This window comes from Macaca mulatta, chromosome 12 (genome assembly GCF_049350105.2).
Source record: "Macaca mulatta isolate MMU2019108-1 chromosome 12, T2T-MMU8v2.0, whole genome shotgun sequence".
Classification (NCBI taxonomy): domain Eukaryota; kingdom Metazoa; phylum Chordata; class Mammalia; order Primates; family Cercopithecidae; genus Macaca; species Macaca mulatta.
Window position 1 is genome coordinate 315,331 of NC_133417.1, and position 144,179 is coordinate 459,509.

The window sequence follows — 144,179 nt, forward strand, 5'->3', positions numbered from 1 at the left end:
TTTCACAATTTAAGAAGACTGAGAGGAATAACCATGAACAAGCAAGGTTTACACCGACGTCAGTCTTCCCAACTCTCGCTCAGGAGCTCACCCCAAACTCCTCCTGTGGAATCAGCCCGGATAACAGTTCCTGGTGGCCGCACAAGAACAGAGGGTCCCACGAACCCACGACAGACCCCACCATTCAGCCCCAGGCAGAGGAGGGAGGTGGACGGTCACGAAAGACAGAAAAGCAGGGAACTGTGATTCTTCTGAGTTAATGCAGGTGATTGGGCCAAAAAACAAGGCACATCCACCTGTGAATGGGGTGAGCTCCCAGCTGGCTGTGCAGAGGCTGTAGATATGAAGGAACTCACTTCCCTGCACACTGAAGTGCATGAGCATCTCCACATCGACCGCACCTGGGCTCTGCTCGCCCCTCACAAACTAAGATGACAGTGGCTGCTTCTGGACAGAATGTCAAGGACAGATGGACAGACATCCTGGACAGACACTGTACAGAGACCAGGGGCTGGGAAGAGGGAAGCGGCACAGCCTTGGGGCCAGCAGGGGCGAGGCCAGGAAGCCTCGGTGAAGGCCTGCATCTCCTCATCCAACAGAAGCAGGAGGGGCCACCCAGTGAGGGCTGCAGCTGCGGTGAAGTGGCCAGTGGGACATAGCAGGAGGCCGTGGCCAGCCTTACCCCCAGCCCAGGAGGAGGGGCCCAGCTGCGGGCACTGCCCCGGGAGCCAGAATCCTGAGCCCCCAGTGAAGGTGGGAAATTGCCCCTGGGCACTGGGTGCTCAGGCTGGAGGTGGTGAGACCTCGAGGCCCTGCAGTCGGGGAGGTGAGGGCAGAGATGGCCAAACTGCAGCTCAGTGAAGGGCTTTGTCAGGAAAGGCCCTCAGAGGCTGCCTCACCAGCCAGGGGGAGGCTACTTCCAGCCCAGAGGCTCAACAGGGCCCTCGGTGGTGATGCCTAACCTTGTCCTCTGACAGAGGACCATCGAGACAGAGTCACTCAAACCTCTGCCAAGCTCTGCACCCAAATGAAGCTGTTACCACAGACGCTGAGGCAGGTGGTGCTCATCTCAACTCTGTACAAGTGGTTTATTTAGCCAGTTCTCCAAATTCTTAATGACAAACCACACTAAACGTGTGTTTTCAGTATCACCTATGCTCATAGCTATGTGTAAAATAACTATCACAAGGAAAACTAGGTGGTGAACCCAGGAGGAGGAAATCCCCACGACGAGTCGAGAGAACACCAACGGACCGTTGGCTCTTCCCGGCTGAACCCAAGAGCTCTCGGCTGGGCTCACTTCCGTTCTAATTTCCAGATTTATTTTTACTTTCCCACATTTTCATTATGAAAATGTTCAAACATATTTAAAAAGTGGAAGAACAGTACAACGAGTGGTCAAGTTTTCTCCACGTGGAGCTCCAACAACTGCTAACATTTCATTAGATTTGCTTTCTCACTCTCTCTGTAGATCAGACAGAGAGACAGATTTGTTTCTTCTCTGGAGCCACTTGAAGGTGAGAGGCTCCTGCTGCCTCACCGAGTCCTCAGGCACACGTTCCCTAGGAATAAAGGCCCCTCTGCAGCCGCAGTACCATCATCGGCAGACAAGAATGATTTCAGAGCATCGTTGTCCAGGTTATGTTCAGGTAGCACAATCGTTCCGAAAACGTCTTTTCTATCCGGGCCACACACTGTGCTGAGTGACTCTCCTTCCCCGTCTTAGTCAGGGACAGCCTCGCACCCCTTTTATCTGTGATCTTCACTTTTCGAGAAGATCATTGCATTGTCCTGCAGAATATCCCCTACCCCAGAGGCATCTGTTTCTAGGGCCATCATGAAATTCCCTACTATGCACCTCCATTCCCTGTAAACAGGAAGTTTCAGTCTCGAGGCGCGATCACCTTCTGTCAAATGCTTCTCGGCAGCTTCCGGGTGAGGCTGCTGCTTCACGAGGGGCGCGAGCTCCTACTCCTGGTCACTGACGACACGGCCGCGACCAGCACCACACCCCGAATCAGAAACGTCTGGAGGGGCCGCGGGCAGCCGAGACACCAGGAGGTGTGAACGGCACAGGCGTGGGGCAAGAACAAGGTCAAATCATAACGGAACGTCTGATTCCAGACACTTCCACCTGGGTAAGATGGTGACATCTCCCTAGCAAGTATCTGAAGCCAGAAAGCATGACAGAAAATTCACGACCTGCCTTCGTTCACCCAGGCTGCTCTAACAACACACCACAGGCTGGGCAGGGGCTGGCAAATGACACAAGTTCATTTCTCACAGCTCTCAGTCTCAGTCTCAGGCTGGGAAGTCCATAGTCAAGGCCTGACAGGTTTGCCTGGTGAGGGCTTCCTGGTTCATAGACGGCGCTTCTCACTGGGTCTGCACACCATGGAAGGAGCGAGGGAGCTCTCTGTAGTCCCTTTTTTGAGGGCACAAATCCCATTTATGAGACCCTCAAGACCTCCTCACCGCCCAAAGCTCCCCCTCCTAGCACTCTCTCCTCGCGGGTGAGGATTCCAACTTGTGAATCTTGGGGAGACACAAACATTACAAAAGCCCATCATTTAATTTTTTTTTAAGGCATTTTTGCTTCTGCAAAGTCTCAAGATAAAATCAAAAGAAAGAGGTCTGAGTCAATCCACACAGTTCTCCCAAAAAGGGAAGTGATCAATTGCCACCACTTTTTATCCGAGACCTGCTGGGTGCCCCGGTCTGCATGACTGATTCTAAAACGCCATCCTCTCCTCTGCCATTCAGAGGTCAGAGTCAGTCCAGAGCTTAACACCAAGGCAGAGCTGACTGAATGACACCAGCTAATCCAGTAAGACAAGCCAAGACTCCTGCCCAAGGCCTAATCCTTCCCCCAGGGAAACATGGAAGGGCCAGACACCTGGCAGCCCTTCCTTCCTGCTCTAAAGCCCCAGAGACACAGCGCCGGCCAGGTGTGTGCCTGGGGCAATGCACAGTAACGTCAGCTGGGCACCGAGTCTGAGAACATGTTATCAAGTAAAAATGAAAACAAGACTGCTGAGAAAAGTTCATGCTTAATCACCTCTGGGCTAAATTCTAAATACAATGTTATTTCAGAGCTAGGTGGAAGTAATTCCTTAAAAATAGATATGAACAGTGACTAGCAACCAGGGTGATAAGTACTCAATATGTGTTTGATGAATAGATGAATTTTTAAAATTTATGAAAAGAGCACGCTCTATTTAGGAGAATTCTATTTAATTGGATGTCCTAACTAGACAGTGGTTCCTTCGTGCTGACAGCAGAGTTTGTTTCAGTTAACTCAAAAAATGGTAAGTCACTCTAACAGAAAACCAAAAGGCTTTACAGAGAGTCAAATTATGGTGCCAATTCAACCGTGCATGGCAATTTCACCTTAATATTTAAATTCTCGAAGCACCATACTCAGAAAACGAGACATAACATACATAAATGCATCGACTAAAGCACCATCATCTAGAATTTGACAAAGTTTGACTGTGAGTTTCAAGAAAAGGGCTGATGAGGCCAAGAAGTTCCTTCCCCTCTCCCCTTACCTCCCATTTTGGTGACCAACTTAATGCAGAGAAATTCCTGTTTCAGGTTTGCACACATTGGAACAATCCTGGTATCTATTCCCCCAAGACACCAACAGGCTGAAGTCTGCAGGGTGTACATATTGAAAAATCACAGGAGCACTAGAGTGGCGGAAAGAGGTGCCCGTGAAGACGTCATCCTTTCTAAGACAGGGTCTGATTCCGCCTCCGGGCCCTTTTGCAAAAAGCCATTGGTACAAATTCATAGCCACCAGGAGGAAACACGCAAAAGACCCCACTGCCCTCCTGGCTTCCCAGAAGGCCTCAGAAGGATGAGACATGGAGCCTGCGTGCAATCCTGGACCCTCCTCCCTGCATTCAGTTTGACATGTGTCACTTGTTTGACTGACGGAGGTCCCACAATGGGCACAAGGAGACCCGTCAGGTCAAGAGGGTGCTGCCCGGCTCATGGTCCACACATGCGGACCTGTCAGGTCAGGATGCCCGGCTCATGGCCCACACGTGGGGATGCGTCAGGTCGGGAGGGTGCTGCCCGGCTCACGGTCCACACATGGGCATGCGTCAGGTCAGGAGGGTGCTGCGCAGCTCTCAGTATCAGCCACATATGCACATTCTCCACTGAAGCCACTGCATGAAACCACTGCATGAAGCCACGCTGGAAGCACTTTCTGGCAGGTTTAGGAGGCTCGTGTCCAAGGTCATTAAACACATGGCAAGCTCGCCTTGGAGGCATTTTACTTTGCTTATGACAATGAAGCATTCTCATTGCACTGAATAGAGCACGCTTTCTTGTTCAGTGCCTCGTTGAAATAGGCATTTTGTACCTGTCTTACAGATTACATCAAGGCCCTAATACATTTAGACCCTTGTCTCAGGTACACACAAAGCAGCGGCATCTCTAGAACATGTTTTGGACCACGGGAGGAAACCAAATCGCAGCATTATCCATTGATGTTGCTTAAAGTGTATTTCCAAATGTGTCTCCCGAGCCCGGCCTGTGTTCACGGCTTCCGCTGACCACACGCCATCTGCTGGGCACTCTGTGCACTTTCTCTCACACCCGCCACGCCTGTGGTCCTGTGCCTATCCCGCCACACGTCCCCACGTGGCTAAATCTCCCACACTCACCACGCCTGTGGGCCTGTGCCTATCCCTCCAGGCGTCCGCACCTACCACGTGGCTAACGCACACTTCCTACAGGCGGCAAGTGCCTGAACATCCCCACGGCTGGAGGGGCTTTGGGTAGGTTCTACAGAACCCACAGACAGGCATGGCCACCCCGCCCACGGCCACCAGAGGCTTTGCTTTGTCTCTAGAGGTGCCCTTCGATGAGGCGACATGGCAGATGACCCAGTGTTAGGTAATTAAGACTCAGGAAATCACGGCCGTCTTACCTTTAGAACTCACCTCTCTCCCCAGCACTATATCGCGAAGGGTGGGTCGCCAGAGTTGGGGAAGAGATGCCCAAGGCTCCCTCCTGCCCTGACAAGCTGGGACACTGCTCCCCTCTGTTGGTTTCTCACCGCACCTCAATAAACTGAGCTCACAGCAAGAGGCAGGCATGGGCTGAGTAGAAACACACAGCAGACCCCGGGTGGACAGGACGGAGGACGAGGGTGCTCGCGGAGACGAGGGTGTGCCCCAGGAAGAAGGTGCACGTGGGGTAGAGGGTGCGCGCGGGGAAGAGGGTGCACAGGCCCCGAGAACCTGGTGGCAGCAAGGCTGGTCAAGGCTGAACTCCAACAGAGGCAGCAGCAAAGGTGTTGGGAAGTCACAGAGAAAGCACCACCCAGAGGGGCTGCATGAACCAGCAGCGACCCCAACCCAACGTGCTCATCGGACTGGGCACACGCACATGCTGTGGACACGTGTGAATATGTTCCACTTAACGTGATGTTACATAATAATCAACAATGTTAACCCCACGACTTCATTACATGGCATCTGGCACATTGAGACTTTTTATTCTGTCTCTCTTCCTATACAAAGAAGTGGAAAATAGGTCCAAGATCATTCACAACAAATTATTGCTAATTGAAAAAAAAAAAAAAATTCCTACCCTCACCTTGGAGGATCTCAAGGCAACACCTCGTTCTTTGAGGTCATGGTTGGGACCCTCTCCGGACCCCTAGATGGGTCTGAAACTGCAAGGAATCCCCAAATGGGCAGTTTTGGGGCCAGCACAGATGCCAGCCACACATCCAGGCAGGTCTTGGCAGGTTGCTCCGTGACTTCGGCTGGGTCACTAACCTTTTCTTGCACTCAGAACCTGCCAGGAACCAGGGCACTGGCCCGCACGTCTCTGCTCCCAAGGCTACATCCCCTATGTTCCGCTGCACTCTGGGTTCCATGCCTTAGATCCCAGGCACCTTAAAGTTGACGTTTCCCCACCAGCTCTCATGAAGTTGATACTCAGATAACGTCCTTCCTCTCCCACCTGGTCAGTACCCGGGGAGAAAGGAACCCGGGTCTCAGTTTGATTTTCTGCCAGTCCATCGAAAAAACAGCTGGCCAGCAGCACTGGTGCACAGCACTGCCAGGTTACCCGTGACGAAAACAAAGCAAAACGAGATATACTCAAGTCAGCTGCGGCAAGTGCTTCTACATCCCTGCTCCAACAAGGAAAGACAGGAGGCCAGGAGTGTGGCTCACGCCTCTTGTCCTTCCTTGTTGGGTCAGGGGTACAGAAGCATTTTGGGAGACTGAGGCAGGACAAATGCTTGAATTTGAGACCACCCTGGGCAACATAGCAAGACTCGTCTCTACAAAAAAAAAAAAAAATAGCCAGGTATGGTATCGTGCCTGTAGTCCCAGATACTCAGGGGGCTGAGGTGAGACGATCACCTGAGTCCAGGAGGCAGAGGTTGCAGGGAGCCAAGATTGCACCACTGCACTCCAGCCTGGGCATCAGGGTGAGACCCTGTATCAAAATAAAGAAAAAACAAAAAACAAAAAAAAGATAAGAAATACAGGAGACCACTAATAATTCCAAATAGTGCCTGCTAATTTGAAATCTTTTCCAGATATGGTGAAGGAAATCATTTTTCTTCCTACGCCCATTCTAAGGAAACGTTTCTATTTTTCTGCTATACAATTTGGTAACCTGCCATTTCAGATCCTGGCCTCTTTAAGCAGGACTTGCTGGAGTGCCAACAAAGCAGCGCTCTGAAACCTCAGCATCCTCAGCATCACCCTGGAGGGCAGGTGAAGGATGCTGGGCCTCCACCTCCAAAAGTCACACTGGGGTGGGGCAGATCTGGGGTGAGGCAGGGTTTGCATTTCTAGTCTAGGGCCACACCACCCTAAACACGCCCATCTCATCTAACGCATACCAGAGGGAGAAGCCACGTAGGGCAAGTCACAGAGCAAGCGTCCAGGCACCAGGTCACCAGTTTTCTATTTAAATGCAAACCCGTCAAACAGCTTAAGTCAAACAGGTTCACCCTCCTAACACACTGGCCAACACAGCTAGTGATAAATATCACTGCTGTTAGACCTTCTGCTCACTGATGACCAGAGCAATGGCCTGAAACATCAAAGCTGAAGGGTGTGTGCCACGGTCAGGGCTCTGAACACCCCCATCCCAGGCCATCTCACACGGGTGCCTTCACTGGCACCGGGGTCTCACAGACCAGCTCCACGCTCACACTTACTGGGACGCAACCACCCTTTCAGCCCTTCATGCATCTGTACCCTATAGCAGTGTTCAAGGGAGGCTAATTTAAGTAAGAAATGTAATACGGACATCTGTGAACTCTTCCTCCATATCCACTGAGTGGCCGTCCAGAAACAGAAATATTAAAAAGAAAAAGAAGATTTAAGAGTCAAACACAGGGCCGGGTGCAGTGGCCCATGCCTGTAATCTCAGCACTTTGGGAGGCCAAGGCGGGTGGATCACATGGGGCCAACAGTTTAAGACCAGCCGACCAACATGGCAAAATCCTGTCTCTACTAAAAATACAAAAATCAGCCAGGCATGGTGGCACATGCCTGTAATCCCAGCTACTAGGGGGGCTGAGGCAAGAGAATTGTTCGAACTGAAAGGCAGAGGTTGCAGTGAGTGGAGGTTGCAGTGAGCCTAGATCATGACACTGCACTTCAATCTGGATGACAGAGCAAGACTCCATCTCAAAAAAACAAAAACAGGCCAGGCACGGTGGCTCACGCCTGCAATCCCAGCACTTCAGGAGGCCAAGGCGGGTGGATCACAATGTCAGGAGATCGAGACCATCCTGGTTAACACTGTGAAACCTCGTCTCTACTAAAAATACAAAAAATTTAGCAGGGTGTGGTGTGGGCACCTGTAGTCCCAGCTACTCGGGAGGCTGAGGCAGGAGAATGGTGTGAACACGGGAGGTGGAGCTTTCAGTGAGCCTGGATCGCGCCACTGCACTCCAGCCTGAGTGACAGAGAGAGACTCCATCTCAAAAAAAATAACAACAACAACAACAACAACAACAACAACAACAACAACACAGAAACTCGTGGAACAAGCCCTTGCCCCACTCCATGTCAGCTGTGCTGTGCCACCCAGGAGCATGCCAAGCTCAAAGAGTCATCCACCTGCCTTGCGTAAACGATGTCACTACTCGAATCACAGAGACTCAGATTCCCTAGCCCTCGCCATGTGCATGTCACTCACAAGCAGGCATGAGGACCCCCGCAATTCACAGGGAATCCCTCTGGCCATCTGATGACCATCCATTCATAAATAAAAAGCATTAATTCCAGCGGGGTTGCAGAGGTGTACACATCAATACTTGTTACTGTTCACAAATGTTCCACTTGAGGATGGAGTGACTTTACAGAATTGGGAAGAACTTCACAGACATACGAGGGGTGCATTTAAGGAAAAAGTGTAAGGAAAAGGTGAGAAAATGGAATACGCTAACCTCTGTCTTTTCATCACCTTCTAAATCTTATGATTCCAGTTCTGTTCATTCTGCAGTGAAAAATAACAAGTGATTCACATTCAGACACAAGGTGGCTTAGGAAACTGTGGCTGTTTTACAAAGATGAAACAATTTAGAAGATCAGGGTTCCTGAACGTACTTACTTAAAGAGAGAAGAGACTGGGAGTTACACATCAACTTACCAAGGCTGTCCCGAAGTCCAGGAGCCCCTTAGGAGAACAGAGAATGTGCAGCCTCCACAGACCAATGCAGGTGGCTGGGCCCAAGAGTGGGGACGGGGAGGCTGCAGGAGGCTTGCGGAGGGAGCTGTACCGCCAGCCACTCGCAGAAATTCCTAATTAAACCCTGACGGCAACTCTGTTTAGTGAATTGTCTCCTGGTCACTAAGAAGAGTGAAGCTGTTGAAAGCCTGCAGCCAACCCTCTGGATAACAGTTGAGATGTATTTTAGAGAAGGAAATGATCCTGTCACAATCCCAGTCCTGCCCACAGCTGCAAGCACGTCCTGGGAGTGCGGCTTCTTGCTCTGTCAGCACTAGAGCCCACCGTGGAGCCACACGGGTTCTGCCCGACGTTCCCACTTGAGGGAGTCTGGGCAGGTGCAGCTGAAACACCCAGGGGGCAACCCCCACCCTCACTTCTCAAAAGTACATGCAGAGGCAGACAGAATGAAACACGGCCCCCAAACCTCAGATGTACAGTTCAGCAACACGGCCCACCATAGAGCCACATGGGCTTTGCCCGACGCCCCCAATTCACAGAGTCTGGGCAGGTCCAGCTGAAACAGCACCTGGGGGGCAACCTCCAACCCCACTTCTCAAAAGTACATGCAGAGGCAGACAGAATAAAACACGACCCTCGAGCCCCAGACATAAAGTTTGGCACGGGCATCTGTGAAACAAGAACAAAAGTCGCATGGGAAAGTGAGCACAAAAATGAAAAAAATAACAGAATTACATACAGTGAAGATGGATGAGATGGGGAGGATTGCGAGGAAGTTGAGAAAGGGACCGAGGACCTGAAGGGGCACATAAGGGCTGGACATTCCCGACAAGGTAACAAACACACCTCTGGATGAGGTGGGACATCATCTTCATTATGGAAATAAAGGGGAAAAGCCTGAAAACATCAGTTTCCTACCAAGAAGCAAAAATCAAACTGGCTTCAGACTTCTCCTCTACAACACTGGGTTCCAAAAGATGAGGATGTGGCATCCGTGGGGTCTTGAGGGAGAGCTGGCACAAACGTCCCAGAGCTGCCGTCTCCAGAAGCAGCTGAAACAGCCTCAGATCCAGCAAACTCTTGTCTTGAAAAATCTATCAGAGTACACCCCCTTATCAAAGGGATGCGTGGCTGCAGGGGTTGTGGTGTAAGGCAATTTAGAAATCTTACTCCGTGCAGACCCTAAACTTGGGAGGCTGCTGGTCACACCCTGGGAGGACCTCAGCCAGCGGGAAGCCCTGTGCCTCCTCTCTGCTCCATCTCTAATGCCAAGAAACATTTTATGCATAAAATTACGTTATTTCCAATTTGTTAAATTGTATCTATTAAGTCCATAAAGAGACCAAGAAAATGTATAAAAACATTGATGACTTCACGGTGGTATTATAATTAAGTTTTAAACAAAACATGTTGTCTAAATTTTCCAGACTGAAAAAATACTCCTTTTAGCAAGAAAGGTGCTTTTAAAGTCACCATAAACAATTATATATCCATCCTACGAACGTGGCCTTAAAATAAAAAGTGAAGAGCAAAAACAGCAGAAGGAAGTGCATGAATATGTTGATAACGTTTATCTCTGAATGGGGGGGGGGGCTGTTTTGACTTCCATTTCCTTATGTTTGAAGTGTCACCTCTGTAATGTAATAATAGAGCAAACACCATAGTTGAGGAAACACTGCTGCCCACTAGGACATAAACCAAGTCTCCTCCAAAATGCTGCGACCCCAACCTCTGATTTTATCTTTTAAATCAGCTAGGTTTTCTCCCCTAAAAAGAAGCATATTGTATCATTACTCTTTAAAGTTAGGTGACTTAACAGGCATACAGACTAAAACACCTTCTGGAAAGGTGATGTGTCAAGTTTAACTAAGATTTGTTTTGTTCTGAAAAGAGCAGGGGCACGTTCCCAGGTGAGGGGACTCCAGGAAACACTGGCTGTGTCCGATGGGCCCTCACCTGGAGAAACAAGCGCTCGACGCCTCCACTCTCCACCCGGACTCAGCAGGAAAGGGGTGCAGAGCTGAAGACAGACTCGTCTATAGAAACCCCAAGGGCTGTTTCCGGGAGCTACTCACTGTCCCGTGCCGCTGCACCCTGCTCCCCTGTGCAGGTACCGGAGCTGCTGTCCAGGCTTCCCCAGGCTCTCCACGCCTCCTTCCACCCCACGTCAACCTGCACCACCCAACTCCCCACCGTCTCTTACTGACCACCGGCCTCAACTCCCGCATAGCCTGGAAACTGCAAAGCTGCCTGGCAGCAAGAGGGGACGGGCAGCGAACGCACCAGCCAGGTGGCACCTGCTCCCACCAGACTGCAGGGTCACAGCGCCTGCCTCATGGAGCCGTTGTTATGCACAACTACACTGGGAAATCAATGCAGCTTTAGCTTTCCTTTGGTGCTAAATTAACTTTATAACACTTGGTTATAACATACATTAATTTTTACAGCAATTACTAAAATAACAACTCATAATGCATTCATTTACCATATTCAGAAAAGCAACTGAAAAACCAAACACACAGTAGAATTTTATAGGACTGTAGTAGTTTTTGTTAGGTTGTCAAATTATTTTAAGCTCAAAATTAAAGTAATTAAATCTGTGACTCTCAACTGGGGGAGGTGGGCACACACAGAGAGGGGAACTTAAAATACTTTTTTTCTTCCAAACCTCACACAGACCCACTCGGCTGGTCATTTCCGTTGCTGGAATTATGTCCTGTTCCTTAGGTTAAAAACAACTGCCTTTATGCCTATTAAAAATAATGTTTCTTCCTTTCCTGAGTGATTGTGAAATGAGCCATGGTGGCAAGGTAGGCACGAACAGAGGGAAACTGAGTCCATGTCCACATTTGATGGTGGGCAAGAACAGAAGGAAATTGGGCCCACACCCACATTTGATGGTGGGTGAGAACAGAAGGTAACTAGGTCCACATCTATATTTGATGGTGGGCAAGAACAGAGGGAAACTGAATCCGTGCCCACATTTGATGGTGGGCAAGAACAGAGGGAAAGTGTGTCCAAGTCCACATTTGATGGTTAGCAAGAACAGGGGGAAGCTGGGTCCACGTCCACATTTGATGGTGGGAGAGAACGGGGGAAACAGGGTCCACATCCACGTTTGATGATGGGCGAGAACACGGGGAAACTGGGTCAACGTCCACATTTGATGATGGGCGAGACCAGGGGGAAACTGAGTCCACGTCCACATTTGATGGTGGGAGAGAACAGGGGAAAACTCGGTCCACGTCCACATTTGATGGTGGCTTTTAATGCACTGCAGCCTGTGTCCCCTTGACCTTCACGAATTTTCAGGTAATAAGAAAGCAATTTTTCTTACTGGAAAGGAGAAAACTAAGTGGCTGCAAAGTAATATAATTTCCTTAAAGCAAAACAACAGAGAACCAACTTTGACTTTTTCCACATTACCCAGTAATTCTAAGACTAAGGGTTTTGTCATGTTACAGCAAATGCCGTTCATTAGGGGGAAAATGGAAGTCAGAACAGTGTGTGCTATTCAAATTCTCAATGAATAATTAACTCAAATGCGTTCAGAGTGCTACAAAATGAAATTAATTTGTTTTTAGTTTAACCCCAAATCCCCAATCCCTTGCCAAATGATCCGCTATGTATCCTACATAAAGACAGGGTCTTTCTGGCAGAAAACCATTAAAAGTTTTTATTTGCAGTAAGAGAAGCATGCCTTCTTATCAAACAGGTGCATGGCCCCCTTGCGGGGGGGTCACCCATCACCTGCATCCCCGTGTGTCACGGTGTTGCCGCACACCATTAACGCATCAAAATGGAAAAGGAAATGTAAGCAGTGTTTGCTGTCCAAAGTTCACGTCAACAACTCCTTATTATGAAGGCACTTCTGAGCCTTTCCTCCTGCATCTGGGAGCTGCCAGCAACCCAGTTCCAGGAGAGAAAATAGCTCGACACCTCCTGCAGCCCATGGAGTCCTCTTGTTGGGACAAGGTCCCCCCAGGAGAGAGGAGCCCCCAGCAGGGTCAACACTGGAGGTCCTGGGGGTGGGTGGTGCTGGGGAGGCCATGCGGGGAGGGCTGTTCCCTGTTCCCTTCCCCTCAGGAGACAGCTGGCCCAAGGTGACACAGGACCGGATGGGATTTCAGGGTCAGGGACCACGGAGCCCGGGGCTGTGGACCACACCAGCCCACGGCCACTGTATGCCCCAGACCAACACGAGAAGAGTGCAGACCAACAACATCTTCGTCTACGGTAGGTGTCACGGTTATCGTTCCTAAGAGAGTCCACGGCCACTTCTACCAGGTGCCCTCCATTCTTCCCCTGCCCCAGCTGGTCCCCCTGTGACAGCCGTGTCTCTGAGAACGGGGTGTGGAGCCAGGGGGAAAACACAAAATAAACCACCTGCTACTAGAAACAGCCTCGCTGTCCTCAGGGAGCCGGTCCCGGGGCCAGCCTCGCTGTCCTCAAGGAGTCGATCCCGGGGCCAGCCTCGCTGGACTCAGGGAGTCGGTTCCAGGACCCCATGGACACCAAATCCAGGCACATTCAAGCCCCACAGGTGGACCTGCCGAACCTGCGTGTACAAAGAGTCGGCCCTCCGACACGCGTTTCACATGGCAGGAACGCTGTATTTTCTGCGTGTACAAAGAATCAGCCCGCCAACATGCGTTTCACGTGGCAGAACACTGTATTTTCTCCCTGAGTTTGGTTGAAAAAATCCACCTATAAGTTGACCCGCAAAGCTCAAGCTTGTGTTGGACAAGAGTCAACTGTATGCAATTGACACTGATTCCTACCAACAATATCCAAATCTTATCATGACCAGCTCGATAAAGAGAATGAGCAAAATTTAAAAACTAAAGCAGAGTGTTTTCCTGCGAGTTGGCGCACTGCGTAAGCCCTGTGGGAAAGACAACACTGGCTGCTGACCAAACTCCATCGGCCTCTTCCTCCGTCCTGAGGGCATCTTCCTCCATCCTGACAGCAGCCTGGGCTTACCTCAGTCCCAGGGCGGGGGAGGAGGACGCACTGTGCACCCTCCCAGCTCTCCTCCGCCCCTTCCCTCAGGCTGGCCCAAGAGCAGCCTGGACAGTCAGGTGCTCAGGACACCGAGCTGCCCCTCCTCGGCCCACAGCCTCAGGCCACCTGTCTCATCTGTGACTGAGAAACAGCTGCAGCTGGAGGCGGGAGGCGGGACATGCTGGGATCTACCCATGGCCAGGCCGAGCTGCTCTGATCACTCAAGCTTCACTTTCATCACTTGCTCTACCAAATAAACAAGAATAAAGTACGCCACGTCCTCCTTTGCACACACTCCCAAGCCTCCCATCCCACTTCCCAGCGCTGACCCCATAAGAACACTTTCTGCGCCTTTCCAGGTATTTTCTATCCTCCTCAAGCACAGAGCCACATTCAGAGTGAATTTTTTCTTTTTTTTAACAGAAATGGCACCAGGGCAGATAATGTTTTTTTGTACCATTTCTTTAGTTTCTTGGGCATTTTCCGCACCAGGACAGATGGGCTCTGCTCTCCTTCCTCCCCACCGAAAGCTGCCTCATAGCAGCCACACACAGAGCCGTAAGCCCTCGAAAGACTGTGGGTGTCTCGGGGTGCCCCACGTCCCCAAAGACCAAGGGGTCACAGATCCACACTGTCCAACAACACTTCAGACATGGCCTCGAGCCTGGGAACCCTGCTGGCCAGCCCAGGCCAGCAACAGAATAGAGGTGTGAGAGGTAACATTTGCACTTCTTAAAAAAAAAAAAAAAAAAAAAAGGCAGATATTCAGTGCCACATTTAAAATGATCATGGTGGCCAGGCACAGTGGCTCATGTGTGTAATGTAAGCACTTTGGGAGGCCAAGGTTGGCAGATCACTTGAGGTCAGGAGTTCAAGACCAGCCTGGCCAACACGGTGAGACCCCTGTCTCTACTAAAAATACAAAAATTAGCTGGGCATGGTGGCAGGCACATGTAATCCCAGCTACTTGGGAGGCTGAGACACAAGATTCTCTTGAACCCTGGAAGCAGAGGTTACAGTGAACTGAAATTATGCCACTGCAATCCAGCCTGGGTGACAGAGCAAGACTCTGTCTCAAAAATAAAAATAATAAATAATAACAAAAGAAAAAATATATATGCATTCCTAGTCCCTTGGAGCTGCAGCAACAAAGCTGGTGATATATTTTGGGTGTTTCTAATCAATGTTTTCCATGAGCTACACTGCAAGTCTCAACCTTGACCCTGCTACAGTAATCATCTATTACAAATTAAAACAAGAGCCATAACTCTGTCTCCTACTAAAATATTCTAATTGAGACATGTTAACAGAATACATTTCTTTGGGTGAGAAAGTATCCACCAGGGTGGGGAACAGACGGCCCACCGATTGTGCTGTGGCCCTAACCACCAAGGACTCATGGATCATCCACAGCAAGGCTGGTGACTCAAAAAGAACACTAAATTGCTCTTTGACATTAATTCTTAAACCTTGAGAAACCAAAGTTCTCTTTGTAACAGACTTAAAAAAGGATGAAGTCAGAAGTAGCTCAGCAGAGATGCACCAACTCTTACCTGGGAGAGACACTCCTTGCTAATCACGTCTGGATTAACGGATGTGCTAAAAGCATCTCTTCCAACAGAGACACAGACTGCAAACAGGAATGCCATGAACACCTTCCCCAGATAACCCAGTCCTCACCCATCCACCCCTCAGGAGGTCCCCAGACAAGTCCAATAAGGAAATGACCCCACAGCAGATTCAGGTGCAGGCAGTGAGGGTAGTGGCGTCAGGGAATTCCGCCGTAAACCTTGGCAGCACGCAGGGAGGTGTACCTAGCTGGACAGGTGAAGTCAAAAGTGCAGGATGATCTGGCCATTCCAAATATGCAGGGCATTCCAATTTTGTTAAAACGAAACCCAGCCTTTGAAAAGGCCCGGACTTCCCACAATGGGTGGTATTTATAGTGTGGAGGGCACTGTAGAGAAGTTATCAGAGGGTTCATGACGGCAAGATCCACGGAGGCTCTGCCATGTGCCAGGCATGAGACAACTATTTACATAAAACACCTCATTTCACCCTACACAGAGTCCACAGACTGCTCCACAGTCTCCCAGGTAAGAGTTGGTGCATCTCTGCTGAGCTACTTCTGACTTCATCCTTTCTCAACTGCTTCATGTTTCACCCTACACAGAGTCCACAGACTGCTCCACATTTCACCCTACACAGAGTCCACAGACTGCCCCACATTTCACCCTACACAGAGTCCACAGACTGCTCCACATTTCACCCTACACAGAGTCCACAGACTGCCCCACATTTCACCCTACACAGAGTACAGAGACTGCTTCACAGAATACTACCAAAGGGGACCATCAAATGATCCCCAAGAAGTAATGAGCGCCTTAAAAGTAAGAAAGCCAACCTCCTCCCCCTCTCTTAACTCCCTCTCCTCATTTCTGCAGAACCAAAGAAATATGAAGGGCCAGTGACGCCCCACTGAAGAACGCTCTCCTGGTGGTTACACTCTGTACATAGGGAGCACAACACTGCTCCGTGCTGCATGAGGCTACTATTCTATACTACACTAGTATGATCTGTTTGTTCTATTCTATACTATTCCATTCTCTATAATAGAATACTACAGCTTCATTCCATACTATAAAATACTGTACTATCTGTTCTATTCTATTCTATTCTATTTTCTTCTATACAGAAAGGAGTTAGCCAGCTTGCTTTAGGCAGACAGTAAGGGAAGGGTCCCAGAGAGCCTCCAGTCCATGTTTTGTGCAGATAGGGGGACTTGCACGGGGGGCTCGCCTAAACATGCTCACAGCAGACTAAGGGTCCCCATGCACACGAGGGAATGGGGTGAATATTTGCTCCTTAGACAGCGAGCCCAGCCCCATCAGCTTCTATATAAAAGCCCTTGTAGTCAACTGGGAAGGGGGCGACCAACAATCTGCTCTCAGGACCCCTCTTTTCGCTGAGAGCTTAACTTTTAGCTTAACGAGTTCCACTGCACTCACTCTTCGATGTCCCCGTGCCTGTTTCTTCCTGGTCATGAGACAAGAACCTGGACCCAGCTGAGCTAAAGAGCAAAACTCCTGCATCAGTGCTACAGAACACTATCCTCTCTGTTCTGTGCCATGCGACTCTACTATTCCACACCACACTACGTAATATTAATACTATGCTGTGTGTTCTAATCTAGATTGTATTATGCTATGCAATACTACGTCATTAGTTCAACTGAATACTCTACAATACTATCCCACTTGTTCTATTCTAGACCATGTAATACGATTTTTCCTATTGTATACTATACTACATAATGTTACACTGTTTCTTCTATTCTATGCTACCCTATATAACATTATGCTATTTGTTCTATTCTGCGCTACTCTATATAATTCTATTCTGTTTGTTCCATTCTATACAATACCTTGCATCATTTTACCATGTTCTACGATACAAGAGTAGAGTCAGTTATACTTTCATAATCTCTTTTCCAAGCTCTTACCCAGTAAGAAATGTGATGTTTTACTATGCCTCACATAAATGCACATTTCATGATAATCAATGCCATTTCCTATGGTTGTAGGATTCTGTCTCTATGATTCTACTGATACGGCTTCTTTGGGCTTTTCTTTAAGTCCTTTGCAGTGTCTGGTTTCCTAGTGAAAAGATGACTAAGGTCCCGATAAGATCCTACAAAACCAGCATTCACACAGGCTCACTTGTGTGCACTCTGCTGGACTCCGTGTTGAAGGAGTGACAGGAAGACAGACGGCTGTCGGTGGATGGAAGGCAACAAGCACAGAGTAGATTCCAGAACTGAGACAGGTACCAAGGCTCTGGCACAGCTGAGGGTCAATCCCAATTCTAGCCTCTCACAGAAAGGCAGAGGAGACTTAGCACAAAGAGCACGGAACTTTGCTTTAATAAAGCAAATGCTTACCATCCACTGTGAGGAGCTCAAGGAGAAATGGCAGTAGGCTCTACTAATAACTACTGCTTTAAAAAATGGAAGGGAGAGGGTACATTTTCACATGGGCCATGTGGAAAGTTGGCTGAACCTGCCGCTGGACCTGACACTGGACCTGCCGCTGGACCTCTTCCTGGACCTGATGCTGGACCTACCGCTGGACCTGATGCTGGACCTGACGCTGGACCTGCCCTTGGACCTGCCACTCGGTCTGCTATTGGACTGCTAACAAATGCTGCAGATTTTTATGGAGAGAAAAGTACAATGCGTCTGAGAGCAGCTGTCTCAGCTCTGGGAAGCCGGCACAAAAAGGAAGCAGCAGAGACGCTGGTATCATTCAGTGGGCAGAGTCAATGACCCTCCTCTGAGTCCAGCAAAGCTCAACCTGCATGTCTGCAACTAGAAATACCAATCATAAGCCAGACCTCCTGGCAAATACCATTGACCCGCTAGCTCGAACTTTCATAATGTCTCTCTCCCTGAGAGGACAGCGGAGGATCCCATGCACTGTCTCCAGGAACATGCCCCTCCCAGAGAGGATTCACAAATCAAATGTGCACATGCATGCATGCACAGACACATATCACACACACACATACACATGGACACGCACACCTACATGCAATACATACATTCACACATGCACACACATTCACATAATCACATAATACCACCACATAACACATGCATACACATACACACAACACTCAAACACACACGCACAAACATACAACACTCAAACACACACGCACAAGCATACACACAACACTCAAACACACATGCATATACGTACACATTCTGACACACATACATATGTAAATGCGTAGACGTAACATGCACAAATATACATGTATAACTATATACACATGAGCATCCATTCATGCCTACTTGCACATATGTGCAGTCGTGCCTAAACATGTAACACATGCACACACATACATGCAACACAAATACACATGCACACATATACACATGCATGCACATGTACATTACACGCAAAGGCACACATACATGCACAACACATATACATGCAATATACACTTTCATACACATAAATGCAAACACACATACTTATATACATCCCTCAAAGACCCCATTATTCAATTCTAAACAAAGTGGTTTATCCCCCAAATGTACCTTCCCGTAATTAACAAGCTCTACTGCACATTTCTTGTTTCAAATAATGAGGTCTCACACACAGCACACACACATTTATACTCCAATACGTGTGAACATATAAATAGAAATAGGCACATGGGCACGAAGACCCTCTTCTGTAAAGGTATTCTCAAACTTGAACTGAACGAATTCTGCTAATTATAGTCAGAGTCAGCAAAGATATATATTTGACCTCGGAATGAATATACTCGTTCTTTTCGTTACCCCTGGCAACAGCAAGAATGTAAAACAGAGTTGTGCGATACCATGTCACTTATTCAATCCCACTTCCTGGGATCTGACCCACTTGGAATAGCGTTTCTGTCTGAGTGATTTCCTTCTGACTGAAATCATGAGATAATTCCTTCTCTTCCTGCTTTCTCTTTCCCAGGCCTTTTCACTGCCCTTTCATCATCTCGGAAACTAAATCATACTTGTCAAAATGGAACGCAAAGAAACAGCCTTAGGAGAGAATCCCACAATGGAATGGACCCAAGAGAGGAAAAAATATTCTTTTTGAAAATGTACAAAAGGAAAAGTCAAGAGGCCTGGGTTCCCTCTCATGACAGAAACAGACGTCAGCATAGCAGGTCGCTCAGCACAGTTCAGCTCTGTGTATGAAACAGAGATTCTAGTCCTTGTCCCTGTTTCAAGTTCTGTGTATGAAACAGATTCTAGCCCTTGTCCCTGTTTCATGATGTTGCAGTGAAGGTAACAAAACAGACAAAGGGCACAGGCTGCAGAAAAGGATTTTAAAAGGATGACTTTTAAAATGTGAGCCTGCTTTTCAAGGGCACAATGAGGACATTTTCAAGTATATTAAAGCTGATTTATAAGAGATGGGTATAAAGACTCTACAAGGTCATTAGACTTTAGACTTACAAAGAAAACAAATCACATTCTCCTAGCATCACCAGTCAGGTGTTCCACAAATACTAAGAATAGCCACTGCAACGGGGTCCACTATGAGGGGTCAAAACATAACCCATGAAGCATGGCCGAGAGCTCCTATAACCTGATTTCTAGGAATCTAATTTTAAACATCCTCACAGCTAGCACATCACAAAACTACAGAACTCCAAATGCTGTAACACAAGTGCTAACAACACCTAGCCAAAAATATACGAGGCATTTCAGGCAAAAATCCCAGAATCAGAAGAACACAAGTTTTCTAAGTTCTTCAAAAGCTGGTGCTGGTTGAGGCTCTTCTGCAGACTTCAACAAAAGACACGCTAGAATTAGCCATTGACGGTAACCCTGAGTCAACACGCACAGTGTTCGGAAAAGCACAAGGCCTGCTCCGGCTTGAGACCCTGGGAACTTTCTCTGGACCGCACCGAGTGGACGACTTTGAGAACTCAAAATAACCAACAACCAGTCCATGAACAGGGAAAGAAGACTGCAGCCTCCCTGGGGACCTGGCTCCATGCCTGCCACCTTTCTTCCGGATACCTTTGCCCTTCCTGGCTCCCTCCTCCACCTGGAGATGCTCTGGGTTCAGGCCCCTCTCCAGTTGTGTCTCGGTCCACAGCTGGCTACCTGTGTGAAGCACCAGGCCTTGAAGGACCATCTCCACCTGCTTCCTGCACTCACTTCCTACCCACTTCCACCATGACACCCAGGCTCTGGCTGCTCTCAGGGATCAGGGCCGCCAGGCTCCCCTCACAGGCTCCAACTGGAGTCCTGCCCCCTGGTTTTCAGCAACACTTGGGACTTTCTCCTGGAAACTCTCGGCTCTGGGCTTTCGTGAACTGCGCCATCCAGCTCTTCTCTGGACTCTAAGCAGGGCCTTCTCTGGGTCTTCCAACCCTTCCTCCATTTCCAAATGTGGGCTTTCCTTTGGCCTCCTCTCTCCAGACATGCACGCCTCACACTCTGGCTACTTGACGTGCACTTCTACCTAAGAGGCTCCCAAATGCTCCCTGCTCCAGATTTCCCCCAAGCCTCCTCCTGTATTTCCAAACTTGCAGCTTGCAGTGGTGTCTCTAAGTATCTCTGAGTCAGGTCCACACTTGCTTCTCCTGATTTCCGGCAAAGCGCAACGGCGACCTCGGGGTGCAGACTCGCAGCTTCATCCGCCTTCCTGTACTCCCTCTTCCCCTCCTGACCCAGGCACCGAATTGCTCAGCTCACTGGCTGCCTTCTCTCCTCCTCCGGCCACGGCGAGTGCCCTGCATGAGCCTGCCCTGTCACCCCCCGGCTCCACGGCATGCCGCACATCAGAGACACGATTCTCTCCGAAACCCTCAGTGGTTCCCTAGTATCCCACAGGTAAGGACTTCCACATTCTGGCCCCAATCTAACTTTCTGGCCTCAGATATGCACATGCATATTTTATCTATGCAAAGAGAGTACAGGTCTCACACCCGCTCTCATTCCTGGGCTCCTAGCTCCTCTTAAAGGTGCTGTATGAGGTACCTATGCACTTTCCAAACACTAACTGAATATGCGCTTGGAGAACACTTACTTGATAATTTTGTGGCATTGTCGGATAACGTGGACAAAGTGAGAACTACGCAGGTGTGTGGATGCTGCCTTGCCCAGACCTCACTTACCCAGACACTCCCAGATGCTCAAGGTGACCAGCCCTATTGGTGCACAGGCAGGCACAGGCTGCACCCCCACAGCTGGGCCCCACGAGCTGAACTATAATTACGAAGCTGCTGTTTGCTCCTAAATCTGTTTATGCTGGTGCATTTCTTACACATTACTGAAACCAATAAAGTATGACTCCAAAGAGTCAATAATTGTATGAAAACTAAGTTGGATGCCTTTCAAAGACTTAATATAGGGGAATTTTTTTTTCATTTTAATCTTTTTAAAATTGCTATCAAATTAGGTGTGAGCAAAAAATATATACAATGTTTGAGGAAATAATTTTAACGGTTTCATATCTAACATACCTTGCTTCTCTTGTGTTGCCTATTCTCTTCTAGAAGAATAAAAACTGTGGCAGGCCTGCGATGGCTGTGGTTGAGGAAAGAGGCCACAGCCACAGCCAGCAGAACCATGCTCAGCAGCAGCCTAGCCCCGCGTGGAAGAGGCGTGAACACCCTCGGGAGAGGTGGATGTGCACTAACGGTTCCCAGCTCTGACCTCTTTGATTAACTGAATGCAGTGACTGGTTTTATCTGATCGTCAGACAAAAGGGTGTCTACGTCCAGGAAAGACTCTAAACACTCTGGACGCTGCTGGGGCAGATGGTGACCTTGACCCAGTGATACCACTCTCCAGTGGGCAGCCAACCCAGTCTCCTAATCGTAAAGGACATTCATAGCAACACTACGAAAAAGAAACACTACTGTTCTGACCCAGAAAAGTGAAATGTAAAACATAAAATGCACAGGTTCTAACTAAGAGGCAGACAGACCGGGCACGGTGGCTCACGCCTGTAATCCCAACCCCTTGGAAGGCCAAGGCGGGTGGATCACTTGAGGTCACGAGTTCGAGACCAGCCTGGTCAACATGGTGAAACCCCATCTCTACTAAAAATGCAAAAATTACCCGGATGTGGTGGCGGGCACCTGTAATCCCAGCTACCTAGGAGGCTGAAGCAGGAGAATTGCTTGAACCTGGGAGGTGGAGGTTGCAGTGAGCCAAGATCACACCACCGCACTCTAGCCTGGGCAACTCCTTCTCAAAAAAACATAACGTAAAATAAAATAAAAGGCAGACAAACAAAGGAGATTTCCTCTGATCTTAAAAACAGAAGTATTTGTTTCACAGCGTGGATAATTGAAGATCTGCATAGAAATCACCTAGGGTCCCGCCCTCCCTCACAACAGACTGGGATAGAGGGAAGGAGGGCAGGAGGTGGGCCCCTTGTCCACGAGAGCCTCCTCCCACCCCATCCCCTTCCTCAGGAGGGCGGCCTGCCCAGTGCAGGCTCCCTTCTCCCCAGGTAAGACCCTGGCGTCTCTACAGGAACACCCACCTCCCTTCCCTGCAATCCACTCCAGCTGCTCACGGCCAGTCAAGGGGGGCGCTCTTCAGAGAGGAGCAAACGGTTTGGAGGACAGCCTGAACTCCAACGTCCCAAGCGTGGCTTGCCAGGAAGCACAGAGGAAGGATGCAGGTCCCGAGAAGGAGGAGGCACAGGAGGACGATGAGAGAGAAGAGAGAGAGACAAGAGAGGCAGACTGCCCAGCGGGGGGCTGAGCACAGGACCTGGCTGAGGTCTCCTGGGGAGGGGCAGAGGCAAACAGGCTGCTGCTTCTAGGCTGCTCGGGAAGATACAAGCTCGAAGGGGCTGCAAGGCAGGACTCACTGAGGAGCAGTCATGTGGATGCCCCGCCTCTCACATGGCACACACTGACAACATGCAACTCACATGCAACACAACACAACACGCATGTACAATGTGCTTATACAACACTGACAACACACACTGCACACAAACACACACAACCTATACAACACATACCCAATACATGCAACTCACAACACAATGTGCATTTATAACACACTCATACGACACATAACCAATACATGCAACTCACAACACAACATGTGCGTACAACACACTCATACACACATACAGCACACGTAAGTTACATACAACACAACACGCATGAACAATGCACTCATACAGCACACACAACACACAACTCACATACAACATGCACATGCAACACACTCATACAACACACAACACTCATACAACACACAACACACGTAACTCACAACACAACATGCACACACAACACTCATACAACATACATACAATACATGCAACTCACAACATACACATACAACACACTCATATAGCTCACGTACAACACATGCAACTCACGTTCAACACAACATGCACGTACAACACACTCGTACAACACAACACTCATACAATGTACACACAATACATGCAACTCACAACACAACATACACATACAATACACTCATACAACACATACAACACATGCAACTCACGCACAACACAGCATGCACGTACAACACACTCATACAACATATAACACATACAACATACACACAACACACGCAACTCAACACAAATACATGTACAATTCACTCACAACACACAACACTCATACAACACACAACACATGCAACACATAAACACATGTACAACACACTGATACAACACACAACACTCATACATCACACACAATACATGCAACTCACATACGACATACACATACACACATACAACACACAACACTCATACAACATACAAAGCATGCAACTCACAAATACACGCACAACACACTCATACAACACACAACACTCAAACGTACAATAAGTGCAACTCAACACAATATGCACATACAACACACATACAACCCATGCAACTCACATACAACACAACACACTCATACAACACATTCATACAACACACACTATACAGATTCTAAGTATGAAATAGAAAACAGCACATGCACAGTTTCTAAATTTGATGAAAGCTTTTTTCAAGAAAGTCGTCCAACATCCAAACTGGTACCATGTCCTCATTTTCAGTTGCTGTTCAGATTCAAGCATTTTTATCATCTACTCTATGAATTATAATACAGCATAAACCCATTTTTCATTTTACACCCACTTTGCGGTGTGGTGCTCCAAAACAGGGGCCAGGAGCCTCAGAGTCGTCCCTCGGAACAAAACACAACCGACACTCAGAGGCCAGGAAGGGAACTCGGGGGGTGACACACACTCTCTCATCTGCAGAGCTCTGCTTCAAATACTTTACACGTAACCAGGGCTGGAACGGGTTGGTGAGGGTACAGACATGGCAAACTGAGAAGAAACTGGCAGGTGGAGAAAGATCAGTCAAAATCCAAGGAAAAATGCTGAACATTTTCCACAAATAGTTCACACAACAGATGATACTCAGGCTACTGAAAGTTTATTGAGAGGGGTCTTGCTCCAAAGAAAAAGTTCTCTCCCAAAGTTATCAAAGTTTCACAGCAGGCACCTGCCCCCAACACACCATCTTCCGAGGGCCTAGGAGTCAAAAAGAAGGTAAGACAGTAGTAAGGGTACAGGGGGAGGAGAGCGGGAGGGGACCGAGAACTCGGAACCAAGAGATGGGCGGACACTGAATGCCTGACTCCAAGGTTATCACCTCAGAAAACAAGTCTGTTTAAGTCCGTAGTAACAGTGTTAGTACTTTCACTGAACCTGCACTCAACACTGGAGAACCTCCCTGTGTTATGAAGACGATCTGAAAAATAACATTAATTCACAACGTAGAGTGATGATTCAGCCACAGAAAATAAAACTGACATAATCCACTACAAGTCACACTATGTCTTTCTTTAAGACTGGTTTATGATGCAGAAAAGAGGCAGTTTGAGATCTAAAATACTTAAACTGGCAAACACCTTGTTTCCCTGAATTCTCACAACCGTGGCATCGGCTAGAGTAAGACAGAGTGGTTTTCAGAGCTTCCAGAACAGCAGAACAGATCAATCATAAATATGCAAAAGTGATCTGAAAATAGAATTAATTAATATTCCACGTTTTGGCTTAAACTAGTCATGTGATTTCCAATAAGTGGGAAACATTCACACCAATTTTTATAAGAAAGTTCAATGTGAACACATAGTACAGAACATTGCCTTTGTTTTGGAATTTATTTATTTAATATGACAATTTCATTTGTATTTAGTTATTCCTGATGTTGAATGCTCATCTTTATTAATGATGAGCTACCCATTTTCTGACTGAGGAAACAGAAAATTGTCACTGCCTAACAGCAATACTCAAAACAGCCTGTATGAAAGGAAAAGGTATATCTGTGTGCACACAGATGCATACACATGCATACACGTACCTATACATGTACACACGTGTGTACATATGTGCATACACATACACACATACACGTGTATGCACGTGCACACGTGCATGCACATGTACACGTGTGTGCATGAGCGCACATGCATGCACACACACGCACATACATGCATACACACGCATATGCACATACACGTACACTCATATACACACATACATATACACACGTACACATGCACACACATACATGCATATACACGTGCACATGGACACGTGGACACGCACATACACACGCATACACACATGCACACACATGCATGCGTACATGCATACGTAAGTATCATCTCAGGTACGTGGATTCAAAATTCTGATGCAAACGAATAATTACAAAACAGGGTAGGGTGTCAACAAGTGAGAATTGAGATGAAAGTTCTGATATGTTCCAGAGACAATACGGGAGGTCGTCACATCACATAAATATCTTACCCATTTTAAACGTGACAATTCCTGCCAACATCGGCCTGGATTAAGATGATTTCATTGACATAAGGAACAGAAAATATAATATTTATTCTAATGAGATTCTGTAATCATTACATTATTTTCACAATTATAAGTAATCACTAAATAACTTCCTCCCAAGGGTCTAAAAATAAAAATAAGATAACAAAAGAAGGTCACAGTGCTGACAGCTTTATCATGCAAATCACAACTGTGAAAATTAAGCACGTTTTTGAGACTATGCCCTCCTCAAATATCCTTCCTGGAATTTTGTACCAGTAATGGCTGGTAATTCATTGTTATACCAGCTGGAAAGTATATCATTTGGGGTATGTGAAGTAAACATGTAAAGAGAAATGACCACACACACCTGAAACCAGGCCTCATTTCACAACTGTTTCCTACTTTCGATTTGCTTAGTTTACTTCATGAGGTATCTCGAGGAGAGAAAGCAGAGCTGGGATCTGCCCTGAGGCTGCTTCGGGAAGAGCTGGGTGGGCACCAAGACCCTCAGACCGAGGGCTGAGCTGCGTGGCTATGACCCCATCACTGCAGCTCCCCAAGCGTGTGTCCCTGTGTGTCACGCAAACCCCTGCCACACAGGGGACACACGCCACACGCCTGACACAGGCTCAGCACACAGGGAGCTGCAGGGGCCTTTGAAAACAGTATGCTGAGAATAGATAGGGCTCAAGGACAGTATCTCCAATTGAACTTTTAATGAACTCCCGTAGGCGCCAAGAAGGCGGGCAGATAAGGAAGAGCATAGAAACAAAGAACTGAGTAGAAGGTTACATCTGGGAAAAGAAAGTTTGTTTTGCATTGCATTCTTTCTGCTGACGTGGGGTTTATGGAGTATAAATAAAGTGAGGCGGAGGCTCTGAGCGCGGCCGCCATGTTCTCTGTGTGTCTTTGTCTTTTGTGTGTTCTTTCATTCTCCACCACCCCCGGCACGGACCCCAACAAGTGGCGCAGCGAGCAGGGTCAGCACGGGTGAGTAGGGGAGAACAAGAAGGGGAACCCCCTAGGGGCGGGTAAGGCCCGGATATTGTTAAGGGGAACCTTCTTAAGCTTTCATTATGGGGAATTCCATCTCTCTGGCCTCAGAATATTTACGGCTGTTTCAAGGACTGTTGCTGTCTATAGGAGTAAAAGTGAAAGAAAAAGACTTTGAAGTGATTGTTTGCCCATGTTGAACAACATTGTTACTGGTTTCAGTATCAGACTAAAGTGCAGCTGAATCGCAGAGAATGGTTACAGGTAGTAAAAACTCTGCTTAGAGCTCTCCAGTTAGGGGATATTATGCCTCTAAAATTGTGGACCTTGTGTGACTCTATCACTCAGACATTAGAGTTACTTGAGACTGATTCAGAGTGTGGTAATGTAGCCACAGGAGGAAAGATATCTGAGGATTTGGAAAAAATAAAAATAAAATAAATCTGAAATGGAGCCCATTTGTGCCAGGATAACAGAGGATGGGGGGGATAGCAAAAGGGGGAGAAGAGAAAAAGCCAGCTCTTCCTTCTTCTAAGGGAAATTCTGACATGCAGTGTATTATGGAAATGCTTCAACAAATATTACAGATATATTCTTCTAATTCACCTTTGCGAGCTTTCCCTGTTTCTTTTCATTCTGCCCTGTTAAAAGAGGATTTTCCAGTGCCTCCAACCCCCCAGCTTCCTTATCTTTACCTTTGTTTGGCAAAGTTGAAGCCCTGTTCACATCAGACATACTTTAAATTTATACTAAACACCTGTTTAATATGTTAAAACCAGTGTATATGTATATCTTATTGTTTGTTAAAATATTATGAGTATTTCAATAGTCAATAAATAAACACATTAATATTAACTATTAATATTAATATAGTATTAATAACCCCAGCTAGGAAATTGTTATGTTATAGGGGTGCATAGGTTCCACCAATTTACACTCCAAACAGAAGTTGAATATTCGAGCTGCTTAATACATTAACTACCTCTTGATATTTTCTGTGTTTTTAAATTTTAACCATTGTATTGTGTATGTAATGATTCTCAATTTGGTATTAATATACATATTTCCTAGTGAGTAATGATGTTAGACATATAGGTTTATTGTCATTTCTTTGTTCTGCTACTTTTGGTTGGGTTATTTGCCTTTTCTTATTAATATGTTGAGATTCTTTATATTTGGGGATATGACTATTATTATATATTATATATACTTTTAATTAAAAAAAAAATTTTAAGGAGCTGGATCTGTTTCCAATTATTTGTGCTTCTTTTGCTCCTAATGCTCAGTTTTCAAATGGTGGCAATAATGTCCAATTTAATGCCTTACAAATTAAATTTTTAAAAAGAAATGAAAGCTGCCATTTCTAACTATGGACCTCAATCTCCTTTTATCCTTGGTCTTCTTGATATTTTTCATCAGAAAATTTGATAATTCCTATAGACTGGAAGACTTTGGGGAAGGCTTTTCTTGATCGTTCTCAGTGGTTACAATTGCACAGCTGGTAAATGAACAAGGCACATGTATAGGCTAGAAAAAATGTTATGTGTGATCCCCCTGGACCCACTGAGGAACAACTCACAGGCACGGACCAATATGCTACTCTTAATGCTCAGGCTGGTTTAGATGATGTTGCCTTTACTCAAATCAAGACTTTGTTTTTAAGGGCCTGAAATAAGGTAGAGATAACAGGAAAATGTTCCCTTTCCTCTGTGAAGATTTTACAGGGCACAAATGAACTATATTCAGATTTCGTAGCCCGTCTTCAGGATGCTGTCTTCAAAATTGTGGGTGCTGGCCTTGCTTCAAAAATTGTGTTATAAACATTGTCTTTTAAAAATGCTTATGCTGACTGTTAAAAATTGTTAAAATCGTTAAAGGCCAATGGGGCCAATTTAGATAAATATATTAAAACTTGTGTTAGTGTTGGAGGGGCTATTTATGATGCTCAATTATTTGCTGGAGCTTTGTCTAAAGCCTTAAAAGGAATTAACAGACAAGGTGTTTGTTTGCAGTGTGGTAAACCTAGACATTTCAAAAAAAAGAATGTCATAAAAATTGAACACTTTTATCCCTCAAGGCAGAAAGCTGCCTTCAGAGGTGTACAAATATTGTGGTAAAGGTCGACATTGGACAAATAAATGTCGTTCCAAAACTGATAAAAGTGGAAATTTACTGTCTCCTCTCCTGGGAAACGGGAGCTGGGGCCCACAGGCTTGGGGCCCCAACAATTACAATAGAAGTCTACTACAATATTCAGTGAGCAATGGCCTACAACATTAAGGAATAAATTCAAGTCCTCCTTAAGGATCCCACACCTTACCCCAGTTTCTCAGCTTTATGCGGCAACTAAGCAGAGCGCCGCTGCTGACTTAGCTATTACTCAGCCTTATACTTTGTCTCCTAATAGAGGAGTATATAAATTAGCTATTAGAGTGTGTGGCCCTTTGCCAAAAGGACATGATATTACTAATAAAATGTTTATTTTGGTACAAGTTTCACAATTTATACGCCTAGAGGCAGGGGAACGTATTCTCAATAGAGAGGGTTTCGTAGCACAGAAAAAACTGTTTTTTGGGAAACTTTAGTTTCTAATCAAAAGCCTTTATGTTCATTGCACATTAATGGGATAGTTTTAAAAGAGTTAATTGATACGGGGGTGAATATGTCTATTATTTGTTTAAATTAGTGGCCTATACAATGGGAAAAAAGACAAGTTTCAGTTATACTCACTGGCTTGGGTGCTGCTTCTGTGATTTATCAAGACATAGAACCTTTAACCTGTGTCGGTCCTAAAGGTCAACAAGGTCAAGTGTTTTTTTTAATTTTTATATTGTTCCTATCAATATTAATTTTTGGGAACAAGATCTTTCACAACAATTTGCTGCTTTTTTAAACATTCCTCATATTTCCTCAGCTGCCAAAAATAAGATGTTCAAAATGGGCTACAATCCTTTAAACTCATAGCCACCACTCCTATTTAGGTGAAACAGTGACTATTATTTAAAGAAATACTTAGGACTCTAAAAGAGTAAGTCAAAAAACAAATGGCCGAGAGGAATATAAAGCCACGTATTTCTGCATGGAATTCCTGTCTTTGTCTTGTCTTAAAATTATAAATGTTTACATTAAACCTAGGGAAAGTTTACAGCCTGGTCTTCCTAATCCTGCCCTTATCCCACAAAGTTAAAACCAGAGAAAAGCAGCAAGATGCTTTTGTATCATTACAAACTCAGCTTTCTTTCTACTCACTTAATATTGCCACAGAAAAAATTTAACTGGATTTTCTTATCAATATTTAGGTTATACCTTGGGGGCACAAAATATTCGACCCCAAAAAATTCAAATTCGACGTGATCATTTAAAAACATTAAATGATTTTCAAAAGCTTCTAGGAGACATTAATTGGATGCGTCCTGTTTTAGGAATACCAACATATCAGTTATAACATCTTTTTTCTATTCTAGAAGGAGACAGTCACTTGGACAACTCACGGCATTTAACTCCTTTGGCTTTACAGGAACTCCAGCCTGTTGAAGAGCAACTTCAAAAGGCCCTTCCTTTTGTTTATTTCATACTTTACCTTCTCCCACAGGAATGATTCATCAAACTAGTCGACCACTAAAATGGATCTTTTTGTCCAATAAAATATCTAAACGCTTGGCTACTTATATCGATCGTTTAGCTGAACTGATCATCAAAGGACGGCATCACTGTCGACAACTTTGGGGAGGAGATCCTTCCTTAATTATCTCTCAATTCACTCATAGTCAGATCACTTATCTTCTTGCAACTTCTGATTCTTGGCAAGAAGCTTCATCAATCTTGAGTTACAGTTTATCCTTATCCCTCGGTGCAATAGGGAGAATTGTTTGCTATTCTCATGGTCTTACTTGATTTCCCTACTACTGGTTGTAACATTGTTAGTGATTCTCAATACGCCGTTTATGTTACTTCTTATATTTCTCAGGCCACTTTACCTCTTTGTACTACTTCTTCTCTTCAGAAATTCTTTTCTTTGTTATCCTTTACTTTGAGCCAACGTCGAGCTCCTTTATTCATCACTCATCTTCGTTCTCATTCTCAACTTTCTGGACCATTAGTTCATGGTAATACTCAGATTGATTTGCTTTTAATCGGCCACCTACATGCTGCAGAACAAAAATATACTCTACATCACACTAATAGTTCTGGCCTTCAACGATGGTTTCATTTAACTCATAAACAAGCTCGTTCTCTTATTCGAGCTTGTCCTTCCTGTGCTCCTTTGAGCATTCCATCCTTCCATCCTGGGGTTAATCCACGAGGTGTCCCTTCTTTTAGACGATTAAAGTATGTTCATCATACCATTGATACCTTTTCTCATTTCTGTTATTACTCATCTCTTAGCTTATTTCGCCATCATGGGCATTCCTCATACTTAAAACTAATAATGCCCCTGCCTATGTCTCTCGTAAATTACAAGTTTTCTTACAGCAATACAATATTCAACATATCACCGGTATCCTGGGCAACAGTCAAGGTCAAGCCATCATTGAGCGCACAAATTTAACTTTAAAAACTTAACTATTAAAACAAAACAAAAAGGGGGAAATGAGCCCCCCAGAAACCAGATTTTGAAACCAGATTTTGAAGGTTCTTTTTACCTTAATTTTTTTGAATCAATGGAGACAATTGCAAGACTCTGCTGTCGTAACCCATCTTTCCTCAACTCCCTCGGTGATAGTCCCTGCTGACAGTTTAAAGGTTTGGTATCCTAATGAAGAAGGTAAGCATGTTCAAGGGCAAGTTCTAAAACAGGGACGGGGCTATGCTCTTGTCCTTACAGGGAGTGGACCTGAGTGGTTTCCTACAAGATGATTGAAACCCTGTTGAAAAGAAAACTGGATTCAGCATGCATTTCTTCCTTTGTTAGATGTGCCTCGGCGGGAGACTTATTTCTCTTAGTGAGGCTTTGTATGAATATTGGACTTATATTCCCTTTCCACCCTTGTATCAGGGAGTCGCCTGAGAGGAGGCGGAAATTAAGGTTTTCACCAATAACATTACTTGGATGCCATCCCCCATATGGACAAGGACAACATAGAACGTTAAACAGCAATTATAATCAGCACATACCAATTTGGAGTGGAAGGACTTCCAATATGTATGGGAAATAGTCCTCATTGTCTCCGAAAATTGCATGAAGCTTGGGCTGTTCGTTATAGTCATGTGGCTGCTAATACTGTTATTATTGTAGCTAGAAGTTTTTAATATAATCATACTGTATATAGTAATGAAACTATTCCTAGTTCTTTACTTTTTGGTCCTATTCTAGAGGTTTCTCCTAATATTGAGGTGCTGGAGTGACAATAATGTCGGGGAACTAAACCCCGGATTTTATTAGAATACAACGGGATGCAAATAACTGATTGAAGTGTGCACGGTGATTTTCAAACAAAATTTAGTCACATACCTTTGAAATGACACTGGGTAAATAAAAGTATTGCTGCTAACAGTAATGAAACCTTGGTATGGCGTGAAGGAGGCCTGAAGTACAGAGTTATTTTTGGAAGTTGTTAGTTGCAGGCGATGCCATTAGCACTTTTGTGGGGAATATGCCCCTTTATCTTTCTAACCCGAATAACTCCTTTCATATTCAGTTATATCGGAATACCTCCTGATATATTATTGCTTGTGTCCGTAAGCCCCACCTATTATTAGCAGGAAATTTGACATGGGATAATCTTACGGGGACTGTTAATTGTACAGATATGTGTACATTTTTGTCTTGCCTCAATCATTCCTGGTGGCACAATTTTACTGAGGATATTTATATCCTCAGGGCTCGTAAGGAAATTTGGCTACCTGTTAACCTTACGCGACCATGGGGGGCATCACCTCTTGAGACTTATATTTGGACTTCTCTCCAGTGAACCCTCCGTGCCCTTGGACTTATAATTGCCTCGGTGATGAGCCTTGTCGCCATCGTCTCCACTGCAGCCATAGCAGGATTCGCTCTTCGTCAAAGCATACAAAATGCTGAATTTATGCAGCAATGGCACGAACAATCTCACCGGTTATGGCTTCAACAACGAAACATTGATTCTCAACTTGCTGAAAGATTGGACAACATGGAGCAAGCATTGACATGGCTTGGAGATCAGCTCACTGTACTCAGTACTCGGATGACATTACAATGTGATTGGAACTCCACTCAATTTTGTGTAACGCCTGTGCCTTTTAACATCTCTCAAAATTGGACTGTAATCCGAAAATTATTAGTAGGCCATAAAAATATTAGTTTGGACATCCAGGAGCTCACTCAGAACATTTCCGAAGCATTTCGACAACAATTACATGTGTTGTCCGGAACTGTAACCCTTCAGGAGCTGGGTCAGCGCCTTGCTTTAACCCATGGACCCAGATGAAGATATGGACTTCTACAATCTCTGGAAGTATATTGCTTTGGGCACTTGGATTGGGTCTACTTCTTTTGGTGATTCGATGCTCCCTCCATCGCCTCCAAAAACAAAAGAAAACACAAGAACAAATATGGGCTACCTTTTTAGGATTGAGGCAAAACAAAAAAAAAAGGGGGGGAAATGCAGGGGCCTTTGAAAACAGTATGCTGAGAATAGATAGGGCTCAAGGACAGTATCTCCAATTGAACTTTTAATGAACTCCCGTAGGCGCCAAGAAGGCGGGCAGATAAGAAAGAGCATAGAAACAAAGAACTGAGTAGAAGGTTACATCTGGGAAAAGAAAGTTTGTTTTGCATTGCATTCTTTCTGCTGACGTGGGGTTTATGGAGTATAAATAAAGTGAGGCGGAGGCTCTGAGCGCGGCCGCCATGTTCTCTGTGTGTCTTTGTCTTTTGTGTGTTCTTTCATTCTCCACCACCCCCGGCACGGACCCCAACAGGGAGCGATCAGTAAGTGGTGACTAGAGAGAAGTGACGGCCTTCAGCGTGGACGGAGAAAACAGGCCACAGACTCACAGAGGAAACGCCACAGATCCACAGACGGAGAAAACACCACAGATGCACGGACAGAGGAAACACCACAGACGCACGGAGGGAAGAAAAGCGCCACAGACGCATGAAGGGAGGAAAAGTGCCACAGACGCAGGGACGAAAGAAATGCCACTGACGCACGGATGGAAGAAACACCACAGACGCATGGATGGAGGAAACGTGCCACAGAGGCACACACGGAGAAAACAGGCCACAGATGCACGAACGGAGGAAACGCCACACATGCACGGACAGAGGAAACAGGGCAGAGACGCCCACACACCAGTGTGGAACGTCGGACAGGAACGTCCTGGCCATGCACTGTCCACTCCCCCTAGAGACTTCCCACCCCAGAGCACTCAGGATGGCTGTGGAGCGCCTGCCACGCACCCCAGAGGCGAAGCTGGGGAGCCAGAGATGAGCAGGTTCACGTCCATCAAATGCAGCTGCAATCCCTGTAATAACTGCAGGTCACTATTAAACAGAAGGGCACCTCACTTGGAATAAAAGCACTCTGCATAAAAGAACTAAAGATTGGCTGGAGACAGCTTAGAAACCGTCACCATTATTCTTGTTAGTGACAGTGAAGCTTCAAGAGTGGTCATTTTTCCTGTAGAAATCCCACAGAGGTGATTCCTGGAACTCATTTAGAATATTTCTTTCTCAGAAACCACACAACCAAGAACTTAATAGTGCCGTCTCTTGACCAGAAAGATTCAGATTTCTGATGAAACTAAACCCTGTCCAGCCTCCTGATTCTAGAAGATGCTATACAGAAAAGCTAACTCAAAGGGGTCTCATTTCTTTTGTCGTCCATGACACATATAAAAAAAAATTTTAAATATACAAAAAATGTAGGAATTGTACAGTGAATACCCATGTGTCTACCCCCTGGATCACAGATTAGATTTAAATGTAAAGTTCTAAAGGTTCCCAGCTAAGGAAACGTGCAGTGTAAGCCTCTACCTGGTTAGAACCAAGGGGAATGGAATGAGCTTTCCCCAGCCTTGCTGCTCAGCTGGGAGGAGCTGCCACAGCTCAGCCACCCCACCCCAGAGCACCCAGGATGGCTGTGGAGTTCCTGCCACCCACCCCAGACGTGAGGCTGGATAACCAATCGCGGTGTTAAGAATGAGCCAGCCTTTAGAGGCCATGTGGTCTATACTTGAATAGAAAATGTTCCAGGAAACTAAAGATTCCAATGCATGCACTGAATTCCTAACCATTTGAAACCCAGGCTCCTCATCTATATACAAAGAACAACACTCTCTCCTGGGAAAGCATTTCAGAAGCACGAAAAAGGATCCACATGAGAGCAGCTGAAAACTACAAGGCATCATGCAATTATAAACCTTTTTCTATATCTTTGTTTCAAGGAATGTCAGCATTCTAAATATTGCAGTTCATCCCACATCACCTTTCAGGAGCAAATCATAACGATCAAAACTATCAGCAGAATCACTACCAGCTCAGTCACCACGTGCTTCTTCTTCCCGCATGACAATTCCTGCAGAACGATGGGACCATCCCAGAATGGCTCCCTGCCATCATGTGCCCATTCTCCTTCCCCAGGGAGCTATTCCTGTACTCATGGGGCATGGGAAACCTGTATAACGTCACCAGAAAGTCCTTGTTTGACTTACACACTTCCCAGAAGGACTGATTTTATCCAGACTCCTAACTGTGTCAAACACTAAACCTGAAAAATCATCAAGAAACCAAAGAAATGTAAGGCCAGGTCCTGCCCCAGGTGCATGGCTACTAGGGGAGAAATAGAAAATGAGACATGAAAGGAAAGTTTTAAGATATTCAGACCATCACTGGATGATTCCAGGAACCCATTACAGATCATTGCTGTTCCTAATAACAGGAAAGAAATTCTAAAATCCCAACAGGCATGGTGAGTCCCTCACTTGCATGAAGTGAAAATAATAATCCATCACTCTCTTCAAAAGGACAAAAGAAAAACTCTACTTCCTCTTCATATTAATTTGTGTAAAGCAACTTAAGTGAGAAAATCTTAATGTCTGGACTGTGATATCAATAGCAAAATAATCCCAAGATTCCCAATTAAAAGATACAGATGGGCTGAATGAATTTAAAACAAGAAAAACTGACTATATGCTGCCTACAAAAAACTCAGTTCAGCCGCAAAGACACACATAGACTAAATGTGAAGGGATGGAAAAACACATTCCACATTAATGGAAATCAAAAGTGAGCAAGAGTAGCCATATTTATTTCAGATCAATCACAATTTAAGTCAAAAACTGTAAAAAGGAGACAAAAAGGTAATTATATAATAAAGAGATCAAAATAGCAAAAGGATATAACAATTACGAGTATATGTGCACCCAACAACAAAGCACTCAGATATATAAAGCAAATATTAGTAGATCTAAATAGAAAGAGAGGTCTGGCGCAGTGCCTCATGCCTACAATCCCAGCATTTTGGGAGGGATGTGGAGGCAGGTGGATCACCTGAGGTCAGGAGTTTAATACCAGTCTGGCCAACATGGTGAAACCTTCTCTCTACTAATACAAAAAATTAGCCCAGCATGGTGGCACATGCCTGTAATCCCAGCTACTTGGGAGGCTGAGCCAGGAGAATCACTTGAACTCAGGAGGTGGAGGTTGCAATGAGTTGAGATTGCACCTCTGCACTCCAGCCTAGGCAACAACAGCAAAACTCTGTCTCAAATAAATTTATATATACATAAATATACACACACACACACACATATATATACGTGTGCGTATATATATATATCTATCTATATATATATATATATATGGAGAGAGAGAGAGACAGAGAGAGACAGGGAGACACCAACACAACAATAGTAGGAGCTTCAAAATCCCACTGTCAGCACTGGAGGTCATCTAGACAAAAAATAACAACAAAACATCAAATTTAAAGTCCAGTGTAGACCAAATGGACCTATCAGACATTTACAGAACATTTCATCCAACAGATACATAATGCACATTCTTCTCCTCAGCACATGGAACATTCTCTAGAATCCACCACATGTTAGGCTACAAAAGAATTCTCAATACATTTTTTCTAAAATTGAAATAACATCTAGGATACTCTCAGACTCTAACAGAATAAAGCTATAAATCAACAACAAGGAACAGACACTTCTCAAAAGAAGACATTTATGCAGCCAATAGAGACATGAAAAAATGCTCATAATATAGAATGAGACCACCACTTCTCCTGTTGTCTTTCCCAACTTTTCCCGTCTCCCCTTTTCCCTAGTTTATAAGACAGGAGAAGGGGGAGAAAACAAAAAGTTGGAAGGAAACAGAAGTAAGATAAATAGCTAGACGACCTTGGCACCACCACCTGGCCCTGGTGGTTAAAATAATAATAATAATATTAACCCCTGACCCAAACTACTAGTGTTATCTGTAAATTCCAGACATTGTCTGAGAAAGCACTGTAAAACGTTTTGTTCTGTTAGCTGATGCATGTAGCCTCCCATCATGTTTTGTCTGCGGCTAGTCCTGCTACAATAATCACTCGCCATCAGAGAAATGCAAATCAAAACCACAATGAGATACCATCTCACACCAGTTAGAATGGCGATCATTAAAAAGTCAGGAAACAACAAGTGCTGGAGAGGATGTGGAGAAATAGGAACACTTTTACACTGTTGGTGGGACTGTACACTAGTTCAACCATCGTGGAAAACAGTGTGGTCATTCCTCAAGGATCTAGTACTAGAAATACCATTTGACTCAGCCATCCCAATACTGGGTACATACCCAAAGGATTATAAATCATGCTGCTATAAAGACACATGTACATGTATGTTTATTGCGGCACTATTCACAACAGCAAAGACTTGGAACTAATCCAAATGTCCATCAATGACAGACTGGATTAAGAAAATGTGGCACATATACACCATGGTATACTATGCAGCCATAAAAAAGGATGAGTTCATGTCCTTTGTAGGGACATGGATGGAGCTGGAAACCATCATTCTCAGCAAACTATTGCAAGGACAGAAAACTAAACACCGCATGTTCTCACTCATAGGTGGGAAATGAACAGTGAGATCACTTGGACACAGGAAAGGAAACATCACACACTGGAGCCTGTTGTGGGGAGGGGGGAGGCGGGAGGAGGGAGGGATAGCATTAGGAGATATACCTAATGTAAATGATGAGTTAATGGGTGCAGCATACCAACTTGGCACGTGAATACACATGTAATAAACCTGCACATTGTGCACATGTACTCTAGAACACAAAGTTAATTAAAAAAAAAAAAAACAAAAACAAGGAGAACTTTCAAAACTGTATAAATACATAGAAATTACACAATATGCCCTTGAATAGCCAATGGGTCAATGAAGAAATGAAGAAGGAAATTTAAAAATTTCTTGAAATAAATGAAAACAGAAACACAACATATCAAAGTTTATGGTATACAGCAAAAGCAGTATTAAGAGGAAAGTTTATAACAATGAACTCCTACATTTAAAAAACAGATTTAAAATAAACAACCTAACAACGAACTGCAATGAGCTAGAAGAGCAAGAACAAATCAAATCCAAAAGTGGTAGAAGAAAAGAAATAACAAAGATCAAAGAGGAACTAAATAAACTTGAAACTAACAAATATAAAAATGAAGAAAAAAATATTGGTTTTTTGAAAAGATAAATAAAATAGACAAACCATTAGCTACACTAAGCAAACAAAAAGAAATCCCAAAGAAATAAAATTAGAAACAGAAAAGGAGAATGATAGTTGATACTACAGAAATACAAGGGATCATTACAGACTATTTTGAACAATTGTATGTCAACAGATTGGAAAATCTAGAAGAAATGGATAAATTCCCGGACACGTACAACCTACCAAGATGGAACCAAGAAGAAACGGAAATCCTGAAGAGACCAATAATGAGTAACACGTATGACTAAGTAATAATAAAAAGTCTCCCAACAAAGAAAACCCCAGAACTAGGTGACTTCGCAGCTGAACTCTACACATTTTTATTTCAATTCTTCTCAAACTATCCCAAAAGTATTGAAGAGGAGGGAATTCTGCCAAGTTCATTCTTCAAGACCAGCATTACCCTGATACCAAAATAAGGCAAGGACACAATAAAAAGAGAAAACTATAGGTCAATATTCCTGATGAACACAGATGCAAAAATCCTCAACAAAATACTAACAAACTGAATCCAACAGCAAATCAAAAAGATTATACACCATGATCAAGTGGGATTTATCCCACGATGCAAGGATTGCTCATCAAACACAAATCAATAATCATGCTACATCACATCAACAGAATTAAGGACAAAAACCATAATATCATTTCGATAGATACAGAAAAAGCATTTGATAAAATTCAACGCTGCTTCATGATAGAAAGTCTCAACAAACGAGGCACTGAAGGAAACATACCTCAACACAATAAAGGCCATATGTGACAAACCCACAGCTAACATAATGGGGAATGGGGAAACACTAAGAGCTTTTTCTCTGAGATCTGTAAAAGACAAGGACGCCCACTTGTGCCACTCCTATTCAACACAGCACTGAACGTCCTAGTCAAGAGCAGTCAGGCAAGAGAAAGAAATCAAGGGCACCCAAAGTGGAAAGGAGGCACTCTAATTATCTGTTTTCAGACAATGTGCTCTTATATATTAAAAAAAAAAAAAAGACTCCAGCAAAAATCTCTTTGAACTGATAAACAAATTCAGTAAAGTTACAGAATACAAAATCAACATATAAATATCAGTAGCATTTCTATAGACCAACAATGAGCCAGTGAAAAAAGAAATCAAGAAAGCAATCCCATTTAACTACAAAAATATAAAATAAAAATAAAAATACCTCAGAAGAAATCTAACCCAGAAGGTTAAAGATCTCTATGAGGAAAACGATATTCTACCCTCGGAAGGTAGAACAGTGGCTTCTAGAGACAGGAAAGGGCGGCGGGAAGGCAGAAAGGGAGAGGTTGTCTAATGGATACAAAATTACATCTAGATAGTAAAAATAAGGGTTAGTGTGCTATAGCCTTGTAGGGTGACTATAGTTTACAATTTATTGTATATTTTCAAGCAGCTAGAAGAGAGGATTTTAAATATTCCCAGCATTAAGAAATGACAAATGTTTGAGATGATGGACATGCTAATTACCCTGAGTTGCTAATTACACACGAAAAACATGTATTGAAATATCATACTGTATCCCATGGATATGTACTATAATGTGTCCATTAAAAATAATAATTGTTAAAAACCCAAGGGTCATTTCTCATGTGTCCTTTGTCAGTGTTGTGGTCCATTGGTGGAGACCTAGCCATTTGCAAGTAAGACTATAGTCACTTGAGCTGAAAGCAAATGAATCGTCACAAAAATTACCACTGGCACCGAGTCTTCTTTCCAGAATTTCCTGCCCACAGCACTGCCACAGTCACTGTGGGCAGGAAAGACACACTAGCACCCAAGTTTCAACCCCAGTAAAGTTGATGCTTTTATTTCTCTGGTTTGGAATAGGTGTGTGTTCATAATTTACGTTTACTCCAACTGTCCCCTTGCTTAAATAGCTTCTTAAGGATAACTTCCTCTTACTAAATCCCAACAGCTTCTGAGCATCCATTATATTCTCCAAAGTAAATAAAAAGAGAAAACGTGTTGAAACCCTGATAATGTTCACTTAAGAATCCAGCATGATGTACAGCTTGAAATGGCTACTCCACCTTGTTCCTTTACATGACTTTTAAAGTAGCCCCAGTTATTATACATAATTGAAGTCATAATTTCTGCAATACCATTAGGTCCACGAACGGTGGGGCCAGGGGACTTCAAAGTCTGTCTCCGATTTTTTTTTTTTTTAAAAAGGAAAGCTCATGAGAGTAGGTAATGAAAATAAATATTCACACAACTCGGAACAGGGGATGGTGAAACATAAAGCTCCAGCCTGGCACAGGTGTCCAGCCAGTGAGGGTGGGGACACAGACTCATACGGTCCCCACAATCCCTCAGAAATGCCACAGACAGGTGGGTGGCCTGAGACAGAGCCAGGCTCCGAATTCCGGGAGCTGTCTGGCTCATGTGCACCTCATGTGGTCCACACTGCACGAGGATGCCCAACGTCACCAGTCCCGGTGCAGAACACAAGAATGCCCCATGGCATGAGCCCCCGCTGCACAGCATAGCCCGAAGGTGCCAGCTCAGACTCCTACACACGCTGGTCACCAAGGCACTGCCCTCCAGGAAGGAGGACCCCAGAGGTCGTGGCAGGGTGAGGTTCTGCTCTTCATCATCCGCGAGCAGAGGGGAAAGTCCCAGCAGACATTTGGGGAGCCTCTACACGTGGTTCTGGGACTCTGAGTGGAGGTTCAAAGATGTCCCCAGGTACGCCAGACTCAAACCTAAAAAAGACCCATTCTTCCAGATATGCCCAGACTGGAACCTATATAGGCCATCCTTCCTAGCTTTTCTCTGGAAAAGCAGGCTTAAAAGAGTATCGACTAAAAGGGGCCACCAGGAAGACAGAAGTCCTATCTTTAAAAAAAGATTTTTTTTTTTTTTTAAAAGAGGTACTGAGGCTCTGACCCATCTGAGCACAGAGTACATGCTCGGCAGCCTCTGTCAGAGCAGAGCAAGTACACACATGCTCTCCATGCCCTGTGCTCCCAGCACCCGTGCTCCCCGCACCCATGCTTCACACGCCCGTGCTCCCCACACCCGTTCTCCCCGCACCCGTCCTCTCCACGCCCATGCTCCCTACACCTATCTGTGCTCCCCATGCCTATGCTCCCTGCAGCCGTGCTCCCCGCACTGTGCTCCCTGCGCCCATGTCTGCTCCTCGAGCTCTCTTCCACTGGTTTCCTCTGTACATCCCTCTTGATAGTCACTGTCACCTCGAATCACCTGGCTAAATGGAGGTAAAGCAAAAGTCTAGAGTAGCACATTGGAGGACAGAGTGGAAGTGGCTATTTACCAAGCAGGGCTATGAGATGAGCGCATCTGATCCCCATTAATCCTGACGGTCAGTTGATTAGCCCTGTTCAACAGCTGGGGACACTGAGGTGTGGAAGGACGGGCTTGCTTACCCCAGACGATGCTGACAGTGTGGGCCCAGCCCAGTCCCACAGCCACCAGGAGGAGGCTCCTCACTGGGCAGGCGCGGAGGTGCAGCCCAGAGAACGCTTGGGACCCTGGCACAGACTCCTCAGGAAGGAAACAGAAAGGCCCACAGAGACTCAAGCAGCACAGAAGAAGGTCACCCACAAGTTAAAAATAGATGTTTGTGCTTTACCGTCCCAGAGTGCTAAAAATCCAACCCACTCACACGCACAGCCTGACGTGAGCCTGGCCTCCTGCAGCACTGGGCTAAGCGAGAGACGTACCTGCCTCTCTCCCGACAATAGCAGACTTGGCAGCTATTCTTCAATGTACTTGACACGCTTCCGTGAGGGATTAAGCGACACTCTGTCGACACTGGCTAAGTTTAATCCTGACACAGCCAACCATCTAGATCTGCAGTGAACAAACAACTTACTTTGGATGATTCTGCCACTAACAAAGACCCTGAATCTCCCACCAAAGCTTAGTGACACGACTTACCTTTCTGTTTTCATTTCAGTTACACTGGCCCACATGATCTAATTTACCTGCTGATAATGCCTTGGAAAGACCACCAGGGGGCCCCACACCATTTTCAGCTTTAGAGGGATGTGAATTTCCCTTTGATGAGAAAGGTGATGGGGAAATAAAACAAGGATCCAAAACAGATGCCTGTGTGTTTCCTGGGAGTGATAAAGTCAGGAACTGCCTCTGTGTGTCAGGCGAGGGAGTAACAGAGACAATGGCACCAACTCCTGAGACAGAGGACCTGATGCATGGTGCAGCTACCGCCTGTGGCCAAGGAAATTCCAGGGAATGTAGACCCCAGTTGTATGGTACAGCCACCATGTGCGACCACAGAAATTCCAGGAATGCAGACCCTCAGTCACATGGTACAGCCACTATCTGCAGCCACAGAAATTCCAGAGAACGCAGACCCTCAGACACATGGTACAGCCACTATCTATGGCCATGGAAATTCCAAGGAATGCAGACCCTCAGTCACATGGTACAGCCACCATATATGGCCACGGAAATTCCGAGGAATGCATACCCCAGTCGCATGGTGCAGCCACAGCCTGCAGCCACAGAAATTCTGGAGAACGCAGACCCCAGTCGCATGGTACAGCCACTACCTATGGCCATGGAAATTCCAGAGAACAGAGACCCTCATTCCCATGGTACAGCCACCACCTATGGCCACGGAAATTCAGGGGAACGCAGACCCTCAGTCACATGGTACAGCTACCACCTGTAGTCACAGAAATCCTGGGGAACACAGACTCCAGTCGCATGGTGCAGCTACCACCTATGGTCACAGAAATCCTGGGGAACACAGACTCCAGTCGCATGGTGCAGCCACCACCTGCAGTCACGGAAATTCCAGGGAATGCAGACCCCAGTCACATGGTACAGCCACCATCTATGGCCACGGAAATTCCAGGGAACATAGACACCAGTCGCATGGTGCAGCCACCACCTGTGGCCATGGAAATTCTGGGGAATGCAGGCCCCAGTCTCTAAAGTATGAACTTCACTGCAGTGAATGTGGAAGAGTTACTCTCTGTGCAGAGCTCAGTATCCAGAAGGGGAGATGGCCCCAGGAATGCCTTCCTCCTCTTCAGAGCTCAGGGCCTAGGGCTGACACCCTTGGGAGGGGTCCTTGTTCAGCAATTGTGCCTGGAGAGGGTCCCCCAACACTCACCGTGCACCTCCTAGGAGCGGAGGCTACAACAGGGAGCCAGAGACCAAGCTCTGCTCAGACAACAGTGAGCTGATGGCCTTCCACTCTAAGTTCAATAGGGACCCAGGGACCAAGCTCTGCTCAGACAACAGTGAGTTGATGGCCTTCCACTCTAAGTTCAACAGGGACCCAGGGACCAAGCTCTGCTCAGACAATAGTGAGCAGATGGCCTTCCACTCTAAGTTCAACAGGGACCCAGGGACAAAGTTCTGCTGAGACAACAGTGAACTGATGGCCTTCCACTCTAAGTTCCAACTGCATGGAATGTGTATTCCATGAATGCTTGTTAAATGAATGATTCATATAAGGTCATCTGCGCTGACCTTTGCTGGTCTGCTGACTGTGAGCTTCAGAGCATAGGCCTCATTCCTGGAGCAGCCAGCTCTTCCCAGAGCGACGGCCACTGCAGGGCAAAGCCCAGAGCTTGTCCTGCAGCAACACACTCAGGACCCTGCGCTGGGCACGCTGGGGGCCTCTCCAGCAGAAGATCCCCAGCCCTGACCTTGCAATACCAGTGAACCCCAGGGGAGTCCCAAGTGCTCAAAATCATGTAAATGTCCATTGTGATTTAACATATCAATTTTAGAAGAAAGGGCATATTGCCACCTCCCTCCTCAAATTAGGGACTATAAATCGATCCATCACCCTAACTGAGACTCTGCCTTAAATTCTGCTAAAACTACCATCCAAACACTCAAATTTACATTAGCGTTAAGGGAAAAAAAAAAACTAAAACAAACACCTGTAAGAAACGGTCAAGTAACCTGTGATACATCAACCCAAAGATTAAACATGAAAACAATGAAGTAGCAAGATATTAAAAGAATATAAACTCTATGTACATCATGGCCCAAGGTTCTAAAATTACACAGAGACAAAGACTGGAATGGAAGGGGGATATGTTTACAGATACATTTTTTATTTTTTAATTTTTAATATTACTTCTCTAATGTATGATTTGACTAACCAGATAATTCAGCAAAAAATAAAAAAATTAATTGTGCCTATAGATAAATATGTAAAGAATCCTTTTCTCTGATGCCGATGGAATTAGTTTGGGTCTGACCCACAGTCTTCAACCTTTTAATTAAGACACAAAAATCATCTTTCAAGCTGTTAGGAAAAAAAGAAGAAAAAGATTGAAAACCAGGAGCCCAGAAGAAAAGGACTCGCTATGTATCACAGCGTCTCTCCACGCCTCTCCACCCCGGACAGTGCTCCCTCTTTCCCCATTTTCATACCTACTGCACAAAACACTTAGTAAAGAACTATCTCAATTCATGAGTCACACAGCACAAAGGGCCAGTGTCGCTGCCAAACATACCCTGCAGCCCCAAAACGAAGAGGCAACTGGTTCCTTCCTTCCTCAGTGAAGGAAGAATGAGAGGCTGCTGGTTGTCATTTTAAATCTCACACCTCAATGTCTTAGCACTTTCCTGCTTTGTTGGTTTCCAGGGCTTATTAAAATTAACCACCCCACCCCCCCCCCCCCGCGGATATTGAAGAAAGAAAGCAGGACGGTTGTGCAGGCTTCCAAGAGGCAGAGCCCTGCTTCCGCGGCCACCTCTGTCTTTCTACCCACAGCAGCCGGGTTTACCAATTAGTCTCCCTTAAAGAGCAGTTTATGCTCATCGCGAACAAATGGATGCAAATGCTTCTTTTGAGATGCAGCAAGTTTTGGGCCCTCAGCAGAAAGAAAGAAGAAAGAATGGAAAGAAAGAAAGAAAGAAAGAAAGAAAGAAAGAAAGAAAGAAAGAAAGAAAGAAAGAAAGAAAGAAAGAAAGAAAGAAAGAAAGAAAGAAAGAAAGAAAAGAAAAGAAAGAGAGAGAGAGAAAGAAAGAGAGAGAAAGAAAGAAAGAAAGAAAAAAGAAAAGAAAAGAAAGAAAGAAAGAAAGGAAGAAAGAAAGAAAGAAAGAAAGAAAGAAAGAAAGAAAGAAAGAAAGAAAGAAAAGAAAGAGAGAGAGAGAGAAAGAAAGAGAGAGAAAGAAAGAAAGAAAGAAAAAAGAAAAGAAAAGAAAAGAAAGAAAGAAAGAAAGAAAGAAAGAAAGAAAGAAAGAAAGAAAGAAAGAAAGAAAGAAAGAAAGAAAGAAAGAAAGAGAAAAAACAGGGCACTGGCACAACAGTCATAACCTCTGTGTGGCACACACACAGAAGGAAAGTTAAAGCCCTGGAGGCGGAGGCGTTCGGAAAGGGAAGGTGGAAGTAGGAAGGACGCCCACGGGATAGAGTGGTCAGAAACAGACCACCTCACCAAAGGGCGCCTTAGACGTTCCAGAGGACAAAATGCCCCTCTTTCCAGGGTAAACACCCATTTGCCAAACTCAGCCAGTGACGGTAAGCAGGAGTTTGCTTTTTTTTTTAAGGCGTCTGAGTAACGATGACAAGAGCAAGAAATGAGCTTAATAATGGGACTGACAGGGCCCTGGGCTGGTGACTCTGCTGATGTGCACAGCATCAAAACCCAGGTTCCTCAATGCGCTCCCTCTGCAGTTCAGGACAGCACTACAACTCACCCCATCAATCACTGCTTAAAAAATCAGTTCTAAAAAAAGACGACCCATTTGAAAGCAGCCGGAGGAGGAAGACAGAGAGTGTCTCACAGAATCCAACCGCTTGTAGCCTCGGAACCATAACAAGAATATGAAACTAGCGGGTCCAGTGTGAGGCAGAACAGAGACGCCGTCACGGCTCTCAGGAGGCTGAGCAGGAAGCGCATGGCTCAGGCCCTGCAACGCCCTAAGGGCGCCTGGAGCAGCCCACAGGCCTGTGTCCTTCGTGTGGGTTCACCTTCCTAGTTTCCTGGGTAAATTCAATGTACAGCATTTATTCGCCAAGAAAAGAACATTCAAATCAAACTACTGTCATAACTCTGAAGGGCTCTTAACACTCCAGTCCACACGTTCAAAAGCCCACAAATATCAGTGCTGCCACTGTGCAGGTAACAATGTTTTGGATGCATCATGCACGTAACCAGTAACGACGTTTTCATGTTTTCCGTAGCCATCTCATTCAGGATACTAAAATGATCTGTGACGACTTGATACTTAGTTATCTGTGATTTTCAGATAGATTTAACAAGGCTACCTGGCCAAGAAGGCCTCACCCTCCTGAACCTGGGCACCGGTGCCCCTACGTGCACCCGGGGCCTGGGGAGCGCAGTCTCCACCACCTCTCGCTCTTCAATGTTAAATGTCCTCCCGGAGCGCCTGCGTCGTGGGCCCAGGCTCGGCCCCTCCTGGAGAGCCCTTTCCACATTACAGGACAGGGGAAGCCCAGAGCCCGCGCTGCAGCGCCACTGACGTCCCGGAGTCCCCGATTCCTGCTCCTTCCCTTCCGCGGAGGCTGGCGGGGAGGGCCTGGGACCCATTTTAGTTTTCGGTTTTGTCACGAGCCGGAAGGCGACAGCACATGCGAGCGCAGGAAACCCTTTTTTAAAATCTTCCAACGGAAACGCGAGGGGCTGCCTGACTGCCTCGGAGACGCTAGGCGGGAACCCAGAGCACCCCTGCCGTTTCCCGCATTGCAGCAGCCGGGACCCCGCCCACGCCGCGGGGGGCCCGAGGCGACAGGAGGCCCGCCGAGATCCGGCCGTTTCTTCCTCCACAAGCTGGGGGGTGGCGTGGGGCGGAGTTGGGGGGCGGGGGCAACTTAAGAAGTGATCGCGCTGTACCCAGGATTCGGAGGGGAAGCCCGGCCCCATCCTACAGCTCAGAGGCAGAACGACCCCGGAAGGTGCTCCAGGCGACCCCCTCTACCAGGCTCAATTTAAAACATAAACCGGAGAGGGTGGAAAGCTCACTATTTTCCGAATGGAGGTTCCTATCGCCATGTTCCTTCCTCCTCCGCCCCACCCGGCATGGACCCCGGGGCTGCCTTGCCGGCTCCCGCCGCCCCGCAGGTACCCCTGCCGCTCCCGGGCACGGGCTTCTCCCCAGTTCTTCCCATCGCTTCCCCGCTCTTCTCCCCAGTTCTTCCCATCGCTTCCCCACCTTTCCCCGGGTCCTCCCATCGCTTCCCCCTCTTCTGCCCGGTTCCCCCATCCCCTTCGCCCTGTTCTCCCCTTCTCCCTCTTCTCCCCTTCTCCGTCCGTCCCTCCCTCGCCGCCCGGAGGGGGGCGCGCACCTTGAGCATGTCCCCCGCTGGTCACCACGCCGATGGCCTTGCCGGCCCCGGAGAAGTGCTCCAGGAACTTCCGCAAGGAGCCCTTGGGGGCCCGGGAGTCTTCCGCGTCCAAGGCGAGGAGGCCGAGGGCAGCCGCTAGTCCGGGTGCGCAGCAGGCAATGGAGACCCTGCCCGCGTGCGCCCGACTCGGAAACGCTGCCCCGCCCGCGCCCCCGCCCGGCCCTAGCGTCAAAGGGCCTTGACGGGCGGGGCCCAAGCGCACAGGAGGGGCTGCGGGGGTGGGGCGCGGCTAGGGGCAGGGGCAGGGGCAGGGAAAGGGGCAGAGAAAGGGGCAGGGGCTGGCCGGGGCCGGGTGTGGGCGGGAGGACCTACGCGGGGGTCGTCGTAGGTGGCTGCCGCGCTAGCGGTGGGTGAGGTCGCGGAGGCGGGGGTAACACCACAAGTGGGCGGAGTCCCTGGGGGTGGGGCCGCGTTGCCGGTGCGCTACCCTTGCGGGTGGGTTGGAGGACTCTGGTTGGGGCCTTTAGAGATGCCCGGAGCGCCACAGGTGGGGGCAGGGGCAGCGACCGGGGGAGGGGAGACCGCAAGGGGGCGGGGTCACATCGTTCGCTGGGCGGGTCAAGGCAGGGCGGAATAGAACGCCGGGAGCATCTCCCGGGGCGGGAGGGGGGGGGCAAGGGAGACCGTGAGTGGGCGCGAACGCCGGGGCCGGTGGAAACCCCGCACTTGCGGGGAGCGCCGATGGCGGGGCGGGGTGGAATTGGGGCGCGGAGACCCCACCTGGACGCGGAGGCTCGCGGCAGGCCCGGTAGATCCGGCTGTTGTCAGCGCCGAGCCCGGCCGCGCGCACAGCTTCTTGGTGGCGGCAGGATTCCTCCTGGGGCTGCGCTAGGAGCCTCTGCGCGCGGCTTCCTCGATCCCCGCCCCCACGTTTTCTCTGCAGCCTGAGGTCGGGAAGGACGCACGGAGAGTGGATCCTCCAGGTGGTGGGAAAAGCTGAGCGCGGCGAGCTTAGCTATGACGAAGCTGCGATTTCCCGGGTCCACGGGGTCTGTGGCGCTCCCGGGCCCCCAGCTCGTCCCGTAGGGAGAAGAATCCTTGGGGTGGGGGAGAGTATCGGGGCGCTACACTCAGAGACGCATGGGCGCGCGAAAGTCAGAGTGGGATAGGAGGAGGCGCAACGGGACTGACCTGGCGGGGAGGCGGGACGACCCTTCCTCCCTATGGACAGGCGCGCTGCTGTACGCTGTGCCGACCTCGGCTGACTTCACCGGCCAACTCCACGTGCTGAAATACGCACATCCAAAGCGCTGTGCCAGTTGCCCATCCACAGCTTAACAGCCTGGTGCCAGTTACCTGCGATGGGACAGGGAGCAGCCCCTACAAAAGCACGGGCTTATGGGATCCCGGTTCCTTCAGTGCTCACCCCACGAAGAAGGGCTCCCAAACGGCCCCACTCGAGGGCTTTCCGGAGGATGGTCCTGCGCAGTGGGTGTTTGTTGAACAGATAGGAAACAACAAAAGAGACTAAGAAGAGGTTTGTTCTATGAACCCGGGAAAGTGAAGCAATCGCAAAGGAGAGTCTCACCAAAGGGCAATCCTGGGGAAAAGATGGAGAGGCATGGATTTTTCTTGGATGTGTGCCTCATCCTGGGGCTCATCCCGCTGAGCATCAAATATTCATTGCAAAAGAGGAAAAAAAATATATGCTGCAGACAATGCTGGATAGTCTAATCTCTCCCTTGGCCAGAATTAACGGCGAAATTCCTAACCCCTCGTGGTCCTCAGAATCACCTGTCCTATGCACACCCCCATTAAACCACTGAAGTCCAGTTTCTGGGAGCTCAGCCAGGAAATGTGTAGTTTTAAACAAACCACCTAGGTTATCCTGATGAATGCAAAGTCAGAGAGCGCTGCTCTCATGCAGTGAACCTGAGCATTATTCTATTAATTAAAAGGGAGAGGCGAATCCTGGCTGTCTTAAGGTGGCAGTTGAGTGGCCTTTGCCTTCTGGCGGGCAGAAGAGGAGACCGAGGCTCTAAGCACCTGCACCCACAGCTGGGCTCAGGATCTGTGCTGGAGAATAGAAGGGCTAATTTAATTATTCATGCCTTTTTAGAGCATGTTACATGTGGAGAAGGTGGGCCACACTGAATTTTATTTTAGCCAAATACCCGTTATCTCCTTATACAATTGATATTTTTATATTGAACATTAGGGGATTGGTCATTTGTCATCAAATTGTCTGTAATACAGAAAATGATAGATACAACCTAACAGTTCAAACATGGTGAGTTAAATAAATGATGGTAAAAATATGCGCTGCAATAATATTTAGTTGCTGTTACCGCTACAAAGATATGTGTCTACTGACATGGAAATATGTTCAGGACATACAAATAAGTGAAAAGGCAGGCCTAGACGCAGTGCGAGCCTGTGTGTGAGTGCGTGCGTGTGTGTGTGTGTGTGTGTGTGAGTCTGCATACATCTGTAAATGTTTCTGAGCATTTTATTTCCTTTCTTTTGCATAGTATAGGCAATGCCATTTTTCTCTGCGATGAACAGGTATTGTTTAGGGAATAGAAATAGCTAATGAAAAACAATAAAATTTAGAGTGTCAAGACCCCCAAGGTTACGGATTATGTTCAAAAGTTTGTCTGTGTATAAGGGCTGGGGTCAGGGTGGTCACTGACGGTCCTCACACATCTGTTCTTATGAGTTTGGCCCCTTGCTCAGTCAGTCAGGGAATTAACATATATTAATATATACCTGTAAGATGGAAAAGAATAGCTATGGCTTTTTTTTTTTTTGAAAGTCATGTATTTCAATGTTGCTACAACTAGAGGTTTTTAATTTTTTTTTTTAACTTTGGCCTTAGCAATGAATCTTCTAATTCAAGAGGAAGATATTACATGCCGTGCTGACCGTACAGCTTCCACCCAGTAGGACCTGAGGTGTGTGCTTGTTCTTTATTGTCCCTTGACAGATTACTCCAAAGGCCCACACCAGCACACACTTATACCCCAGGAATGATTACTCCTTGGGCCAGGAGTTCAGGCAGGCTTCACTGGGCCCTCTGCCCCAGGGGCTCTCCAGGGCTGCAGCAGGTGTCTGCCTAGGGCTGCTGTGTCTTCTGAAGGCTCAGGCTCATCAGGGGAGGAGCTGCTTCCGTGCTCACTTCTGTGTTGCTGGCAGGATTCTGTTGCTTGCAGGCTGTTGGACTGAAGGCCCCAGTCTCTCTGTGGCATCAGCTTCAGGTTGCCCTCTGCCCTGGGCGGGTGACTGGCTTTGCCAGAACTAGCACCTACCAAGAGCCAGGGGGAGAGTTCCAGTGGACAGAACCTCAGCTCCTCCCAATCCAATCTCAGGAGAGACCACCATCTCTTTTGCCTGGTTCTATTCATCAGAAGTGAGCCGCTGAGTCCAGCCCTCTTCTAGGGTCTGGCTGTGAACACTAGAGACAGCGGCCAAGGGGAGCCACTTGGGAGGGTGGTGCTGCCTGGGACCTGCCTAGGACAAGGTGAAGGAGAACATGCATAGGGACAGCTGCCCTTCCCACTTCCCCTCAGTGGTGAGCGCAGGAGTTGCCGATGTGCCCTAAAGGAGTTCTGGCATCCCAGGAGGGAAGCAGCTCCCAGCCATGAGGACACCATGACCCAGTGCCCCAGCATGTGGGGCTGCACATCCCAGGGCTACCTGAGCTGCAGTCTCTTCCCCTTCTCTGCTGTCTCGGCCTGTGCATGGAGTGGGCATCTCAAATCTGCAGGGGCCAAACTGAGCTCAGGCCTCTGCACCCCCCACACAACCCCCCATCGCTCAGTCTTCCTTACCTCAGCTCCTGGTGACTCCATCCTCCCAGGGGCTCAGGCTGAAGCCTTGCAGTGCTCTTCCACCCTGGCATCTAAGTCCCTCAGGAAAGTCCCCATTGGCTCTTCATTGCATCTGGAGCCACTAGGGCCAGGCCACCACCTTTGACCTGGACCGGAACAGGCTCCCTCCTCATCCCCTGCTCTGCCCCAACCTCCACCCCACCTCCATGTCTCGGGTGTCCTCAGCTTCAAAGTCAGGGTGCACCTATCAGGATGTAATTCAGGCATCTTCTCTGCTGACTCGGAGTCACAGACCCCACACAAGCCACACTGGCCTGTCCTCTGGTCCTTTCAGATCCTGGTGCTGCCCAGAGGCCCATGCAGGCACCCGACAACCTCAGGCCTAGCCTGCTCTTTCCTCAACCCAGGCCCTCCTCTCCCTACCGACTCTGCCCACTTTCCACAGGTCTGTCCTGCAAGGTCTCCTGCACGGTGAGGCCTCCCCAGATCACCCTCTTAGAAATTTTGGGCTCCACGCACACTCCTGTTCCCTCCCTGCTGCTCTTAAAACATCCTCGTCAGTGTCACACATGGGGCATTTCACCTATCTGCTGGGCTTCTCGAAAGGTCCCCTGGCTGAACTCTGAATGCCGTGGATTCAGAGATCTTTGACTATTCCCTGCTGCAGTCCCAGGGCAACAGCAGAGCCCAGGACAGAGTGAACCTGTCATGGGTGCTGCTGAATGAATGAATGAAGGAGGGAGGGAGTGAGTGAGTGAGTGAGTGAGTGAGTGAAGGAGTAAATGAGTGAGTAAATGAGTGAATGGGTGAGTGAGTGTCAGTCAGTGAATGAGTGAGTGAGTGGATGAGGGAAGGAGAAATGAGTGAGTGAGTGGGTAAATGACTGAATGAGTGACCGTGAGTGAGTGAATGAATTGCCAAGGGAGTCAATGAGTGAATGAGTGAGTGAGTGAATGGGTGAGTGAATAAGTGAGTAAGTGAATGAATGAGCGTCTTAGTGAATGAGTGAGTGAATAAGCAAGTGAATAAGTGAGTGAATGAGTGAGTGACCGAGGGAATAAATGAGTGATGAGTGAGTGAGTGAGTGAATGAATGAGTGAGTGAGTGAATGAATGAGTGACTTAGTGAATGGGTGAGTGGGTGAATGAGTGAGTGAACAGATGAGTGGGTGAGTGAGTGAATGGGTGAGGGAAAGAGTGAGTGAATGAGTCAGTGAGCGAACAAGTGAATGAGGGAGTGAAGAATTGAGTGAGTGAATGAACAAGTGAGTGAGTGAATGAGTCAATAAATGAGTGAGTGTGTGAGTAAAGGATGAGTGAATGAGTGAGTGAAGAGGTGAATGAGTGAGTGAATGAGTGAATGATTTGAGTGAGTGAATGATTGAGTGAATGAATGAGGAAATGAGTGAGTGAGTGAATAAGTGAGTGAATGAGTGAGTGAATGAGTGAATGGGTGAGTGAGTGAAAGGGTGAGTTAGGGAATGACTGAGTGAGTGAATGAGGGAATGAATGAGTGAATGAATGGGTGAGTGAATGAGTGAGTGAGTGAGTGAATGGGTCAGTGAATGAGTGAGTGAATGAGTAAATGAATGAGCAAGTGAGTAAAAGGGTGAGTGAATGAGTGAGTGAGCGAGTGAAGGAGTGAATGAGTGAATGAGTGAGTGAGTGAATGAGTTAACGAGTGAATGAATGAGTGAGTGAATGAGTGAGTGGGTCACTCAGAGGAGATGAGGACAGGAGTTGCCCTCTGACTGCTACAGTAGACAGGAGCTGAAGGAGTCTGAAGGGTGGGATGTGCTCACACGGTACACACACCCTGCTCCACACATCCCCAGAGAAACCCAGTCTCACCAGAGTGGTCGCTTGAGAATTATTAGTAACAACCTTTTTCCCAATATTTCATATATGCAGGATGATTTCTTACTTTCCTTGAAAATGCCAATCGTTTTTTGGACTTGGAATTCTCCACTGCTGGTCCACGCCACTGTATTCTCCCATAGGGGTATCCCCCGAGTTGGAGAAAGAGTCATTCCCAGGAATGGATAAAAGCCAGAAGGGCATCATCAGGTGGGGCACCTTCTCCTATCATCCTCCCCTTCCTGTCTGGGTTACCCTGAGTGACTTGGTTTGGAGGTCTACAAAATGCGGACATATCAAATTTAGATAAAAGCCTAAGCAGTTTAAGAGGTTGCAGTGCTAGCAGGAAGGTCTTTGGCTCCCGGCACCCTCCTCCTGTCCAGTCTCTGCTGGACCCAGGACTCTGACTCCACCTTCGGCCTTGGGGGTTTCCTCCCTTCCTTCCCAGCCACTGAGCCGGCTTGGGCTAATCTGCAACCGCAGAGGTGCAGCCCTCCTCCTTTCCTCCTGCCTCTTCCTCTCTTCTCACTTTCCTTCTGCTTCTTTCAGGACTTTGGAAAGTCCAAGAATAAGCAAAACTGTAGACCAGAAAACGCTGCCTTGAGCCCATTCCCCTCCCAGCAGCTTCCCTTCAGACTCCTTGATCTTGAAAACTTATTTTGCCTCGTATCTAGATGCTAAACTTTATATAGAAAACAGGTGGGGTTGGTTTCTTGGCCGGGTACAGTGACTCACACCTATAACCCCAGTGCTTTAGAGGCCAAGGGGGAACGATTGCTTGAGGTCACATGTTTGAGACTAGCCTGGGCAACACAGGGAGACCTCGTCTCTACAAAAATTCAAAAAAAAAAAAAAAATTACCTGGAGCGATGGCACATCTGTAGTCCCAGGTACTTGGGAGGTCGAGGCAGGAGGATCACTAGAACTCAGGAGTTTGAGATAACAGTGAGCTATGATTATATCACTGCACTCCAGCTTGAGTAAGAGAATGAGACACTATCTCCTAAAAAAATAAAAATAAAAAGTGCTGGAGTCCAAGCCCACAGCCAATTGCGACATGTAGATCTTTCATTTTTATAATCCGCCTCTCTTGTCTAAGTGCCAAATGACACTTTCATTGTGTGCAACTACTTCCACTTTTGACTGGCTTCTCTTTCCTTATGTATTAAGAATCAGGTTGCATAGAGTTCTGAGAAAATAAACTAATAAATCAGCTGCGTGCCATGGCTCATGTCTATAATCTCAGCACTTTAGGAGGCTGACACAAGGATTGCTTGAGACCAGGAGTTTGAGACCCGCTTTGGCCACATAACGAGATCCTGTCTCTACAAAAAATAAAAAAATAAAAATAAAACGTTAGCAGGACATGGTGGCACACCTGCAGTCCCAGCTACTCAGGTGGTGGAGGCCTGAGGATTGGCTCGAGCCTGGGAGGTTGAGACTGCAGTGAGCCGTGATCATACCACTACACTTTGGCCTGAGTGACACAGTGAGACTCTATTTCTAAATAATATAATATAATATAATATAATATAATATAATATAATATAAAAACAGATGGAAGCTTCCCAAGACTTTGATGCAGAAACAGGTCGCCCTGAACCAATTACAATTAATGTCCAAAAACCGGAAAGAAATGAAAGAAAGAAGTTGGATTATTTCTGTAAAGTATGAGGCCACTACAAGTTTTACTTTCTCTAGGACATTTTCTCAGTGGTGTCAACTGAAGTCCACTTCACAGAATGACTTCATCTCCTGAGCACGTTGGAGAACGATGATTAAAGAGACTTCCTGGCACTCCCGATATTTTTAGTGTCACATGGAAGCAGCAAGAGTCATATGTGTGAAATAGGTGGTATTAAAGCGGAAGACATTGGTTTGTTCTTTCATGAACATCATCGGAACATTTCTCTAACGACTAGCGTTATGTCAGAAAATGGGGAGAGAGAGATGGTTGTTTATTGGCAAATAAGTTACATAAATTTCCCAGTTAGAAAAATAATCATGATTTTAGCCTTGTCAGATGAAGTCAGATATGCCCTATGCTTCAGTTATGGAATGCTACCTCTGTATATTGATTGACCAGTATCTTCCACAGACCTGTGATCTGTCACTGTGTATAAGCTTGAATTCATAACTACCAGTCCTTGAAGCTCCCTTGCCTCCTGCGCTGAACTGAAGTGGCTCCCAACTGAGGCATTCAAGGGAAAACTCACTGAAATATTTGAAACCACCGCCATGAACAAGAATGCTCTTCCTGTATGCTAGGATGTACACCCAGAGCGTTATCTCATTAGTTGTATATGCCAGCATCCCGCAGGATCTTTTACCTTTTTTGGGTGTCAACTTCGAGATTCTGATGTAAGCTGCAGACCTCTTCCTCTTCCAGGCGGGCTGGAGGAGAAGGCTGGGCTGGAGAGGAAGGCTGGGCTGGAGGAAAAGAGCGGGCAGGAGGGAAGGGTGGGCTGGAGGGGAAGGGTGGGCTGGAGGAAAATGGTGGGCAGGAGGGGAGAGAGGGAACCTGTGGTCTTCCTCAGGTTGCAAGAGAAAGAGAGCAGATGGGGAAGGATCAGTTACGTCTTCATCTCACATGCGGTAAATCAGTCCTCTACATAAGCCTTTATATAAGATAAGGTGAACATAGACCAGCTTCCTGTGGAGATGTAGCTATCTGTAACTATCTGCTTAGGAACAAAAGGAAAGGCAGTTTCTTGCATGATTCAGCTTCCAACTTAATGATTTTTTTCCGTTTTGGCTGTGAGTTGGGGTCCCAAGGCTTTATTTTTCCCTGTACACTATATTGTATGTGAAAATTGTTGTTTGGGACCTAAAGTTGTTTACTTACTCCACCTGCATCCGTTAGCTCCATTTCCATTTGGAGTGGCTTCTGGAAGGCTGGAATTGAAATCCACCAGTGCCCATTTCAAGGTATTCCCAACATTGCCTGGGAAAAAGGAGCCCGGATACGCTTCCCTGTGGATGCAGGTCAGTCATCATAACGCACAGAAACAGCGTTGACCTCAGCCTGGAGCCATCGTCCTGAAAGGGGATTCTTCTCAGCTCGGGCCCGAGACTGATCCCTGAGAAGCGGCCGCTCCATCCCTGAACCCTTCCTGCTTGTGTCTCCTTACTTCCTAGTGATCACGGCATTCAGGCTCAGAATGCCACAGGCCTATCCCACTGGAAGCTGCCGAGGTGCCTCCTGCCACTCAGGACGCCCGGCACAGCAGCAGGATCAAGGGACCAGCAGGGAAGAGGCTGCAGTGATTTGGGGGAACAGCCCGAAAATCACCTGGAGCCTGGTGGCAGGTGGTCCCACCTCCTCCCCAATATTAGGTCCCAGAGAAAATGACAATATGAGCAGCTCACGTCACCATTATTAGCAGAGTCTTTTTATTCTTTCCTTAATTTTTTGCCATTAAATGGAGCTCTATAGGCCCATTTCCTTTTTTCTTTTTTTTTTTTTTTTTTTTTTTAGACCGAGTCTTGTTCTGTTGCCCAGGCTGGAGTGCAGTGAAGCGATATCGGCTCACTACAAGCTCGGCCTCCCGGGTTCACGCCATTCTCCTGCCTCAGCCTCCCGAGTAGCTGGGACTACAGGGCCCCATCACCATGTATGGCTAATTTTTTGTATTTTTAGTAGAGACGGTGTTTCACTGTGTTAGCCAGGATGGTCTCGATCTCCTGACCTCGTGATCCACCTGCCTCAGACTCCCAAAGTGCTGGGATTACAGGCATGAGCCACCCCGCCAGGCCTATAGGCCCATTTTCTGCTTTTAATGCCACCAATACATGAAATTCCAGAGCTGCTTCTGTGAAACATACTTTCATTTTCATTATTTTATTATTCATTACATTAATTCTAGTATTTTATTCTCTTTGTTTTTTTAAGAAGAACTTCAGCGAGAGAGGGGCTATCCCTGCTGCCTTGTGGCTGCAGAAGGAGAGAGAAGGAGCCTCTCCTAAAAAGGGTTTCATGAAAGCCCTGAGGCGAGATACTCACTTCAGAGGGTTCAGGACAAGGACACTCACTTTGTTCTGTGCGGTGTGGAGACACGGGTGAGCGTTCCTCAGTGACACCAACTGGTTCCCTCTTGTCCTCAGCTGCCAGTGCCCTGGGACATGTCATTTGGACAAAACCATTTTCCATGTCCTGCCATCCATTCCACGGAGGCAGGAGAAAAGGGTCTGGAGGCAGGAACATAAGGCCGATTCACCTTGACTTCCGAGAACGAAATCAAATGGAAACTCTTGCGGTATGACAAGAAATATCCTCTCCATTTACACAGGGCTTACACCGAGTACATGACTTTGTAATTTTACTTCATCCTCTTCATTTACGTAGGGTACACACCAAGTAACCAATGGAAACCTCGAGAGGGGATTTAAGCCCTAGAAACTTCAGTAACGGGCCCCCTGTGCTCAGGCGCTCTCACCCTGTGGAGCGTGCTTTCATTTTCCGTAAATGTCTGCTTTGCTGCTTCATTCTTTCCTTGCTCCATTTTTGCATTGCGTCCAATTCTTGGTTCAAGGCACCAACAACCTGGACACTTTCAACCAGTAACATTATCTTAATATCTTGTTTTAAAACTGAATTCTGTTTTTCATCTGTTCACCTAGTTTTTAGAAAATAACAATGAAATACCAATTGGAACTTACCACAGCTTAATAGGAGGGTCACTATGAGCTATACAACAGGTTTGATGTTTAAAAGTTTGCAACAATTTTTATTGCTCTTTCATTTACAAAGTACAGTAAACATTTAGTTTTTTATGTTTAATTATGAAATATATGACACCTAAGAGTCTATAAAATTTGGCTGGGCACGGTGGCTCATGTCTGTAAGCCCAGCACTTTCGGAGGCTGAGGCGGGTGGATCATTTGAGGTCAGGTGTTTAAGACCAGCCTGGCCAATGTGGTGAAACCCGTCTCTACTAAAAAAATACAAAAAGTTAGCTGAGCATCATGGCAGGCACCTGTGATCCCAGCTACTCGGGAGTCTGAGGTGGGAGAGTTGTTTGAACCCAGGAGATAGAAGTTGCAGCGAGCCGAGATCGTGCCATTACACTCTAGCCTGGGCTACATGAGCAAAACTCCGCCTCAAAAGCAAACAAACAAACAAAACTGAATGCATAATCTGATAGATTAATAATTGCGCTGTTGTCATCATGCATTAGCATCGAGTGTCTTGAAAGGCTACAATGCGCCCTTCTTTCATCACCTGGGTCTCCCTTCTTCACCCAGACATAGGACTAATGTGTTAATGTTTGTCTTGCTTTTCATAAGTTATATCATTTCTCTGTATATTATTCAGCCATGTCATATGTTATAGTTTGTGAACTGTATGTGGAATAGCAGTGTATTTTTCAGTAATTTCCTTTGTTCACTGTAATTTTTCATTGCTGATGCTTCTAACGGCAGTTCATTTTCACAGCTGTATCATATTCCACAATGTGACTATGCCAGCTTTTTTCCTTGATAGAGATGTATTTGGGTGGCTTTCAAGTGTTTTCTATGTCTACAATCACTGCCTAAATATTCTTGCCCCGTATGTGTCTCTTGGAGAAGGCAGTGCAAAGGCATTTCTGGGGCAGACATGCCTGAGAAGGCAAGTGTGAGGCCACAGAGGGGCGTGTCTAGCTTTTTATGAAATACAGTCTCTTAACGGGAGCAACAGCAGTGGATACTTTGCCAGCAGTTGATCTTTTCCACATTTTGGATTTTTGTGGCTCTGCTCAATTTGTTTCTTGAATTATTGGATGTATCCACAGTACTTTGTTTACTTATGTTTTGTAACTTTTTGCACGGGGACTTATCTTTCTTGGAATTTTAAGTGGGGAGATATTTTGAGGACAGGGTTGCATTGTTTCAGCAAAGATGTTCACTCACATGGGGTAGAGGTGAAGTTAGCAGCCGCCTGGTGCCACGTCGATTTGACCCATGCTCTCGAGGTCTTCCAGCATGAACTCCTGGAGGACTGTTTCTCATCGGTTCTCAGGGTCAGTGGTTTTCCCTCCACCCAGCACCAATGCAGGGACAGCTGCTCTCCTTGCTGCTCCTGCTCTGAGGTGGGCTTTTATTTTAAGTCTAAGATGTCAGATTTCTGACCTCATTTTGGAGAGACATCCGGTTTTGTTTCTGATGCCCCATCCTCTGTGCAACTGTCTAAACAGAAAAATAAATTCCACTTTGGTTCCCGCCAATTCCTTATCGACTGCTGTGGATTCCATCCTTCAATGCCAGCCCAGTAATGCACTTACAAAGATGCATTTTTGTAGGTTTTACCCAACATCTCAGTTGTTTTCGTTGGGAAAGCTATTTAGTGTCCCTTATGTTGAAAGTTGGAAGCGCCTGGCAGCACTATAGGTGAGAGAGCTGCTCTTCCCCCTTTTCATCATCTTCACGCTGGGTCCAGGCCTTCTTCACTCTGTGATTAAGATGCCACAATGGGCCGGGCATGGTGGCTCATGCCTGTAATCTTAGCACTTTAGGAGGCCAAGGTGGGTGAATCACCCGAGGCCAGGGGTTCAAGACCAACCTTGCCAACATGGTGAAACTCCGTCTCTACTAAGAGTACCAAAAATTAGCCCGGCATGGTGGTGGGTGCCTGTAATCCCAGCTACTCTGGAAGCTGAGGCGGGAGAATCACTTGAACCCAGGAAGTGGTGGTTGCAGTGAGCTGAGATCGCGCCATTGCACTCCAGCCTGGGCAACAGAGTGAGACTCCATCTCAAAATAAATAAATAAATAAACAAAAAAATAAATAGCTGCTATGGCCTCTGAGCTGCTTGCTCTGCCTCTGGCATCCATTCTCATGCCCCACATTAGCAGAGATGCACTCACACCCAGTGGGAAGGCAGGGCGACTGAAGGACTGTTATTATTAACAAGAAAGATAAAATAATTCTGAGGATAATGTATAATTCTGTTTCCTAGAAATATAAAAATGCTCTGATAAATTATTAGAATTAACAAAATTCAGTTTAGCACTCATGTTCCAAATGATCACCAACTTTAATATGTCAACAGTAGCAAGACTAAATAATAAGAGGGAGTGAGGGGGTTCACTCACAAGGGCCAGGCCTCTGCAGAGAGGGCAAGAAGGTCGACTCACTCTGCAGCTTCCTGGCCCATCATCATTTTCCGTGGGGAGAGGCTTATGGGGCCTGGCCCTCCCTCTCCTGCCTGGGGCCTCCAGCCTAGTCTCAGTGCTGAGCAAGGAATAAGCCCCATTTAGCTCATTTCCTCACTTGACCTTCTTCTGGACTGAAACGCATTTGCTTTCCGAGTGCTCATCAGGGAGCCGCACATAGAAGCCCTTGTTTTCTCCCCACTGCTGACTGATTCTGGGTTCGAAGATGCCCCCATTCCCCTGACTCCTTGGACACTGCATCTTTGGCTTTCACTCCAAGATTTTGACCTCAGTTAAGGGTTCAGAAACTCTCTTTTTAAACTTTATTCTCAGATTGGTTTTCTAAAAGTCAGGCCAAAAAAAAAAAAAAAGACACGTAAAGTGGGCGAGTCAAGTGTGAGTGTAAAGTTCCGAGGATGAAGCCGAGCATACACGAACCTCTGTGAGGGCGGCGTCTGTGCTCAGGAGTCATGTTCATCCCAGAGCTTCCCAGGACACAGACCTAAACAAAAGAAAAAAAAGGAGGATAACAGAAGTAAATGCTAAGATTCAACATAAAATCCCATTTTTTTGGTGAATGCGTTTTCCCCTTAATTTCTAGGCATTTGGCATCATGGAAATAGAACAGCAGCATCTTCTACCTGCATGGCCGAGCTTTTTCAGGTGGGCAGAATAAACCAGGACAGTATACAGATCAGAGGGCAGGTTGGCAGGTGTGGATGGCCACAGAGGATGTGGGATGATCCTAAGGGGCCTTTCTACCATGATGTGTATGGGATGCAGGGAGGAGACAGAGAAGCAGGCAGGGAGAAAGGGGGCAGGGGAGAGTGGGAGAGAGAGAGAGAGTGAGAAAGGGGGAGATAGAGAGGGAGAAAGGGAGGGAGGGAGAGACAGAGAGAGGGAGAGAGAGAGAAAGGGATGGATAGAGGGATGGAGGGAAGGACATAGAGAGGGAGAAAGAGAGAGAGGGAGAGAGAGAGGGAGAGAGGACCAATTCACCACTTTTGTCCAAAAAACCAGGCCAAATGTCTGGAGCCCAAGCATACCTTCTCTAAAGGGTTTTGGAGCATATTGTTTTTAATTCCCTTATTCCTGCAGCTCTGCTAGAATATGACCATCTTCTGACTGATCTATTCTTTTCTTTCTTTTTTTCTTTAATTAAATACACTCCTATAATTTGAGCTTGTTTTCCTATCTTGTAAGCTATATCCTGGCAACATTCCAAGAATGAGTCTAATTTTATTGTTTTATTTATTTATTTAAACATTTTTCTTCTTCTTTAAGAATGATTCTAGAAGTGGAATTTCTTGCCCATGGATGCAATTGTGAGGACATTTGTAAAGCTCTTGTCCACTGCCAGTCCGGAAGACTGGTCCCGAGAAGGCTCCTTGAGAAAGAGGGGGTCTGCTGCACAGCTCCCGGTAGGCACCTGTGCCACTGATCTGGGTTGGCAGGATGCCAAGCTCCACAGGTAGCCTCACAGCGTGGGACGTGGGTGTCCTAGAACAGCCCTGAGGTCCTATTTTGCCCCTCCTGCCATTGTTCCTTCTTCCCTGATGTCATTCTGCTTCTAGGAGGACTTCCTTTAGGTTCCTGTGACCTGGCCTTCTGTTTGATTCATACTGAGCTGTCTTAGTTCATTCAGGCTGCTATGACAAAGTGCCATAGACTGGGACGATTATTTTAATTATTTATTATTTATTTATTTATTTATTTATTTATTTTGAAATGGAGCCTTGCTCTGTTGCTCAGGCTGGAGAGCAGTGGTGCGATCTTGGTTCACTGCAAGCTCCACCTCCCGAGTTCAAGTGATTTTCCTGCCTCAGCCTCCTGAGTAGCTGGGACTACAGGTGCCCACCACCATACCTGGCATTTTCTTTTTTTTTTTTTTGTATTTTTAGTAGAGATTTGGTTTCATCATGTTGGCCAGGATGGTCTCGATTTTTTGACCTCTTGATCCACTTGGCTTAGCCTTCCAAAGTGCTGTGATTACAGGCGTGAGCCACTGTGCCTGACCTAGACTGAGTGATTTATGAACAACGGATACTAATTTCTCACAGTCTGGAGGCTGAGAGTCCAAGGTCAATGGAGTGGCAGACTTAGTGTCTGGTGAGGGCTGCTTTCTGCTTCATCAAAGGAACCATCTCACACCACCCTCCCACGGTTCAGGAGCAAGTCAGCTTTCCATGGTCCCTTTTACTAATCTCATTCTGGCTCCCAGAAGCCAGGGGGGCGGGCCAGGGGTGGCTGCCAAGGGCTAGAACGCGGGGGGTGCCTCACCCGCCGGTGATAGCGCTCCCAGAAGTAAGGGGGGCGGGCCGGAAGTGGCGGCGGGGAGCCCGATCGGGGGGCATGAATGCAACCCCAGCGATGGGGCTCCCAGAAGCCACGGCGGCGAGCCGGGGGTGGCGGCTGGGAGCCCGATCGCGGGGGGTGCCTGCACCCCTGGCGATGGGACTCCCAGAAGCCAGGGGGGGCCGGACGGGGTGGGAGCGGGGAACCTCATCTGGATATTTGGAAGAGTATCACAAGGGGTTGTACAGTGTCTGTGATACTGAGAGTAATATCAGTCTCTCGGTGTTGGAATATTGAGAAGGATGAAACAGGGTGGATGTCCACCCTGTGCCACATTGCGAGTAATATCAGCCTGTCCCCTCCATGGACATTAGGAACCACATCCCAGACTGGGTGTATGCCTCCAGCTGTACAGAGTGCAATATCATCCTTTCCCTTCCAGGACAGTAATAACAATATCACCGGGCAGGAGCACACAACCTGTGAATCATTATCATCCTCTCCCCTTCTGTATACTAGGAACAATATCTCAGAAGAGCTGTACCCTCTGTGCCATATTGGGATTAATAGCAGGCACCCCCCGCTATCGGGCTCTCAACCACCACCCCCGGCCCGCCCCCCTGGCTTCTGGGAGCCTTGTGGACCCCCAGCCTCTTTCTCATATTCTGAGTAATATCATCTCACCATCGGAAAATTTTCAACTCCTTCTCAGACGATTGTACACCCCCAGTGTGCACACCCTCAGAGGGAGTAACCCCCTCTGTATTAGGAGTCACATCAGCCTCTTCCTCCCTGAATATTCAGAACAGTATCCCACCGTTGTTTCTACTTCCAGTGAAACTGATTGTCATATCCTCCTCTCCCAAGCAGAAGTTGGAAACTCTGTCACGGGGGGTGTACACCGTTGTGATATAGAAATTAACATCGTCCTCTCCCGGGTTTACATCAGGAGCAAGTCTATTAATCATTAATATTAATAATTATATTAATATTAATAATAATTATTGATATTAATGATCACAATAAAGAGAGTAAAAATGAATACTGGTTTAAAAGGTTAACCATTTGTAATCATAATTATTAGTAATATCACTATTAATAATAATATTATGATATTAGCAATTAATGTGACTTAAATCAATACCCAGTGATGCTGGGAATACAATAATGATTAGTATTAGGAACTAATAATATTATTTGATGACATTAATATTAATAATTAATTGAAAGCAGGCATAATCATGTATTGAAAATCATTATCCATAATTAATAATGGTATCTTATGAATTTTTAGTATCATTGATAATGATTAAAATCGATCATTGATGATTAATAATCATATTATTATTCCTCATTCCACAGGAAGTGTAAACCTACTTGTGATGCTGTTCTTAATAACCAGGGTCGGAAAGCAGGACTTTAGTTTTAATATCGCAGTAGGTGTACACTCAGCACGTGACACTGATCCTAATATGAACGGGGGTAGAGGATCACATGACTCCAATTATAGCAATGGATGGATAGCTACGCGGTAATATTGCTCCTAATATTCCCGGAAGAAGCCTTTGCTATTAGTCCGAATATGGCACTGAGGGGACAGTTTCTCTGAGATATAGTTCCTAGTATACGGAGTTGGAGAGGATGATAATAATTCACAGGATGTGTGCTCCCGCCCAGTGATATTGTAATTACTATCCTGGGAGGGAGAGGATGATATTGCACTCTGTACAGCAGGAGGCGTACACCCAGTCTGGGATATTGTTCTTAATATCCATGGAGGGGACAGGCTGATATTACTCGCAATGTGGCACAGGGTGGACATTCACCCTGTTTCATCCTGCTCAATATTCCAAGGCCGAGAGACAGATATTAATCTCAGTATCACAGACACTGGACAACCACTTGTGATACTCTTCCAAATATCCAGATCAGGTTGCCAGGAGCAACCCCCGGACGGCCCCCCTGACTTCTGGGAGCCCCATCGCGGGGGGGTCAGGCACCCCCCGCGATCGGGCTCCCAGGCGCCACCCCCGGCCCGCCCCCCTGGCTTCTGGGAGCCCCCTCGCCGGGGGTGCAGGCAGCCCCCGCGATCGGGCTCCCAGCCGCCACCCCCGGCCCGCCCCCCTGGCTTCTGGGAGCCCCCTCGCCGGGGGTGCAGGCACCCCCCGCGATCGGGCTCCCAGCCGCCACCCCCGGCCCGCCCCCCTGGCTTCTGGGAGCCCCCTCGCCGGGGGTGCAGGCACCCCCCGCGATCGGGCTCCCAGCCGCCACCCCCGGCCCGCCCCCCTGGCTTCTGGGAGCCTTCTGGACCGCCAGCCTCTTTCTCATATTCTGAGTAATATCATCTCCCCATCGGAAAATTTTCAACCCCTTCTCAGACGATTGTACACCCCCAGTGTGCACACCCTCAGAGGGAGTAACCCCCTCTTTATTAGGAGTCACATCAGCCTCTTCCTCCCTGAATATTCAGAACAGTATCCCACCGTTGTTTCTACTTCCAGTGAAACTGATTGTCATATCCTCCTCTCCCAAGCAGAAGTTGGAAACTCTGTCACGGGGGGTGTACACCGTTGTGATATAGAAATTAACATCGTCCTCTCCCGGGTTTACATCAGGAGCAAGTCTATTAATCATTAATATTAATAATTATATTAATATTAATAATAATTATTGATATTAATGATCACAATAAAGAGAGTAAAAATGAATACTGGTTTAAAAGGTTAACCATTTGTATTCATAATTATTAGTAATATCACTATTAATAATAATATTATGATATTAGCAATTAATGTGACTTAAATCAATACCCAGTGATGCTGGGAATACAATAATGATTAGTATTAGGAACTAATAATATTATTTGATGGCATTAATATTAATAATTAATTGAAAGCAGGCATAATCATGTATTGAAAATCATTATCCATAATTAATAATGGTATCTTATGAATTTTTAGTATCATTGATAATTATTAAAATCGATCATTGATGATTAATAATCATATTATTATTCCTCATTCCACAGGAAGTGTAAACCTACTTGTGATGCTGTTCTTAATAACCAGGGTCGGAAAGCAGGACTTTAGTTTTAATATCGCAGTAGGTGTACACTCAGCACGTGACACTGATCCTAATATGAACGGGGGTAGAGTATCACATGACTCCAATTATAGCAATGGATGGATAGCTACGTGGTAATATTGCTCCTAATATTCCCGGAAGAAGCCTTTGCTATTTGTCCGAATATGGCACTGAGGGGACAGTTTCTCTGAGATATAGTTCCTAGTATACGGAGTTGGAGAGGATGATAATAATTCACAGGATGTGTGCTCCCGCCCAGTGATATTGTAATTACTATCCTGGGAGGGAGAGGATGATATTGCACTCTGTACAGCAGGAGGCGTACACCCAGTCTGGGATATTGTTCTAAATATCCATGGAGGGGACAGGCTGATATTACTCGCAATGTGGCACAGGGTGGACATTCACCCTGTTTCATCCTGCTCAATATTCCAAGGCCGAGAGACAGATATTAATCTCAGTATCACAGACACTGGACAACCACTTGTGATACTCTTCCAAATATCCAGATCAGGTTGCCAGGAGTCACCCCCGGACGGCCCCCCTGACTTCTGGGAGCCCCATCGCGAGGGGATCAGGCACCCCCCGCGATCGGGCTCCCAGCCGCCAACCCAGGCCGGCCCCCCTGGCTTCTGGGAGCCCCCTCGCCGGGGGGTCAGGCACGCCCCCCGATCGGGCTCCCAGCCGCCACCCCCGGCCCGCCCCCCTGGCATCTGGGAGCCCCCTCGCCGGGGGGTCAGGCACCCCCCGCGATCGGGCTCCCAGCCGCCACCCCCGGCCCGCCCCCCTGGCTTCTGGGAGCCCCCTCGCCGGGGGGTCAGGCACGCCCCCCGATCGGGCTCCCAGCCGCCACCCCCGGCCCGCCCCCCTGGCTTCTGGGAGCCCCCTCGCCGGGGGTGCAGGCACCCCCCGCGATCGGGCTCCCAGCCGCCACCCCCGGCCCGCCCCCCTGGCTTCTGGGAGCCCCCTCGCCGGGGGTGCAGGCACCCCCCGCGACCGGGCTCCCAGCCGCCACCCCCGGCCCGCCCCCCTGGCTTCTGGGAGCCCCCTCGCCGGGGGTGCAGGCACCCCCCGCGACCGGGCTCCCAGCCGCCACCCCCGGCCCGCCCCCCTGGCTTCTGGGAGCCCCCTCGCCGGGGGTGCAGGCACCCCCCGCGACCGGGCTCCCAGCCGCCACCCCCGGCCCGCCCCCCTGGCTTCTGGGAGCCCCCTCGCCGGGGGTGCAGGCACCCCCCGCGACCGGGCTCCCAGCCGCCACCCCCGGCCCGCCCCCCTGGCTTCTGGGAGCCCCCTCGCCGGGGGTGCAGGCACCCCCCGCGACCGGGCTCCCAGCCGCCACCCCCGGCCCGCCCCCCTGGCTTCTGGGAGCCCCCTCGCCGGGGGTGCAGGCACCCCCCGCGACCGGGCTCCCAGCCGCCACCCCCGGCCCGCCCCCCTGGCTTCTGGGAGCCCCCTCGCCGGGGGTGCAGGCACCCCCCGCGACCGGGCTCCCAGCCGCCACCCCCGGCCCGCCCCCCTGGCTTCTGGGAGCCCCCTCGCCGGGGGTGCAGGCACCCCCCGCGACCGGGCTCCCAGCCGCCACCCCCGGCCCGCCCCCCTGGCTTCTGGGAGCCCCCTCGCCGGGGGTGCAGGCACCCCCCGCGACCGGGCTCCCAGCCGCCACCCCCGGCCCGCCCCCCTGGCTTCTGGGAGCCCCCTCGCCGGGGGTGCAGGCACCCCCCGCGACCGGGCTCCCAGCCGCCACCCCCGGCCCGCCCCCCTGGCTTCTGGGAGCCCCCTCGCCGGGGGTGCAGGCACCCCCCGCGACCGGGCTCCCAGCCGCCACCCCCGGCCCGCCCCCCTGGCTTCTGGGAGCCCCCTCGCCGGGGGTGCAGGCACCCCCCGCGACCGGGCTCCCAGCCGCCACCCCCGGCCCGCCCCCCTGGCTTCTGGGAGCCCCCTCGCCGGGGGTGCAGGCACCCCCCGCGACCGGGCTCCCAGCCGCCACCCCCGGCCCGCCCCCCTGGCTTCTGGGAGCCCCCTCGCCGGGGGTGCAGGCACCCCCCGCGACCGGGCTCCCAGCCGCCACCCCCGGCCCGCCCCCCTGGCTTCTGGGAGCCCCCTCGCCGGGGGTGCAGGCACCCCCCGCGACCGGGCTCCCAGCCGCCACCCCCGGCCCGCCCCCCTGGCTTCTGGGAGCCCCCTCGCCGGGGGTGCAGGCACCCCCCGCGACCGGGCTCCCAGCCGCCACCCCCGGCCCGCCCCCCTGGCTTCTGGGAGCCCCCTCGCCGGGGGTGCAGGCACCCCCCGCGACCGGGCTCCCAGCCGCCACCCCCGGCCCGCCCCCCTGGCTTCTGGGAGCCCCCTCGCCGGGGGTGCAGGCACCCCCCGCGACCGGGCTCCCAGCCGCCACCCCCGGCCCGCCCCCCTGGCTTCTGGGAGCCCCCTCGCCGGGGGTGCAGGCACCCCCCGCGACCGGGCTCCCAGCCGCCACCCCCGGCCCGCCCCCCTGGCTTCTGGGAGCCCCCTCGCCGGGGGTGCAGGCACCCCCCGCGACCGGGCTCCCAGCCGCCACCCCCGGCCCGCCCCCCTGGCTTCTGGGAGCCCCCTCGCCGGGGGTGCAGGCACCCCCCGCGACCGGGCTCCCAGCCGCCACCCCCGGCCCGCCCCCCTGGCTTCTGGGAGCCCCCTCGCCGGGGGTGCAGGCACCCCCCGCGACCGGGCTCCCAGCCGCCACCCCCGGCCCGCCCCCCTGGCTTCTGGGAGCCCCCTCGCCGGGGGTGCAGGCACCCCCCGCGACCGGGCTCCCAGCCGCCACCCCCGGCCCGCCCCCCTGGCTTCTGGGAGCCCCCTCGCCGGGGGTGCAGGCACCCCCCGCGACCGGGCTCCCAGCCGCCACCCCCGGCCCGCCCCCCTGGCTTCTGGGAGCCCCCTCGCCGGGGGTGCAGGCACCCCCCGCGACCGGGCTCCCAGCCGCCACCCCCGGCCCGCCCCCCTGGCTTCTGGGAGCCCCCTCGCCGGGGGTGCAGGCACCCCCCGCGACCGGGCTCCCAGCCGCCACCCCCGGCCCGCCCCCCTGGCTTCTGGGAGCCCCCTCGCCGGGGGTGCAGGCACCCCCCGCGACCGGGCTCCCAGCCGCCACCCCCGGCCCGCCCCCCTGGCTTCTGGGAGCCCCCTCGCCGGGGGTGCAGGCACCCCCCGCGACCGGGCTCCCAGCCGCCACCCCCGGCCCGCCCCCCTGGCTTCTGGGAGCCCCCTCGCCGGGGGTGCAGGCACCCCCCGCGACCGGGCTCCCAGCCGCCACCCCCGGCCCGCCCCCCTGGCTTCTGGGAGCCCCCTCGCCGGGGGTGCAGGCACCCCCCGCGACCGGGCTCCCAGCCGCCACCCCCGGCCCGCCCCCCTGGCTTCTGGGAGCCCCCTCGCCGGGGGTGCAGGCACCCCCCGCGACCGGGCTCCCAGCCGCCACCCCCGGCCCGCCCCCCTGGCTTCTGGGAGCCCCCTCGCCGGGGGTGCAGGCACCCCCCGCGACCGGGCTCCCAGCCGCCACCCCCGGCCCGCCCCCCTGGCTTCTGGGAGCCCCCTCGCCGGGGGTGCAGGCACCCCCCGCGACCGGGCTCCCAGCCGCCACCCCCGGCCCGCCCCCCTGGCTTCTGGGAGCCCCCTCGCCGGGGGTGCAGGCACCCCCCGCGACCGGGCTCCCAGCCGCCACCCCCGGCCCGCCCCCCTGGCTTCTGGGAGCCCCCTCGCCGGGGGTGCAGGCACCCCCCGCGACCGGGCTCCCAGCCGCCACCCCCGGCCCGCCCCCCTGGCTTCTGGGAGCCCCCTCGCCGGGGGTGCAGGCACCCCCCGCGACCGGGCTCCCAGCCGCCACCCCCGGCCCGCCCCCCTGGCTTCTGGGAGCCCCCTCGCCGGGGGTGCAGGCACCCCCCGCGACCGGGCTCCCAGCCGCCACCCCCGGCCCGCCCCCCTGGCTTCTGGGAGCCCCCTCGCCGGGGGTGCAGGCACCCCCCGCGACCGGGCTCCCAGCCGCCACCCCCGGCCCGCCCCCCTGGCTTCTGGGAGCCCCCTCGCCGGGGGTGCAGGCACCCCCCGCGACCGGGCTCCCAGCCGCCACCCCCGGCCCGCCCCCCTGGCTTCTGGGAGCCCCCTCGCCGGGGGTGCAGGCACCCCCCGCGACCGGGCTCCCAGCCGCCACCCCCGGCCCGCCCCCCTGGCTTCTGGGAGCCCCCTCGCCGGGGGTGCAGGCACCCCCCGCGAACGGGCTCCCAGCCGCCACCCCCGGCCCGCCCCCCTGGCTTCTGGGAGCCCCCTCGCCGGGGGTGCAGGCACCCCCCGCGATCGGGCTCCCAGCCGCCACCCCCGGCCCGCCCCCCTGGCTTCTGGGAGCCTTCTGGACCCCCAGCCTCTTTCTCATATTCTGAGTAATATCGTCTCCCCATCGGAAAATTTTCAACCCCTTCTCAGACGATTGTACACCCCCAGTGTGCACACCCTCAGAGAGAGTAACCCCCTCTTTATTAGGAGTCACATCAGCCTCTTCCTCCCTGAATATTCAGAACAGTATCCCACCGTTGTTTCTACTTCCAGTGAAACTGATTGTCATATCCTCCTCTCCCAAGCAGAAGTTGGAAACTCTGTCACGGGGGGTGTACACCGTTGTGATATAGAAATTAACATCGTCCTCTCCCGGGTTTACATCAGGAGCAAGTCTATTAATCATTAATATTAATAATTATATTAATATTAATAATAATTATTGATATTAATGATCACAATAAAGAGAGTAAAAATGAATACTGGTTTAAAAGGTTAACCATTTGTATTCATAATTATTAGTAATATCACTATTAATAATAATATTATGATATTAGCAATTAATGTGACTTAAATCAATACCCAGTGATGCTGGGAATACAATAATGATTAGTATTAGGAACTAATAATATTATTTGATGGCATTAATATTAATAATTAATTGAAAGCAGGCATAATCATGTATTGAAAATCATTATCCATAATTAATAATGGTATCTTATGAATTTTTAGTATCATTGATAATTATTAAAATCGATCATTGATGATTAATAATCATATTATTATTCCTCATTCCACAGGAAGTGTAAACCTCCTTGTGATGCTGTTCTTAATAACCAGGGTCGGAAAGCAGGACTTTAGTTTTAATATCGCAGTAGGTGTACACTCAGCACGTGACACTGATCCTAATATGAACGGGGGTAGAGTATCACATGACTCCAATTATAGCAATGGATGGATAGCTACGTGGTAATATTGCTCCTAATATTCCCGGAAGAAGCCTTTGCTATTTGTCCGAATATGGCACTGAGGGGACAGTTTCTCTGAGATATAGTTCCTAGTATACGGAGTTGGAGAGGATGATAATAATTCACAGGATGTGTGCTCCCGCCCAGTGATATTGTAATTACTATCCTGGGAGGGAGAGGATGATATTGCACTCTGTACAGCAGGAGGCGTACACCCAGTCTGGGATATTGTTCTTAATATCCATGGAGGGGACAGGCTGATATTACTCGCAATGTGGCACAGGGTGGACATTCACCCTGTTTCATCCTGCTCAATATTCCAAGGCCGAGAGACAGATATTAATCTCAGTATCACAGACACTGGACAACCACTTGTGATACTCTTCCAAATATCCAGATCAGGTTGCCAGGAGTCACCCCCGGACGGCCCCCCTGACTTCTGGGAGCCCCATCGCGAGGGGGTCAGGCACCCCCCGCGATCGGACTCCCAGCCGCCAACCCAGGCCGGCCCCCCTGGCTTCTGGGAGCCCCATCGCCGGGGGGTCAGGCACGCCCCCCGATCGGGCTCCCAGCCGCCACCCCCGGCCCGCCCCTCTGGCATCTGGGAGCCCCATCGCCGGGGGGTCAGGCACCCCCCGCGATCGGGCTCCCAGCCGCCACCCCCGGCCCGCCCCCCTGGCTTCTGGGAGCCCCCTCGCCGGGGGGTCAGGCACGCCCCCCGATCGGGCTCCCAGCCGCCACCCCCGGCCCGCCCCCCTGGCTTCTGGGAGCCCCCTCGCCGGGGGTGCAGGCACGCCCCCCGATCGGGCTCCCAGCCGCCACCCCCGGCCCGCCCCCCTGGCTTCTGGGAGCCCCCTCGCCGGGGGTGCAGGCACGCCCCCCGATCGGGCTCCCAGCCGCCACCCCCGGCCCGCCCCCCTGGCTTCTGGGAGCCCCCTCGCCGGGGGTGCAGGCACCCCCCGCGATCGGGCTCCCAGCCGCCACCCCCGGCCCGCCCCCCTGGCTTCTGGGAGCCCCCTCGCCGGGGGTGCAGGCACCCCCCGCGATCGGGCTCCCAGCCGCCACCCCCGGCCCGCCCCCCTGGCTTCTGGGAGCCCCCTCGCCGGGGGTGCAGGCACCCCCCGCGATCGGGCTCCCAGCCGCCACCCCCGGCCCGCCCCCCTGGCTTCTGGGAGCCCCCTCGCCGGGGGTGCAGGCACCCCCCGCGATCGGGCTCCCAGCCGCCACCCCCGGCCCGCCCCCCTGGCTTCTGGGAGCCCCCTCGCCGGGGGTGCAGGCACCCCCCGCGATCGGGCTCCCAGCCGCCACCCCCGGCCCGCCCCCCTGGCTTCTGGGAGCCCCCTCGCCGGGGGTGCAGGCACCCCCCGCGATCGGGCTCCCAGCCGCCACCCCCGGCCCGCCCCCCTGGCTTCTGGGAGCCCCCTCGCCGGGGGTGCAGGCACCCCCCGCGATCGGGCTCCCAGCCGCCACCCCCGGCCCGCCCCCCTGGCTTCTGGGAGCCCCCTCGCCGGGGGTGCAGGCACCCCCCGCGATCGGGCTCCCAGCCGCCACCCCCGGCCCGCCCCCCTGGCTTCTGGGAGCCCCCTCGCCGGGGGTGCAGGCACCCCCCGCGATCGGGCTCCCAGCCGCCACCCCCGGCCCGCCCCCCTGGCTTCTGGGAGCCCCCTCGCCGGGGGTGCAGGCACCCCCCGCGATCGGGCTCCCAGCCGCCACCCCCGGCCCGCCCCCCTGGCTTCTGGGAGCCCCCTCGCCGGGGGTGCAGGCACCCCCCGCGATCGGGCTCCCAGCCGCCACCCCCGGCCCGCCCCCCTGGCTTCTGGGAGCCCCCTCGCCGGGGGTGCAGGCACCCCCCGCGATCGGGCTCCCAGCCGCCACCCCCGGCCCGCCCCCCTGGCTTCTGGGAGCCCCCTCGCCGGGGGTGCAGGCACCCCCCGCGATCGGGCTCCCAGCCGCCACCCCCGGCCCGCCCCCCTGGCTTCTGGGAGCCCCCTCGCCGGGGGTGCAGGCACCCCCCGCGATCGGGCTCCCAGCCGCCACCCCCGGCCCGCCCCCCTGGCTTCTGGGAGCCCCCTCGCCGGGGGTGCAGGCACCCCCCGCGATCGGGCTCCCAGCCGCCACCCCCGGCCCGCCCCCCTGGCTTCTGGGAGCCCCCTCGCCGGGGGTGCAGGCACCCCCCGCGATCGGGCTCCCAGCCGCCACCCCCGGCCCGCCCCCCTGGCTTCTGGGAGCCCCCTCGCCGGGGGTGCAGGCACCCCCCGCGATCGGGCTCCCAGCCGCCACCCCCGGCCCGCCCCCCTGGCTTCTGGGAGCCCCCTCGCCGGGGGTGCAGGCACCCCCCGCGATCGGGCTCCCAGCCGCCACCCCCGGCCCGCCCCCCTGGCTTCTGGGAGCCCCCTCGCCGGGGGTGCAGGCACCCCCCGCGATCGGGCTCCCAGCCGCCACCCCCGGCCCGCCCCCCTGGCTTCTGGGAGCCCCCTCGCCGGGGGTGCAGGCACCCCCCGCGATCGGGCTCCCAGCCGCCACCCCCGGCCCGCCCCCCTGGCTTCTGGGAGCCCCCTCGCCGGGGGTGCAGGCACCCCCCGCGATCGGGCTCCCAGCCGCCACCCCCGGCCCGCCCCCCTGGCTTCTGGGAGCCCCCTCGCCGGGGGTGCAGGCACCCCCCGCGATCGGGCTCCCAGCCGCCACCCCCGGCCCGCCCCCCTGGCTTCTGGGAGCCCCCTCGCCGGGGGTGCAGGCACCCCCCGCGATCGGGCTCCCAGCCGCCACCCCCGGCCCGCCCCCCTGGCTTCTGGGAGCCCCCTCGCCGGGGGTGCAGGCACCCCCCGCGATCGGGCTCCCAGCCGCCACCCCCGGCCCGCCCCCCTGGCTTCTGGGAGCCCCCTCGCCGGGGGTGCAGGCACCCCCCGCGATCGGGCTCCCAGCCGCCACCCCCGGCCCGCCCCCCTGGCTTCTGGGAGCCCCCTCGCCGGGGGTGCAGGCACCCCCCGCGATCGGGCTCCCAGCCGCCACCCCCGGCCCGCCCCCCTGGCTTCTGGGAGCCCCCTCGCCGGGGGTGCAGGCACCCCCCGCGATCGGGCTCCCAGCCGCCACCCCCGGCCCGCCCCCCTGGCTTCTGGGAGCCCCCTCGCCGGGGGTGCAGGCACCCCCCGCGATCGGGCTCCCAGCCGCCACCCCCGGCCCGCCCCCCTGGCTTCTGGGAGCCCCCTCGCCGGGGGTGCAGGCACCCCCCGCGATCGGGCTCCCAGCCGCCACCCCCGGCCCGCCCCCCTGGCTTCTGGGAGCCCCCTCGCCGGGGGTGCAGGCACCCCCCGCGATCGGGCTCCCAGCCGCCACCCCCGGCCCGCCCCCCTGGCTTCTGGGAGCCCCCTCGCCGGGGGTGCAGGCACCCCCCGCGATCGGGCTCCCAGCCGCCACCCCCGGCCCGCCCCCCTGGCTTCTGGGAGCCCCCTCGCCGGGGGTGCAGGCACCCCCCGCGATCGGGCTCCCAGCCGCCACCCCCGGCCCGCCCCCCTGGCTTCTGGGAGCCCCCTCGCCGGGGGTGCAGGCACCCCCCGCGATCGGGCTCCCAGCCGCCACCCCCGGCCCGCCCCCCTGGCTTCTGGGAGCCCCCTCGCCGGGGGTGCAGGCACCCCCCGCGATCGGGCTCCCAGCCGCCACCCCCGGCCCGCCCCCCTGGCTTCTGGGAGCCCCCTCGCCGGGGGTGCAGGCACCCCCCGCGATCGGGCTCCCAGCCGCCACCCCCGGCCCGCCCCCCTGGCTTCTGGGAGCCCCCTCGCCGGGGGTGCAGGCACCCCCCGCGATCGGGCTCCCAGCCGCCACCCCCGGCCCGCCCCCCTGGCTTCTGGGAGCCCCCTCGCCGGGGGTGCAGGCACCCCCCGCGATCGGGCTCCCAGCCGCCACCCCCGGCCCGCCCCCCTGGCTTCTGGGAGCCCCCTCGCCGGGGGTGCAGGCACCCCCCGCGATCGGGCTCCCAGCCGCCACCCCCGGCCCGCCCCCCTGGCTTCTGGGAGCCCCCTCGCCGGGGGTGCAGGCACCCCCCGCGATCGGGCTCCCAGCCGCCACCCCCGGCCCGCCCCCCTGGCTTCTGGGAGCCCCCTCGCCGGGGGTGCAGGCACCCCCCGCGATCGGGCTCCCAGCCGCCACCCCCGGCCCGCCCCCCTGGCTTCTGGGAGCCCCCTCGCCGGGGGTGCAGGCACCCCCCGCGATCGGGCTCCCAGCCGCCACCCCCGGCCCGCCCCCCTGGCTTCTGGGAGCCCCCTCGCCGGGGGTGCAGGCACCCCCCGCGATCGGGCTCCCAGCCGCCACCCCCGGCCCGCCCCCCTGGCTTCTGGGAGCCCCCTCGCCGGGGGTGCAGGCACCCCCCGCGATCGGGCTCCCAGCCGCCACCCCCGGCCCGCCCCCCTGGCTTCTGGGAGCCCCCTCGCCGGGGGTGCAGGCACCCCCCGCGATCGGGCTCCCAGCCGCCACCCCCGGCCCGCCCCCCTGGCTTCTGGGAGCCCCCTCGCCGGGGGTGCAGGCACCCCCCGCGATCGGGCTCCCAGCCGCCACCCCCGGCCCGCCCCCCTGGCTTCTGGGAGCCCCCTCGCCGGGGGTGCAGGCACCCCCCGCGATCGGGCTCCCAGCCGCCACCCCCGGCCCGCCCCCCTGGCTTCTGGGAGCCCCCTCGCCGGGGGTGCAGGCACCCCCCGCGATCGGGCTCCCAGCCGCCACCCCCGGCCCGCCCCCCTGGCTTCTGGGAGCCCCCTCGCCGGGGGTGCAGGCACCCCCCGCGATCGGGCTCCCAGCCGCCACCCCCGGCCCGCCCCCCTGGCTTCTGGGAGCCCCCTCGCCGGGGGTGCAGGCACCCCCCGCGATCGGGCTCCCAGCCGCCACCCCCGGCCCGCCCCCCTGGCTTCTGGGAGCCCCCTCGCCGGGGGTGCAGGCACCCCCCGCGATCGGGCTCCCAGCCGCCACCCCCGGCCCGCCCCCCTGGCTTCTGGGAGCCCCCTCGCCGGGGGTGCAGGCACCCCCCGCGATCGGGCTCCCAGCCGCCACCCCCGGCCCGCCCCCCTGGCTTCTGGGAGCCCCCTCGCCGGGGGTGCAGGCACCCCCCGCGATCGGGCTCCCAGCCGCCACCCCCGGCCCGCCCCCCTGGCTTCTGGGAGCCCCCTCGCCGGGGGTGCAGGCACCCCCCGCGATCGGGCTCCCAGCCGCCACCCCCGGCCCGCCCCCCTGGCTTCTGGGAGCCCCCTCGCCGGGGGTGCAGGCACCCCCCGCGATCGGGCTCCCAGCCGCCACCCCCGGCCCGCCCCCCTGGCTTCTGGGAGCCCCCTCGCCGGGGGTGCAGGCACCCCCCGCGATCGGGCTCCCAGCCGCCACCCCCGGCCCGCCCCCCTGGCTTCTGGGAGCCCCCTCGCCGGGGGTGCAGGCACCCCCCGCGATCGGGCTCCCAGCCGCCACCCCCGGCCCGCCCCCCTGGCTTCTGGGAGCCCCCTCGCCGGGGGTGCAGGCACCCCCCGCGATCGGGCTCCCAGCCGCCACCCCCGGCCCGCCCCCCTGGCTTCTGGGAGCCCCCTCGCCGGGGGTGCAGGCACCCCCCGCGATCGGGCTCCCAGCCGCCACCCCCGGCCCGCCCCCCTGGCTTCTGGGAGCCCCCTCGCCGGGGGTGCAGGCACCCCCCGCGATCGGGCTCCCAGCCGCCACCCCCGGCCCGCCCCCCTGGCTTCTGGGAGCCCCCTCGCCGGGGGTGCAGGCACCCCCCGCGATCGGGCTCCCAGCCGCCACCCCCGGCCCGCCCCCCTGGCTTCTGGGAGCCCCCTCGCCGGGGGTGCAGGCACCCCCCGCGATCGGGCTCCCAGCCGCCACCCCCGGCCCGCCCCCCTGGCTTCTGGGAGCCCCCTCGCCGGGGGTGCAGGCACCCCCCGCGATCGGGCTCCCAGCCGCCACCCCCGGCCCGCCCCCCTGGCTTCTGGGAGCCCCCTCGCCGGGGGTGCAGGCACCCCCCGCGATCGGGCTCCCAGCCGCCACCCCCGGCCCGCCCCCCTGGCTTCTGGGAGCCCCCTCGCCGGGGGTGCAGGCACCCCCCGCGATCGGGCTCCCAGCCGCCACCCCCGGCCCGCCCCCCTGGCTTCTGGGAGCCCCCTCGCCGGGGGTGCAGGCACCCCCCGCGATCGGGCTCCCAGCCGCCACCCCCGGCCCGCCCCCCTGGCTTCTGGGAGCCCCCTCGCCGGGGGTGCAGGCACCCCCCGCGATCGGGCTCCCAGCCGCCACCCCCGGCCCGCCCCCCTGGCTTCTGGGAGCCCCCTCGCCGGGGGTGCAGGCACCCCCCGCGATCGGGCTCCCAGCCGCCACCCCCGGCCCGCCCCCCTGGCTTCTGGGAGCCCCCTCGCCGGGGGTGCAGGCACCCCCCGCGATCGGGCTCCCAGCCGCCACCCCCGGCCCGCCCCCCTGGCTTCTGGGAGCCCCCTCGCCGGGGGTGCAGGCACCCCCCGCGATCGGGCTCCCAGCCGCCACCCCCGGCCCGCCCCCCTGGCTTCTGGGAGCCCCCTCGCCGGGGGTGCAGGCACCCCCCGCGATCGGGCTCCCAGCCGCCACCCCCGGCCCGCCCCCCTGGCTTCTGGGAGCCCCCTCGCCGGGGGTGCAGGCACCCCCCGCGATCGGGCTCCCAGCCGCCACCCCCGGCCCGCCCCCCTGGCTTCTGGGAGCCCCCTCGCCGGGGGTGCAGGCACCCCCCGCGATCGGGCTCCCAGCCGCCACCCCCGGCCCGCCCCCCTGGCTTCTGGGAGCCCCCTCGCCGGGGGTGCAGGCACCCCCCGCGATCGGGCTCCCAGCCGCCACCCCCGGCCCGCCCCCCTGGCTTCTGGGAGCCCCCTCGCCGGGGGTGCAGGCACCCCCCGCGATCGGGCTCCCAGCCGCCACCCCCGGCCCGCCCCCCTGGCTTCTGGGAGCCCCCTCGCCGGGGGTGCAGGCACCCCCCGCGATCGGGCTCCCAGCCGCCACCCCCGGCCCGCCCCCCTGGCTTCTGGGAGCCCCCTCGCCGGGGGTGCAGGCACCCCCCGCGATCGGGCTCCCAGCCGCCACCCCCGGCCCGCCCCCCTGGCTTCTGGGAGCCCCCTCGCCGGGGGTGCAGGCACCCCCCGCGATCGGGCTCCCAGCCGCCACCCCCGGCCCGCCCCCCTGGCTTCTGGGAGCCCCCTCGCCGGGGGTGCAGGCACCCCCCGCGATCGGGCTCCCAGCCGCCACCCCCGGCCCGCCCCCCTGGCTTCTGGGAGCCCCCTCGCCGGGGGTGCAGGCACCCCCCGCGATCGGGCTCCCAGCCGCCACCCCCGGCCCGCCCCCCTGGCTTCTGGGAGCCCCCTCGCCGGGGGTGCAGGCACCCCCCGCGATCGGGCTCCCAGCCGCCACCCCCGGCCCGCCCCCCTGGCTTCTGGGAGCCCCCTCGCCGGGGGTGCAGGCACCCCCCGCGATCGGGCTCCCAGCCGCCACCCCCGGCCCGCCCCCCTGGCTTCTGGGAGCCCCCTCGCCGGGGGTGCAGGCACCCCCCGCGATCGGGCTCCCAGCCGCCACCCCCGGCCCGCCCCCCTGGCTTCTGGGAGCCCCCTCGCCGGGGGTGCAGGCACCCCCCGCGATCGGGCTCCCAGCCGCCACCCCCGGCCCGCCCCCCTGGCTTCTGGGAGCCCCCTCGCCGGGGGTGCAGGCACCCCCCGCGATCGGGCTCCCAGCCGCCACCCCCGGCCCGCCCCCCTGGCTTCTGGGAGCCCCCTCGCCGGGGGTGCAGGCACCCCCCGCGATCGGGCTCCCAGCCGCCACCCCCGGCCCGCCCCCCTGGCTTCTGGGAGCCCCCTCGCCGGGGGTGCAGGCACCCCCCGCGATCGGGCTCCCAGCCGCCACCCCCGGCCCGCCCCCCTGGCTTCTGGGAGCCCCCTCGCCGGGGGTGCAGGCACCCCCCGCGATCGGGCTCCCAGCCGCCACCCCCGGCCCGCCCCCCTGGCTTCTGGGAGCCCCCTCGCCGGGGGTGCAGGCACCCCCCGCGATCGGGCTCCCAGCCGCCACCCCCGGCCCGCCCCCCTGGCTTCTGGGAGCCCCCTCGCCGGGGGTGCAGGCACCCCCCGCGATCGGGCTCCCAGCCGCCACCCCCGGCCCGCCCCCCTGGCTTCTGGGAGCCCCCTCGCCGGGGGTGCAGGCACCCCCCGCGATCGGGCTCCCAGCCGCCACCCCCGGCCCGCCCCCCTGGCTTCTGGGAGCCCCCTCGCCGGGGGTGCAGGCACCCCCCGCGATCGGGCTCCCAGCCGCCACCCCCGGCCCGCCCCCCTGGCTTCTGGGAGCCCCCTCGCCGGGGGTGCAGGCACCCCCCGCGATCGGGCTCCCAGCCGCCACCCCCGGCCCGCCCCCCTGGCTTCTGGGAGCCCCCTCGCCGGGGGTGCAGGCACCCCCCGCGATCGGGCTCCCAGCCGCCACCCCCGGCCCGCCCCCCTGGCTTCTGGGAGCCCCCTCGCCGGGGGTGCAGGCACCCCCCGCGATCGGGCTCCCAGCCGCCACCCCCGGCCCGCCCCCCTGGCTTCTGGGAGCCCCCTCGCCGGGGGTGCAGGCACCCCCCGCGATCGGGCTCCCAGCCGCCACCCCCGGCCCGCCCCCCTGGCTTCTGGGAGCCCCCTCGCCGGGGGTGCAGGCACCCCCCGCGATCGGGCTCCCAGCCGCCACCCCCGGCCCGCCCCCCTGGCTTCTGGGAGCCCCCTCGCCGGGGGTGCAGGCACCCCCCGCGATCGGGCTCCCAGCCGCCACCCCCGGCCCGCCCCCCTGGCTTCTGGGAGCCCCCTCGCCGGGGGTGCAGGCACCCCCCGCGATCGGGCTCCCAGCCGCCACCCCCGGCCCGCCCCCCTGGCTTCTGGGAGCCCCCTCGCCGGGGGTGCAGGCACCCCCCGCGATCGGGCTCCCAGCCGCCACCCCCGGCCCGCCCCCCTGGCTTCTGGGAGCCCCCTCGCCGGGGGTGCAGGCACCCCCCGCGATCGGGCTCCCAGCCGCCACCCCCGGCCCGCCCCCCTGGCTTCTGGGAGCCCCCTCGCCGGGGGTGCAGGCACCCCCCGCGATCGGGCTCCCAGCCGCCACCCCCGGCCCGCCCCCCTGGCTTCTGGGAGCCCCCTCGCCGGGGGTGCAGGCACCCCCCGCGATCGGGCTCCCAGCCGCCACCCCCGGCCCGCCCCCCTGGCTTCTGGGAGCCCCCTCGCCGGGGGTGCAGGCACCCCCCGCGATCGGGCTCCCAGCCGCCACCCCCGGCCCGCCCCCCTGGCTTCTGGGAGCCCCCTCGCCGGGGGTGCAGGCACCCCCCGCGATCGGGCTCCCAGCCGCCACCCCCGGCCCGCCCCCCTGGCTTCTGGGAGCCCCCTCGCCGGGGGTGCAGGCACCCCCCGCGATCGGGCTCCCAGCCGCCACCCCCGGCCCGCCCCCCTGGCTTCTGGGAGCCCCCTCGCCGGGGGTGCAGGCACCCCCCGCGATCGGGCTCCCAGCCGCCACCCCCGGCCCGCCCCCCTGGCTTCTGGGAGCCCCCTCGCCGGGGGTGCAGGCACCCCCCGCGATCGGGCTCCCAGCCGCCACCCCCGGCCCGCCCCCCTGGCTTCTGGGAGCCCCCTCGCCGGGGGTGCAGGCACCCCCCGCGATCGGGCTCCCAGCCGCCACCCCCGGCCCGCCCCCCTGGCTTCTGGGAGCCCCCTCGCCGGGGGTGCAGGCACCCCCCGCGATCGGGCTCCCAGCCGCCACCCCCGGCCCGCCCCCCTGGCTTCTGGGAGCCCCCTCGCCGGGGGTGCAGGCACCCCCCGCGATCGGGCTCCCAGCCGCCACCCCCGGCCCGCCCCCCTGGCTTCTGGGAGCCCCCTCGCCGGGGGTGCAGGCACCCCCCGCGATCGGGCTCCCAGCCGCCACCCCCGGCCCGCCCCCCTGGCTTCTGGGAGCCCCCTCGCCGGGGGTGCAGGCACCCCCCGCGATCGGGCTCCCAGCCGCCACCCCCGGCCCGCCCCCCTGGCTTCTGGGAGCCCCCTCGCCGGGGGTGCAGGCACCCCCCGCGATCGGGCTCCCAGCCGCCACCCCCGGCCCGCCCCCCTGGCTTCTGGGAGCCCCCTCGCCGGGGGTGCAGGCACCCCCCGCGATCGGGCTCCCAGCCGCCACCCCCGGCCCGCCCCCCTGGCTTCTGGGAGCCCCCTCGCCGGGGGTGCAGGCACCCCCCGCGATCGGGCTCCCAGCCGCCACCCCCGGCCCGCCCCCCTGGCTTCTGGGAGCCCCCTCGCCGGGGGTGCAGGCACCCCCCGCGATCGGGCTCCCAGCCGCCACCCCCGGCCCGCCCCCCTGGCTTCTGGGAGCCCCCTCGCCGGGGGTGCAGGCACCCCCCGCGATCGGGCTCCCAGCCGCCACCCCCGGCCCGCCCCCCTGGCTTCTGGGAGCCCCCTCGCCGGGGGTGCAGGCACCCCCCGCGATCGGGCTCCCAGCCGCCACCCCCGGCCCGCCCCCCTGGCTTCTGGGAGCCCCCTCGCCGGGGGTGCAGGCACCCCCCGCGATCGGGCTCCCAGCCGCCACCCCCGGCCCGCCCCCCTGGCTTCTGGGAGCCCCCTCGCCGGGGGTGCAGGCACCCCCCGCGATCGGGCTCCCAGCCGCCACCCCCGGCCCGCCCCCCTGGCTTCTGGGAGCCCCCTCGCCGGGGGTGCAGGCACCCCCCGCGATCGGGCTCCCAGCCGCCACCCCCGGCCCGCCCCCCTGGCTTCTGGGAGCCCCCTCGCCGGGGGTGCAGGCACCCCCCGCGATCGGGCTCCCAGCCGCCACCCCCGGCCCGCCCCCCTGGCTTCTGGGAGCCCCCTCGCCGGGGGTGCAGGCACCCCCCGCGATCGGGCTCCCAGCCGCCACCCCCGGCCCGCCCCCCTGGCTTCTGGGAGCCCCCTCGCCGGGGGTGCAGGCACCCCCCGCGATCGGGCTCCCAGCCGCCACCCCCGGCCCGCCCCCCTGGCTTCTGGGAGCCCCCTCGCCGGGGGTGCAGGCACCCCCCGCGATCGGGCTCCCAGCCGCCACCCCCGGCCCGCCCCCCTGGCTTCTGGGAGCCCCCTCGCCGGGGGTGCAGGCACCCCCCGCGATCGGGCTCCCAGCCGCCACCCCCGGCCCGCCCCCCTGGCTTCTGGGAGCCCCCTCGCCGGGGGTGCAGGCACCCCCCGCGATCGGGCTCCCAGCCGCCACCCCCGGCCCGCCCCCCTGGCTTCTGGGAGCCCCCTCGCCGGGGGTGCAGGCACCCCCCGCGATCGGGCTCCCAGCCGCCACCCCCGGCCCGCCCCCCTGGCTTCTGGGAGCCCCCTCGCCGGGGGTGCAGGCACCCCCCGCGATCGGGCTCCCAGCCGCCACCCCCGGCCCGCCCCCCTGGCTTCTGGGAGCCCCCTCGCCGGGGGTGCAGGCACCCCCCGCGATCGGGCTCCCAGCCGCCACCCCCGGCCCGCCCCCCTGGCTTCTGGGAGCCCCCTCGCCGGGGGTGCAGGCACCCCCCGCGATCGGGCTCCCAGCCGCCACCCCCGGCCCGCCCCCCTGGCTTCTGGGAGCCCCCTCGCCGGGGGTGCAGGCACCCCCCGCGATCGGGCTCCCAGCCGCCACCCCCGGCCCGCCCCCCTGGCTTCTGGGAGCCCCCTCGCCGGGGGTGCAGGCACCCCCCGCGATCGGGCTCCCAGCCGCCACCCCCGGCCCGCCCCCCTGGCTTCTGGGAGCCCCCTCGCCGGGGGTGCAGGCACCCCCCGCGATCGGGCTCCCAGCCGCCACCCCCGGCCCGCCCCCCTGGCTTCTGGGAGCCCCCTCGCCGGGGGTGCAGGCACCCCCCGCGATCGGGCTCCCAGCCGCCACCCCCGGCCCGCCCCCCTGGCTTCTGGGAGCCCCCTCGCCGGGGGTGCAGGCACCCCCCGCGATCGGGCTCCCAGCCGCCACCCCCGGCCCGCCCCCCTGGCTTCTGGGAGCCCCCTCGCCGGGGGTGCAGGCACCCCCCGCGATCGGGCTCCCAGCCGCCACCCCCGGCCCGCCCCCCTGGCTTCTGGGAGCCCCCTCGCCGGGGGTGCAGGCACCCCCCGCGATCGGGCTCCCAGCCGCCACCCCCGGCCCGCCCCCCTGGCTTCTGGGAGCCCCCTCGCCGGGGGTGCAGGCACCCCCCGCGATCGGGCTCCCAGCCGCCACCCCCGGCCCGCCCCCCTGGCTTCTGGGAGCCCCCTCGCCGGGGGTGCAGGCACCCCCCGCGATCGGGCTCCCAGCCGCCACCCCCGGCCCGCCCCCCTGGCTTCTGGGAGCCCCCTCGCCGGGGGTGCAGGCACCCCCCGCGATCGGGCTCCCAGCCGCCACCCCCGGCCCGCCCCCCTGGCTTCTGGGAGCCCCCTCGCCGGGGGTGCAGGCACCCCCCGCGATCGGGCTCCCAGCCGCCACCCCCGGCCCGCCCCCCTGGCTTCTGGGAGCCCCCTCGCCGGGGGTGCAGGCACCCCCCGCGATCGGGCTCCCAGCCGCCACCCCCGGCCCGCCCCCCTGGCTTCTGGGAGCCCCCTCGCCGGGGGTGCAGGCACCCCCCGCGATCGGGCTCCCAGCCGCCACCCCCGGCCCGCCCCCCTGGCTTCTGGGAGCCCCCTCGCCGGGGGTGCAGGCACCCCCCGCGATCGGGCTCCCAGCCGCCACCCCCGGCCCGCCCCCCTGGCTTCTGGGAGCCCCCTCGCCGGGGGTGCAGGCACCCCCCGCGATCGGGCTCCCAGCCGCCACCCCCGGCCCGCCCCCCTGGCTTCTGGGAGCCCCCTCGCCGGGGGTGCAGGCACCCCCCGCGATCGGGCTCCCAGCCGCCACCCCCGGCCCGCCCCCCTGGCTTCTGGGAGCCCCCTCGCCGGGGGTGCAGGCACCCCCCGCGATCGGGCTCCCAGCCGCCACCCCCGGCCCGCCCCCCTGGCTTCTGGGAGCCCCCTCGCCGGGGGTGCAGGCACCCCCCGCGATCGGGCTCCCAGCCGCCACCCCCGGCCCGCCCCCCTGGCTTCTGGGAGCCCCCTCGCCGGGGGTGCAGGCACCCCCCGCGATCGGGCTCCCAGCCGCCACCCCCGGCCCGCCCCCCTGGCTTCTGGGAGCCCCCTCGCCGGGGGTGCAGGCACCCCCCGCGATCGGGCTCCCAGCCGCCACCCCCGGCCCGCCCCCCTGGCTTCTGGGAGCCCCCTCGCCGGGGGTGCAGGCACCCCCCGCGATCGGGCTCCCAGCCGCCACCCCCGGCCCGCCCCCCTGGCTTCTGGGAGCCCCCTCGCCGGGGGTGCAGGCACCCCCCGCGATCGGGCTCCCAGCCGCCACCCCCGGCCCGCCCCCCTGGCTTCTGGGAGCCCCCTCGCCGGGGGTGCAGGCACCCCCCGCGATCGGGCTCCCAGCCGCCACCCCCGGCCCGCCCCCCTGGCTTCTGGGAGCCCCCTCGCCGGGGGTGCAGGCACCCCCCGCGATCGGGCTCCCAGCCGCCACCCCCGGCCCGCCCCCCTGGCTTCTGGGAGCCCCCTCGCCGGGGGTGCAGGCACCCCCCGCGATCGGGCTCCCAGCCGCCACCCCCGGCCCGCCCCCCTGGCTTCTGGGAGCCCCCTCGCCGGGGGTGCAGGCACCCCCCGCGATCGGGCTCCCAGCCGCCACCCCCGGCCCGCCCCCCTGGCTTCTGGGAGCCCCCTCGCCGGGGGTGCAGGCACCCCCCGCGATCGGGCTCCCAGCCGCCACCCCCGGCCCGCCCCCCTGGCTTCTGGGAGCCCCCTCGCCGGGGGTGCAGGCACCCCCCGCGATCGGGCTCCCAGCCGCCACCCCCGGCCCGCCCCCCTGGCTTCTGGGAGCCCCCTCGCCGGGGGTGCAGGCACCCCCCGCGATCGGGCTCCCAGCCGCCACCCCCGGCCCGCCCCCCTGGCTTCTGGGAGCCCCCTCGCCGGGGGTGCAGGCACCCCCCGCGATCGGGCTCCCAGCCGCCACCCCCGGCCCGCCCCCCTGGCTTCTGGGAGCCCCCTCGCCGGGGGTGCAGGCACCCCCCGCGATCGGGCTCCCAGCCGCCACCCCCGGCCCGCCCCCCTGGCTTCTGGGAGCCCCCTCGCCGGGGGTGCAGGCACCCCCCGCGATCGGGCTCCCAGCCGCCACCCCCGGCCCGCCCCCCTGGCTTCTGGGAGCCCCCTCGCCGGGGGTGCAGGCACCCCCCGCGATCGGGCTCCCAGCCGCCACCCCCGGCCCGCCCCCCTGGCTTCTGGGAGCCCCCTCGCCGGGGGTGCAGGCACCCCCCGCGATCGGGCTCCCAGCCGCCACCCCCGGCCCGCCCCCCTGGCTTCTGGGAGCCCCCTCGCCGGGGGTGCAGGCACCCCCCGCGATCGGGCTCCCAGCCGCCACCCCCGGCCCGCCCCCCTGGCTTCTGGGAGCCCCCTCGCCGGGGGTGCAGGCACCCCCCGCGATCGGGCTCCCAGCCGCCACCCCCGGCCCGCCCCCCTGGCTTCTGGGAGCCCCCTCGCCGGGGGTGCAGGCACCCCCCGCGATCGGGCTCCCAGCCGCCACCCCCGGCCCGCCCCCCTGGCTTCTGGGAGCCCCCTCGCCGGGGGTGCAGGCACCCCCCGCGATCGGGCTCCCAGCCGCCACCCCCGGCCCGCCCCCCTGGCTTCTGGGAGCCCCCTCGCCGGGGGTGCAGGCACCCCCCGCGATCGGGCTCCCAGCCGCCACCCCCGGCCCGCCCCCCTGGCTTCTGGGAGCCCCCTCGCCGGGGGTGCAGGCACCCCCCGCGATCGGGCTCCCAGCCGCCACCCCCGGCCCGCCCCCCTGGCTTCTGGGAGCCCCCTCGCCGGGGGTGCAGGCACCCCCCGCGAACGGGCTCCCAGCCGCCACCCCCGGCCCGCCCCCCTGGCTTCTGGGAGCCCCCTCGCCGGGGGTGCAGGCACCCCCCGCGATCGGGCTCCCAGCCGCCACCCCCGGCCCGCCCCCCTGGCTTCTGGGAGCCCCCTCGCCGGGGGTGCAGGCACCCCCCGCGATCGGGCTCCCAGCCGCCACCCCCGGCCCGCCCCCCTGGCTTCTGGGAGCCCCCTCGCCGGGGGTGCAGGCACCCCCCGCGATCGGGCTCCCAGCCGCCACCCCCGGCCCGCCCCCCTGGCTTCTGGGAGCCTTCTGGACCCCCAGCCTCTTTCTCATATTCTGAGTAATATCGTCTCCCCATCGGAAAATTTTCAACCCCTTCTCAGACGATTGTACACCCCCAGTGTGCACACCCTCAGAGGGAGTAACCCCCTCTTTATTAGGAGTCACATCAGCCTCTTCCTCCCTGAATATTCAGAACAGTATCCCACCGTTGTTTCTACTTCCAGTGAAACTGATTGTCATATCCTCCTCTCCCAAGCAGAAGTTGGAAACTCTGTCACGGGGGGTGTACACCGTTGTGATATAGAAATTAACATCGTCCTCTCCCGGGTTTACATCAGGAGCAAGTCTATTAATCATTAATATTAATAATTATATTAATATTAATAATAATTATTGATATTAATGATCACAATAAAGAGAGTAAAAATGAATACTGGTTTAAAAGGTTAACCATTTGTATTCATAATTATTAGTAATATCACTATTAATAATAATATTATGATATTAGCAATTAATGTGACTTAAATCAATACCCAGTGATGCTGGGAATACAATAATGATTAGTATTAGGAACTAATAATATTATTTGATGGCATTAATATTAATAATTAATTGAAAGCAGGCATAATCATGTATTGAAAATCATTATCCATAATTAATAATGGTATCTTATGAATTTTTAGTATCATTGATAATTATTAAAATCGATCATTGATGATTAATAATCCTATTATTATTCCTCATTCCACAGGAAGTGTAAACCTCCTTGTGATGCTGTTCTTAATAACCAGGGTCGGAAAGCAGGACTTTAGTTTTAATATCGCAGTAGGTGTACACTCAGCACGTGACACTGATCCTAATATGAACGGGGGTAGAGTATCACATGACTCCAATTATAGCAATGGATGGATAGCTACGTGGTAATATTGCTCCTAATATTCCCGGAAGAAGCCTTTGCTATTTGTCCGAATATGGCACTGAGGGGACAGTTTCTCTGAGATATAGTTCCTAGTATACGGAGTTGGAGAGGATGATAATAATTCACAGGATGTGTGCTCCCGCCCAGTGATATTGTAATTACTATCCTGGGAGGGAGAGGATGATATTGCACTCTGTACAGCAGGAGGCGTACACCCAGTCTGGGATATTGTTCTTAATATCCATGGAGGGGACAGGCTGATATTACTCGCAATGTGGCACAGGGTGGACATTCACCCTGTTTCATCCTGCTCAATATTCCAAGGCCGAGAGACAGATATTAATCTCAGTATCACAGACACTGGACAACCACTTGTGATACTCTTCCAAATATCCAGATCAGGTTGCCAGGAGTCACCCCCGGACGGCCCCCCTGACTTCTGGGAGCCCCATCGCGAGGGGGTCAGGCACCCCCCGCGATCGGGCTCCCAGCCGCCAACCCAGGCCGGCCCCCCTGGCTTCTGGGAGCCCCATCGCCGGGGGGTCAGGCACGCCCCCCGATCGGGCTCCCAGCCGCCACCCCCGGCCCGCCCCCCTGGCATCTGGGAGCCCCATCGCCGGGGGGTCAGGCACCCCCCGCGATCGGGCTCCCAGCAGCCACCCCCGGCCCGCCCCCCTGGCTTCTGGGAGCCCCCTCGCCGGGGGGTCAGGCACGCCCCCCGATCGGGCTCCCAGCCGCCACCCCCGGCCCGCCCACCTGGCTTCTGGGAGCCCCCTCGCCGGGGGTGCAGGCACGCACCCCGATCGGGCTCCCAGCCGCCACCCCCGGCCCGCCCCTCTGGCATCTGGGAGCCCCATCGCCGGGGGGTCAGGCACCCCCCGCGATCGGGCTCCCAGCCGCCACCCCCGGCCCGCCCCCCTGGCTTCTGGGAGCCCCCTCGCCGGGGGGTCAGGCACGCCCCCCGATCGGGCTCCCAGCCGCCACCCCCGGCCCGCCCCCCTGGCTTCTGGGAGCCCCCTCGCCGGGGGTGCAGGCACGCCCCCCGATCGGGCTCCCAGCCGCCACCCCCGGCCCGCCCCCCTGGCTTCTGGGAGCCCCCTCGCCGGGGGTGCAGGCACCCCCCACGATCGGGCTCCCAGCCGCCACCCCCGGCCCGCCCCCCTGGCTTCTGGGAGCCCCCTCGCCGGGGGTGCAGGCACCCCCCGCGATCGGGCTCCCAGCCGCCACCCCCGGCCCGCCCCCCTGGCTTCTGGGAGCCCCCTCGCCGGGGGTGCAGGCACCCCCCGCGATCGGGCTCCCAGCCGCCACCCCCGGCCCGCCCCCCTGGCTTCTGGGAGCCCCCTCGCCGGGGGTGCAGGCACCCCCCGCGATCGGGCTCCCAGCCGCCACCCCCGGCCCGCCCCCCTGGCTTCTGGGAGCCTTCTGGACCCCCAGCCTCTTTCTCATATTCTGAGTAATATCGTCTCCCCATCGGAAAATTTTCAACCCCTTCTCAGACGATTGTACACCCCCAGTGTGCACACCCTCAGAGGGAGTAACCCCCTCTTTATTAGGAGTCACATCAGCCTCTTCCTCCCTGAATATTCAGAACAGTATCCCACCGTTGTTTCTACTTCCAGTGAAACTGATTGTCATATCCTCCTCTCCCAAGCAGAAGTTGGAAACTCTGTCACGGGGGGTGTACACCGTTGTGATATAGAAATTAACATCGTCCTCTCCCGGGTTTACATCAGGAGCAAGTCTATTAATCATTAATATTAATAATTATATTAATATTAATAATAATTATTGATATTAATGATCACAATAAAGAGAGTAAAAATGAATACTGGTTTAAAAGGTTAACCATTTGTATTCATAATTATTAGTAATATCACTATTAATAATAATATTATGATATTAGCAATTAATGTGACTTAAATCAATACCCAGTGATGCTGGGAATACAATAATGATTAGTATTAGGAACTAATAATATTATTTGATGGCATTAATATTAATAATTAATTGAAAGCAGGCATAATCATGTATTGAAAATCATTATCCATAATTAATAATGGTATCTCATGAATTTTTAGTATCATTGATAATTATTAAAATCGATCATTGATGATTAATAATCCTATTATTATTCCTCATTCCACAGGAAGTGTAAACCTCCTTGTGATGCTGTTCTTAATAACCAGGGTCGGAAAGCAGGACTTTAGTTTTAATATCGCAGTAGGTGTACACTCAGCACGTGACACTGATCCTAATATGAACGGGGGTAGAGTATCACATGACTCCAATTATAGCAATGGATGGATAGCTACGTGGTAATATTGCTCCTAATATTCCCGGAAGAAGCCTTTGCTATTTGTCCGAATATGGCACTGAGGGGACAGTTTCTCTGAGATATAGTTCCTAGTATACGGAGTTGGAGAGGATGATAATAATTCACAGGATGTGTGCTCCCGCCCAGTGATATTGTAATTACTATCCTGGGAGGGAGAGGATGATATTGCACTCTGTACAGCAGGAGGCGTACACCCAGTCTGGGATATTGTTCTTAATATCCATGGAGGGGACAGGCTGATATTACTCGCAATGTGGCACAGGGTGGACATTCACCCTGTTTCATCCTGCTCAATATTCCAAGGCCGAGAGACAGATATTAATCTCAGTATCACAGACACTGGACAACCACTTGTGATACTCTTCCAAATATCCAGATCAGGTTGCCAGGAGTCACCCCCGGACGGCCCCCCTGACTTCTGGGAGCCCCATCGCGAGGGGGTCAGGCACCCCCCGCGATCGGGCTCCCAGCCGCCACCCCCGGCCCGCCCCCCTGGCTTCTGGGAGCCCCCTCGCCGGGGGGTCAGGCACGCCCCCCGATCGGGCTCCCAGCCGCCACTCCCGGCCCGCCCCCCTGGCTTCTGGGACCCCCCTCGCCGGGGGTGCAGGCACGCCCCCCGATCGGGCTCCCAGCCGCCACCCCCGGCCCGCCCCCCTGGCTTCTGGGAGCCCCCTCGCCGGGGGTGCAGGCACCCCCCGCGATCGGGCTCCCAGCCGCCACCCCCGGCCCGCCCCCCTGGCTTCTGGGAGCCCCCTCGCCGGGGGTGCAGGCACCCCCCGCGATCGGGCTCCCAGCCGCCACCCCCGGCCCGCCCCCCTGGCTTCTGGGAGCCCCCTCGCCGGGGGTGCAGGCACCCCCCGCGATCGGGCTCCCAGCCGCCACCCCCGGCCCGCCCCCCTGGCTTCTGGGAGCCCCCTCGCCGGGGGTGCAGGCACCCCCCGCGATCGGGCTCCCAGCCGCCACCCCCGGCCCGCCCCCCTGGCTTCTGGGAGCCCCCTCGCCGGGGGTGCAGGCACCCCCCGCGATCGGGCTCCCAGCCGCCACCCCCGGCCCGCCCCCCTGGCTTCTGGGAGCCCCCTCGCCGGGGGTGCAGGCACCCCCCGCGATCGGGCTCCCAGCCGCCACCCCCGGCCCGCCCCCCTGGCTTCTGGGAGCCCCCTCGCCGGGGGTGCAGGCACCCCCCGCGATCGGGCTCCCAGCCGCCACCCCCGGCCCGCCCCCCTGGCTTCTGGGAGCCCCCTCGCCGGGGGTGCAGGCACCCCCCGCGATCGGGCTCCCAGCCGCCACCCCCGGCCCGCCCCCCTGGCTTCTGGGAGCCCCCTCGCCGGGGGTGCAGGCACCCCCCGCGATCGGGCTCCCAGCCGCCACCCCCGGCCCGCCCCCCTGGCTTCTGGGAGCCCCCTCGCCGGGGGTGCAGGCACCCCCCGCGATCGGGCTCCCAGCCGCCACCCCCGGCCCGCCCCCCTGGCTTCTGGGAGCCCCCTCGCCGGGGGTGCAGGCACCCCCCGCGATCGGGCTCCCAGCCGCCACCCCCGGCCCGCCCCCCTGGCTTCTGGGAGCCCCCTCGCCGGGGGTGCAGGCACCCCCCGCGATCGGGCTCCCAGCCGCCACCCCCGGCCCGCCCCCCTGGCTTCTGGGAGCCCCCTCGCCGGGGGTGCAGGCACCCCCCGCGAACGGGCTCCCAGCCGCCACCCCCGGCCCGCCCCCCTGGCTTCTGGGAGCCCCCTCGCCGGGGGTGCAGGCACCCCCCGCGATCGGGCTCCCAGCCGCCACCCCCGGCCCGCCCCCCTGGCTTCTGGGAGCCTTCTGGACCCCCAGCCTCTTTCTCATATTCTGAGTAATATCGTCTCCCCATCGGAAAATTTTCAACCCCTTCTCAGACGATTGTACACCCCCAGTGTGCACACCCTCAGAGGGAGTAACCCCCTCTTTATTAGGAGTCACATCAGCCTCTTCCTCCCTGAATATTCAGAACAGTATCCCACCGTTGTTTCTACTTCCAGTGAAACTGATTGTCATATCCTCCTCTCCCAAGCAGAAGTTGGAAACTCTGTCACGGGGGGTGTACACCGTTGTGATATAGAAATTAACATCGTCCTCTCCCGGGTTTACATCAGGAGCAAGTCTATTAATCATTAATATTAATAATTATATTAATATTAATAATAATTATTGATATTAATGATCACAATAAAGAGAGTAAAAATGAATACTGGTTTAAAAGGTTAACCATTTGTATTCATAATTATTAGTAATATCACTATTAATAATAATATTATGATATTAGCAATTAATGTGACTTAAATCAATACCCAGTGATGCTGGGAATACAATAATGATTAGTATTAGGAACTAATAATATTATTTGATGGCATTAATATTAATAATTAATTGAAAGCAGGCATAATCATGTATTGAAAATCATTATCCATAATTAATAATGGTATCTTATGAATTTTTAGTATCATTGATAATTATTAAAATCGATCATTGATGATTAATAATCCTATTATTATTCCTCATTCCACAGGAAGTGTAAACCTCCTTGTGATGCTGTTCTTAATAACCAGGGTCGGAAAGCAGGACTTTAGTTTTAATATCGCAGTAGGTGTACACTCAGCACGTGACACTGATCCTAATATGAACGGGGGTAGAGTATCACATGACTCCAATTATAGCAATGGATGGATAGCTACGTGGTAATATTGCTCCTAATATTCCCGGAAGAAGCCTTTGCTATTTGTCCGAATATGGCACTGAGGGGACAGTTTCTCTGAGATATAGTTCCTAGTATACGGAGTTGGAGAGGATGATAATAATTCACAGGATGTGTGCTCCCGCCCAGTGATATTGTAATTACTATCCTGGGAGGGAGAGGATGATATTGCACTCTGTACAGCAGGAGGCGTACACCCAGTCTGGGATATTGTTCTTAATATCCATGGAGGGGACAGGCTGATATTACTCGCAATGTGGCACAGGGTGGACATTCACCCTGTTTCATCCTGCTCAATATTCCAAGGCCGAGAGACAGATATTAATCTCAGTATCACAGACACTGGACAACCACTTGTGATACTCTTCCAAATATCCAGATCAGGTTGCCAGGAGTCACCCCCGGACGGCCCCCCTGACTTCTGGGAGCCCCATCGCGAGGGGGTCAGGCACCCCCCGCGATCGGACTCCCAGCCGCCAAACCAGGCCGGCCCCCCTGGCTTCTGGGAGCCCCATCGCCGGGGGGTCAGGCACGCCCCCCGATCGGGCTCCCAGCCGCCACCCCCGGCCCGCCCCTCTGGCATCTGGGAGCCCCATCGCCGGGGGGTCAGGCACCCCCCGCGATCGGGCTCCCAGCCGCCACCCCCGGCCCGCCCCCCTGGCTTCTGGGAGCCCCCTCGCCGGGGGGTCAGGCACGCCCCCCGATCGGGCTCCCAGCCGCCACCCCCGGCCCGCCCCCCTGGCTTCTGGGAGCCCCCTCGCCGGGGGTGCAGGCACGCCCCCCGATCGGGCTCCCAGCCGCCACCCCCGGCCCGCCCCCCTGGCTTCTGGGAGCCCCCTCGCCGGGGGTGCAGGCACCCCCCGCGATCGGGCTCCCAGCCGCCACCCCCGGCCCGCCCCCCTGGCTTCTGGGAGCCCCCTCGCCGGGGGTGCAGGCACCCCCCGCGATCGGGCTCCCAGCCGCCACCCCCGGCCCGCCCCCCTGGCTTCTGGGAGCCCCCTCGCCGGGGGTGCAGGCACCCCCCGCGATCGGGCTCCCAGCCGCCACCCCCGGCCCGCCCCCCTGGCTTCTGGGAGCCCCCTCGCCGGGGGTGCAGGCACCCCCCGCGATCGGGCTCCCAGCCGCCACCCCCGGCCCGCCCCCCTGGCTTCTGGGAGCCTTCTGGACCCCCAGCCTCTTTCTCATATTCTGAGTAATATCGTCTCCCCATCGGAAAATTTTCAACCCCTTCTCAGACGATTGTACACCCCCAGTGTGCACACCCTCAGAGGGAGTAACCCCCTCTTTATTAGGAGTCACATCAGCCTCTTCCTCCCTGAATATTCAGAACAGTATCCCACCGTTGTTTCTACTTCCAGTGAAACTGATTGTCATATCCTCCTCTCCCAAGCAGAAGTTGGAAACTCTGTCACGGGGGGTGTACACCGTTGTGATATAGAAATTAACATCGTCCTCTCCCGGGTTTACATCAGGAGCAAGTCTATTAATCATTAATATTAATAATTATATTAATATTAATAATAATTATTGATATTAATGATCACAATAAAGAGAGTAAAAATGAATACTGGTTTAAAAGGTTAACCATTTGTATTCATAATTATTAGTAATATCACTATTAATAATAATATTATGATATTAGCAATTAATGTGACTTAAATCAATACCCAGTGATGCTGGGAATACAATAATGATTAGTATTAGGAACTAATAATATTATTTGATGGCATTAATATTAATAATTAATTGAAAGCAGGCATAATCATGTATTGAAAATCATTATCCATAATTAATAATGGTATCTCATGAATTTTTAGTATCATTGATAATTATTAAAATCGATCATTGATGATTAATAATCCTATTATTATTCCTCATTCCACAGGAAGTGTAAACCTCCTTGTGATGCTGTTCTTAATAACCAGGGTCGGAAAGCAGGACTTTAGTTTTAATATCGCAGTAGGTGTACACTCAGCACGTGACACTGATCCTAATATGAACGGGGGTAGAGTATCACATGACTCCAATTATAGCAATGGATGGATAGCTACGTGGTAATATTGCTCCTAATATTCCCGGAAGAAGCCTTTGCTATTTGTCCGAATATGGCACTGAGGGGACAGTTTCTCTGAGATATAGTTCCTAGTATACGGAGTTGGAGAGGATGATAATAATTCACAGGATGTGTGCTCCCGCCCAGTGATATTGTAATTACTATCCTGGGAGGGAGAGGATGATATTGCACTCTGTACAGCAGGAGGCGTACACCCAGTCTGGGATATTGTTCTTAATATCCATGGAGGGGACAGGCTGATATTACTCGCAATGTGGCACAGGGTGGACATTCACCCTGTTTCATCCTGCTCAATATTCCAAGGCCGAGAGACAGATATTAATCTCAGTATCACAGACACTGGACAACCACTTGTGATACTCTTCCAAATATCCAGATCAGGTTGCCAGGAGTCACCCCCGGACGGCCCCCCTGACTTCTGGGAGCCCCATCGCGAGGGGGTCAGGCACCCCCCGCGATCGGGCTCCCAGCCGCCACCCCCGGCCCGCCCCCCTGGCTTCTGGGAGCCCCCTCGCCGGGGGGTCAGGCAAGCCCCCCGATCGGGCTCCCAGCCGCCACCCCCGGCCCGCCCCCCTGGCTTCTGGGACCCCCCTCGCCGGGGGTGCAGGCACGCCCCCCGATCGGGCTCCCAGCCGCCACCCCCGGCCCGCCCCCCTGGCTTCTGGGAGCCCCCTCGCCGGGGGTGCAGGCACCCCCCGCGATCGGGCTCCCAGCCGCCACCCCCGGCCCGCCCCCCTGGCTTCTGGGAGCCCCCTCGCCGGGGGTGCAGGCACCCCCCGCGATCGGGCTCCCAGCCGCCAACCCCGGCCCGCCCCCCTGGCTTCTGGGAGCCCCCTCGCCGGGGGTGCAGGCACCCCCCGCGATCGGGCTCCCAGCCGCCACCCCCGGCCAGCCCCCCTGGCTTCTGGGAGCCCCCTCGCCGGGGGTGCAGGCACCCCCCGCGATCGGGCTCCCAGCCGCCACCCCCGGCCCGCCCCCCTGGCTTCTGGGAGCCCCCTCGCCGGGGGTGCAGGCACCCCCCGCGATCGGGCTCCCAGCCGCCACCCCCGGCCCGCCCCCCTGGCTTCTGGGAGCCCCCTCGCCGGGGGTGCAGGCACCCCCCGCGATCGGGCTCCCAGCCGCCACCCTCGGCCCGCCCCCCTGGCTTCTGGGAGCCCCCTCGCCGGGGGTGCAGGCACCCCCCGCGATCGGGCTCCCAGCCGCCACCCCCGGCCCGCCCCCCTGGCTTCTGGGAGCCCCCTCGCCGGGGGTGCAGGCACCCCCCGCGATCGGGCTCCCAGCCGCCACCCCCGGCCCGCCCCCCTGGCTTCTGGGAGCCCCCTCGCCGGGGGTGCAGGCACGCCCCCCGATCGGGATCCCAGCCGCCACCCCCGGCCCGCCCCCCTGGCTTCTGGGAGCCCCCTCGCCGGGGGTGCAGGCACCCCCCGCGATCGGGCTCCCAGCCGCCACCCCCGGCCCGCCCCCCTGGCTTCTGGGAGCCCCCTCGCCGGGGGTGCAGGCACCCCCCGCGATCGGGCTCCCAGCCGCCACCCCCGGCCCGCCCCCCTGGCTTCTGGGAGCCCCCTCGCCGGGGGTGCAGGCACCCCCCGCGATCGGGCTCCCAGCCGCCACCCCCGGCCCGCCCCCCTGGCTTCTGGGAGCCCCCTCGCCGGGGGTGCAGGCACCCCCCGCGATCCGGCTCCCAGCCGCCACCCCCGGCCCGCCCCCCTGGCTTCTGGGAGCCCCCTCGCCGGGGGTGCAGGCACCCCCCGCGATCGGGCTCCCAGCCGCCACCCCCGGCCCGCCCCCCTGGCTTCTGGGAGCCCCCTCGCCGGGGGTGCAGGCACCCCCCGCGATCGGGCTCCCAGCCGCCACCCCCGGCCCGCCCCCCTGGCTTCTGGGAGCCCCCTCGCCGGGGGTGCAGGCACCCCCCGCGATCGGGCTCCCAGCCGCCACCCCCGGCCCGCCCCCCTGGCTTCTGGGAGCCCCCTCGCCGGGGGTGCAGGCACCCCCCGCGATCGGGCTCCCAGCCGCCACCCCCGGCCCGCCCCCCTGGCTTCTGGGAGCCCCCTCGCCGGGGGTGCAGGCACCCCCCGCGATCGGGCTCCCAGCCGCCACCCCCGGCCCGCCCCCCTGGCTTCTGGGAGCCCCCTCGCCGGGGGTGCAGGCACCCCCCGCGATCGGGCTCCCAGCCGCCACCCCCGGCCCGCCCCCCTGGCTTCTGGGAGCCCCCTCGCCGGGGGTGCAGGCACCCCCCGCGATCGGGCTCCCAGCCGCCACCCCCGGCCCGCCCCCCTGGCTTCTGGGAGCCCCCTCGCCGGGGGTGCAGGCACCCCCCGCGATCGGGCTCCCAGCCGCCACCCCCGGCCCGCCCCCCTGGCTTCTGGGAGCCCCCTCGCCGGGGGTGCAGGCACCCCCCGCGATCGGGCTCCCAGCCGCCACCCCCGGCCCGACCCCCTGGCTTCTGGGAGCCCCCTCGCCGGGGGTGCAGGCACCCCCCGCGATCGGGCTCCCAGCCGCCACCCCCGGCCCGCCCCCCTGGCTTCTGGGAGCCCCCTCGCCGGGGGTGCAGGCACCCCCCGCGATCGGGCTCCCAGCCGCCACCCCCGGCCCGCCCCCCTGGCTTCTGGGAGCCTCCTCGCCGGGGGTGCAGGCACCCCCCGCGATCGGGCTCCCAGCCGCCACCTCCGGCCCGCCCCCCTGGCTTCTGGGAGCCTTCTGGACCCCCAGCCTCTTTCTCATATTCTGAGTAATATCGTCTCCCCATCGGAAAATTTTCAACCCCTTCTCAGACGATTGTACACCCCCAGTGTGCACACCCTCAGAGGGAGTAACCCCCTCTTTATTAGGAGTCACATCAGCCTCTTCCTCCCTGAATATTCAGAACAGTATCCCACCGTTGTTTCTACTTCCAGTGAAACTGATTGTCATATCCTCCTCTCCCAAGCAGAAGTTGGAAACTCTGTCACGGGGGGTGTACACCGTTGTGATATAGAAATTAACATCGTCCATTCCCGGGTTTACATCAGGAGCAAGTCTATTAATCATTAATATTAATAATTATATTAATATTAATAATAATTATTGATATTAATGATCACAATAAAGAGAGTAAAAATGAATACTGGTTTAAAAGGTTAACCATTTGTATTCATAATTATTAGTAATATCACTATTAATAATAATATTATGATATTAGCAATTAATGTGACTTAAATCAATACCCAGTGATGCTGGGAATACAATAATGATTAGTATTAGGAACTAATAATATTATTTGATGGCATTAATATTAATAATTAATTGAAAGCAGGCATAATCATGTATTGAAAATCATTATCCATAATTAATAATGGTATCTTATGAATTTTTCGTATCATTGATAATTATTAAAATCGATCATTGATGATTAATAATCATATTATTATTCCTCATTCCACAGGAAGTGTAAACCTCCTTGTGATGCTGTTCTTAATAACCAGGGTCGGAAAGCAGGACTTTAGTTTTAATATCACAGTAGGTGTACACTCAGCACGTGACACTGATCCTAATATGAACGGGGGTAGAGTATCACATGACTCCAATTATAGCAATGGATGGATAGCTACGTGGTAATATTGCTCCTAATATTCCCGGAAGAAGCCTTTGCTATTTGTCCGAATATGGCACTGAGGGGACAGTTTCTCTGAGATATAGTTCCTAGTATACGGAGTTGGAGAGGATGATAATAATTCACAGGATGTGTGCTCCCGCCCAGTGATATTGTAATTACTATCCTGGGAGGGAGAGGATGATATTGCACTCTGTACAGCAGGAGGCGTACACCCAGTCTGGGATATTGTTCTTAATATCCATGGAGGGGACAGGCTGATATTACTCGCAATGTGGCACAGGGTGGACATTCACCCTGTTTCATCCTGCTCAATATTCCAAGGCCGAGAGACAGATATTAATCTCAGTATCACAGACACTGGACAACCACTTGTGATACTCTTCCAAATATCCAGATCAGGTTGCCAGGAGTCACCCCCGGACGGCCCCCCTGACTTCTGGGAGCCCCATCGCGAGGGGGTCAGGCACCCCCCGCGATCGGGCTCCCAGCCGCCAACCCAGGCCGGCCCCCCTGGCTTCTGGGAGCCCCATCGCCGGGGGGTCAGGCACGCCCCCCGATCGGGCTCCCAGCCGCCACCCCCGGCCCGCCCCCCTGGCATCTGGGAGCCCCATCGCCGGGGGTCAGGCACCCCCCGCGATCGGGCTCCCAGCCGCCACCCCCGGCCCGCCCCCCTGGCTTCTGGGAGCCCCCTCGCCGGGGTGCAGGCACCCCCCGCGATCGGGCTCCCAGCCGCCACCCCCGGCCCGCCCCCCTGGCTTCTGGGAGCCTTCTGGACCCCCAGCCTCTTTCTCATATTCTGAGTAATATCGTCTCCCCATCGGAAAATTTTCAACCCCTTCTCAGACGATTGTACACCCCCAGTGTGCACACCCTCAGAGGGAGTAACCCCCTCTTTATTAGGAGTCACATCAGCCTCTTCCTCCCTGAATATTCAGAACAGTATCCCACCGTTGTTTCTACTTCCAGTGAAACTGATTGTCATATCCTCCTCTCCCAAGCAGAAGTTGGAAACTCTGTCACGGGGGGTGTACACCGTTGTGATATAGAAATTAACATCGTCCTCTCCCGGGTTTACATCAGGAGCAAGTCTATTAATCATTAATATTAATAATTATATTAATATTAATAATAATTATTGATATTAATGATCACAATAAAGAGAGTAAAAATGAATACTGGTTTAAAAGGTTAACCATTTGTATTCATAATTATTAGTAATATCACTATTAATAATAATATTATGATATTAGCAATTAATGTGACTTAAATCAATACCCAGTGATGCTGGGAATACAATAATGATTAGTATTAGGAACTAATAATATTATTTGATGGCATTAATATTAATAATTAATTGAAAGCAGGCATAATCATGTATTGAAAATCATTATCCATAATTAATAATGGTATCTTATGAATTTTTAGTATCATTGATAATTATTAAAATCGATCATTGATGATTAATAATCATATTATTATTCCTCATTCCACAGGAAGTGTAAACCTACTTGTGATGCTGTTCTTAATAACCAGGGTCGGAAAGCAGGACTTTAGTTTTAATATCGCAGTAGGTGTACACTCAGCACGTGACACTGATCCTAATATGAACGGGGGTAGAGTATCACATGACTCCAATTATAGCAATGGATGGATAGCTACGTGGTAATATTGCTCCTAATATTCCCGGAAGAAGCCTTTGCTATTTGTCCGAATATGGCACTGAGGGGACAGTTTCTCTGAGATATAGTTCCTAGTATACGGAGTTGGAGAGGATGATAATAATTCACAGGATGTGTGCTCCCGCCCAGTGATATTGTAATTACTATCCTGGGAGGGAGAGGATGATATTGCACTCTGTACAGCAGGAGGCGTACACCCAGTCTGGGATATTGTTCTTAATATCCATGGAGGGGACAGGCTGATATTACTCGCAATGTGGCACAGGGTGGACATTCACCCTGTTTCATCCTGCTCAATATTCCAAGGCCGAGAGACAGATATTAATCTCAGTATCACAGACACTGGACAACCACTTGTGATACTCTTCCAAATATCCAGATCAGGTTGCCAGGAGTCACCCCCGGACGGCCCCCCTGACTTCTGGGAGCCCCATCGCGAGGGGGTCAGGCACCCCCCGCGATCGGGCTCCCAGCCGCCAACCCAGGCCGGCCCCCCTGGCTTCTGGGAGCCCCATCGCCGGGGGGTCAGGCACGCCCCCCGATCGGGCTCCCAGCCGCCACCCCCGGCCCGCCCCCCTGGCATCTGGGAGCCCCATCGCCGGGGGGTCAGGCACCCCCCGCGATCGGGCTCCCAGCCGCCACCCCCGGCCCGCCCCCCTGGCTTCTGGGAGCCCCCTCGCCGGGGGTGCAGGCACCCCCCGCGATCGGGCTCCCAGCCGCCACCCCCGGCCCGCCCCCCTGGCTTCTCGGAGCCCCCTCGCCGGGGGTGCAGGCACCCCCCGCGATCGGGCTCCCAGCCGCCACCCCCGGCCCGCCCCCCTGGCTTCTGGGAGCCCCCTCGCCGGGGGTGCAGGCAGCCCCCGCGATCGGGCTCCCAGCCGCCACCCCCGGCCCGCCCCCCTGGCTTCTGGGAGCCCCCTCGCCGGGGGTGCAGGCACCCCCCGCGATCGGGCTCCCAGCCGCCACCCCCGGCCCGCCCCCCTGGCTTCTGGGAGCCTTCTGGACCCCCAGCCTCTTTCTCATATTCTGAGTAATATCGTCTCCCCATCGGAAAATTTTCAACCCCTTCTCAGACGATTGTACACCCCCAGTGTGCACACCCTCAGAGGGAGTAACCCCCTCTTTATTAGGAGTCACATCAGCCTCTTCCTCCCTGAATATTCAGAACAGTATCCCACCGTTGTTTCTACTTCCAGTGAAACTGATTGTCATATCCTCCTCTCCCAAGCAGAAGTTGGAAACTCTGTCACGGGGGGTGTACACCGTTGTGATATAGAAATTAACATCGTCCTCTCCCGGGTTTACATCAGGAGCAAGTCTATTAATCATTAATATTAATAATTATATTAATATTAATAATAATTATTGATATTAATGATCACAATAAAGAGAGTAAAAATGAATACTGGTTTAAAAGGTTAACCATTTGTATTCATAATTATTAGTAATATCACTATTAATAATAATATTATGATATTAGCAATTAATGTGACTTAAATCAATACCCAGTGATGCTGGGAATACAATAATGATTAGTATTAGGAACTAATAATATTATTTGATGGCATTAATATTAATAATTAATTGAAAGCAGGCATAATCATGTATTGAAAATCATTATCCATAATTAATAATGGTATCTTATGAATTTTTAGTATCATTGATAATTATTAAAATCGATCATTGATGATTAATAATCCTATTATTATTCCTCATTCCACAGGAAGTGTAAACCTCCTTGTGATGCTGTTCTTAATAACCAGGGTCGGAAAGCAGGACTTTAGTTTTAATATCGCAGTAGGTGTACACTCAGCACGTGACACTGATCCTAATATGAACGGGGGTAGAGTATCACATGACTCCAATTATAGCAATGGATGGATAGCTACGTGGTAATATTGCTCCTAATATTCCCGGAAGAAGCCTTTGCTATTTGTCCGAATATGGCACTGAGGGGACAGTTTCTCTGAGATATAGTTCCTAGTATACGGAGTTGGAGAGGATGATAATAATTCACAGGATGTGTGCTCCCGCCCAGTGATATTGTAATTACTATCCTGGGAGGGAGAGGATGATATTGCACTCTGTACAGCAGGAGGCGTACACCCAGTCTGGGATATTGTTCTTAATATCCATGGAGGGGACAGGCTGATATTACTCGCAATGTGGCACAGGGTGGACATTCACCCTGTTTCATCCTGCTCAATATTCCAAGGCCGAGAGACAGATATTAATCTCAGTATCACAGACACTGGACAACCACTTGTGATACTCTTCCAAATATCCAGATCAGGTTGCCAGGAGTCACCCCCGGACGGCCCCCCTGACTTCTGGGAGCCCCATCGCGAGGGGGTCAGGCACCCCCCGCGATCGGGCTCCCAGCCGCCAACCCAGGCCGGCCCCCCTGGCTTCTGGGAGCCCCATCGCCGGGGGGTCAGGCACGCCCCCCGATCGGGCTCCCAGCCGCCACCCCCGGCCCGCCCCCCTGGCATCTGGGAGCCCCATCGCCGGGGGGTCAGGCACCCCCCGCGATCGGGCTCCCAGCCGCCACCCCCGGCCCGCCCCCCTGGCTTCTGGGAGCCCCCTCGCCGGGGGTGCAGGCACCCCCCGCGATCGGGCTCCCAGCCGCCACCCCCGGCCCGCCCCCCTGGCTTCTGGGAGCCCCCTCGCCGGGGGTGCAGGCACCCCCCGCGATCGGGCTCCCAGCCGCCACCCCCGGCCCGCCCCCCTGGCTTCTGGGAGCCCCCTCGCCGTGGGTGCAGGCACCCCCCGCGATCGGGCTCCCAGCCGCCACCCCCGGCCCGCCCCCCTGGCTTCTGGGAGCCCCCTCGCCGGGGGTGCAGGCACCCCCCGCGATCGGGCTCCCAGCCGCCACCCCCGGCCCGCCCCCCTGGCTTCTGGGAGCCCCCTCGCCGGGGGTGCAGGCACCCCCCGCGATCGGGCTCCCAGCCGCCACCCCCGGCCCGCCCCCCTGGCTTCTGGGAGCCCACTCGCCGGGGGTGCAGGCACCCCCCGCGATCGGGCTCCCAGCCGCCACCCCCGGCCCGCCCCCCTGGCTTCTGGGAGCCTTCTGGACCCCCAGCCTCTTTCTCATATTCTGAGTAATATCGTCTCCCCATCGGAAAATTTTCAACCCCTTCTCAGACGATTGTACACCCCCAGTGTGCACACCCTCAGAGGGAGTAACCCCCTCTTTATTAGGAGTCACATCAGCCTCTTCCTCCCTGAATATTCAGAACAGTATCCCACCGTTGTTTCTACTTCCAGTGAAACTGATTGTCATATCCTCCTCTCCCAAGCAGAAGTTGGAAACTCTGTCACGGGGGGTGTACACCGTTGTGATATAGAAATTAACATCGTCCTCTCCCGGGTTTACATCAGGAGCAAGTCTATTAATCATTAATATTAATAATTATATTAATATTAATAATAATTATTGATATTAATGATCACAATAAAGAGAGTAAAAATGAATACTGGTTTAAAAGGTTAACCATTTGTATTCATAATTATTAGTAATATCACTATTAATAATAATATTATGATATTAGCAATTAATGTGACTTAAATCAATACCCAGTGATGCTGGGAATACAATAATGATTAGTATTAGGAACTAATAATATTATTTGATGGCATTAATATTAATAATTAATTGAAAGCAGGCATAATCATGTATTGAAAATCATTATCCATAATTAATAATGGTATCTTATGAATTTTTAGTATCATTGATAATTATTAAAATCGATCATTGATGATTAATAATCCTATTATTATTCCTCATTCCACAGGAAGTGTAAACCTCCTTGTGATGCTGTTCTTAATAACCAGGGTCGGAAAGCAGGACTTTAGTTTTAATATCGCAGTAGGTGTACACTCAGCACGTGACACTGATCCTAATATGAACGGGGGTAGAGTATCACATGACTCCAATTATAGCAATGGATGGATAGCTACGTGGTAATATTGCTCCTAATATTCCCGGAAGAAGCCTTTGCTATTTGTCCGAATATGGCACTGAGGGGACAGTTTCTCTGAGATATAGTTCCTAGTATACGGAGTTGGAGAGGATGATAATAATTCACAGGATGTGTGCTCCCGCCCAGTGATATTGTAATTACTATCCTGGGAGGGAGAGGATGATATTGCACTCTGTACAGCAGGAGGCGTACACCCAGTCTGGGATATTGTTCTTAATATCCATGGAGGGGACAGGCTGATATTACTCGCAATGTGGCACAGGGTGGACATTCACCCTGTTTCATCCTGCTCAATATTCCAAGGCCGAGAGACAGATATTAATCTCAGTATCACAGACACTGGACAACCACTTGTGATACTCTTCCAAATATCCAGATCAGGTTGCCAGGAGTCACCCCCGGACGGCCCCCCTGACTTCTGGGAGCCCCATCGCGAGGGGGTCAGGCACCCCCCGCGATCGGGCTCCCAGCCGCCAACCCAGGCCGGCCCCCCTGGCTTCTGGGAGCCCCATCGCCGGGGGGTCAGGCACGCCCCCCGATCGGGCTCCCAGCCGCCACCCCCGGCCCGCCCCCCTGGCATCTGGGAGCCCCATCGCCGGGGGGTCAGGCACCCCCCGCGATCGGGCTCCCAGCCGCCACCCCCGGCCCGCCCCCCTGGCTTCTGGGAGCCCCCTCGCCGGGGGTGCAGGCACGCCCCCCGATCGGGCTCCCAGCCGCCACCCCCGGCCCGCCCCCCTGGCTTCTGGGAGCCCCCTCGCCGGGGGTGCAGGCACCCCCCGCGATCGGGCTCCCAGCCGCCACCCCCGGCCCGCCCCCCTGGCTTCTGGGAGCCCCCTCGCCGGGGGTGCAGGCACCCCCCGCGATCGGGCTCCCAGCCGCCACCCCCGGCCCGCCCCCCTGGCTTCTGGGAGCCCCCTCGCCGGGGGTGCAGGCACCCCCCGCGATCGGGCTCCCAGCCGCCACCCCCGGCCCGCCCCCCTGGATTCTGGGAGCCCCCTCGCCGGGGGTGCAGGCACCCCCCGCGATCGGGCTCCCAGCCGCCACCCCCGGCCCGCCCCCCGGCTTCTGGGAGCCTTCTGGACCCCCAGCCTCTTTCTCATATTCTGAGTAATATCATCTCCCCATCGGAAAATTTTCAACCCCTTCTCAGACGATTGTACACCCCCAGTGTGCACACCCTCAGAGGGAGTAACCCCCTCTTTATTAGGAGTCACATCAGCCTCTTCCTCCCTGAATATTCAGAACAGTATCCCACCGTTGTTTCTACTTCCAGTGAAACTGATTGTCATATCCTCCTCTCCCAAGCAGAAGTTGGAAACTCTGTCACGGGGGGTGTACACCGTTGTGATATAGAAATTAACATCGTCCTCTCCCGGGTTTACATCAGGAGCAAGTCTATTAATCATTAATATTAATAATTATATTAATATTAATAATAATTATTGATATTAATGATCACAATAAAGAGAGTAAAAATGAATACTGGTTTAAAAGGTTAACCATTTGTATTCATAATTATTAGTAATATCACTATTAATAATAATATTATGATATTAGCAATTAATGTGACTTAAATCAATACCCGGTGATGCTGGGAATACAATAATGATTAGTATTAGGAACTAATAATATTATTTGATGGCATTAATATTAATAATTAATTGAAAGCAGGCATAATCATGTATTGAAAATCATTATCCATAATTAATAATGGTATCTTATGAATTTTTAGTATCATTGATAATTATTAAAATCGATCATTGATGATTAATAATCATATTATTATTCCTCATTCCACAGGAAGTGTAAACCTACTTGTGATGCTGTTCTTAATAACCAGGGTCGGAAAGCAGGACTTTAGTTTTAATATCGCAGTAGGTGTACACTCAGCACGTGACACTGATCCTAATATGAACGGGGGTAGAGTATCACATGACTCCAATTATAGCAATGGATGGATAGCTACGTGGTAATATTGCTCCTAATATTCCCGGAAGAAGCCTTTGCTATTTGTCCGAATATGGCACTGAGGGGACAGTTTCTCTGAGATATAGTTCCTAGTATACGGAGTTGGAGAGGATGATAATAATTCACAGGATGTGTGCTCCCGCCCAGTGATATTGTAATTACTATCCTGGGAGGGAGAGGATGATATTGCACTCTGTACAGCAGGAGGCGTACACCCAGTCTGGGATATTGTTCTTAATATCCATGGAGGGGACAGGCTGATATTACTCGCAATGTGGCACAGGGTGGACATTCACCCTGTTTCATCCTGCTCAATATTCCAAGGCCGAGAGACAGATATTAATCTCAGTATCACAGACACTGGACAACCACTTGTGATACTCTTCCAAATATCCAGATCAGGTTGCCAGGAGTCACCCCCGGACGGCCCCCCTGACTTCTGGGAGCCCCATCGCGAGGGGGTCAGGCACCCCCCGCGATCGGGCTCCCAGCCGCCACCCCCGGCCCGCCCCCCTGGCTTCTGGGAGCCCCCTCGCCGGGGGTGCAGGCACCCCCCGCGATCGGGCTCCCAGCCGCCACCCCCGGCCCGCCCCCCTGGCTTCTGGGAGCCCCCTCGCCGGGCGTGCAGGCACCCCCCGCGATCGGGCTCCCAGCCGCCACCCCCGGCCCGCCCCCCTGGCTTCTGGGAGCCCCCTCGCCGGGGGTGCAGGCACCCCCCGCGATCGGGCTCCCAGCCGCCACCCCCGGCCCGCCCCCCTGGCTTCTGGGAGCCCCCTCGCCGGGGGTGCAGGCACCCCCCGCGATCGGGCTCCCAGCCGCCACCCCCGGCCCGCCCCCCTGGCTTCTGGGAGCCCCCTCGCCGGGGGTGCAGACACCCCCCGCGATCGGGCTCCCAGCCGCCACCCCCGGCCCGCCCCCCTGGCTTCTGGGAGCCCCCTCGCCGGGGGTGCAGGCACCCCCCGCGATCGGGCTCCCAGCCGCCACCCCCGGCCCGCCCCCCTGGCTTCTGGGAGCCCCCTCGCCGGGGGTGCAGGCACCCCCCGCGATCGGGCTCCCAGCCGCCACCCCCGGCCCGCCCCCCTGGCTTCTGGGAGCCCCCTCGCCGGGGGTGCAGGCACCCCCCGCGATCGGGCTCCCAGCCGCCACCCCCGGCCCGCCCCCCTGGCTTCTGGGAGCCCCCTCGCCGGGGGTGCAGGCACCCCCCGCGATCGGGCTCCCAGCCGCCACCCCCGGCCCGCCCCCCTGGCTTCTGGGAGCCCCCTCGCCGGGGGTGCAGGCACCCCCCGCGATCGGGCTCCCAGCCGCCACCCCCGGCCCGCCCCCCTGGCTTCTGGGAGCCCCCTCGCCGTGGGTGCAGGCACCCCCCGCGATCGGGCTCCCAGCCGCCACCCCCGGCCCGCCCCCCTGGCTTCTGGGAGCCCCCTCGCCGGGGGTGCAGGCACCCCCCGCGATCGGGCTCCCAGCCGCCACCCCCGGCCCGCCCCCCTGGCTTCTGGGAGCCCCCTCGCCGGGGGTGCAGGCACCCCCCGCGATCGGGCTCCCAGCCGCCACCCCCGGCCCGCCCCCCTGGCTTCTGGGAGCCCACTCGCCGGGGGTGCAGGCACCCCCCGCGATCGGGCTCCCAGCCGCCACCCCCGGCCCGCCCCCCTGGCTTCTGGGAGCCTTCTGGACCCCCAGCCTCTTTCTCATATTCTGAGTAATATCGTCTCCCCATCGGAAAATTTTCAACCCCTTCTCAGACGATTGTACACCCCCAGTGTGCACACCCTCAGAGGGAGTAACCCCCTCTTTATTAGGAGTCACATCAGCCTCTTCCTCCCTGAATATTCAGAACAGTATCCCACCGTTGTTTCTACTTCCAGTGAAACTGATTGTCATATCCTCCTCTCCCAAGCAGAAGTTGGAAACTCTGTCACGGGGGGTGTACACCGTTGTGATATAGAAATTAACATCGTCCTCTCCCGGGTTTACATCAGGAGCAAGTCTATTAATCATTAATATTAATAATTATATTAATATTAATAATAATTATTGATATTAATGATCACAATAAAGAGAGTAAAAATGAATACTGGTTTAAAAGGTTAACCATTTGTATTCATAATTATTAGTAATATCACTATTAATAATAATATTATGATATTAGCAATTAATGTGACTTAAATCAATACCCAGTGATGCTGGGAATACAATAATGATTAGTATTAGGAACTAATAATATTATTTGATGGCATTAATATTAATAATTAATTGAAAGCAGGCATAATCATGTATTGAAAATCATTATCCATAATTAATAATGGTATCTTATGAATTTTTAGTATCATTGATAATTATTAAAATCGATCATTGATGATTAATAATCCTATTATTATTCCTCATTCCACAGGAAGTGTAAACCTCCTTGTGATGCTGTTCTTAATAACCAGGGTCGGAAAGCAGGACTTTAGTTTTAATATCGCAGTAGGTGTACACTCAGCACGTGACACTGATCCTAATATGAACGGGGGTAGAGTATCACATGACTCCAATTATAGCAATGGATGGATAGCTACGTGGTAATATTGCTCCTAATATTCCCGGAAGAAGCCTTTGCTATTTGTCCGAATATGGCACTGAGGGGACAGTTTCTCTGAGATATAGTTCCTAGTATACGGAGTTGGAGAGGATGATAATAATTCACAGGATGTGTGCTCCCGCCCAGTGATATTGTAATTACTATCCTGGGAGGGAGAGGATGATATTGCACTCTGTACAGCAGGAGGCGTACACCCAGTCTGGGATATTGTTCTTAATATCCATGGAGGGGACAGGCTGATATTACTCGCAATGTGGCACAGGGTGGACATTCACCCTGTTTCATCCTGCTCAATATTCCAAGGCCGAGAGACAGATATTAATCTCAGTATCACAGACACTGGACAACCACTTGTGATACTCTTCCAAATATCCAGATCAGGTTGCCAGGAGTCACCCCCGGACGGCCCCCCTGACTTCTGGGAGCCCCATCGCGAGGGGGTCAGGCACCCCCCGCGATCGGGCTCCCAGCCGCCAACCCAGGCCGGCCCCCCTGGCTTCTGGGAGCCCCATCGCCGGGGGGTCAGGCACGCCCCCCGATCGGGCTCCCAGCCGCCACCCCCGGCCCGCCCCCCTGGCATCTGGGAGCCCCATCGCCGGGGGGTCAGGCACCCCCCGCGATCGGGCTCCCAGCCGCCACCCCCGGCCCGCCCCCCTGGCTTCTGGGAGCCCCCTCGCCGGGGGGTCAGGCACGCCCCCCGATCGGGCTCCCAGCCGCCACCCCCGGCCCGCCCCCCTGGCTTCTGGGAGCCCCCTCGCCGGGGGTGCAGGCACCCCCCGCGACCGGGCTCCCAGCCGCCACCCCCGGCCCGCCCCCCTGGCTTCTGGGAGCCCCCTCGCCGGGGGTGCAGGCACCCCCCGCGACCGGGCTCCCAGCCGCCACCCCCGGCCCGCCCCCCTGGCTTCTGGGAGCCCCCTCGCCGGGGGTGCAGGCACCCCCCGCGACCGGGCTCCCAGCCGCCACCCCCGGCCCGCCCCCCTGGCTTCTGGGAGCCCCCTCGCCGGGGGTGCAGGCACCCCCCGCGACCGGGCTCCCAGCCGCCACCCCCGGCCCGCCCCCCTGGCTTCTGGGAGCCCCCTCGCCGGGGGTGCAGGCACCCCCCGCGACCGGGCTCCCAGCCGCCACCCCCGGCCCGCCCCCCTGGCTTCTGGGAGCCCCCTCGCCGGGGGTGCAGGCACCCCCCGCGACCGGGCTCCCAGCCGCCACCCCCGGCCCGCCCCCCTGGCTTCTGGGAGCCCCCTCGCCGGGGGTGCAGGCACCCCCCGCGACCGGGCTCCCAGCCGCCACCCCCGGCCCGCCCCCCTGGCTTCTGGGAGCCCCCTCGCCGGGGGTGCAGGCACCCCCCGCGACCGGGCTCCCAGCCGCCACCCCCGGCCCGCCCCCCTGGCTTCTGGGAGCCCCCTCGCCGGGGGTGCAGGCACCCCCCGCGACCGGGCTCCCAGCCGCCACCCCCGGCCCGCCCCCCTGGCTTCTGGGAGCCCCCTCGCCGGGGGTGCAGGCACCCCCCGCGACCGGGCTCCCAGCCGCCACCCCCGGCCCGCCCCCCTGGCTTCTGGGAGCCCCCTCGCCGGGGGTGCAGGCACCCCCCGCGACCGGGCTCCCAGCCGCCACCCCCGGCCCGCCCCCCTGGCTTCTGGGAGCCCCCTCGCCGGGGGTGCAGGCACCCCCCGCGACCGGGCTCCCAGCCGCCACCCCCGGCCCGCCCCCCTGGCTTCTGGGAGCCCCCTCGCCGGGGGTGCAGGCACCCCCCGCGACCGGGCTCCCAGCCGCCACCCCCGGCCCGCCCCCCTGGCTTCTGGGAGCCCCCTCGCCGGGGGTGCAGGCACCCCCCGCGACCGGGCTCCCAGCCGCCACCCCCGGCCCGCCCCCCTGGCTTCTGGGAGCCCCCTCGCCGGGGGTGCAGGCACCCCCCGCGACCGGGCTCCCAGCCGCCACCCCCGGCCCGCCCCCCTGGCTTCTGGGAGCCCCCTCGCCGGGGGTGCAGGCACCCCCCGCGACCGGGCTCCCAGCCGCCACCCCCGGCCCGCCCCCCTGGCTTCTGGGAGCCCCCTCGCCGGGGGTGCAGGCACCCCCCGCGACCGGGCTCCCAGCCGCCACCCCCGGCCCGCCCCCCTGGCTTCTGGGAGCCCCCTCGCCGGGGGTGCAGGCACCCCCCGCGACCGGGCTCCCAGCCGCCACCCCCGGCCCGCCCCCCTGGCTTCTGGGAGCCCCCTCGCCGGGGGTGCAGGCACCCCCCGCGACCGGGCTCCCAGCCGCCACCCCCGGCCCGCCCCCCTGGCTTCTGGGAGCCCCCTCGCCGGGGGTGCAGGCACCCCCCGCGACCGGGCTCCCAGCCGCCACCCCCGGCCCGCCCCCCTGGCTTCTGGGAGCCCCCTCGCCGGGGGTGCAGGCACCCCCCGCGATCGGGCTCCCAGCCGCCACCCCCGGCCCGCCCCCCTGGCTTCTGGGAGCCCCCTCGCCGGGGGTGCAGGCACCCCCCGCGACCGGGCTCCCAGCCGCCACCCCCGGCCCGCCCCCCTGGCTTCTGGGAGCCCCCTCGCCGGGGGTGCAGGCACCCCCCGCGACCGGGCTCCCAGCCGCCACCCCCGGCCCGCCCCCCTGGCTTCTGGGAGCCCCCTCGCCGGGGGTGCAGGCACCCCCCGCGACCGGGCTCCCAGCCGCCACCCCCGGCCCGCCCCCCTGGCTTCTGGGAGCCCCCTCGCCGGGGGTGCAGGCACCCCCCGCGACCGGGCTCCCAGCCGCCACCCCCGGCCCGCCCCCCTGGCTTCTGGGAGCCCCCTCGCCGGGGGTGCAGGCACCCCCCGCGACCGGGCTCCCAGCCGCCACCCCCGGCCCGCCCCCCTGGCTTCTGGGAGCCCCCTCGCCGGGGGTGCAGGCACCCCCCGCGACCGGGCTCCCAGCCGCCACCCCCGGCCCGCCCCCCTGGCTTCTGGGAGCCCCCTCGCCGGGGGTGCAGGCACCCCCCGCGAACGGGCTCCCAGCCGCCACCCCCGGCCCGCCCCCCTGGCTTCTGGGAGCCCCCTCGCCGGGGGTGCAGGCACCCCCCGCGATCGGGCTCCCAGCCGCCACCCCCGGCCCGCCCCCCTGGCTTCTGGGAGCCTTCTGGACCCCCAGCCTCTTTCTCATATTCTGAGTAATATCGTCTCCCCATCGGAAAATTTTCAACCCCTTCTCAGACGATTGTACACCCCCAGTGTGCACACCCTCAGAGGGAGTAACCCCCTCTTTATTAGGAGTCACATCAGCCTCTTCCTCCCTGAATATTCAGAACAGTATCCCACCGTTGTTTCTACTTCCAGTGAAACTGATTGTCATATCCTCCTCTCCCAAGCAGAAGTTGGAAACTCTGTCACGGGGGGTGTACACCGTTGTGATATAGAAATTAACATCGTCCTCTCCCGGGTTTACATCAGGAGCAAGTCTATTAATCATTAATATTAATAATAATATTAATATTAATAATAATTATTGATATTAATGATCACAATAAAGAGAGTAAAAATGAATACTGGTTTAAAAGGTTAACCATTTGTATTCATAATTATTAGTAATATCACTATTAATAATAATATTATGATATTAGCAATTAATGTGACTTAAATCAATACCCAGTGATGCTGGGAATACAATAATGATTAGTATTAGGAACTAATAATATTATTTGATGGCATTAATATTAATAATTAATTGAAAGCAGGCATAATCATGTATTGAAAATCATTATCCATAATTAATAATGGTATCTTATGAATTTTTAGTATCATTGATAATTATTAAAATCGATCATTGATGATTAATAATCATATTATTATTCCTCATTCCACAGGAAGTGTAAACCTCCTTGTGATGCTGTTCTTAATAACCAGGGTCGGAAAGCAGGACTTTAGTTTTAATATCGCAGTAGGTGTACACTCAGCACGTGACACTGATCCTAATATGAACGGGGGTAGAGTATCACATGACTCCAATTATAGCAATGGATGGATAGCTACGTGGTAATATTGCTCCTAATATTCCCGGAAGAAGCCTTTGCTATTTGTCCGAATATGGCACTGAGGGGACAGTTTCTCTGAGATATAGTTCCTAGTATACGGAGTTGGAGAGGATGATAATAATTCACAGGATGTGTGCTCCCGCCCAGTGATATTGTAATTACTATCCTGGGAGGGAGAGGATGATATTGCACTCTGTACAGCAGGAGGCGTACACCCAGTCTGGGATATTGTTCTTAATATCCATGGAGGGGACAGGCTGATATTACTCGCAATGTGGCACAGGGTGGACATTCACCCTGTTTCATCCTGCTCAATATTCCAAGGCCGAGAGACAGATATTAATCTCAGTATCACAGACACTGGACAACCACTTGTGATACTCTTCCAAATATCCAGATCAGGTTGCCAGGAGTCACCCCCGGACGGCCCCCCTGACTTCTGGGAGCCCCATCGCGAGGGGGTCAGGCACCCCCCGCGATCGGACTCCCAGCCGCCAACCCAGGCCGGCCCCCCTGGCTTCTGGGAGCCCCATCGCCGGGGGGTCAGGCACGCCCCCCGATCGGGCTCCCAGCCGCCACCCCCGGCCCGCCCCTCTGGCATCTGGGAGCCCCATCGCCGGGGGGTCAGGCACCCCCCGCGATCGGGCTCCCAGCCGCCACCCCCGGCCCGCCCCCCTGGCTTCTGGGAGCCCCCTCGCCGGGGGGTCAGGCACGCCCCCCGATCGGGCTCCCAGCCGCCACCCCCGGCCCGCCCCCCTGGCTTCTGGGAGCCCCCTCGCCGGGGGTGCAGGCACCCCCCGCGATCGGGCTCCCAGCCGCCACCCCCGGCCCGCCCCCCTGGCTTCTGGGAGCCCCCTCGCCGGGGGTGCAGGCACCCCCCGCGATCGGGCTCCCAGCCGCCACCCCCGGCCCGCCCCCCTGGCTTCTGGGAGCCCCCTCGCCGGGGGTGCAGGCACCCCCCGCGATCGGGCTCCCAGCCGCCACCCCCGGCCCGCCCCCCTGGCTTCTGGGAGCCCCCTCGCCGGGGGTGCAGGCACCCCCCGCGATCGGGCTCCCAGCCGCCACCCCCGGCCCGCCCCCCTGGCTTCTGGGAGCCCCCTCGCCGGGGGTGCAGGCACCCCCCGCGATCGGGCTCCCAGCCGCCACCCCCGGCCCGCCCCCCTGGCTTCTGGGAGCCCCCTCGCCGGGGGTGCAGGCACCCCCCGCGATCGGGCTCCCAGCCGCCACCCCCGGCCCGCCCCCCTGGCTTCTGGGAGCCCCCTCGCCGGGGGTGCAGGCACCCCCCGCGATCGGGCTCCCAGCCGCCACCCCCGGCCCGCCCCCCTGGCTTCTGGGAGCCCCCTCGCCGGGGGTGCAGGCACCCCCCGCGATCGGGCTCCCAGCCGCCACCCCCGGCCCGCCCCCCTGGCTTCTGGGAGCCCCCTCGCCGGGGGTGCAGGCACCCCCCGCGATCGGGCTCCCAGCCGCCACCCCCGGCCCGCCCCCCTGGCTTCTGGGAGCCCCCTCGCCGGGGGTGCAGGCACCCCCCGCGATCGGGCTCCCAGCCGCCACCCCCGGCCCGCCCCCCTGGCTTCTGGGAGCCCCCTCGCCGGGGGTGCAGGCACCCCCCGCGATCGGGCTCCCAGCCGCCACCCCCGGCCCGCCCCCCTGGCTTCTGGGAGCCCCCTCGCCGGGGGTGCAGGCACCCCCCGCGATCGGGCTCCCAGCCGCCACCCCCGGCCCGCCCCCCTGGCTTCTGGGAGCCCCCTCGCCGGGGGTGCAGGCACCCCCCGCGATCGGGCTCCCAGCCGCCACCCCCGGCCCGCCCCCCTGGCTTCTGGGAGCCCCCTCGCCGGGGGTGCAGGCACCCCCCGCGATCGGGCTCCCAGCCGCCACCCCCGGCCCGCCCCCCTGGCTTCTGGGAGCCCCCTCGCCGGGGGTGCAGGCACCCCCCGCGATCGGGCTCCCAGCCGCCACCCCCGGCCCGCCCCCCTGGCTTCTGGGAGCCCCCTCGCCGGGGGTGCAGGCACCCCCCGCGATCGGGCTCCCAGCCGCCACCCCCGGCCCGCCCCCCTGGCTTCTGGGAGCCCCCTCGCCGGGGGTGCAGGCACCCCCCGCGATCGGGCTCCCAGCCGCCACCCCCGGCCCGCCCCCCTGGCTTCTGGGAGCCCCCTCGCCGGGGGTGCAGGCACCCCCCGCGATCGGGCTCCCAGCCGCCACCCCCGGCCCGCCCCCCTGGCTTCTGGGAGCCCCCTCGCCGGGGGTGCAGGCACCCCCCGCGATCGGGCTCCCAGCCGCCACCCCCGGCCCGCCCCCCTGGCTTCTGGGAGCCCCCTCGCCGGGGGTGCAGGCACCCCCCGCGATCGGGCTCCCAGCCGCCACCCCCGGCCCGCCCCCCTGGCTTCTGGGAGCCCCCTCGCCGGGGGTGCAGGCACCCCCCGCGATCGGGCTCCCAGCCGCCACCCCCGGCCCGCCCCCCTGGCTTCTGGGAGCCCCCTCGCCGGGGGTGCAGGCACCCCCCGCGATCGGGCTCCCAGCCGCCACCCCCGGCCCGCCCCCCTGGCTTCTGGGAGCCCCCTCGCCGGGGGTGCAGGCACCCCCCGCGATCGGGCTCCCAGCCGCCACCCCCGGCCCGCCCCCCTGGCTTCTGGGAGCCCCCTCGCCGGGGGTGCAGGCACCCCCCGCGATCGGGCTCCCAGCCGCCACCCCCGGCCCGCCCCCCTGGCTTCTGGGAGCCCCCTCGCCGGGGGTGCAGGCACCCCCCGCGATCGGGCTCCCAGCCGCCACCCCCGGCCCGCCCCCCTGGCTTCTGGGAGCCCCCTCGCCGGGGGTGCAGGCACCCCCCGCGATCGGGCTCCCAGCCGCCACCCCCGGCCCGCCCCCCTGGCTTCTGGGAGCCCCCTCGCCGGGGGTGCAGGCACCCCCCGCGATCGGGCTCCCAGCCGCCACCCCCGGCCCGCCCCCCTGGCTTCTGGGAGCCCCCTCGCCGGGGGTGCAGGCACCCCCCGCGATCGGGCTCCCAGCCGCCACCCCCGGCCCGCCCCCCTGGCTTCTGGGAGCCCCCTCGCCGGGGGTGCAGGCACCCCCCGCGATCGGGCTCCCAGCCGCCACCCCCGGCCCGCCCCCCTGGCTTCTGGGAGCCCCCTCGCCGGGGGTGCAGGCACCCCCCGCGATCGGGCTCCCAGCCGCCACCCCCGGCCCGCCCCCCTGGCTTCTGGGAGCCCCCTCGCCGGGGGTGCAGGCACCCCCCGCGATCGGGCTCCCAGCCGCCACCCCCGGCCCGCCCCCCTGGCTTCTGGGAGCCCCCTCGCCGGGGGTGCAGGCACCCCCCGCGATCGGGCTCCCAGCCGCCACCCCCGGCCCGCCCCCCTGGCTTCTGGGAGCCCCCTCGCCGGGGGTGCAGGCACCCCCCGCGATCGGGCTCCCAGCCGCCACCCCCGGCCCGCCCCCCTGGCTTCTGGGAGCCCCCTCGCCGGGGGTGCAGGCACCCCCCGCGATCGGGCTCCCAGCCGCCACCCCCGGCCCGCCCCCCTGGCTTCTGGGAGCCCCCTCGCCGGGGGTGCAGGCACCCCCCGCGATCGGGCTCCCAGCCGCCACCCCCGGCCCGCCCCCCTGGCTTCTGGGAGCCCCCTCGCCGGGGGTGCAGGCACCCCCCGCGATCGGGCTCCCAGCCGCCACCCCCGGCCCGCCCCCCTGGCTTCTGGGAGCCCCCTCGCCGGGGGTGCAGGCACCCCCCGCGATCGGGCTCCCAGCCGCCACCCCCGGCCCGCCCCCCTGGCTTCTGGGAGCCCCCTCGCCGGGGGTGCAGGCACCCCCCGCGATCGGGCTCCCAGCCGCCACCCCCGGCCCGCCCCCCTGGCTTCTGGGAGCCCCCTCGCCGGGGGTGCAGGCACCCCCCGCGATCGGGCTCCCAGCCGCCACCCCCGGCCCGCCCCCCTGGCTTCTGGGAGCCCCCTCGCCGGGGGTGCAGGCACCCCCCGCGATCGGGCTCCCAGCCGCCACCCCCGGCCCGCCCCCCTGGCTTCTGGGAGCCCCCTCGCCGGGGGTGCAGGCACCCCCCGCGATCGGGCTCCCAGCCGCCACCCCCGGCCCGCCCCCCTGGCTTCTGGGAGCCCCCTCGCCGGGGGTGCAGGCACCCCCCGCGATCGGGCTCCCAGCCGCCACCCCCGGCCCGCCCCCCTGGCTTCTGGGAGCCCCCTCGCCGGGGGTGCAGGCACCCCCCGCGATCGGGCTCCCAGCCGCCACCCCCGGCCCGCCCCCCTGGCTTCTGGGAGCCCCCTCGCCGGGGGTGCAGGCACCCCCCGCGATCGGGCTCCCAGCCGCCACCCCCGGCCCGCCCCCCTGGCTTCTGGGAGCCCCCTCGCCGGGGGTGCAGGCACCCCCCGCGATCGGGCTCCCAGCCGCCACCCCCGGCCCGCCCCCCTGGCTTCTGGGAGCCCCCTCGCCGGGGGTGCAGGCACCCCCCGCGATCGGGCTCCCAGCCGCCACCCCCGGCCCGCCCCCCTGGCTTCTGGGAGCCCCCTCGCCGGGGGTGCAGGCACCCCCCGCGATCGGGCTCCCAGCCGCCACCCCCGGCCCGCCCCCCTGGCTTCTGGGAGCCCCCTCGCCGGGGGTGCAGGCACCCCCCGCGATCGGGCTCCCAGCCGCCACCCCCGGCCCGCCCCCCTGGCTTCTGGGAGCCCCCTCGCCGGGGGTGCAGGCACCCCCCGCGATCGGGCTCCCAGCCGCCACCCCCGGCCCGCCCCCCTGGCTTCTGGGAGCCCCCTCGCCGGGGGTGCAGGCACCCCCCGCGATCGGGCTCCCAGCCGCCACCCCCGGCCCGCCCCCCTGGCTTCTGGGAGCCCCCTCGCCGGGGGTGCAGGCACCCCCCGCGATCGGGCTCCCAGCCGCCACCCCCGGCCCGCCCCCCTGGCTTCTGGGAGCCCCCTCGCCGGGGGTGCAGGCACCCCCCGCGATCGGGCTCCCAGCCGCCACCCCCGGCCCGCCCCCCTGGCTTCTGGGAGCCCCCTCGCCGGGGGTGCAGGCACCCCCCGCGATCGGGCTCCCAGCCGCCACCCCCGGCCCGCCCCCCTGGCTTCTGGGAGCCCCCTCGCCGGGGGTGCAGGCACCCCCCGCGATCGGGCTCCCAGCCGCCACCCCCGGCCCGCCCCCCTGGCTTCTGGGAGCCCCCTCGCCGGGGGTGCAGGCACCCCCCGCGATCGGGCTCCCAGCCGCCACCCCCGGCCCGCCCCCCTGGCTTCTGGGAGCCCCCTCGCCGGGGGTGCAGGCACCCCCCGCGATCGGGCTCCCAGCCGCCACCCCCGGCCCGCCCCCCTGGCTTCTGGGAGCCCCCTCGCCGGGGGTGCAGGCACCCCCCGCGATCGGGCTCCCAGCCGCCACCCCCGGCCCGCCCCCCTGGCTTCTGGGAGCCCCCTCGCCGGGGGTGCAGGCACCCCCCGCGATCGGGCTCCCAGCCGCCACCCCCGGCCCGCCCCCCTGGCTTCTGGGAGCCCCCTCGCCGGGGGTGCAGGCACCCCCCGCGATCGGGCTCCCAGCCGCCACCCCCGGCCCGCCCCCCTGGCTTCTGGGAGCCCCCTCGCCGGGGGTGCAGGCACCCCCCGCGATCGGGCTCCCAGCCGCCACCCCCGGCCCGCCCCCCTGGCTTCTGGGAGCCCCCTCGCCGGGGGTGCAGGCACCCCCCGCGATCGGGCTCCCAGCCGCCACCCCCGGCCCGCCCCCCTGGCTTCTGGGAGCCCCCTCGCCGGGGGTGCAGGCACCCCCCGCGATCGGGCTCCCAGCCGCCACCCCCGGCCCGCCCCCCTGGCTTCTGGGAGCCCCCTCGCCGGGGGTGCAGGCACCCCCCGCGATCGGGCTCCCAGCCGCCACCCCCGGCCCGCCCCCCTGGCTTCTGGGAGCCCCCTCGCCGGGGGTGCAGGCACCCCCCGCGATCGGGCTCCCAGCCGCCACCCCCGGCCCGCCCCCCTGGCTTCTGGGAGCCCCCTCGCCGGGGGTGCAGGCACCCCCCGCGATCGGGCTCCCAGCCGCCACCCCCGGCCCGCCCCCCTGGCTTCTGGGAGCCCCCTCGCCGGGGGTGCAGGCACCCCCCGCGATCGGGCTCCCAGCCGCCACCCCCGGCCCGCCCCCCTGGCTTCTGGGAGCCCCCTCGCCGGGGGTGCAGGCACCCCCCGCGATCGGGCTCCCAGCCGCCACCCCCGGCCCGCCCCCCTGGCTTCTGGGAGCCCCCTCGCCGGGGGTGCAGGCACCCCCCGCGATCGGGCTCCCAGCCGCCACCCCCGGCCCGCCCCCCTGGCTTCTGGGAGCCCCCTCGCCGGGGGTGCAGGCACCCCCCGCGATCGGGCTCCCAGCCGCCACCCCCGGCCCGCCCCCCTGGCTTCTGGGAGCCCCCTCGCCGGGGGTGCAGGCACCCCCCGCGATCGGGCTCCCAGCCGCCACCCCCGGCCCGCCCCCCTGGCTTCTGGGAGCCCCCTCGCCGGGGGTGCAGGCACCCCCCGCGATCGGGCTCCCAGCCGCCACCCCCGGCCCGCCCCCCTGGCTTCTGGGAGCCCCCTCGCCGGGGGTGCAGGCACCCCCCGCGATCGGGCTCCCAGCCGCCACCCCCGGCCCGCCCCCCTGGCTTCTGGGAGCCCCCTCGCCGGGGGTGCAGGCACCCCCCGCGATCGGGCTCCCAGCCGCCACCCCCGGCCCGCCCCCCTGGCTTCTGGGAGCCCCCTCGCCGGGGGTGCAGGCACCCCCCGCGATCGGGCTCCCAGCCGCCACCCCCGGCCCGCCCCCCTGGCTTCTGGGAGCCCCCTCGCCGGGGGTGCAGGCACCCCCCGCGATCGGGCTCCCAGCCGCCACCCCCGGCCCGCCCCCCTGGCTTCTGGGAGCCCCCTCGCCGGGGGTGCAGGCACCCCCCGCGATCGGGCTCCCAGCCGCCACCCCCGGCCCGCCCCCCTGGCTTCTGGGAGCCCCCTCGCCGGGGGTGCAGGCACCCCCCGCGATCGGGCTCCCAGCCGCCACCCCCGGCCCGCCCCCCTGGCTTCTGGGAGCCCCCTCGCCGGGGGTGCAGGCACCCCCCGCGATCGGGCTCCCAGCCGCCACCCCCGGCCCGCCCCCCTGGCTTCTGGGAGCCCCCTCGCCGGGGGTGCAGGCACCCCCCGCGATCGGGCTCCCAGCCGCCACCCCCGGCCCGCCCCCCTGGCTTCTGGGAGCCCCCTCGCCGGGGGTGCAGGCACCCCCCGCGATCGGGCTCCCAGCCGCCACCCCCGGCCCGCCCCCCTGGCTTCTGGGAGCCCCCTCGCCGGGGGTGCAGGCACCCCCCGCGATCGGGCTCCCAGCCGCCACCCCCGGCCCGCCCCCCTGGCTTCTGGGAGCCCCCTCGCCGGGGGTGCAGGCACCCCCCGCGATCGGGCTCCCAGCCGCCACCCCCGGCCCGCCCCCCTGGCTTCTGGGAGCCCCCTCGCCGGGGGTGCAGGCACCCCCCGCGATCGGGCTCCCAGCCGCCACCCCCGGCCCGCCCCCCTGGCTTCTGGGAGCCCCCTCGCCGGGGGTGCAGGCACCCCCCGCGATCGGGCTCCCAGCCGCCACCCCCGGCCCGCCCCCCTGGCTTCTGGGAGCCCCCTCGCCGGGGGTGCAGGCACCCCCCGCGATCGGGCTCCCAGCCGCCACCCCCGGCCCGCCCCCCTGGCTTCTGGGAGCCCCCTCGCCGGGGGTGCAGGCACCCCCCGCGATCGGGCTCCCAGCCGCCACCCCCGGCCCGCCCCCCTGGCTTCTGGGAGCCCCCTCGCCGGGGGTGCAGGCACCCCCCGCGATCGGGCTCCCAGCCGCCACCCCCGGCCCGCCCCCCTGGCTTCTGGGAGCCCCCTCGCCGGGGGTGCAGGCACCCCCCGCGATCGGGCTCCCAGCCGCCACCCCCGGCCCGCCCCCCTGGCTTCTGGGAGCCCCCTCGCCGGGGGTGCAGGCACCCCCCGCGATCGGGCTCCCAGCCGCCACCCCCGGCCCGCCCCCCTGGCTTCTGGGAGCCCCCTCGCCGGGGGTGCAGGCACCCCCCGCGATCGGGCTCCCAGCCGCCACCCCCGGCCCGCCCCCCTGGCTTCTGGGAGCCCCCTCGCCGGGGGTGCAGGCACCCCCCGCGATCGGGCTCCCAGCCGCCACCCCCGGCCCGCCCCCCTGGCTTCTGGGAGCCCCCTCGCCGGGGGTGCAGGCACCCCCCGCGATCGGGCTCCCAGCCGCCACCCCCGGCCCGCCCCCCTGGCTTCTGGGAGCCCCCTCGCCGGGGGTGCAGGCACCCCCCGCGATCGGGCTCCCAGCCGCCACCCCCGGCCCGCCCCCCTGGCTTCTGGGAGCCCCCTCGCCGGGGGTGCAGGCACCCCCCGCGATCGGGCTCCCAGCCGCCACCCCCGGCCCGCCCCCCTGGCTTCTGGGAGCCCCCTCGCCGGGGGTGCAGGCACCCCCCGCGATCGGGCTCCCAGCCGCCACCCCCGGCCCGCCCCCCTGGCTTCTGGGAGCCCCCTCGCCGGGGGTGCAGGCACCCCCCGCGATCGGGCTCCCAGCCGCCACCCCCGGCCCGCCCCCCTGGCTTCTGGGAGCCCCCTCGCCGGGGGTGCAGGCACCCCCCGCGATCGGGCTCCCAGCCGCCACCCCCGGCCCGCCCCCCTGGCTTCTGGGAGCCCCCTCGCCGGGGGTGCAGGCACCCCCCGCGATCGGGCTCCCAGCCGCCACCCCCGGCCCGCCCCCCTGGCTTCTGGGAGCCCCCTCGCCGGGGGTGCAGGCACCCCCCGCGATCGGGCTCCCAGCCGCCACCCCCGGCCCGCCCCCCTGGCTTCTGGGAGCCCCCTCGCCGGGGGTGCAGGCACCCCCCGCGATCGGGCTCCCAGCCGCCACCCCCGGCCCGCCCCCCTGGCTTCTGGGAGCCCCCTCGCCGGGGGTGCAGGCACCCCCCGCGATCGGGCTCCCAGCCGCCACCCCCGGCCCGCCCCCCTGGCTTCTGGGAGCCCCCTCGCCGGGGGTGCAGGCACCCCCCGCGATCGGGCTCCCAGCCGCCACCCCCGGCCCGCCCCCCTGGCTTCTGGGAGCCCCCTCGCCGGGGGTGCAGGCACCCCCCGCGATCGGGCTCCCAGCCGCCACCCCCGGCCCGCCCCCCTGGCTTCTGGGAGCCCCCTCGCCGGGGGTGCAGGCACCCCCCGCGATCGGGCTCCCAGCCGCCACCCCCGGCCCGCCCCCCTGGCTTCTGGGAGCCCCCTCGCCGGGGGTGCAGGCACCCCCCGCGAACGGGCTCCCAGCCGCCACCCCCGGCCCGCCCCCCTGGCTTCTGGGAGCCCCCTCGCCGGGGGTGCAGGCACCCCCCGCGATCGGGCTCCCAGCCGCCACCCCCGGCCCGCCCCCCTGGCTTCTGGGAGCCCCCTCGCCGGGGGTGCAGGCACCCCCCGCGATCGGGCTCCCAGCCGCCACCCCCGGCCCGCCCCCCTGGCTTCTGGGAGCCTTCTGGACCCCCAGCCTCTTTCTCATATTCTGAGTAATATCGTCTCCCCATCGGAAAATTTTCAACCCCTTCTCAGACGATTGTACACCCCCAGTGTGCACACCCTCAGAGGGAGTAACCCCCTCTTTATTAGGAGTCACATCAGCCTCTTCCTCCCTGAATATTCAGAACAGTATCCCACCGTTGTTTCTACTTCCAGTGAAACTGATTGTCATATCCTCCTCTCCCAAGCAGAAGTTGGAAACTCTGTCACGGGGGGTGTACACCGTTGTGATATAGAAATTAACATCGTCCTCTCCCGGGTTTACATCAGGAGCAAGTCTATTAATCATTAATATTAATAATTATATTAATATTAATAATAATTATTGATATTAATGATCACAATAAAGAGAGTAAAAATGAATACTGGTTTAAAAGGTTAACCATTTGTATTCATAATTATTAGTAATATCACTATTAATAATAATATTATGATATTAGCAATTAATGTGACTTAAATCAATACCCAGTGATGCTGGGAATACAATAATGATTAGTATTAGGAACTAATAATATTATTTGATGGCATTAATATTAATAATTAATTGAAAGCAGGCATAATCATGTATTGAAAATCATTATCCATAATTAATAATGGTATCTTATGAATTTTTAGTATCATTGATAATTATTAAAATCGATCATTGATGATTAATAATCCTATTATTATTCCTCATTCCACAGGAAGTGTAAACCTCCTTGTGATGCTGTTCTTAATAACCAGGGTCGGAAAGCAGGACTTTAGTTTTAATATCGCAGTAGGTGTACACTCAGCACGTGACACTGATCCTAATATGAACGGGGGTAGAGTATCACATGACTCCAATTATAGCAATGGATGGATAGCTACGTGGTAATATTGCTCCTAATATTCCCGGAAGAAGCCTTTGCTATTTGTCCGAATATGGCACTGAGGGGACAGTTTCTCTGAGATATAGTTCCTAGTATACGGAGTTGGAGAGGATGATAATAATTCACAGGATGTGTGCTCCCGCCCAGTGATATTGTAATTACTATCCTGGGAGGGAGAGGATGATATTGCACTCTGTACAGCAGGAGGCGTACACCCAGTCTGGGATATTGTTCTTAATATCCATGGAGGGGACAGGCTGATATTACTCGCAATGTGGCACAGGGTGGACATTCACCCTGTTTCATCCTGCTCAATATTCCAAGGCCGAGAGACAGATATTAATCTCAGTATCACAGACACTGGACAACCACTTGTGATACTCTTCCAAATATCCAGATCAGGTTGCCAGGAGTCACCCCCGGACGGCCCCCCTGACTTCTGGGAGCCCCATCGCGAGGGGGTCAGGCACCCCCCGCGATCGGGCTCCCAGCCGCCAACCCAGGCCGGCCCCCCTGGCTTCTGGGAGCCCCATCGCCGGGGGGTCAGGCACGCCCCCCGATCGGGCTCCCAGCCGCCACCCCCGGCCCGCCCCCCTGGCATCTGGGAGCCCCATCGCCGGGGGGTCAGGCACCCCCCGCGATCGGGCTCCCAGCAGCCACCCCCGGCCCGCCCCCCTGGCTTCTGGGAGCCCCCTCGCCGGGGGGTCAGGCACGCCCCCCGATCGGGCTCCCAGCCGCCACCCCCGGCCCGCCCACCTGGCTTCTGGGAGCCCCCTCGCCGGGGGTGCAGGCACGCACCCCGATCGGGCTCCCAGCCGCCACCCCCGGCCCGCCCCTCTGGCATCTGGGAGCCCCATCGCCGGGGGGTCAGGCACCCCCCGCGATCGGGCTCCCAGCCGCCACCCCCGGCCCGCCCCCCTGGCTTCTGGGAGCCCCCTCGCCGGGGGGTCAGGCACGCCCCCCGATCGGGCTCCCAGCCGCCACCCCCGGCCCGCCCCCCTGGCTTCTGGGAGCCCCCTCGCCGGGGGTGCAGGCACGCCCCCCGATCGGGCTCCCAGCCGCCACCCCCGGCCCGCCCCCCTGGCTTCTGGGAGCCCCCTCGCCGGGGGTGCAGGCACCCCCCACGATCGGGCTCCCAGCCGCCACCCCCGGCCCGCCCCCCTGGCTTCTGGGAGCCCCCTCGCCGGGGGTGCAGGCACCCCCCGCGATCGGGCTCCCAGCCGCCACCCCCGGCCCGCCCCCCTGGCTTCTGGGAGCCCCCTCGCCGGGGGTGCAGGCACCCCCCGCGATCGGGCTCCCAGCCGCCACCCCCGGCCCGCCCCCCTGGCTTCTGGGAGCCCCCTCGCCGGGGGTGCAGGCACCCCCCGCGATCGGGCTCCCAGCCGCCACCCCCGGCCCGCCCCCCTGGCTTCTGGGAGCCTTCTGGACCCCCAGCCTCTTTCTCATATTCTGAGTAATATCGTCTCCCCATCGGAAAATTTTCAACCCCTTCTCAGACGATTGTACACCCCCAGTGTGCACACCCTCAGAGGGAGTAACCCCCTCTTTATTAGGAGTCACATCAGCCTCTTCCTCCCTGAATATTCAGAACAGTATCCCACCGTTGTTTCTACTTCCAGTGAAACTGATTGTCATATCCTCCTCTCCCAAGCAGAAGTTGGAAACTCTGTCACGGGGGGTGTACACCGTTGTGATATAGAAATTAACATCGTCCTCTCCCGGGTTTACATCAGGAGCAAGTCTATTAATCATTAATATTAATAATTATATTAATATTAATAATAATTATTGATATTAATGATCACAATAAAGAGAGTAAAAATGAATACTGGTTTAAAAGGTTAACCATTTGTATTCATAATTATTAGTAATATCACTATTAATAATAATATTATGATATTAGCAATTAATGTGACTTAAATCAATACCCAGTGATGCTGGGAATACAATAATGATTAGTATTAGGAACTAATAATATTATTTGATGGCATTAATATTAATAATTAATTGAAAGCAGGCATAATCATGTATTGAAAATCATTATCCATAATTAATAATGGTATCTCATGAATTTTTAGTATCATTGATAATTATTAAAATCGATCATTGATGATTAATAATCCTATTATTATTCCTCATTCCACAGGAAGTGTAAACCTCCTTGTGATGCTGTTCTTAATAACCAGGGTCGGAAAGCAGGACTTTAGTTTTAATATCGCAGTAGGTGTACACTCAGCACGTGACACTGATCCTAATATGAACGGGGGTAGAGTATCACATGACTCCAATTATAGCAATGGATGGATAGCTACGTGGTAATATTGCTCCTAATATTCCCGGAAGAAGCCTTTGCTATTTGTCCGAATATGGCACTGAGGGGACAGTTTCTCTGAGATATAGTTCCTAGTATACGGAGTTGGAGAGGATGATAATAATTCACAGGATGTGTGCTCCCGCCCAGTGATATTGTAATTACTATCCTGGGAGGGAGAGGATGATATTGCACTCTGTACAGCAGGAGGCGTACACCCAGTCTGGGATATTGTTCTTAATATCCATGGAGGGGACAGGCTGATATTACTCGCAATGTGGCACAGGGTGGACATTCACCCTGTTTCATCCTGCTCAATATTCCAAGGCCGAGAGACAGATATTAATCTCAGTATCACAGACACTGGACAACCACTTGTGATACTCTTCCAAATATCCAGATCAGGTTGCCAGGAGTCACCCCCGGACGGCCCCCCTGACTTCTGGGAGCCCCATCGCGAGGGGGTCAGGCACCCCCCGCGATCGGGCTCCCAGCCGCCACCCCCGGCCCGCCCCCCTGGCTTCTGGGAGCCCCCTCGCCGGGGGGTCAGGCACGCCCCCCGATCGGGCTCCCAGCCGCCACTCCCGGCCCGCCCCCCTGGCTTCTGGGACCCCCCTCGCCGGGGGTGCAGGCACGCCCCCCGATCGGGCTCCCAGCCGCCACCCCCGGCCCGCCCCCCTGGCTTCTGGGAGCCCCCTCGCCGGGGGTGCAGGCACCCCCCGCGATCGGGCTCCCAGCCGCCACCCCCGGCCCGCCCCCCTGGCTTCTGGGAGCCCCCTCGCCGGGGGTGCAGGCACCCCCCGCGATCGGGCTCCCAGCCGCCACCCCCGGCCCGCCCCCCTGGCTTCTGGGAGCCCCCTCGCCGGGGGTGCAGGCACCCCCCGCGATCGGGCTCCCAGCCGCCACCCCCGGCCCGCCCCCCTGGCTTCTGGGAGCCCCCTCGCCGGGGGTGCAGGCACCCCCCGCGATCGGGCTCCCAGCCGCCACCCCCGGCCCGCCCCCCTGGCTTCTGGGAGCCCCCTCGCCGGGGGTGCAGGCACCCCCCGCGATCGGGCTCCCAGCCGCCACCCCCGGCCCGCCCCCCTGGCTTCTGGGAGCCCCCTCGCCGGGGGTGCAGGCACCCCCCGCGATCGGGCTCCCAGCCGCCACCCCCGGCCCGCCCCCCTGGCTTCTGGGAGCCCCCTCGCCGGGGGTGCAGGCACCCCCCGCGATCGGGCTCCCAGCCGCCACCCCCGGCCCGCCCCCCTGGCTTCTGGGAGCCCCCTCGCCGGGGGTGCAGGCACCCCCCGCGATCGGGCTCCCAGCCGCCACCCCCGGCCCGCCCCCCTGGCTTCTGGGAGCCCCCTCGCCGGGGGTGCAGGCACCCCCCGCGATCGGGCTCCCAGCCGCCACCCCCGGCCCGCCCCCCTGGCTTCTGGGAGCCCCCTCGCCGGGGGTGCAGGCACCCCCCGCGATCGGGCTCCCAGCCGCCACCCCCGGCCCGCCCCCCTGGCTTCTGGGAGCCCCCTCGCCGGGGGTGCAGGCACCCCCCGCGATCGGGCTCCCAGCCGCCACCCCCGGCCCGCCCCCCTGGCTTCTGGGAGCCCCCTCGCCGGGGGTGCAGGCACCCCCCGCGATCGGGCTCCCAGCCGCCACCCCCGGCCCGCCCCCCTGGCTTCTGGGAGCCCCCTCGCCGGGGGTGCAGGCACCCCCCGCGATCGGGCTCCCAGCCGCCACCCCCGGCCCGCCCCCCTGGCTTCTGGGAGCCCCCTCGCCGGGGGTGCAGGCACCCCCCGCGAACGGGCTCCCAGCCGCCACCCCCGGCCCGCCCCCCTGGCTTCTGGGAGCCCCCTCGCCGGGGGTGCAGGCACCCCCCGCGATCGGGCTCCCAGCCGCCACCCCCGGCCCGCCCCCCTGGCTTCTGGGAGCCTTCTGGACCCCCAGCCTCTTTCTCATATTCTGAGTAATATCGTCTCCCCATCGGAAAATTTTCAACCCCTTCTCAGACGATTGTACACCCCCAGTGTGCACACCCTCAGAGGGAGTAACCCCCTCTTTATTAGGAGTCACATCAGCCTCTTCCTCCCTGAATATTCAGAACAGTATCCCACCGTTGTTTCTACTTCCAGTGAAACTGATTGTCATATCCTCCTCTCCCAAGCAGAAGTTGGAAACTCTGTCACGGGGGGTGTACACCGTTGTGATATAGAAATTAACATCGTCCTCTCCCGGGTTTACATCAGGAGCAAGTCTATTAATCATTAATATTAATAATTATATTAATATTAATAATAATTATTGATATTAATGATCACAATAAAGAGAGTAAAAATGAATACTGGTTTAAAAGGTTAACCATTTGTATTCATAATTATTAGTAATATCACTATTAATAATAATATTATGATATTAGCAATTAATGTGACTTAAATCAATACCCAGTGATGCTGGGAATACAATAATGATTAGTATTAGGAACTAATAATATTATTTGATGGCATTAATATTAATAATTAATTGAAAGCAGGCATAATCATGTATTGAAAATCATTATCCATAATTAATAATGGTATCTTATGAATTTTTCGTATCATTGATAATTATTAAAATCGATCATTGATGATTAATAATCATATTATTATTCCTCATTCCACAGGAAGTGTAAACCTCCTTGTGATGCTGTTCTTAATAACCAGGGTCGGAAAGCAGGACTTTAGTTTTAATATCACAGTAGGTGTACACTCAGCACGTGACACTGATCCTAATATGAACGGGGGTAGAGTATCACATGACTCCAATTATAGCAATGGATGGATAGCTACGTGGTAATATTGCTCCTAATATTCCCGGAAGAAGCCTTTGCTATTTGTCCGAATATGGCACTGAGGGGACAGTTTCTCTGAGATATAGTTCCTAGTATACGGAGTTGGAGAGGATGATAATAATTCACAGGATGTGTGCTCCCGCCCAGTGATATTGTAATTACTATCCTGGGAGGGAGAGGATGATATTGCACTCTGTACAGCAGGAGGCGTACACCCAGTCTGGGATATTGTTCTTAATATCCATGGAGGGGACAGGCTGATATTACTCGCAATGTGGCACAGGGTGGACATTCACCCTGTTTCATCCTGCTCAATATTCCAAGGCCGAGAGACAGATATTAATCTCAGTATCACAGACACTGGACAACCACTTGTGATACTCTTCCAAATATCCAGATCAGGTTGCCAGGAGTCACCCCCGGACGGCCCCCCTGACTTCTGGGAGCCCCATCGCGAGGGGGTCAGGCACCCCCCGCGATCGGGCTCCCAGCCGCCAACCCAGGCCGGCCCCCCTGGCTTCTGGGAGCCCCATCGCCGGGGGGTCAGGCACGCCCCCCGATCGGGCTCCCAGCCGCCACCCCCGGCCCGCCCCCCTGGCATCTGGGAGCCCCATCGCCGGGGGTCAGGCACCCCCCGCGATCGGGCTCCCAGCCGCCACCCCCGGCCCGCCCCCCTGGCTTCTGGGAGCCCCCTCGCCGGGGTGCAGGCACCCCCCGCGATCGGGCTCCCAGCCGCCACCCCCGGCCCGCCCCCCTGGCTTCTGGGAGCCTTCTGGACCCCCAGCCTCTTTCTCATATTCTGAGTAATATCGTCTCCCCATCGGAAAATTTTCAACCCCTTCTCAGACGATTGTACACCCCCAGTGTGCACACCCTCAGAGGGAGTAACCCCCTCTTTATTAGGAGTCACATCAGCCTCTTCCTCCCTGAATATTCAGAACAGTATCCCACCGTTGTTTCTACTTCCAGTGAAACTGATTGTCATATCCTCCTCTCCCAAGCAGAAGTTGGAAACTCTGTCATGGGGGGTGTACACCGTTGTGATATAGAAATTAACATCGTCCTCTCCCGGGTTTACATCAGGAGCAAGTCTATTAATCATTAATATTAATAATTATATTAATATTAATAATAATTATTGATATTAATGATCACAATAAAGAGAGTAAAAATGAATACTGGTTTAAAAGGTTAACCATTTGTATTCATAATTATTAGTAATATCACTATTAATAATAATATTATGATATTAGCAATTAATGTGACTTAAATCAATACCCAGTGATGCTGGGAATACAATAATGATTAGTATTAGGAACTAATAATATTATTTGATGGCATTAATATTAATAATTAATTGAAAGCAGGCATAATCATGTATTGAAAATCATTATCCATAATTAATAATGGTATCTTATGAATTTTTAGTATCATTGATAATTATTAAAATCGATCATTGATGATTAATAATCATATTATTATTCCTCATTCCACAGGAAGTGTAAACCTACTTGTGATGCTGTTCTTAATAACCAGGGTCGGAAAGCAGGACTTTAGTTTTAATATCGCAGTAGGTGTACACTCAGCACGTGACACTGATCCTAATATGAACGGGGGTAGAGTATCACATGACTCCAATTATAGCAATGGATGGATAGCTACGTGGTAATATTGCTCCTAATATTCCCGGAAGAAGCCTTTGCTATTTGTCCGAATATGGCACTGAGGGGACAGTTTCTCTGAGATATAGTTCCTAGTATACGGAGTTGGAGAGGATGATAATAATTCACAGGATGTGTGCTCCCGCCCAGTGATATTGTAATTACTATCCTGGGAGGGAGAGGATGATATTGCACTCTGTACAGCAGGAGGCGTACACCCAGTCTGGGATATTGTTCTTAATATCCATGGAGGGGACAGGCTGATATTACTCGCAATGTGGCACAGGGTGGACATTCACCCTGTTTCATCCTGCTCAATATTCCAAGGCCGAGAGACAGATATTAATCTCAGTATCACAGACACTGGACAACCACTTGTGATACTCTTCCAAATATCCAGATCAGGTTGCCAGGAGTCACCCCCGGACGGCCCCCCTGACTTCTGGGAGCCCCATCGCGAGGGGGTCAGGCACCCCCCGCGATCGGGCTCCCAGCCGCCAACCCAGGCCGGCCCCCCTGGCTTCTGGGAGCCCCATCGCCGGGGGGTCAGGCACGCCCCCCGATCGGGCTCCCAGCCGCCACCCCCGGCCCGCCCCCCTGGCATCTGGGAGCCCCATCGCCGGGGGGTCAGGCACCCCCCGCGATCGGGCTCCCAGCCGCCACCCCCGGCCCGCCCCCCTGGCTTCTGGGAGCCCCCTCGCCGGGGGTGCAGGCACCCCCCGCGATCGGGCTCCCAGCCGCCACCCCCGGCCCGCCCCCCTGGCTTCTCGGAGCCCCCTCGCCGGGGGTGCAGGCACCCCCCGCGATCGGGCTCCCAGCCGCCACCCCCGGCCCGCCCCCCTGGCTTCTGGGAGCCCCCTCGCCGGGGGTGCAGGCAGCCCCCGCGATCGGGCTCCCAGCCGCCACCCCCGGCCCGCCCCCCTGGCTTCTGGGAGCCCCCTCGCCGGGGGTGCAGGCACCCCCCGCGATCGGGCTCCCAGCCGCCACCCCCGGCCCGCCCCCCTGGCTTCTGGGAGCCTTCTGGACCCCCAGCCTCTTTCTCATATTCTGAGTAATATCGTCTCCCCATCGGAAAATTTTCAACCCCTTCTCAGACGATTGTACACCCCCAGTGTGCACACCCTCAGAGGGAGTAACCCCCTCTTTATTAGGAGTCACATCAGCCTCTTCCTCCCTGAATATTCAGAACAGTATCCCACCGTTGTTTCTACTTCCAGTGAAACTGATTGTCATATCCTCCTCTCCCAAGCAGAAGTTGGAAACTCTGTCACGGGGGGTGTACACCGTTGTGATATAGAAATTAACATCGTCCTCTCCCGGGTTTACATCAGGAGCAAGTCTATTAATCATTAATATTAATAATTATATTAATATTAATAATAATTATTGATATTAATGATCACAATAAAGAGAGTAAAAATGAATACTGGTTTAAAAGGTTAACCATTTGTATTCATAATTATTAGTAATATCACTATTAATAATAATATTATGATATTAGCAATTAATGTGACTTAAATCAATACCCAGTGATGCTGGGAATACAATAATGATTAGTATTAGGAACTAATAATATTATTTGATGGCATTAATATTAATAATTAATTGAAAGCAGGCATAATCATGTATTGAAAATCATTATTCATAATTAATAATGGTATCTTATGAATTTTTAGTATCATTGATAATTATTAAAATCGATCATTGATGATTAATAATCATATTATTATTCCTCATTCCACAGGAAGTGTAAACCTCCTTGTGATGCTGTTCTTAATAACCAGGGTCGGAAAGCAGGACTTTAGTTTTAATATCGCAGTAGGTGTACACTCAGCACGTGACACTGATCCTAATATGAACGGGGGTAGAGTATCACATGACTCCAATTATAGCAATGGATGGATAGCTACGTGGTAATATTGCTCCTAATATTCCCGGAAGAAGCCTTTGCTATTTGTCCGAATATGGCACTGAGGGGACAGTTTCTCTGAGATATAGTTCCTAGTATACGGAGTTGGAGAGGATGATAATAATTCACAGGATGTGTGCTCCCGCCCAGTGATATTGTAATTACTATCCTGGGAGGGAGAGGATGATATTGCACTCTGTACAGCAGGAGGCGTACACCCAGTCTGGGATATTGTTCTTAATATCCATGGAGGGGACAGGCTGATATTACTCGCAATGTGGCACAGGGTGGACATTCACCCTGTTTCATCCTGCTCAATATTCCAAGGCCGAGAGACAGATATTAATCTCAGTATCACAGACACTGGACAACCACTTGTGATACTCTTCCAAATATCCAGATCAGGTTGCCAGGAGTCACCCCCGGACGGCCCCCCTGACTTCTGGGAGCCCCATCGCGAGGGGGTCAGGCACCCCCCGCGATCGGGCTCCCAGCCGCCAACCCAGGCCGGCCCCCCTGGCTTCTGGGAGCCCCATCGCCGGGGAGTCAGGCACGCCCCCCGATCGGGCTCCCAGCCGCCACCCCCGGCCCGCCCCCCTGGCTTCTGGGAGCCCCCTCGCCGGGGGTGCAGGCACCCCCCGCGATCGGGCTCCCAGCCGCCACCCCCGGCCGGCCCCCCTGGCTTCTGGGAGCCCCCTCGCCGGGGGGTCAGGCACCCCCCGCGATCGGGCTCCCAGCCGCCACCCCCGGCCCGCCCCCCTGGCTTCTGGGAGCCCCCTCGCCGGGGGTGCAGGCACCCCCCGCGATCGGGCTCCCAGCCGCCACCCCCGGCCCGCCCCCCTGGCTTCTGGGAGCCCCCTCGCCGGGGGTGCAGGCACCCCCCGCGATCGGGCTCCCAGCCGCCACCCCCGGCCCGCCCCCCTGGCTTCTGGGAGCCCCCTCGCCGGGGGTGCAGGCACCCCCCGCGATCGGGCTCCCAGCCGCCACCCCCGGCCCGCCCCCCTGGCTTCTGGGAGCCCCCTCGCCGGGGGTGCAGGCACCCCCCGCGATCGGGCTCCCAGCCGCCACCCCCGGCCCGCCCCCCTGGCTTCTGGGAGCCCCCTCGCCGGGGGTGCAGGCACCCCCCGCGATCGGGCTCCCAGCCGCCACCCCCGGCCCGCCCCCCTGGCTTCTGGGAGCCCCCTCGCCGGGGGTGCAGGCACCCCCCGCGATCGGGCTCCCAGCCGCCACCCCCGGCCCGCCCCCCTGGCTTCTGGGAGCCCCCTCGCCGGGCGTGCAGGCACCCCCCGCGATCGGGCTCCCAGCCGCCACCCCCGGCCCGCCCCCCTGGCTTCTGGGAGCCCCCTCGCCGGGGGTGCAGGCACCCCCCGCGATCGGGCTCCCAGCCGCCACCCCCGGCCCGCCCCCCTGGCTTCTGGGAGCCCCCTCGCCGGGGGTGCAGGCACCCCCCGCGATCGGGCTCCCAGCCGCCACCCCCGGCCCGCCCCCCTGGCTTCTGGGAGCCCCCTCGCCGGGGGTGCAGGCACCCCCCGCGATCGGGCTCCCAGCCGCCACCCCCGGCCCGCCCCCCTGGCTTCTGGGAGCCCCCTCGCCGTGGGTGCAGGCACCCCCCGCGATCGGGCTCCCAGCCGCCACCCCCGGCCCGCCCCCCTGGCTTCTGGGAGCCCCCTCGCCGGGGGTGCAGGCACCCCCCGCGATCGGGCTCCCAGCCGCCACCCCCGGCCCGCCCCCCTGGCTTCTGGGAGCCCCCTCGCCGGGGGTGCAGGCACCCCCCGCGATCGGGCTCCCAGCCGCCACCCCCGGCCCGCCCCCCTGGCTTCTGGGAGCCCACTCGCCGGGGGTGCAGGCACCCCCCGCGATCGGGCTCCCAGCCGCCACCCCCGGCCCGCCCCCCTGGCTTCTGGGAGCCTTCTGGACCCCCAGCCTCTTTCTCATATTCTGAGTAATATCGTCTCCCCATCGGAAAATTTTCAACCCCTTCTCAGACGATTGTACACCCCCAGTGTGCACACCCTCAGAGGGAGTAACCCCCTCTTTATTAGGAGTCACATCAGCCTCTTCCTCCCTGAATATTCAGAACAGTATCCCACCGTTGTTTCTACTTCCAGTGAAACTGATTGTCATATCCTCCTCTCCCAAGCAGAAGTTGGAAACTCTGTCACGGGGGGTGTACACCGTTGTGATATAGAAATTAACATCGTCCTCTCCCGGGTTTACATCAGGAGCAAGTCTATTAATCATTAATATTAATAATTATATTAATATTAATAATAATTATTGATATTAATGATCACAATAAAGAGAGTAAAAATGAATACTGGTTTAAAAGGTTAACCATTTGTATTCATAATTATTAGTAATATCACTATTAATAATAATATTATGATATTAGCAATTAATGTGACTTAAATCAATACCCAGTGATGCTGGGAATACAATAATGATTAGTATTAGGAACTAATAATATTATTTGATGGCATTAATATTAATAATTAATTGAAAGCAGGCATAATCATGTATTGAAAATCATTATCCATAATTAATAATGGTATCTTATGAATTTTTAGTATCATTGATAATTATTAAAATCGATCATTGATGATTAATAATCCTATTATTATTCCTCATTCCACAGGAAGTGTAAACCTCCTTGTGATGCTGTTCTTAATAACCAGGGTCGGAAAGCAGGACTTTAGTTTTAATATCGCAGTAGGTGTACACTCAGCACGTGACACTGATCCTAATATGAACGGGGGTAGAGTATCACATGACTCCAATTATAGCAATGGATGGATAGCTACGTGGTAATATTGCTCCTAATATTCCCGGAAGAAGCCTTTGCTATTTGTCCGAATATGGCACTGAGGGGACAGTTTCTCTGAGATATAGTTCCTAGTATACGGAGTTGGAGAGGATGATAATAATTCACAGGATGTGTGCTCCCGCCCAGTGATATTGTAATTACTATCCTGGGAGGGAGAGGATGATATTGCACTCTGTACAGCAGGAGGCGTACACCCAGTCTGGGATATTGTTCTTAATATCCATGGAGGGGACAGGCTGATATTACTCGCAATGTGGCACAGGGTGGACATTCACCCTGTTTCATCCTGCTCAATATTCCAAGGCCGAGAGACAGATATTAATCTCAGTATCACAGACACTGGACAACCACTTGTGATACTCTTCCAAATATCCAGATCAGGTTGCCAGGAGTCACCCCCGGACGGCCCCCCTGACTTCTGGGAGCCCCATCGCGAGGGGGTCAGGCACCCCCCGCGATCGGGCTCCCAGCCGCCAACCCAGGCCGGCCCCCCTGGCTTCTGGGAGCCCCATCGCCGGGGGGTCAGGCACGCCCCCCGATCGGGCTCCCAGCCGCCACCCCCGGCCCGCCCCCCTGGCATCTGGGAGCCCCATCGCCGGGGGGTCAGGCACCCCCCGCGATCGGGCTCCCAGCCGCCACCCCCGGCCCGCCCCCCTGGCTTCTGGGAGCCCCCTCGCCGGGGGTGCAGGCACGCCCCCCGATCGGGCTCCCAGCCGCCACCCCCGGCCCGCCCCCCTGGCTTCTGGGAGCCCCCTCGCCGGGGGTGCAGGCACCCCCCGCGATCGGGCTCCCAGCCGCCACCCCCGGCCCGCCCCCCTGGCTTCTGGGAGCCCCCTCGCCGGGGGTGCAGGCACCCCCCGCGATCGGGCTCCCAGCCGCCACCCCCGGCCCGCCCCCCTGGCTTCTGGGAGCCCCCTCGCCGGGGGTGCAGGCACCCCCCGCGATCGGGCTCCCAGCCGCCACCCCCGGCCCGCCCCCCTGGATTCTGGGAGCCCCCTCGCCGGGGGTGCAGGCACCCCCCGCGATCGGGCTCCCAGCCGCCACCCCCGGCCCGCCCCCCGGCTTCTGGGAGCCTTCTGGACCCCCAGCCTCTTTCTCATATTCTGAGTAATATCATCTCCCCATCGGAAAATTTTCAACCCCTTCTCAGACGATTGTACACCCCCAGTGTGCACACCCTCAGAGGGAGTAACCCCCTCTTTATTAGGAGTCACATCAGCCTCTTCCTCCCTGAATATTCAGAACAGTATCCCACCGTTGTTTCTACTTCCAGTGAAACTGATTGTCATATCCTCCTCTCCCAAGCAGAAGTTGGAAACTCTGTCACGGGGGGTGTACACCGTTGTGATATAGAAATTAACATCGTCCTCTCCCGGGTTTACATCAGGAGCAAGTCTATTAATCATTAATATTAATAATTATATTAATATTAATAATAATTATTGATATTAATGATCACAATAAAGAGAGTAAAAATGAATACTGGTTTAAAAGGTTAACCATTTGTATTCATAATTATTAGTAATATCACTATTAATAATAATATTATGATATTAGCAATTAATGTGACTTAAATCAATACCCGGTGATGCTGGGAATACAATAATGATTAGTATTAGGAACTAATAATATTATTTGATGGCATTAATATTAATAATTAATTGAAAGCAGGCATAATCATGTATTGAAAATCATTATCCATAATTAATAATGGTATCTTATGAATTTTTAGTATCATTGATAATTATTAAAATCGATCATTGATGATTAATAATCCTATTATTATTCCTCATTCCACAGGAAGTGTAAACCTCCTTGTGATGCTGTTCTTAATAACCAGGGTCGGAAAGCAGGACTTTAGTTTTAATATCGCAGTAGGTGTACACTCAGCACGTGACACTGATCCTAATATGAACGGGGGTAGAGTATCACATGACTCCAATTATAGCAATGGATGGATAGCTACGTGGTAATATTGCTCCTAATATTCCCGGAAGAAGCCTTTGCTATTTGTCCGAATATGGCACTGAGGGGACAGTTTCTCTGAGATATAGTTCCTAGTATACGGAGTTGGAGAGGATGATAATAATTCACAGGATGTGTGCTCCCGCCCAGTGATATTGTAATTACTATCCTGGGAGGGAGAGGATGATATTGCACTCTGTACAGCAGGAGGCGTACACCCAGTCTGGGATATTGTTCTTAATATCCATGGAGGGGACAGGCTGATATTACTCGCAATGTGGCACAGGGTGGACATTCACCCTGTTTCATCCTGCTCAATATTCCAAGGCCGAGAGACAGATATTAATCTCAGTATCACAGACACTGGACAACCACTTGTGATACTCTTCCAAATATCCAGATCAGGTTGCCAGGAGTCACCCCCGGACGGCCCCCCTGACTTCTGGGAGCCCCATCGCGAGGGGGTCAGGCACCCCCCGCGATCGGGCTCCCAGCCGCCAACCCAGGCCGGCCCCCCTGGCTTCTGGGAGCCCCATCGCCGGGGGGTCAGGCACGCCCCCCGATCGGGCTCCCAGCCGCCACCCCCGGCCCGCCCCCCTGGCATCTGGGAGCCCCATCGCCGGGGGGTCAGGCACCCCCCGCGATCGGGCTCCCAGCCGCCACCCCCGGCCCGCCCCCCTGGCTTCTGGGAGCCCCCTCGCCGGGGGTGCAGGCACGCCCCCCGATCGGGCTCCCAGCCGCCACCCCCGGCCCGCCCCCCTGGCTTCTGGGAGCCCCCTCGCCGGGGGTGCAGGCACCCCCCGCGATCGGGCTCCCAGCCGCCACCCCCGGCCCGCCCCCCTGGCTTCTGGGAGCCCCCTCGCCGGGGGTGCAGGCACCCCCCGCGATCGGGCTCCCAGCCGCCACCCCCGGCCCGCCCCCCTGGCTTCTGGGAGCCCCCTCGCCGGGGGTGCAGGCACCCCCCGCGATCGGGCTCCCAGCCGCCACCCCCGGCCCGCCCCCCTGGATTCTGGGAGCCCCCTCGCCGGGGGTGCAGGCACCCCCCGCGATCGGGCTCCCAGCCGCCACCCCCGGCCCGCCCCCCGGCTTCTGGGAGCCTTCTGGACCCCCAGCCTCTTTCTCATATTCTGAGTAATATCATCTCCCCATCGGAAAATTTTCAACCCCTTCTCAGACGATTGTACACCCCCAGTGTGCACACCCTCAGAGGGAGTAACCCCCTCTTTATTAGGAGTCACATCAGCCTCTTCCTCCCTGAATATTCAGAACAGTATCCCACCGTTGTTTCTACTTCCAGTGAAACTGATTGTCATATCCTCCTCTCCCAAGCAGAAGTTGGAAACTCTGTCACGGGGGGTGTACACCGTTGTGATATAGAAATTAACATCGTCCTCTCCCGGGTTTACATCAGGAGCAAGTCTATTAATCATTAATATTAATAATTATATTAATATTAATAATAATTATTGATATTAATGATCACAATAAAGAGAGTAAAAATGAATACTGGTTTATAAGGTTAACCATTTGTATTCATAATTATTAGTAATATCACTATTAATAATAATATTATGATATTAGCAATTAATGTGACTTAAATCAATACCCGGTGATGCTGGGAATACAATAATGATTAGTATTAGGAACTAATAATATTATTTGATGGCATTAATATTAATAATTAATTGAAAGCAGGCATAATCATGTATTAAAAATCATTATCCATAATTAATAATGGTATCTTATGAATTTTTAGTATCATTGATAATTATTAAAATCGATCATTGATGATTAATAATCATATTATTATTCCTCATTCCACAGGAAGTGTAAACCTACTTGTGATGCTGTTCTTAATAACCAGGGTCGGAAAGCAGGACTTTAGTTTTAATATCGCAGTAGGTGTACACTCAGCACGTGACACTGATCCTAATATGAACGGGGGTAGAGTATCACATGACTCCAATTATAGCAATGGATGGATAGCTACGTGGTAATATTGCTCCTAATATTCCCGGAAGAAGCCTTTGCTATTTGTCCGAATATGGCACTGAGGGGACAGTTTCTCTGAGATATAGTTCCTAGTATACGGAGTTGGAGAGGATGATAATAATTCACAGGATGTGTGCTCCCGCCCAGTGATATTGTAATTACTATCCTGGGAGGGAGAGGATGATATTGCACTCTGTACAGCAGGAGGCGTACACCCAGTCTGGGATATTGTTCTTAATATCCATGGAGGGGACAGGCTGATATTACTCGCAATGTGGCACAGGGTGGACATTCACCCTGTTTCATCCTGCTCAATATTCCAAGGCCGAGAGACAGATATTAATCTCAGTATCACAGACACTGGACAACCACTTGTGATACTCTTCCAAATATCCAGATCAGGTTGCCAGGAGTCACCCCCGGACGGCCCCCCTGACTTCTGGGAGCCCCATCGCGAGGGGGTCAGGCACCCCCCGCGATCGGGCTCCCAGCCGCCAACCCAGGCCGGCCCCCCTGGCTTCTGGGAGCCCCATCGCCGGGGGGTCAGGCACGCCCCCCGATCGGGCTCCCAGCCGCCACCCCCGGCCCGCCCCCCTGGCATCTGGGAGCCCCATCGCCGGGGGGTCAGGCACCCCCCGCGATCGGGCTCCCAGCCGCCACCCCCGGCCCGCCCCCCTGGCTTCTGGGAGCCCCCTCGCCGGGGGGTCAGGCACGCCCCCCGATCGGGCTCCCAGCCGCCACCCCCGGCCCGCCCCCCTGGCTTCTGGGAGCCCCCTCGCCGGGGGTGCAGGCACCCCCCGCGATCGGGCTCCCAGCCGCCACCCCCGGCCCGCCCCCCTGGCTTCTGGGAGCCCCCTCGCCGGGGGTGCAGGCACCCCCCGCGATCGGGCTCCCAGCCGCCACCCCCGGCCCGCCCCCCTGGCTTCTGGGAGCCCCCTCGCCGGGGGTGCAGGCACCCCCCGCGATCGGGCTCCCAGCCGCCACCCCCGGCCCGCCCCCCTGGCTTCTGGGAGCCCCCTCGCCGGGGGTGCAGGCACCCCCCGCGATCGGGCTCCCAGCCGCCACCCCCGGCCCGCCCCCCTGGCTTCTGGGAGCCCCCTCGCCGGGGGTGCAGGCACCCCCCGCGATCGGGCTCCCAGCCGCCACCCCCGGCCCGCCCCCCTGGCTTCTGGGAGCCCCCTCGCCGGGGGTGCAGGCACCCCCCGCGATCGGGCTCCCAGCCGCCACCCCCGGCCCGCCCCCCTGGCTTCTGGGAGCCCCCTCGCCGGGCGTGCAGGCACCCCCCGCGATCGGGCTCCCAGCCGCCACCCCCGGCCCGCCCCCCTGGCTTCTGGGAGCCCCCTCGCCGGGCGTGCAGGCACCCCCCGCGATCGGGCTCCCAGCCGCCACCCCCGGCCCGCCCCCCTGGCTTCTGGGAGCCCCCTCGCCGGGGGTGCAGGCACCCCCCGCGATCGGGCTCCCAGCCGCCACCCCCGGCCCGCCCCCCTGGCTTCTGGGAGCCCCCTCGCCGGGGGTGCAGGCACCCCCCGCGATCGGGCTCCCAGCCGCCACCCCCGGCCCGCCCCCCTGGCTTCTGGGAGCCCCCTCGCCGGGGGTGCAGACACCCCCCGCGATCGGGCTCCCAGCCGCCACCCCCGGCCCGCCCCCCTGGCTTCTGGGAGCCCCCTCGCCGGGGGTGCAGGCACCCCCCGCGATCGGGCTCCCAGCCGCCACCCCCGGCCCGCCCCCCTGGCTTCTGGGAGCCCCCTCGCCGGGGGTGCAGGCACCCCCCGCGATCGGGCTCCCAGCCGCCACCCCCGGCCCGCCCCCCTGGCTTCTGGGAGCCCCCTCGCCGGGGGTGCAGGCACCCCCCGCGATCGGGCTCCCAGCCGCCACCCCCGGCCCGCCCCCCTGGCTTCTGGGAGCCCCCTCGCCGTGGGTGCAGGCACCCCCCGCGATCGGGCTCCCAGCCGCCACCCCCGGCCCGCCCCCCTGGCTTCTGGGAGCCCCCTCGCCGGGGGTGCAGGCACCCCCCGCGATCGGGCTCCCAGCCGCCACCCCCGGCCCGCCCCCCTGGCTTCTGGGAGCCCCCTCGCCGGGGGTGCAGGCACCCCCCGCGATCGGGCTCCCAGCCGCCACCCCCGGCCCGCCCCCCTGGCTTCTGGGAGCCCACTCGCCGGGGGTGCAGGCACCCCCCGCGATCGGGCTCCCAGCCGCCACCCCCGGCCCGCCCCCCTGGCTTCTGGGAGCCTTCTGGACCCCCAGCCTCTTTCTCATATTCTGAGTAATATCGTCTCCCCATCGGAAAATTTTCAACCCCTTCTCAGACGATTGTACACCCCCAGTGTGCACACCCTCAGAGGGAGTAACCCCCTCTTTATTAGGAGTCACATCAGCCTCTTCCTCCCTGAATATTCAGAACAGTATCCCACCGTTGTTTCTACTTCCAGTGAAACTGATTGTCATATCCTCCTCTCCCAAGCAGAAGTTGGAAACTCTGTCACGGGGGGTGTACACCGTTGTGATATAGAAATTAACATCGTCCTCTCCCGGGTTTACATCAGGAGCAAGTCTATTAATCATTAATATTAATAATTATATTAATATTAATAATAATTATTGATATTAATGATCACAATAAAGAGAGTAAAAATGAATACTGGTTTAAAAGGTTAACCATTTGTATTCATAATTATTAGTAATATCACTATTAATAATAATATTATGATATTAGCAATTAATGTGACTTAAATCAATACCCAGTGATGCTGGGAATACAATAATGATTAGTATTAGGAACTAATAATATTATTTGATGGCATTAATATTAATAATTAATTGAAAGCAGGCATAATCATGTATTGAAAATCATTATCCATAATTAATAATGGTATCTTATGAATTTTTAGTATCATTGATAATTATTAAAATCGATCATTGATGATTAATAATCCTATTATTATTCCTCATTCCACAGGAAGTGTAAACCTCCTTGTGATGCTGTTCTTAATAACCAGGGTCGGAAAGCAGGACTTTAGTTTTAATATCGCAGTAGGTGTACACTCAGCACGTGACACTGATCCTAATATGAACGGGGGTAGAGTATCACATGACTCCAATTATAGCAATGGATGGATAGCTACGTGGTAATATTGCTCCTAATATTCCCGGAAGAAGCCTTTGCTATTTGTCCGAATATGGCACTGAGGGGACAGTTTCTCTGAGATATAGTTCCTAGTATACGGAGTTGGAGAGGATGATAATAATTCACAGGATGTGTGCTCCCGCCCAGTGATATTGTAATTACTATCCTGGGAGGGAGAGGATGATATTGCACTCTGTACAGCAGGAGGCGTACACCCAGTCTGGGATATTGTTCTTAATATCCATGGAGGGGACAGGCTGATATTACTCGCAATGTGGCACAGGGTGGACATTCACCCTGTTTCATCCTGCTCAATATTCCAAGGCCGAGAGACAGATATTAATCTCAGTATCACAGACACTGGACAACCACTTGTGATACTCTTCCAAATATCCAGATCAGGTTGCCAGGAGTCACCCCCGGACGGCCCCCCTGACTTCTGGGAGCCCCATCGCGAGGGGGTCAGGCACCCCCCGCGATCGGGCTCCCAGCCGCCAACCCAGGCCGGCCCCCCTGGCTTCTGGGAGCCCCATCGCCGGGGGGTCAGGCACGCCCCCCGATCGGGCTCCCAGCCGCCACCCCCGGCCCGCCCCCCTGGCATCTGGGAGCCCCATCGCCGGGGGGTCAGGCACCCCCCGCGATCGGGCTCCCAGCCGCCACCCCCGGCCCGCCCCCCTGGCTTCTGGGAGCCCCCTCGCCGGGGGTGCAGGCACGCCCCCCGATCGGGCTCCCAGCCGCCACCCCCGGCCCGCCCCCCTGGCTTCTGGGAGCCCCCTCGCCGGGGGTGCAGGCACCCCCCGCGATCGGGCTCCCAGCCGCCACCCCCGGCCCGCCCCCCTGGCTTCTGGGAGCCCCCTCGCCGGGGGTGCAGGCACGCCCCCCGATCGGGCTCCCAGCCGCCACCCCCGGCCCGCCCCCCTGGCTTCTGGGAGCCCCCTCGCCGGGGGTGCAGGCACCCCCCGCGATCGGGCTCCCAGCCGCCACCCCCGGCCCGCCCCCCTGGCTTCTGGGAGCCCCCTCGCCGGGGGTGCAGGCACCCCCCGCGATCGGGCTCCCAGCCGCCACCCCCGGCCCGCCCCCCTGGCTTCTGGGAGCCCCCTCGCCGGGGGTGCAGGCACCCCCCGCGATCGGGCTCCCAGCCGCCACCCCCGGCCCGCCCCCCTGGCTTCTGGGAGCCCCCTCGCCGGGGGTGCAGGCACCCCCCGCGATCGGGCTCCCAGCCGCCACCCCCGGCCCGCCCCCCTGGCTTCTGGGAGCCCCCTCGCCGGGGGTGCAGGCACCCCCCGCGATCGGGCTCCCAGCCGCCACCCCCGGCCCGCCCCCCTGGCTTCTGGGAGCCCCCTCGCCGGGGGTGCAGGCACCCCCCGCGATCGGGCTCCCAGCCGCCACCCCCGGCCCGCCCCCCTGGCTTCTGGGAGCCCCCTCGCCGGGGGTGCAGGCACCCCCCGCGATCGGGCTCCCAGCCGCCACCCCCGGCCCGCCCCCCTGGCTTCTGGGAGCCCCCTCGCCGGGGGTGCAGGCACCCCCCGCGATCGGGCTCCCAGCCGCCACCCCCGGCCCGCCCCCCTGGCTTCTGGGAGCCCCCTCGCCGGGGGTGCAGGCACCCCCCGCGATCGGGCTCCCAGCCGCCACCCCCGGCCCGCCCCCCTGGCTTCTGGGAGCCCCCTCGCCGGGGGTGCAGGCACCCCCCGCGATCGGGCTCCCAGCCGCCACCCCCGGCCCGCCCCCCTGGCTTCTGGGAGCCCCCTCGCCGGGGGTGCAGGCACCCCCCGCGATCGGGCTCCCAGCCGCCACCCCCGGCCCGCCCCCCTGGCTTCTGGGAGCCCCCTCGCCGGGGGTGCAGGCACCCCCCGCGATCGGGCTCCCAGCCGCCACCCCCGGCCCGCCCCCCTGGCTTCTGGGAGCCCCCTCGCCGGGGGTGCAGGCACCCCCCGCGATCGGGCTCCCAGCCGCCACCCCCGGCCCGCCCCCCTGGCTTCTGGGAGCCCCCTCGCCGGGGGTGCAGGCACCCCCCGCGATCGGGCTCCCAGCCGCCACCCCCGGCCCGCCCCCCTGGCTTCTGGGAGCCCCCTCGCCGGGGGTGCAGGCACCCCCCGCGATCGGGCTCCCAGCCGCCACCCCCGGCCCGCCCCCCTGGCTTCTGGGAGCCCCCTCGCCGGGGGTGCAGGCACCCCCCGCGATCGGGCTCCCAGCCGCCACCCCCGGCCCGCCCCCCTGGCTTCTGGGAGCCCCCTCGCCGGGGGTGCAGGCACCCCCCGCGATCGGGCTCCCAGCCGCCACCCCCGGCCCGCCCCCCTGGCTTCTGGGAGCCCCCTCGCCGGGGGTGCAGGCACCCCCCGCGATCGGGCTCCCAGCCGCCACCCCCGGCCCGCCCCCCTGGCTTCTGGGAGCCCCCTCGCCGGGGGTGCAGGCACCCCCCGCGATCGGGCTCCCAGCCGCCACCCCCGGCCCGCCCCCCTGGCTTCTGGGAGCCCCCTCGCCGGGGGTGCAGGCACCCCCCGCGATCGGGCTCCCAGCCGCCACCCCCGGCCCGCCCCCCTGGCTTCTGGGAGCCCCCTCGCCGGGGGTGCAGGCACCCCCCGCGATCGGGCTCCCAGCCGCCACCCCCGGCCCGCCCCCCTGGCTTCTGGGAGCCCCCTCGCCGGGGGTGCAGGCACCCCCCGCGATCGGGCTCCCAGCCGCCACCCCCGGCCCGCCCCCCTGGCTTCTGGGAGCCCCCTCGCCGGGGGTGCAGGCACCCCCCGCGATCGGGCTCCCAGCCGCCACCCCCGGCCCGCCCCCCTGGCTTCTGGGAGCCCCCTCGCCGGGGGTGCAGGCACCCCCCGCGATCGGGCTCCCAGCCGCCACCCCCGGCCCGCC